Source organism: Sardina pilchardus, chromosome 11, assembly GCF_963854185.1.
Source record: "Sardina pilchardus chromosome 11, fSarPil1.1, whole genome shotgun sequence".
Lineage (NCBI taxonomy): Eukaryota > Metazoa > Chordata > Actinopteri > Clupeiformes > Clupeidae > Sardina > Sardina pilchardus.
Window position 1 is genome coordinate 2,741,117 of NC_085004.1, and position 102,500 is coordinate 2,843,616.

At 43.8% G+C, this 102,500-nt stretch overlaps 5 protein-coding genes across 8 annotated transcripts in view; 4 read left to right on the top strand and 1 right to left on the bottom strand.

Moving 5' to 3' along the window:
• The first annotated feature begins 14,613 nt into the window (after nt 1-14,613).
• dnaja2a (DnaJ heat shock protein family (Hsp40) member A2a) lies at nt 14,614-24,376 on the top strand. The gene is made up of 9 exons (XM_062548648.1): nt 14,614-14,768; nt 16,583-16,642; nt 17,171-17,394; nt 17,775-17,855; nt 20,221-20,354; nt 20,490-20,686; nt 21,667-21,811; nt 22,287-22,414; nt 23,453-24,376. Exons 1-9 carry the CDS (start codon nt 14,691-14,693, stop codon nt 23,639-23,641), a joined length of 1,236 nt encoding a protein of 411 aa, XP_062404632.1. The 5' UTR covers nt 14,614-14,690; the 3' UTR covers nt 23,642-24,376.
• A 4,436-nt stretch (nt 24,377-28,812) lies between these two features.
• Nucleotides 28,813-33,706, bottom strand: oaz2b (ornithine decarboxylase antizyme 2b). Its single transcript, XM_062549906.1, has 6 exons — nt 33,702-33,706; nt 32,633-32,712; nt 31,173-31,327; nt 30,347-30,519; nt 29,907-29,992; nt 28,813-29,752 (listed from the first exon to the last, which is right to left on the bottom strand). Exons 1-6 carry the CDS (start codon nt 33,704-33,706, stop codon nt 29,622-29,624), a joined length of 630 nt encoding a protein of 209 aa, XP_062405890.1. The 3' UTR covers nt 28,813-29,621.
• A 10,898-nt stretch (nt 33,707-44,604) lies between these two features.
• On the top strand, nt 44,605-51,882 carry rbpms2b (RNA binding protein, mRNA processing factor 2b). Of its 4 annotated transcripts, none has more exons than XM_062549111.1 (8): nt 44,613-45,014; nt 46,842-46,919; nt 47,268-47,306; nt 47,688-47,780; nt 48,256-48,406; nt 49,154-49,302; nt 50,654-50,726; nt 50,878-51,882. In XM_062549111.1, the coding sequence occupies exons 1-7, from the start codon at nt 44,964-44,966 to the stop codon at nt 50,717-50,719; spliced, it is 627 nt and encodes a 208-aa protein (XP_062405095.1). In that variant the 5' UTR covers nt 44,613-44,963; the 3' UTR covers nt 50,720-50,726; nt 50,878-51,882. The 4 variants fall into 4 exon arrangements, with proteins under 4 accessions (XP_062405094.1, XP_062405096.1, XP_062405095.1 ...); XM_062549113.1 differs by having other exon boundaries at nt 44,616-45,014; nt 47,718-47,780; XM_062549110.1 differs by lacking the exons at nt 50,654-50,726; nt 50,878-51,882 and adding an exon at nt 49,760-50,636 and having other exon boundaries at nt 44,605-45,014.
• A 6,101-nt stretch (nt 51,883-57,983) lies between these two features.
• cpeb1b (cytoplasmic polyadenylation element binding protein 1b) lies at nt 57,984-68,662 on the top strand. Its single transcript, XM_062549785.1, has 12 exons — nt 57,984-58,083; nt 58,391-58,559; nt 60,019-60,210; nt 61,031-61,254; nt 61,761-62,013; nt 62,240-62,353; nt 63,373-63,477; nt 64,344-64,480; nt 66,418-66,616; nt 66,729-66,823; nt 66,922-67,002; nt 67,166-68,662. Exons 1-12 carry the CDS (start codon nt 58,036-58,038, stop codon nt 67,274-67,276), a joined length of 1,728 nt encoding a protein of 575 aa, XP_062405769.1. The 5' UTR covers nt 57,984-58,035; the 3' UTR covers nt 67,277-68,662.
• Nucleotides 68,663-89,709: 21,047 nt separating this feature from the next.
• mtss1lb (MTSS I-BAR domain containing 2b) overlaps nt 89,710-102,500 on the top strand; it is a 67,263-nt gene continuing 54,472 nt past the window's right edge. Inside the window, exons 1-3 of the mRNA XM_062549777.1 lie at nt 89,710-90,282; nt 99,261-99,322; nt 99,680-99,753. Coding sequence (XP_062405761.1) covers nt 90,208-90,282; nt 99,261-99,322; nt 99,680-99,753 — 211 coding nt within the window. The 5' untranslated portion in view covers nt 89,710-90,207. The remainder of the gene's footprint in view (nt 90,283-99,260; nt 99,323-99,679; nt 99,754-102,500) is intronic.

Below are 102,500 nucleotides of genomic sequence, written 5' to 3' on the forward strand. Positions count from 1 at the left end.
TGCAGGACATTGTCTTGTGAAAAAGCACCTTTGCCCCCGCGTTCTCTCCAGGGCCACAACACCCTCAGGGCACTGCGCTGCCCATGGATGTCTAGCCGGATCATGGTGTCAGATGGCTTCGAGCCTTTTTAAAATGTATTTTTCAAAAGGGGAAAAATCAATAGGATGAACCAGTGAACACACGGCTGTGAAACGTGAGCCTCTAATATTTACTCACCCTTAATCTCCTCCGGTACTGAAAAAGTGCTTGATTGGCAAGAAAATTGCATTATTTTGTAGAGCATCTTTTTTTCTGGGGTTAGATAAGGTGTCAATTATGTGTCTTATACTGTATATGAATCAGAAGACCTATTTTCATTGGACATTATTTGGACTGTTTCCCTGAGTGGGGCAGTAGTTTGAACCACTGTTGTGGGATTTCTACATCTTGACAAAATTAAATCTATTGCGAGTACTGTATGTAAACCCTTGTATACCCTGCAAAAACTTACAAAGACAAAAAAAAAAACCCCAAAAAAAACCCAAAGCATTTTTTAGCTTACACAGTAGCACATCGTGTGATGGTGATATTGTGTTGACCCTTTACACTGTGGGGTCTTGGTGGAGAATTATAGTGTTTGGCTGTCAAGCTGCAGCGCACATTTGTGCCCCTGAGGAGCGGCAAATTCACATCTCTCCCAAATACGTTGCCAGGGGATTTGCTCAGTGTGGTTATGGGCTTGTCATAGCCCTTAAGGCACAAGAGGAGCGAAATTACAAGCAACATCAGAGCTTAGCTACTGAACAAGAGTGGCAGACATTGATGATCAGCCAGGCCTTTGGCTACTGCCCCTCTGATGGCGACACACACACACGCGGCGAGAACCCAGCCGCCGCTGAGTGCGGAGCTGACATAGTTGGCCCTCTGAGGAGGGTCCGGAGTGAGCAATGTGGAAACCACAGCAGGCGAGAGAACATCTACATGGCAGCTGTACGCCGCATTCCAGTGACTCTCCTGGTCATAATTATCATCCCTGCCAGTGGATGGCATTTACGAGCCAACCACAGAGTCACAACATGGAACTTTTCCCTCCATGAGGGCGGTTGGTGGGGTTTTTTGGGTGACACAACCACAGAGTTCACCATGCGTCCTGTTTTTTTTCAAACCTTGAGTTATGGGTGATTGACTCCTAAGCTTTATCTTCATTGTAAAGCTTGAAGTGGGATGGATACACACCCCTCCCCTTTCTTGTCCACACAGAATCCTGCTTGAGGAGAACCTGTTTAGTATCTGGGTCTCCCTATCTGTAGTCCGATCACACACTGACACCACATAACTTCAAAGGCCGTCCTTTTGATGCTAGCCATCAATATGCATTTCGTCCAGCACTACTAGGTTTTAAACATTCCTCTCTCCCATTTTTTTCCATCAGAGTAATTGCCTTCAAAGTCAATTAGTGCAAGTTATTTGCGACTATTCTGGTAGCAGAGGACTAAATGCTTACAACTGAGGTGTGAGTCCAAGCCAGTGCTAATTTACTACTGCGATAAATTGATTTTTTCCCCCTGCTAGTCTTTCATGAGTTCATTTACAAATGGTACACTAATTTAAGAAATGTTTTGAAGATCGTTTGGGCATGCTTTTTCTTATATGTGGCAGATTGGTGTGTATGTTTACTTAATTTGTCCAGTTTTCTGCGGCAGGTTTATGGGGGCTGCTTAATCTGCTGTTTGCCTAATGCTGCCAGGGTCATTCCTCCGTGCAGCTTGATACACCCCTTGGAAAATACATTTTTTACTCTTAGAGCCAGATCAAAGGCTAGGAGCTCAGATCAAAGACCAGTATCATGCAGCTTTGGTCACATCTGTGTTGTTTACATGAATGCTAAAGGCACTTATATCAAATATTTCCAACTTGAAATATATATGTTTTGTATCAAAGTATTTTGATGTCACTTTTGAAGTGCACCCGTGCATCAGGGAATCATTTTTTAAATTTCACATTAACAGCTTTTTTTAAGCTGTAACAAGATTGGAGGGGTAAGCTGGAGATGTGTTTGCATCTGTATCTGCCCTGTTTTCCCATTCCCAAGCCGCGGCTGGGCTGTCAACAGCCTGCATCCCTGTAGATATCCCAGGATCGGAATCCTTAAAGTCATGCCTGGGTATGGATCGCTTCCAGCTTCTGGATCAGAGTGTTTCCAGGGCTCCTTGGTGCTCTTGAGTCCAGCAGCGACCTAATCTGGACCGGTGTGGTAGCATTTGTTTGGGGTCGGTGTGTTGCTGGTGGGTGACCTCTGGTACTTCGAAAATATCGCCTGTCAGTAATCTACATGGACGGAGGGGGGGGTTCAGTGAACTGTGAACTTGCCTGCTGTTGAGCTCGGGGCCAGAATCGTAACGGGATTACAGACCCCTACGTCTCCTGTGCTCACTGGTGAATCTGTGCCATGGTGAGTCATTAAGGAATATTGTGGCTGTGCAGCTCATGACTAAAACAGCAGTGGCTCCCTTTGCAAGGGTCTCTGCTGCCCTCGCAGGCTGTGTGCCGGAGGTGGGTGGGTGGGTGGGGGTGGTTGAGGGGGACTCTTGGGCTCAAGGCTCTCTCCCACCCCGATGTTGACCCTTGACAGCCGAGCATTTGTGAAGATAAGTGTGGCGGGGGAATGTGCGGTTCAGCGGTTCGGGGCAATCAGGGCAGGCAGTGTGTGCGTGTGAGTGTGTGTGTGCATGTGTGTGTTGGGTTCATCTCACCACTGGGACACAGAGGACACAAGACCTAGGTCTGCCCTATTGCCATCCTCCTCCTCTCCTCCTCTCCTCCTCTCCTCCTCCTGGCAGATTCCAGGCCAGTGGATAAGAACAATAAACTGGCGGAAGAGTTCAGAAGCTCATTTCACTCTCATCTCAATGTGTATCAAAATGTGTGTCCATTCCAACCTGATACATAGTCATACATTCTTAGTTCAGACTTCTCTATACAGAGCACCTCTTAATTTTCTTTTAAGTATTGTTAATGCATTTTACATCTCTGAGATTACATGTTTCTGTACTAGAAGATTCAATTCACCACAAGGAATTCTGTACCACTCACCATGTCAATTAAAATGAAAAGCCAGTTCATAACACACTGCATTCCCCAGCAAATTTTATTTATATATTGCGAAAGAGCTTGGGTGTTCAGTTAATTGTAGCAGGCAGGTAAGTGCTTTAAGGTCCTCCACTTTGTTGATGGACAGTTTGCTCTCACAGGGCTCAGTGGCTGCAAAACATTTGAAGTGTAAACTGCTGAATATCTGGTTAGTTTCAGATGTCATGCTGGTGCTCCGTGGCTCGTTGCGATGGCAGATGCGCATTGACGCTCAGGGGCCTGCAGCAAGCACGCCCAAGCAAATGCCTGTTCAGAAAACCGGAAGAGGTGACACATCACATCAGGTGATTCTGCCTGGCCGGCCGCTTCTCGGGCCTTTTGTCACAGATGTATTATAGCGTTATGTCAAATGTTAACACTCATCGGGAGTGACAGGCACCTGAAAGTGCTTGTGGCATACGGTGAAAACATTTAGCACTGTAGTGGGGCCAGATATCTCTCACATTGTTGCTCTATCATTTTCTGAGTGCTGTTTTCCCCTTCCAAAATCGGCTGGCAGGTCAGAGATTAGTATGTGGCCAACCTTCAGTTACTACAGCCCCGAGATGTGAACAGGTCTTTGGTGACATTTTTCATAGTGCAATAAGGGAGGCAATCAAAATGATAATATTTCCAGACAAAATGGCACAGCATGCATTTTAAAGGCTCTTGATGAGGCTCTCTGGTGCTTTTTTATATGCAGGCTGATTTTGTTGTAAGTTTACGGTACACAAAGATTCTGACATTTTTTTTTTTTGATACGCAGGTGGTGCAAAACACTAGATGCACTCTACATGTTATCCACTTGCTTGTTTGTTATTTTAACACTCTGTGATGGACATGTGAACCCATAAAATATATACTAGGAGCCATACTGAGGAGCAGCTATTTAAAACTGCTGCTGATTGTCCTGCATTTCTCTGACTATATCAAAAGTTATTTCATCAACAGTTGGCATTCTTTTCCCTCATTTTTGAATAGGTCATTATATTCCATTGTACCCAAGTTTATCTGACAACCTGACTTTATCCAGGGACATTGGGGAGTCCTTATGGGCCTTGCTCTTGGTGACTTTGCGTTAAAATATTAAGCATTAATGTACATCTGTTTTTTCTTCTTTTTTGCATTAAACCATATTTTGTGTAGTGCTTAGGAATACTAAAGCATAATTTATATTTCAGGAGTTTGACACCTTGACATCTTTGGCACCTCTGTTTTGAATTTCAGCATGCGGTTTGACATGTTTATATTAATAACATTGTGATCTCTGAAGGCCATGGCCCCAGGCTACTTGAGCAAGACTACTAAAGAACAGGATTTCAAAAGGAATACAAGAGCAGCCTGGGGACTCGTCAAATCAGCCCTGATACTTTTGCCTGATAAAAATCCATTACACCCAAACGTATCAGTGTGGAGAGCGGAGCGGGAGGGGAGGCGGTGGTGGTTAGCACTGTTTGTATGTCTCCCGCACGTCTGATCTTTTTGGGGGTTGATCGCTGATTAAGTATGCAATCAGAGTTCCGTGTGATACTGACAGTAGGGGTCTGTTTCTACCCCGAGCGCACAGTGGCTCAGACGTGTCACCCGCGTTTATTCCAATGACAAATCACTGGGTGTTTTTGTACTCGGTCACTTGGGGAGGCGTCCGCCACGGTGTGGAGGGGGGGAGGGAGGGAAGGGTGGTGTGTGTGTGTGTGTGTGTGTGTGTGTGTGGGGGGGGGGGGGGGGTCTCATGAGGAGGTCAGCGGTCCATTCCCAGGCTGGAGTCGTCCTGGACTGGTGGTGTTGTTCTGTAAGGTTTCATCATTCCTCCTGAGTCAGGTCCCGTCTGGTGGCTATACTACACAACACAGAGCATCTGCTCTTTCACTTCCCTCCAACAGGCCTGACCACTCGCCCTCTCACCAAGACCGGGGGGTTCAGGGGGGACTGGAGAGGCACGGTTCAGTGACAAGATGGACCTCTCAGCCACCACATGGAAATGTGTTATGTCTCTGTGTGATACTTTATTGCTTTTAAATGGACACAGCTGCTTTTGATAACTTCACAAGAAACATAGGGGATAGGACTGGTCACCGTGTATAAGACACTGATTGAGATGTTTTATGTCAGATGCATACAGTATAATATCAAAACAAGTGGTATAACTGGCAATTAAAAATTGATAAATCCAATGAATATTGAGTTAGTGTCAGACATTCATAGACAGAGGAGAATCTGATTATCACTTTTAGGAAAGGGAACCTTGTAGTCATTGATTTTGTTTAATTATATAATGTCTTTGGGCATGATCAATCTAAGCTGTCAGCAAACAGAAGTTCTCAGCATCTCAAATTGCTCTGCGTGTTTTGTTCAAGTAAGTGCTAGCAGTGCCAGAAATGTCAAGTAAAGGTCCCTGGAAATCAATAAGACAGCTCATTGTTGGCGTGTCAACTTCATGCGCAATCACACTATCAGAGGTTATTTTGAGTATTTTTTTTTTGTCCAAATGATGGCAAATGGACCTGTGGTTGGTCAAAGTATCCATCCCTGAAGAATGAAATGGATGACTCTTTTTCCATCCTCTTAAGCCAAAGTGGCTTTCACTGACTTCGCTCCAGACTTTGTTCCAGAAAGCCGTTGTATTATTTACACTTTACGAAGAAACTGACTGCTCTACCATTCTTTTATATTTGATAGCATACTCACAAAGGTCCTTCTCTGTTTTTTTCCCTGTGGTTAAAAAGAATCACCTTGCCCTTTCGCTCTCCCTCAGCCAACTAGAACCAAACCAGTGATGGCTTTCAGAGGTGTATGTGACCATTCAGAGCAGACCCTGCTCTTACACACCTCCTCCTCAACCAACTGCACATTGTAACACAGCTCAACTCACATTCTCTCTGTGTGTATGTTTGTAGGCATGTGTCTAAATTGCTATGATACTGTATATACCATTTCAGTATATGATGAAACCCCTCTCTCTCTGATCATCTTCAATCCTGATATCTAGCCATTACTGATGTGCATTCACAATTTTTTTTTAAAAAAAGATTTTAATTTCTAGAGTACATTAAAGATTACAATAGTAATATCCTTCAACTTTTTCAGGACAACAAGTGAAATTGTTTCAAGTATCAATGTATGTTCTGCTATACATTTTCCAATGTGCAGAAATGCGTAGAATGCTGGCTTGACCTTGCAGGTGACTCTCATGGTCACACTTTATATTTTAAGAAAATAGATTGGTTTAATTGAATTTTCAGCATCCTCCGCTCGGAATCACCAGAGTATAGATAATTTCCTTATCCACATCAATTAAAGACCCTCTGCTGGGCTTACCGAAGGTCTGTGGCCCCGCTGGCGCTTGGCGGGATATGCCAGAGTCTATTACACAAGCTTTGTTAAATGGGCCCTTGCTTTCTTGCTGCCAGAACTTGGAACTATCTGAAGAAAAAAAAAAAAAAATACAAAGACTAGTCTTGTATTTTATTTGTATTATTTTTTTTTAACAAAAACAATTTGACACAACATATGGAATGTAAATGGATTTCCCTGTACAGAGAATGCACAAAACAACTGTTTTGTCTGCTTGAGTGCTACAGGGAAGGATTGTGTGATTAGGGGTATCTATATAATGCATGACTGCATTCCTACAGAGCGACCACAGAGCAGGACTAGCCGCTCAGCGGGGCATCTGCTTTCATCCTATGGCTCTGTCAGTGGCCAGGTCCACTCACGGGTCATCTTTATTGGCTCACTTATTTTTGTTTAAGGATAAAAATCAATGTCCATGTTCTGTTCATTTATTCATTTTCTTGTCTGACTGTGGTCTTGCTGTTTTACTCTGCATGGTACATGTTTTTACAATCCTTAAAAATCATCAACAGAGTTATCTTTATCTGTGATTTTTTAGTTTTCAACTGTCATTTGGTCTATTGGAAACATACATTCCTAACTATTCAGTTTGAAAAAAAAAATACTTGTCTTTATTCACTTAAACACTCTTTATATATTATTTAGTAGTTATTTAGAGAATTTGTATATTTTTTTCTTTTTGTGGGGAGAATGGGATCCGGAGACTGGGATTTGATGTCCAATCCATAAACTGTTAACTATCCATCTGAAAAGCTGCTTCTGACAATCTCATAAAAGCTGTCAACAGAGATGCAACTTCAAATCGATGTTGTCAAAATATAGATAGTAATGGATAATGATATTGTCACATTTGTTTTTTATCTGCAACATTACTGCCTTCAATGTTTACAGCTCTAGTTTTAGTAAAACAACTTCTATCTTTTCTCTGTGACAGATTTACTGACATCTATCGCCTCTACAGGGGCTGCACAGGCCGCTCAGGTTATTTTCTCTCTTTGTTGGTGCTTGTATTCATCCACATTTAAGTGCCTCAACGAAGGCCCCATTCATCTGTGTGTTCGACACTCTCCCATGGCCTCTCCCCATTTCAGCATCAGAGAAAAACATGTCACGGTCACCTTTGACCTCGGCTGGCTCACATCCACTCTCCACCAGGAAGCCGAACACATGCCTGAACAATTAGCTTTCCAGCACTGAGATCAATTTGGCTGAAAGGGAAGAAAAAGGCCAAGTCACCCAAGTTCATAAAAGAGAAAACAAGCTGAGAAGACCAGGAGAAAAACAGGCTTTTTGAGTGACTACTGTAATGTCACTGAAATGAGAGTCACTTGTGTGTGTGTAAAACACCTCGGGGTCTGCTCTTTTAGTTTTTTTCCCTAAAATGTAAACTTGTTAAACTTAAGTGCTGCTCGAATCTGACAAACTTCCACTACAGTCTCATAATTCTCCAGCCTGTTTATTGATTTGTGTCATGCATGTGTAAGTGGTCAGCATGACTCCACTGCTTGAGTGACTCTCTTTTTCTGTGTGGTTCGGCTGGCATGTCTGAAATCCCTGTGGAGACACAATTAGCCGGTTGGTGGACTGACACACTCCTTTTAGTCTGGCCTGAAAACACCTTGCCAATTTTCCTCCAAGTACCCCAAAGTACCTGGTATCAAACAACAGCTGTGCAGTCTGCAGTTTGTGAAATTGTTGGCATCTCATCTCAGAGAGTGTGTCCCCTTCCAGAGATATTGACCATTTAAAACTATTCTATTCCTCTATCCTCTGTATTCATAATCATGATGCATTTTCCTGTGTGAGGTACTGAGAAAGACATTAAAAGCTGAGTTTGGTATGACAATTCTACATAGTGTATAAATCACTCTCCCAGAGAACTGTGAGAGGGTGTGATTGTTTAATGTATTTCACATGGAAATGAACAACAATGTGAAGTGTTTTCATAAGCACATTGTGAAATTTATGCACCGTTTTTCTTCCCTGCTCTTGTGTAGGCACCTATGAGAGCTTAAAAAAGACAATAGTTTGGTACCTGTCAGCATGCAGGCTCGAGCAATGATCCACTCACACACAGCCGTCACATGGTGAGAGCTCCGTACACCATACACAGCAATTCCCTATGCCTCTGTTCTGCTCGCTGGCCGCTTTGATCTTAGGACAGTGGTAGCAAGTTCCCAAGGTCAGAGAGAGTGAGTCCACCAGAGGAAAAATCACTGGGGACACGTTTCCTGCCTCTTATCTCCCCACGTTTCAGCGAGCAGAGCCTGCCAATTAGTGCCAATCAGGAGAATGCTGCGATGAGTCGCTGCTGGCCAGGTGGAAGGGCCTGGGACCACCTGGACCCAGGCTACATCTGCCTACCTTCCCCCCCTCTCCTCTTTACATCTGTCAGGTTCCAGCCCCCGTTTGAGCGGGCCTGTGGATCCCGGTGGCGTGTGCGCTCCAGAGCTTCTCGGCGCTGATGGTTTATTCATGATGAGCGACGCGGGCGGGATCGTGCCTCGGCCTCGTGGCTCACTGCAGGGCTCGAGAGCGAGACTTGACCGCGAGCTCGAACGCTGGAAGATCCAAGATCTTTCACAGAAAATTGTGCCTGATCTGCACGTTTAATAATGCATCGGTGGTTTTTTTGTTATGTTAAAAAGTTGGCTTTTAGCTGTGGCAGTGGGACACTAATGCCACCTGACAGTCTCTCCCTGCAGTCTCTCGTGTGACTTCAAGACGAGCACAAGGTGCCAGTGATTGACAAGGACAAAAAGAGGTGTAATCCCATTCATGTTTTTGAATTGTCAACCAGAGCAATGGGATTTGAAAACTAAGGGTGAGACCATGACTTTGAATGCCAGAGGTAAGGACTAAAACATGACAAGTGCTATTAGAATATCCAGGAAAGTCACTTAAAGTGTCAAGGTAAGAGATGCGCTTAGTAAGTAAAACAGTAAATTATTTATTACTTTGGGGGCTTTGTCCTGTTTCAAGGCCACATGTACTGGTCTTGTGCTTGTTTTCACAGAAGTTACTTTGTCATAAAATGTTGGTAACCAGAAAAATAATGCCAAACCTAACTCCCAATCTTTGACACATTAATACACTCCACCAATACAACATAGAGGAAAAAATGCTTAAGGCCTAAAAAAAAAACCCTTCACGCCTCTGTTTTATTTACAATGGCACAGAGATGATAGTATTCAAATGTTTGAGGACTTCTGAAGCGGCGACCTGAAGAGGTATGGACATCTGATGGATAATAGATTATGAGGAATACCAAGTGGGATATGGCAGGTAGGCGAGTCACAGAGAGCGGGTAACTTCTGAAACAGAGCACCAGGTGCCTCAGCGGTATCGTAGCTATCGCTCTACTTATCCAAACACAAAGTCTGGTACTCTGATGGGATCTGTGGCTGTTACACCAAAAGCATGACTTCTGAAGTCAGATTATGTTATCTTAACATGAGCCAGCATCGAGGTCGCATAGATCTCCATGCACACAGGGGCGGCAGGGCTTCTAGAACCTTCTGCTTACATGAAGGCCTCCACTGCTCGAGCCCTTGGCAACTCCCCCACACCTCCAGATGGGACCAATTTGCAGAAGGCGAGGTTATACCAGAGGCTTGGACCAAGGCCTTGGGTGAAATTATTTAAGGCTCCCTTGAATGCAGCAGCAGTGGAAATGTCCGACATCAATTAACCGAGGGGTGTGCAGCATGGGAGCGTGGCACTGCCCTCACTCCCACAATTCTGTGCGGGTGGCAGGAGGTGCCCAGGTGCACAATCCCCCTGCTCAGTCTCAGTGGTTGCCACACTAAACAAAAACACATTTCTCTCTCACCTGACCTCCTGGGTTCGAGTAGCATTGGATTATTGATGTCTGAGCAAGCTGTGTATCTTTATCTGACTCTTTTGGCCTACTCTTTTACAGAGTATAAAAATGTTGCAGTAAAATGCTAAAGTAACTAGTACAACCCTTTTATGGGCTAGTATCTTTAATAAAAATGAATGCATGGCAAAGTTCAATGAATGTGGTAAGAGAATGGAATACACACAGTGTCTGTAATATCCTTGCAATCCATTCTTGTTTTTCCTGTTCATACAGGTATTTTAGTAATTAGCCTATCGTTATTGTAAAATGAGTGATTCTTATCCATGAACTCTTTATAATAATAATAATAATAATAATAATGATAATATTATTATTGTTATTAATAATAAAACATAAGTATTATTAATATTATTATCATCATCATTATTATTATTATTATTATTATTCATAATAATAATAATAGGCTAATAACAATAACAATAACCCAAGGTAGTCATCAACGTCCACAAAGGCATATCACTAACATAATCATGTACAGACGCTGCAGGGCACTCCATGGAGACCCATGGTATATGTCCACATTCCACTCACCCCCACCCTCTTCAAAAAAAGTGAACTAGTATAAGGAAATAAGCACCTGTCATGTGCCAAGTGAAGTGTTAAGTGCACAAATTGTGGAGGCGCGGGTGATGTTTCCGTAGGGGTGACAGCTCGGGGTCCGGGTGCCATGTCAAGCCCTGGCAGTTCGTGTGGAGCCGTCCCCCGGCCCTGCTTTGGCTGAGGGGCACAGTGGCAACAATTATTTACTGGCTGTCTGCCTCATTTCCCCCAATGCATCCTGGCTCTGCAACCATGGGCCACGGGGGTCGATTTCCCTCCGTGTCATCACCGAGGGGATACAGTGGCAAAACAATCTCTACGAAACATTTAGATCGTTTATTCAGTGTCATCCCTTGACAAAATTGCCCGTGTTTGGGCCAGTCCTAAGCGCGTCGCCTTAGGTTCGCTTATGGACACAGGCCATTGAAGGTACTGAGCTCGGGCGTCACAGAGCTTTTACGTGGTCTAACACTAACATCATTTGAGGGTAAAAGCCCTGTTGTGTGTGAAAGTGAAAATGAATCTCAAATTGACCAGACTGGAGGGTGAATGACTGGGAACCATTTTGTGCTAGTTCCAGGCTGCAGCAGTTTTGCATCATAGAATGTGACAGCGGGTCCAAGTCAGTAGCAGCAAGCACTGTGTTGAACGCAACGTGAAGAAGACTGTGCACAGAATATGAGAAAAGGTCAGAATTCATTAATAATAGTGGTAATTTGTCCAACAATGTCATAGTGTAACATTAAGCCACGCTAAATATATTGACAAATTGAAAAAATGTTAACTCATATATTCTCCCCAGAATAGGCCGTTTCAAATTTCATTCCAACTGAGGCTTGTTGGCTCGGTCAGAATTCGTCCACATATAACGTGTTAAATTGGCAGCCTGCACCACCTAGTGGAGATGCATATGCATGGCACACTGAGAACGAGTTGATATTCAGTTCTCTTCTGGATAAATTAACCAATCAAAAAACAGTTTTACAATATAGGCCTATGACTCAGTGTGAATATTACCAAACAGATTATGTAGGCCTATATCTAAAAAAAAAGCCTATGTCAGTTATGGGGAATATTGTTCAATTTAATGTTAATTATAGGCCTAATAGTTGTGTTTCTTAAGGGATGACATGATCACGTTGTCATATTGCAGTAGTCACGTCCATCATGTACTAGACAACATAAACAAATTAGCTGAATAGCACATATTATTAATCCATAGTTTTCTGCATGTTTAGAAACTGTCTATACAGAAAACTGAGGAGATATTCATTCATTCATGATGTGCATGGTCTCAAAACAATGATTGGACAACTTTATATCTGTTGTTTATTATATCTGTTATTGCAGTGTAACATGATGATGTGAAATGACAATTACCTACAAACTGTCAGATGTAGTGGCCATGACAAGATATTCTAACATCGATCTACCACATAGACCTACACATATCTAACAAGTGTGCCTATGGTTTATGCAAGAGAAATGAACAAACTCCTGTGCGATATCACTTAAATATGGGAGCAGCGGTAGTGAGCAAGCTTAACCCCAAGTTGCAGGACAGTGGCCCTTGTAATTGACATGTGTGTGTTGCTTTTGGATAAAGGTATACATTAATAAAGTCAGTTAATACACTTAGGTAATACTTAAAAACAAACAAAAAAAATCATCATGCTTGAATATTCCTTTTCAACCAAGCTGCTGGACACTAATGTTAGCCAGTAGTTTGGTATATCCAGGCATTCACAGTGAGCTCAAATGCATTTCCCTTCAACTATCGCACCCCCACGGCATGCTTCAACACTTGACACCATGAGCCAAACCAATCTTTCTTAGCCTCATCTGACCAGACAATGCTCCCAATATTCATCAGAATTGGGAAAAGTTCAACATTGCAGTTTTGCACTAGGAAGGAAGTTGTTTTCCCCTCATGAATTCTTTTTGCGGTCAAAATGATTGAGTTTCAAACTGACTTGTGTGAGGACTGAAGCACTTCTCGCTCTTTCAGATCTGTTCCAAAGTGGTCCAGCATCATCGAGGAGAGGAGAACATTCTGGCTCTGACTCATGGTACTGTGGCTTGTTTTAGACCACATTTTTTGTGTGAAGTATCCAACAGATTAAAAACAAACAAACAAAAAAAAAAAATAGAAATCTTTGGCTATTCTTCTTTACCATGTGGATTTCTGAAATTGAAATGTATTTTATTATTCTTTTTTTTTTATCCATCTATCTATCTATCTATCTATCTATCTATCAAATAATCTTTATTTTGAGGCCTGTAGCCTATTTTAAATGTAGTATAGTTTGTATAGTACGGTGCTGCTCATAAAATGAAATATTATATTGATTGATTGTGAAATATGCTGAAAAGGCATACAATATTTAATCATTTTTCATTTTAATGATATTGAGCTATAGGATCAACTTAAGATATTGCTCAACCAAATTGAGTGATTTTATCGCCATCTGCAGGCCCATTGGTCAACTGAACCCAGACTGGAAAAGGTTTAATTTAAAATTTCACACCCTGCTGCTTTCAGTTTAAAACAGTGAGTTCACAAATATACAGGTCCTGAATTAAATATAATGAAAGTTAACATAAATAATTTGGCAACAAAATGAACAGTGGAGCAGTAGGCCTACAATAAAAGAAACAAAGCACAACACACACAGCATCAGCACCACTGCACAATAGGATACAATAGCCAGATAGTAGTCCAGTAGTAATTGCTCTCAGTAAAATAATCTAGTTCAAATGTATAAGAGTTCAATTCAACCAGAGGTGTCATTGGATTTTCACTATTTCATTTGTGAGTGATGATGAATTGGGATTGAATCCAATTAGCCTACTTTTCTGGACTTCTTTCAGAGATATCAGCTTTAGAGAGACAATATCCAAAAACAAGTTGAGAGACAGACTTGGGCTAAACACACATAAAGGATTCTCTTTAGGAAGTTGAAATCATATTTTTCCTGACTGAAAAACGACTATAGCAAAGATCCTTAAAGCTCCACTTTAACCCTCTCATTATTCATGTCTGTCAGTCAGTCAGTGCATAGGCACAACTAGGCACAATTATGGTTATAAAAAGAACCAAAAGGGTTGTAGGCCTAATCTCATTCCAAATGCAACGCACTGGGCCAATAGACATGTCAAATTCCTAAATCCAGAGGCAATTGCAGGGATGCAGGGATGCAACGGTACTTTCATTTGGTGCTGCTGCATTTGACAGGTATAGATAGATAGATAGATAGATAGATAGGCCTAGATAGATGTGCCTAGATAGATGGGCCCCATTTTAGAAATAAGCCTTTCTGTTTATAAAATATGTCTCATGGATAATAAGCTACAAGGGGCAAGTTTTTGAGCAATGGTGCTGAACAACCACATAACCGGTTCCATTTGTTTTGGTCGAAAATGCTAGGAATGATAATTTGCCTTTATTGATGATCAAAGCCCCCCCAACAAAAAAAAATAGCCATCTATGGGGAACGTCAGAACAACAATATTCTGGAACATTATCAGCAAAGAATCTTTGATTATCAGTAATATTGTTCAAAAAGTTGCCTTGTGAGCGTATTCAAATATTAGTCTAGCCTACGATAGCCCTAGGCTTACTGCTCGTGGGGACTAATTAAAAAATATTTTCATTGTGTTCATACCCCTTGGTTGCGCAAATCAGCGTGGAAACTTTTAGCAAAGTAGCGGAAGGTTAAAGTTGATACATGCGTATGACGTTTCACACCGGTTCCTCTTTCTCTCTCCGCTTCCTTCACAGAAGGTCCTTCGTCAAACCTCACCATGGCGAACGTAGCTGATACTAAATTATACGACATTCTTGGAGTATCGCCTACGGCAACAGAAAATGAATTGAAAAAGGCAAGAACATCTTTTTTATATTGTGATCTACAAATATTCAAAGGATGACGAAGAGGTATTGTTGAGAGAAGAGAAATTAGCCAGCTAACGTTAGCGATAAATGGCTAACGCTAACAAGTTAGCCAACCTGACGGCCTAGTTGTAGAAGTTCACATTTGCTGCCATTATGTAGCGATTGTTGATTGGCTAATTAGCTTTAGCAAAGTTCGCAGTAATTTTAAAGTTGGCTGTAACGTTTAGCTATATTGCTAATCTGAATGTATAGAAACAGGAAACGTTTCTGTTAGTGTTGGGCCTCGCGGATCAGAAATTATTAACGTGCTAGCCGTCCGGCTAACGTTAAAAGTAATCGCGTCATGTGGATTAAACGTTATTAACGTTCCAAGTTATGGTTAAGTAAAGGTAGTTGGTAGTTTTATGTGTCATTTTTTGACTAGACGAGTTACATATAATGTCCTAATGAAATGGTTTGCGGTCATGTCATAGTAATATTAACAGCCATGTCACCTATCCTTGGGTTAACTCAAGGATAGCTAACGTGAACTGTACGGTTAGCAAACGAATGTTGAGACTGATACATCATGGTGTATCTGCTAACGTCATGAGTGCTGTTATTCGCATTTGTTTTTTACCGTTAATGTTCTCCTTAACGTTGTCGTTAGCAGGGGGAATGCCGCATTTCAAGCATTAGTTAGCTAGGTTACGAGACCTGAACGTGCCTGGAACCATAAACATAATTGCGATGAGAGAAGGCTATCGGATAATGTTAGTCGTTAGCTATGTGCGTGCTGCTAATTTGTGCTGGAGAGGACCGCGTTAGCGCGGGTAGCTTGGAAAAAATGTGAATGCCCTACCCAAGCGAGTGGAAACAAGCTAGCGGCTGTAAATGCTAACATTAACTTGTTTACATTTTGCTAAGATACCGTGTTAGCTTCAGTAGTTAGCCATTGGGCATGCTTTTTCGAAAGCAACGACAATTGAGTTATACAACTAGCATTACATCAGCATTGCGTTAGCAAATTACAGCTTCATTCTAAACGTGTAGTCTGATATAATGTTCATGTTAACGTTAACGCTAGCTAGAATTCAGGTTAACGTTTGTTGGTTACAAAGCTATGCTATGTTAACTGGATGTCCTAATTACGCTAACGTTAACCCTGTCAATCTAATAACACCGGCGAGCCACTGGATTATCGTTATATCTGTGGTTAACAGAGTTGCCCTGTTCTCATTGTATTCCAGTTCAATGTATACGTTAACGTTATTTAATTTAGCCTTATTCGATGATTACCTTTAGGCATTTATGGTTGTTGAATGTCTAACCTGTTTCTTTTGTTAACATTTCCGAGAATAGGAAGCAGGAATTTTGCTAGCATAACCCTTGTACTTGTAATTTAACATATGTGTGATTCATGATGTTTAGCATGGACAGTGTGATAACGTCAATGTTTATCGGACCCAAAGTATCATCTCAGCGTCAGATAATATTAACTATGCAAGAGTGCTAATGTTGGTTGGCGAAGCAAGTTTGTGGAACAACTCGGTTCTTCCTGGTAAACGCAACAAGGCCTGTAGCCTGCTAGCTTGCTATTTTTCCTTTTTAATCTTTGTTTCCTCACTCACTGTAAATTAGCATGTTAACTGCCTGACTAACTTGTCCATTTACTTTCATAAACCAGTCTCACTTTTTTAATTGCAGAAATACAGCTGGTCATTAACGTTACATACAACGTTTTAGGCGAAATGTTAAGGCTAGTTAGCTGGCCTACCTTAATATGTTAAACATTACCTAATCATCATGCATCCTTTTTCAGGCATACCGGAAATTGGCGAAAGAATATCATCCTGACAAGAACCCCAACGCTGGAGACAAGGTAGGACATGTCAATTTAACCAGTTGAACATATACAGTATTGTTGTGTATTGAACAATAGCTGTAAACTGTTATTTATTCAATGTATATATTAAGTTGTAAATGCAGTGTACAACATTGTGAAGACTGTACTAAATATCAAGTTTAAAGCAGCAATTGTTTCTGATAAGTTAAGTATAGGAACATACAGAATACCTTTCAACTACTATCCAGTTGTTCATTGTGCTCTTGGTATTGTTAAAAGCTTGTCAATATGGTGTGGAAAGTTGGACTTACTGTGAGCTTTTCATACATTATTGTGGGGTATTCATCCTGGAACACAACACTGCATAGTGCACATCCTGAATGGCTAGCAGGAACAACAGATGTGTTTATCTGTCTTAAACAATACATCAGAATCTATTTGCAGCCAACATTAGTTGTTGTGTATAGCAGTATTTTTCTCCAACCAAGAAATTATGAATTTTGTTAAGCTATTTGTATTTGCCTGGCTCTGAATTCAAATCCACTTTCTGTTTTGTAATTTCAGTTCAAGGAGATCAGCTTTGCCTATGAAGTGTTGACTAACCCCGAGAAGAAGGAGCTGTATGACCGTTATGGGGAGCAAGGCCTACGGGAAGGGGGTGGGGGAGGCGGCGGCATGGACGATATCTTCTCCCACATTTTTGGAGGAGGCCTTTTTGGGTTCATGGGTGGCCAGGGTCGTCGTAACGGAGGCCGGAGGAGAGGAGAGGATATGGTGCACCCTCTTAAGTGAGTAGATAACAACTGTCCCTTTGGTGCTCCCCAACCCCTCTTTTGTATAGTATCTATATATTTATTTATTTATTTTTTAACATTTATTTCTGGACGCTTGAGCACAATGAATTTCATTACTTATAAATTATTTTTTATGAGTACATGACCATGAACTTGAACTTGAACTATGTTATATTGACATTTTACTTTGTGGCCATCTCAACATGAAATATAGTTCATGTCATGAGACCTGTATTCAAAATTTGGAAATATCTTTAGAAGTGAAGTTCAGATATTTATACTAGAGTTCCTCTTAGGAGATGACAAAATAAATTTTTGGCTTGACGCAGTTTTGGTTTAATGAAGCGTCTCATAAAATGAATCTCTCATTACAGGGTGTCCCTTGAAGACCTCTACAATGGGAAAACAACCAAACTACAGTTGAGCAAGAATGTCTTGTGTGCAACTTGCCATGGGTAAGTATACTTGCAATAGCCTCTTATGTGTAAACCTTTTTTCTCTCGCTTCCAGTGATTCCCTTGAATGTTAGGAAATGGGCTTATGGAAAAATGCTAGCCAGAGTTGAAATGCCTGAACAGGTTTCTATAAAACCAAGTCTTAGTATCTAGATATTCAGGATTGTAGGGAAAATATTCACAAGTGATTTTCCAATCTCTTCAGAATTTGCGTCTTCGCCTTTGACCTGGACGACGCGTTGTTAGTACTCACATTGCACACATACAGTCCTCATGCTAGGGAGTTATTTTACAGTCAGTGATTCAATATCTAACATATGTACCATTAGCAGGTCCATGGGTAATTGGCCACCACTTTGTTGGCCACCACCGTGTTTGACTGTGGCATTATGGAGTGTTGCATTGTTACATGTTTGTATACTTACCTGAATCTGTATTGTGAATGAACGCAGGGTCAGTGTTTGGTTGGGCTTGTATCTTAAGTCCTTTTCAAACCAATCCTAACAAGGAATGCAATAGAGATTTAAAATTCAGTAGCCCATTTGTAATCCTCTGGCAAAGGCTTTAGTTGGCGATATAGGCTGTGTGTAGTTGTTCCTGTTCCATGTTAATGGCTAAATGTCAAATGACTGAACTTGAAAGGAAAATGAATTTAAAGGCACTTTCAAAATCATTTTGACACGATTGATCATAATATGACTAATTGCATTTCTGCCATTTTCTGAGCGGTCCTGTGGGTGATTACTGACCTACCTAACATTCTAGTTTTGGGTAGGGAACTGCCATGTTTGAAATTGACCGCAGCCATCTTTATGTTACTGGAGTTTCATGGCCGCTCGTTTCCCTGATGTTACAGAAGGACACATAAGGCACAACAGTATGTTGTTGATTTGATATTCTCTTAGAGGAAACGAAGTTGTCTGGGAACGCGCTTTACCTACTCTTTTTATAGGCGCAAATTTGTCTCATTGGTTGGGATAACATTTTGAGGATGGTGGTAGAAGTTTGCCCTGCTTCTCGGTTCTAGGCTATAATGTGGTGTTTATATGTGATAATGCAAGTCAATACTCAGTAAGGATTCACTTTAGGATACAGAAATAAAACTAGTGCTGGAGGTGGAAACCATGGAACGCTAGCCTGGGTATTCCCATTCTGCTTTGCGCACAATTTCATTCACGCTGCTAAGGCAGCCTGGAAACCACAGCCCTAATTTTCTTCTCAGATAGGGGACCAGTCGCAGAACTGGGGGGGACGGCAAGACGATGACTATATCTAAGCTACACAACGAAGCTTGTATTTCGGTTAAGAATCAAACCAGCTTTTGTTCAAATCTACACGCCTATCACTACTAAAAAATGTAAGGCTCACTTATCAAATGTTATTTTGAAGTATTAAAACGCTTTGCAAATGTCATCTGGTGTATGCGAATTTATGACTGGCTAGCCTATGAGCTATGCACAGACGAATTTGATATAGATATCCGTGGTGCCCAATAAACTGATGAGATGTGCTGGTGTTAGCCAGGCTACTGGAATACCATGTTAAAAAAAAAAAAAAAAAAATGTTGGCGGCCAATAGACTTGCCAATTGACCAGAAGCTAATCCTCCAAATTCTGACCCCCTGGTTTTAACTGACTGCTTGAGATCAAAATTGCTGGTCTTCAAATCATTTGGAATTTGTCGGAGTCTGCATGATGGTGCTGTGCAAATATTGGAAAAGCTTATAGTGGTCACTGGTCAGTATCATTCGTGTTTGCCCATTTACTTTAGTCTTCAGTCGTAATGCACATCTGCTCTGTGCTCCCAGGAGCCGTCTCATTGGCTAGACATCTAACTTCATCTACTGTGATTTAATATGCAGAATTTTTTTTAGATATACCAGCGCAGGCAGAAACTCATGAGTTTATCAGCTCAGTGTCATTTTTGAGATGCAAAGAGGCTAAATTGACCCATCAATGCAAATGAGAGGCTTGACCAACTTGTTTATTACGATATCATGATGTTCACACTCTACTCAATAATGCTTAGACTACCAGCACCTCTATAGAACACTTGTCCTTTTTTCTTTCCTGTCCGCCCTGTTTCTCTGGAAGTTAATGGCGGTTAGTCCCAGAAGCAGTATTTATTTTAATGACAATAGTTCTGATGCAAGATGACAGCCTAGTATATGTTAATAAGCCAGTCTGTGTCACTTCTGTGGTGACGAGTGCAGTTAAGTAAACCGGTTTTGTCAGATTTTTTTTCTAAGTGCATGAACTCTAGCACTGGATTTCCTCCATCTCTCCACCCATCACCTCTGTGTTCATTGCTCTCTTGCACTGACTGTTTTGTTGACGTGTGGCTGACCTCCTGTGTCTGCCTGCAGCCAGGGCGGCAAGACCGGCGCGGTCCAGAAGTGTACTGCCTGCAGGGGGCGAGGCATGCGCATCATGATCAGACAGCTGGCTCCTGGGATGGTCCAACAGATGCAGTCCGTCTGCACTGACTGTAACGGCGAAGGTAAGCCACTGTGTGTCTCTATGAGAAATGGCCTTGTACCCCTCATTGTTTTGTGTACAGAGTGATTACGAGCTTATGAGTTGAATATGAAGGCAGTGATGGTACTAAGTGGTTCGATGGCCTGTTTGTTTGAAGGTGAGGTGATCAGTGAGAAGGACCGCTGTAAAAAATGTGAAGGCAAGAAGGTGGTGAAGGAGGTGAAGATCCTGGAGGTCCATGTGGACAAAGGCATGAAGCACGGGCAGAAGATCACCTTCGGAGGAGAGGCAGACCAGGCACCTGGAGTGGAGCCGGGAGACATCGTTCTCGTCCTGCAGGAGAAAGAACACGAGGTAATCATTCAATGTTTTTGAGAATCCTCAGTGGTAAATCAATTAATCTGATTGATTGTTGTGTGTTTTTTTTTTTTTTTTTTTTAAATCCCCAGGATTAGGGGAGGGTTTTTTTGTTATGCATCGTTATACCTGTAGCTATTGGTTTATATTGTTACCTTGTCTTATCATATTAACACAGTTGAGTTTTCGATCACCTGTTTGCCATCTCCATAATGAATCCTGCGATAAGGCCTTAAACGTTTAAGCAAAGATCCTTAAATATTTACAAGATAGAGCAACGTAATGCATCTCTATGGAAGCAAAATTCGAACAGTTCCGGTCTGCTTAAAGAGGCGTGTTACAAAGACGTCATAGTGGGATATCGATCTCTGTCAGATTGGCAAGCAGTTCAGTTCGAATGTTAGCAGGTCTGCTTAAAGGGGGATTTAGCCCCCCTCCCCCTTGTAAAGACAGAACGCGGAAATGATCGAACGTTTGCGCCTCTCGCTCCGCTTTAACCCTCTCTGGTTTAAGGGCCAGTGCAGCAGCTTGCCATGACTGTGTGTCATGAGCACCCTGCAGGGCACTCCAGCCCTGTGCTGTGCGCTGATTCCCTCTCCGTGTGGCCACCATCTGGCCACTCTCAACCAGACCACTGAGTCCACAGCGCTGCCCGCTCCACTGTGTCAGCTCCAGGACCAGACTCCCCCTTGAGATGAGTTGACGGCCCCTCAGAATAGCCAGGCTAACAGACACATGCCGATGACACCAAGCCTTACTGCCTGCTGTCAGCGTGACTCCTAGTGGTGGATGGGGCACTGACTGAACAGTAGATAGTGTAGACTTCAATGATGTTTCTTAAACACTAATCCTCCCACGTATTACTTACTTACTACCTCAATTGCTTAATTACTTTTATTTTTCTATTGAACGTTTTGTCTGTACATGCATGTAAGGAAATTGTTCGCATTTATTTACCTAATGTATTCTCATTTCAGACCTACAAGAGAGACGGCAGCGACATACACATGGTTCACAAGATTGGTTTAGTTGAAGCACTTTGCGGATTCCAGTTTACACTGAAACATCTAGATGCCAGACAGATTGTGGTGAAGTACCCTGCTGGAAAAGTTATTGAGCCAGGTGAGAGGAGCTCAGCAATCATGCCTTTTACAACCGTTCTCCAAAGTGGTCTAAAAGTGTTCTAGCATTGTGTGTCTTTATTAGCCCTTTTCACGTGATGTCAGACGACGCGTTGCTGGGTATCCTCCGGCATGTCCAGCCGCCAAATACTACAGAAGAAGAAGAAGTATTCATGGGTTTCATCAGGTCCCTTTCCACAGGTGTATACAATCAAGCACCTTGATTATCAATGCAGACTGCATGGTGCTTGATTAATACACCTGTGTAAAGGGACCTGATGAAACCCATGAATACTTCTTCTTCTTCTGTAGTATTTGGCGGCTGGACATGCCGGAGGATACCCAGCAACGCTTCGCCTGACATCACGTGAAAAGGGCTAATTGTGGACTATTTAGTTTCTGATGATGGTGGACTGTTCTAACATGCTGTGGTGGTGAATGGGTGTGGTGATGGTGGCGTGTTGGGTTCTGCGCAGGCTCCATCAGGGTGGTGAGGGGAGAGGGCATGCCACAGTACCGCAACCCCTTTGAGAAGGGAGATCTCTACATCAAGTTCGATGTGCAGTTCCCCGAGAACAACTGGATCAGCCCAGAGAAGCTGACGGTGAGTGACGGCTGACTGAGGCGTGAGCCCTCTAGTGCTGGATGGACACTTATTGGCAGTGGGTGTCACTAAAACTGTGGAAATGTGTCTGATTATTTGGATTAGTTGTAAACCACAATGAACCAGCTTCAGTTTTGAGGGAAAACAATTGGATTAAAGCAATTAGATTGAAATGTTGTTAGGAAAATCTTCATTAAAATCACAGTAATGAGTAAGTCCACCGTGTTTATTTCAGTCATATATTCTTGGTTAGAAAAGACTATTGTTTTCGGTCAACTGCCAAGGCGTTTTAGGTGCTCACTGGAACACACTGCTTTTTGGCTGGTGCAGCTGACATTTTAGCTATGCTTGTATGGGTCTTAATGAAGTTGTCCCACCTCCAAGCCCTCAGGATTGGTTCAGTACCCTAATGAGGTCATCAAAGACTAGTTTGAATTTGCATTCTAAGGCTGTGATTGGTTGACTGTAGATCTAAAGCAGAAATTACATATGACAATTGACATTGACTGCTTATTTTGCTAATGATCTGTCTTGTTAAACATAGCTAACATTATATAGACTTGTTCACATTACTCTTAACACTGAAGGGCCTTAAACCGAGCATCCCACGAATAGCTAAATTCCATAGCTACAGATCTACTGTTTACTGCATATGACTTGTCCGAGAGAAATGCAGCTGGTCCATGCCTCCTCAGTTTCCCTCGTCGGATAAGGTATAGCTGAACAGGTTATTGGCTGATCTCCAGCTGGGTGGTGCACGTACACACTGACCTGCACAGTTGGTTGGCCTAGTTAATTATGAATGATATGATTGTGTAGCTCTGCATGCTTTGCAGATTGGGATTCCAGTGAGAGAATTCTCCAAAGTTCACTTAGCGGTCCAGTATTGAAACATGAAACTCATGAAGTTCTATGGAGTCCCTGTCAATATAATATTATAACCCTACTCTTTGTAATGGACAGGTTTAAAATGGTCATGTTTAAACATTTCTATTGGCTAAATGGTTTATGTTTTCCTTTGTGCATTGAATGATACAGGAGCTGGAGGATCTGCTCCCTACCAGAGCTGACCCGCCGGTCATCTCGGCCGATGCCGAGGAGGTCGACCTACAGGACTACGACAACAGCCAGAGCTCGTCTGGCGGCCACCGCCGCGAAGCCTATAACGACAGCTCCGACGAGGAGGGCGGCCATCACGGCCCCGGTGTCCAGTGTGCCCACCAGTAGGACTGCCCATCCCGGCACAACTCGGGGCCCAGCTTGGCACCAGGAGCGGGGAAGATGGGGAAGCAATGTACCAGTTGCACAACAAATTGAAAGGGCGTGGTTCTGATCTGATCAGGGGTTTGCCTTAAACACGAAATGACGCATCCTTCTGCCCCCCCCTTACCTTCCCCACTCAAACACCCACCTGTAGTAAACGCACAGCCCAAATATCCCCTGTCCCTATGCCCCCCCATCTCACATCGTTCCCACATGTACTCAGCACATCTAGAGGCAACCCCCCCCCCAAACACACACAAAGGATACAAAGGTCATTTCTCTCTGGCGTGGCGTGTTACTCTCATCCTTTGTTGTCATAGTATTTACGCAAGTTCATTTAAACTAACCACAAATGCAGTTTCGTGCTGGGACATTTTTTGACCTCTCCAGAGATTCTGTGGCTAACGAGAGAAACCCAGAAGAAAAAAAAAGAGTAAAGACGTCCTTCAAAAACATCATGGGACTCACACCATCACATTTTTAGGTTTGTTTGTATGTATCTGTGCTTGATTTTTACCACTTTATTTTCTTTGTAGATTTTTACTTTTCTTTTTTTTTTTTCTTTCTATTTTATTTTAAAAGATTGGAACCGAAGACAATGTGTATAAAATTGAAGTGATTGTCATTAAGCTTTGTATCAGCTGCTGTCATGCAGAGCAATGTGATTTATAAACTAGAAATAAAATTCAGTCGCCTGTATCCGTCTTCAACCCAGGTGCATGTGAAGCGCTTCAGTCCAGTCCAGTCCAGTCCAGTCCCTTCAGTGATTTAACATCCGTTCAAGCCGGCGACACGAGACAAATATGTAGGCGGAGAGACAAAACGGCAAACAGCTGTAGTTATATGACTTCTGTGAAAAAAGTTTATCAAGTTGAATAAAATGTTCTTCAAATCTCTTAAGTAATGCCACCTTTTTTAATATGTGACCACTGTAGGTGGACAAGATGAGCTCTGGAAAAAAAAACAAAAAAACAAGATTTCAGAGCTTTTGCAATTATGATTACATTTATGTGTCTGACTGGTAGGTTGATGTTCATTACGGTGTTGCAGACGTCACCCTGAATGTCTTTTTGATGCCCTTTATAACAGATCCCATATTTTTTCTAAAGACTCATATCTTAGCTTTATTTTATCTTGGCCCAATATTATCCTACTTGAAATGTCAGTCCTCCCATAGTGTCAATTGCACAGACTGTATCCAGCAAGATGGATTCTCTGAGGTCAGTCAACATCTAGTTCACAATCTCTTCCACTAGATGGCACTGTATCTTAATGTCTACACAAGATCCCAGATAGGAATCATCATTCAATACTAAGACCGTGCAAATAGGAACTTTAAATTGATCATGGAAAGGAATGGTTATGTGGTTGTTGTTGTGTATATCATCTTTCATAAATGTCTCATCTTTAACATTATGGATTAGTAAGAGCTCATTTAATATCATATGTCTAATATCATACTATTAGTTGGCAACCACAATGACCTCATACTGGTATGTAAGAGACTGTTTGAGCCCTTCACAACAGGAGATCTTCAGGTAGATACCTAATTGTGTTTTTTCCTCTGGTTCCCCAGAGGAATTGCATCAGGTTTATATAGAACAACAGACTAATTAGTCAAATGTATTTATAGCGCATTTCCATACACAGAGGTCATTCAATGTGTGTTAAATAAACAAAAGCGGACAGTAGAAGGGCAGTAGACAGAATAGTTTTAAAAGTAAAGAATAAAAAAGAAAACATAAAACACACAAGGTACATAAGGGCAATAGTTTACAAAAAGTAATAATTAAAAGACAGAAAACAAAACAATATACTGGAACACTGCCAACAACTTAAAGGTACACTATTACAAGTTTGTTTACCGTAAAACAGGCTTCCTAAAGGTGAAATTTTGCATAGTGTACCTCTAACCTGTGTGCTTTATAGTGTCCTAGTCAGCCAACAACTTAACTCCGTGATGATGACCCTAGTCCTAGATTAATTAGATTAATCCTAGATTAATTCAATATAAAGTAATGACGAATATATATATATATATAATGAATATATTATACACAAGATAAAATAAATACATTTCATAGTAACTCCTCAGATAGATGTTTAAAGTGTAGCACACAAAGCGACTCCCTCACCCATGCCTTTTGGTATTGTAGGACAATTTGAGAAATCTGGGATAAAATTGGGATGTGGATATCAAGAGTCTGCAATCGTGAGTTTGTGCTTACACCAAAGATATGTCTCTTTCAAGATATTGAAAATATGAGATACCCAATGGGGTGGCAAATCATTTTCTCCTCACTGGTTTATAAAAAAAAATATTTTGCAAAATTGGAAAAATAAAGAAGCACCATCCTTCGAAAACTGGAAAAGATTAATGAAATAAATATGACTTAAATATCGAGAGAACAATGTCAGAAGACAGCAATAAAGAACTATTTGATAATGTATGGACTAATTTCATGAAGCTTTATAGAGAGTGGAGCCGTGGGATCGACCAGCTATCAAGGAAAGGCATTAACATATGTGATGACCAATGAGTGTGTGTGTGTGTGTGTGTTGGGGGGAGGGTGTAGGAATGGATGGGTGAGTTGCATGTTTGGAAACGTGTGGAAATACATGTGGAAGCATGTGTGGAAATATGTGGAAGCATGTGTGGAAGTTTGTGTGGAAGCATGGAAGTATGTGGAAGTGTGTATGGAAGCATGAGTGGAAGCATGTATGGAAGCATGAGTGGAAGCATGTGTGGAAATATATGTGAAAGTATGTGTGGAAATACATGTGGGCAGTGTGGGTGCACATGTGAGAGGAATGTGTGTGTGAATAGGGTGTGCGTGCATGAAGGGTGTACTGTATGTATGTGTGACAACAGTAATAGTATGAATGAAGGGGGAAAAAACAACCTCCATCATCAATGTTGTATGTACAATGTTCAAAGTTGATGGCTTTGTCTAAATGTACAAAGTATATGATGTAAAGCTACATAAAGTCATGATATGTCCATATGCTTTGTGAGTTTGTGTGTAAAAATAATAATAATAATAATAATTTTAAAAAAGATGATCCTAGTCAAACACCCAGTGAACAGCAACACTATATGGAGATTCTTGAAGTAGCCCCGAACTGTAATGTAATGAGGATCTTACCACAAGCTACAGAATTTCTGACTATGCCAAATAGTTCAGGCAGGGACTCAATACATGTTAGGTGTCAGACAATCACAAAGCAGCACAACATCACACCCAGGATGACGTGATGCACATAGCCTGTAGGTCAGAATCAATTAGAGTTTTAGCTGAAAGATGTTAAAAATGTGTAACTCGATGATAATCCTAGTCAAACACCAAGTAGCAGTCTTAGTGGAGATTCTGGAAGTAGTCTATTTGTGCACCCGCACGTTTCCTTTCAGGACCAAAATGGCCGACCGATAGGGCCCAGTAGTCCCAATGGAGTAGTTAAACTAGTCTAGAGCTTCCAAGAGGCCCGGTAGACCTGTAACACCCAAGCAGAGTAGTTAAACTAGTCTAGAGCTTCCAAGAGGCCCGGTAGACCTGTAACACCCAAGCAGAGTAGTTAAACTAGTCTAGAGCTTCCAAGAGGCCCGGTAGAGCCGTAACACACAAGATCATTACACCCTCTATGCCGTTCTGTCTATTCTTTGTAGAATGACAAGGCAACTACTTCACAGATCCCCCTTTGCCCAGTTAAGGACAGCAAGAGTAGGCCACTACAAGTAACAATTAGCGTATTCACCCAAAGAGTGCCCTGTGAACTGGCCAATGAGTATTTGATCAATTAGCAGAAAGCATCTGAGAAAAGTTTGGTTTTAAGTCTAGATTTAAAACTGGCTACGATTGGGGCAATTTAGATGCAATCCAAAAATTGGTTTCAGATCTGAACTACATAGCAACTAAAAGCTGTGTCACCATGTTTAGTTCTAACAGCAGGTTTTACTAACAAATATTTCTTCTGAGACCTGAGAGGCCTGGAAAGTGTGTACTGCTGAAGCATGTTGGCTAGGTAATTTGGTCCAGGCCCATTAAGTGATTTATAAACAGAGAAGCGCTTTAAAGTCAATTCTGTGACTTACTGCAGTCACTGTAGGGACTTAAGTATTGGAGTAATGTGGTCAGTTCTTTTATTTTTTGTGAGAACCATTGCCACTGCATTTTGTATCATCTGAAGCTATTTAGAAAGGCCTGTGAAAAGCCCATAGCAGTAATCAACCCTACTGGAGATGAATGCATAAATATGTTTTTACTAGTTCAGGTCTTGACAGTAGACCTACAGTAAGTTTGGCGATGTTTTTTGAAATGGTAAAAAGCTGATTTAGTTATTGCTTTCATGTGGCTGTTGGAATTTAGATCACTTTTTTTTTTACAGTTTTTTCTTTGTTCAGCTGAAGAGACAAGGAGTTTTTTGATCTTGTCAATAGGCCTACACTGACAAAGGGATACAAGGGAACCATAATCATTTGGTGACAGAGGTGAGTAAAGTTGGGTGTCATCGACACAGCTCTGCTAGGAGATCAAATAGTTCTTGATGATGGGAGCATATAGAGGTTGAACAGTGGTCCTGATATCGACCCTTGGGGATGTTGACGTACAAATAAACTCCTTTCTTGTCGATAAAGATGACTTCACCTTAAAGTCCAACCCTTCCTCTATGTCGAAGGCTGCACTGTGGTCCAATAACACTGGGACTGATGTTTTGCCTGCGTCTGTATTGAGGCGTATGCTATAGTATATGCTCTATGGCTATGCCCGAACGAGTCCCCTATTACAAGTTTGTTTACCATCAAATTGGCTTCATAGAGGTCATATTAACACTCTTGCACAGTGTAGCTTACCTTTAATGAGAGCTGTTTCAGTGCTGTGACTAGCCCGGAAATCTGACTGAAACTAATCAAAATACCCATTTGATGTTAAGAAGGTGGTTAGTTGATCAAAGACAATTTTTTCAATAATCATGACAATAAAAGGTAAATTGGATATGGGCCTGTAGTTGTTTAGCATAGTGGCATCCAATTTATTCCCCTTGAGAAGGGGCTTTACAACAGATGTTTTCAGGGATTTAGGATTAATTAGACAGCTCCTGTGGAGAGACTGGTAGCGATGAGTGTGTTGTTGAAACCATTTTTCAATAACGGAGTCCTTCTTGCTAAAACAAGTAAAGGATTACAGTTTATTTTTTTAACATCTGGAATCAAACACGACTGTAACTGTTCAGAGATTATCATTCTTACATGTACAAGAAAACTGTACATTTATCAACAACATACAATAGATCACTCATTAACTTCACATCTAAGTGAACTGAGGCAAAGGAAAGTGCATGCAGGTCTGAAAGCAAAGAGACTAACAGTTATCTTGGTCAGGTAGGACTTTACTATGTTAACTATAGTTCTGAAGAGCTTGCATTTACCAAAGAGGCAGTGAAAGTAAAAAAAGTAGAATGCTTTGGATGAAAATAAAACTATCTCTGTAATAAAGTGCTACTTTTTTTTTTTTTTTCCCTGTGAATGTTCACTTTAGATCTCCTTTGTCAGCAGTTGGTATATTTCTCACACGACCACTGTTCCATCTGTTGTATCCCGTTGGCATGGAACCAGTTTACACATGATGGAGTGGTGACATATTGTACAAACAATGTACTGAAGAGACAAAGATAGACAGATAAATATTCATAGATGCTTTTGACTGCAAACGAAAAGAACATCAGCTTTAGCACCAAGTGACCCTGTTACCAGAAGTGCTGTGGCAAGGAATACTAGGAAGTACAGAAGAAGTACAGGTCAACATAACGCGCCTAATTGGATGATGACTTAACTCGTACTAAAGACTTCCCTCGAGTGGAGCTCAATTCTAACTGAGTTAAAGACTGCTTGCTGGAGGACACGAGAAGATTGCCCAAACTGGAGAGCTGCATGCGTAACCAGTTGGCATCACTCTTCCCCACAGTGGCTGGACTCTACGTTGTAGACCATGAAGAGGAGGTCAGGCTGATTTGGAACCAGCGGATGACCAGGCTTCACCATCTCAAAGCCCATGTAGTAGAATGTTTTGGTTAGACACACTGGAACACATGGAGAACAACAATATTGATCAAAACTCATTCATCATTGCTAACAGGCTGCATGCATAAATACTTTGAATGTTTGCACATAGACTTATATGTTGAAGCCTTATGACTAACACAATGCAGCAATGACAACGTGAAAATCACTTACTTAAGTCCTCCCTGTTTTTATTGAACCACACAAACACTTGACTAACATTCAGCTTGTCTTCGGCAAACTCCAGGAGACTGGTGAGACTGCAAAACAGAGGAGGATAAGAGTGAGGTGAGACTAACACTGAATTCAATACATTCTGCAGTGAAACAGCCAGGGATCGTACAGCAAGTCCCTGCACAGCCTATCCGCTTGGAACAGATGTGTCCCGAATTACAGATGCATGGCTAAGCCTGTTGTTTGATAAGGACATCAGGTCTTGTTGTTATGACGACAATGACTCAGAGACTGGTTTATGGAGAGCGATTCATGCGCAGCCTGGTTATGTAACTAAGGAGAGGAGAGGCAGAGAAAGAGACGTGTGGCTCAGGGGAGAGGAGGAGAAGAGGAGAGGTGCTGGGGGGGGGGGGGGGGGGAAGCAGGTGGTGGACACATACCCTTCTTTACTGCCCTCCGGGAGGGGCCCCTCCGAGACACCCAGGAAGAGACTGCATGAGGAGAGGAGCGTCTCCCAGCACCAGCAGGCCTGCTCGTTCACCTGGTACTGGAACAGCAGGACGCAGGACGCGCTGCTAGCAGAGGTCAGCTGAGTCACGGTCAGCTTGGCATCCTGGAGCAGCCGCACCGTGGGAGAGAAGAGAGGAATATGAAGATCTGGTTTTCTAGTTCTTTGCCCTGCCCTGTTCTTTTCCACTAATCAGAATTGTATCCTACAGCATTTTTATATCAGCCAGAATATCTGTGATAATAAGGTGTTTTGACCTAGCAAGAGGATGCAAACTGAGCCCCTATGTGGTATATACTCGTTGGAGTATCAATAGTTCACTCTTATCCCTCGTTCATTCCAAGAATTTCAAAAGCATGGTGGGAAGAAAATGGGTCGGTGGTGTGAGTCTAGTGCAAACTAATGCTAATGCTGAGTAATTGCCTTTTCCACCAGAATAGGTCAGTGGAGAGAGATTTACTGGATTCAACACACTGACCCAAATAATTGTGATTTTTCTCAGTGCTGCTCGTGATAAATAAGAATCTAGAGCATGAAGTACTCATTAAGGTCAGTCCTCAACAAGTCATCCCTTGGCCCTGGGCAAGTCCCATTAACTCCAGCTTTGCTTTCGCTAGCGCAAGACGGCTGAAAACTGATACGCTGCATATTTCCATCTGCAATCTTTGGCCAGTTGTTATCCTTTGCAAGCCTCCTAAAGGCTTCGAAGTTGCTAGTACGGAGTGCTTGTTTGTGCAGCGCAGAAGACGGAGGCCCACCTTATAAAGGACAACGTTGATAGAGTGATCCCTGCCATTCCCTCGCCCACCCGGGATCTTCACCTGTGGGTGAGGGGCATCAGGAGCACCACCGAGGCCCTGGAGTCTGGCGCCTGGTCCAGCACAGCACTGGAGCCGAACTCCGCAGCACAGGACTGGATTAGGGTGAGAGAGAACACACAAGAGAGCACTTCAGCCAACACACGTCACGGATGCTTGTCTTTTCTACTGTTACAACTGCGAAGGCAAGTAAGGATACACATCAGCATCCAAGTACAGGAATGCAGGTCACTTTTAAAGTACTTAAGAGGCTTTCCGGTCAGTTCTGGCACAGAAACACAAATCAAGTGTTAATCCACGACCCAGAAATAGCTTTGTATCGCTCTACCCTTTCCTCTCTAGTCCTGCCACTGTCACACCACAGTGCTCCTCTTTGACGTCAGCAACTTTCCAGACAAACACAGCTGCACACACAGCATTATTACAAGTCCTGGGAAACTGGCAGAATTTGGTTCACTTCCGAGAAGTTCTCAGGAATTATTCCCAGGGAATAAATAATGGCAATATCCCAAATATGAATTCCCAAAGGCACACAAGTAGGAGCCGATCACCGAAACTCCCACGATGAATGGCCTCCAATTCAAATAACTGCGCTGAAATTACTACTTAAGGTTTATTTAAGTATATGTCACACTGCATAGTGCATACATGTGGTGAACTTCACAGGAGGTGTTTCCACTCTGGTGCTTAAATAGCCTGCACTTTCTGCAGCTTTCAAGAATCATATCACACATAGCCTACATGCTTCCACACATAAAATAATGATGTCCAGCTTAAAACAATTATAGAAACACCCACTGGGGACAACCCCATTAAGACAGCTCTCTAAGTAGTAGGCTAAGAGAAGAGTCATTATCAGGCCGTGCCAGAGTCTCTGAGTGTCTTGCATAATGCCCCCTTGGGAGCATCAGCACAGGCAGTGGTTGTGTAACTGGATGAAACTGAGGAGAGATATGTGCTGATGCAGACGTTTGCCCCAGGATGGGCTTACATAAAAGGAACACATCCCACCCTTGGCAGTACTGAATAATTAAAAGAGGAGTCGAGAAAACGTGGTATATATCTGCTCACTGTCCACTACGTATTAAGCTATAAGTGTCTGGAGATTTTTATGATTTTTTCTGAGCAAGCGTCTGCTGTTTGTATACCGATGAGTCATCCATGTCTCATCTGTAAACAATATGACGCTTTCTCATTACATGCAGTGCAAGGACGACATAGCTTTTCACCAAAAATAACAATATAGTATATTATGTATAAATTGCAGTGATCCTTCCTGTAGTCGTTTCTAATCGAATTTTATTCATTTAGCACGATAGATACTTAAACGTCTAGGTGCTAGGCTACAGCATAACATTGTAAAATCTTGGGTTTTAAAATGCTATTGCAGAAAAACGTACCTTTCTTCTGTGTCCAGCATGCCTGCAAATCGACTGTTGAAAAGATGACTGTTGAAGTTGAAGGGAGTGGGTAAAGTGCACTTAAGGGAACGTTCAGCCACGCTCAGTCACTCATTGCATCCTCTCCGACATCCTCACCGACTCTCATGTGCATCTCTTTCAACGAAACGGCTCAGTTCATCGCTGGCTCCTCCTCCACGCAGTCCCTCCCTCCTTCTCTGGCACCTTCAACAAAGTCCGTCAAAGCTAAATGGAAAACTTTCAGAATGCCTTTTGCTGTATTTAATTAAGGTTTGTTGGAGCTGAGTTGAACACAGTTAGCAAAATTGACATTTCATGCAAGCCTGACTCTTATATATTTATGTAGGCCTAGCCTATGATATTAAATCATTAATGTATTGTGCCACTCTGCGACTTATCACGACAATAACCTCTTGTCAGGTCATCTTAATTGGTTATAAAATAGATATTGGTTAGGCTACTTCAGTTTCTACTCTAGGCTGTGTTCTTCGCCCCCTGAAATAGTCTGATCAACCCTCCTTCTGACATCTGCACTGTATATCAACACCGATGATGTTTAACTGAAAATGTAAAAAAAAAAGGCCCACTGACCAACCGCACAATATCTCATTTTGAAAAAAAATTGCCATCTGATTTGGAATTGATCTGGAAATTGATTGATTGCTGATTTGCATACACCAACCTAATTAGGGGCATTTGTAAATATATTTGTTAACTTCACTGGTTAAGGAAGTAACCAGTGAACACACACACACACACACACACACACACACACACACACACACACACACACACACACACACACACACACACACCACCACAAATCACCACAACCACACCACCACCACCACCATCACCAAAATAATTCCTAGGTCTCTATGAACAGAAAAGACAACCCTCCTCAGTGTGGTGAGATCAGGTACTGTAACAGTTTGTGGTCTAGTTGCAGTACCTCTGCAAGTACAGCAGATGGAGTTACAGATCTGCATGAAAATGGTGTGGCGCAGTCAATGCCAGTGACATCACTGCCTCTTACCCATTGACCTACGTCATTTTCAGTCAAAGGGAAACATCTCTGCAAAACAATTTTGAGAGCTTTAACTTGATATGAGAAAAACACTAAATTGTACACCAAACATAGGCTATATATTTGTATTGCCCTCTGCTACTACATACAGTATTGTTGATTGACAATTGCCATTGTTTATTGGCTCAAACACACATACATTGCCCACAAAAGTATTAAATGCAATGAATTATGACAAATGATCAATGGAAATAAGAAATCAGTCTCTCAAGCTGACTCTGTCATGCAGGGAACACAGCTCGTCAAGACAATGAGCAGGACAGCAGTGCTCCATCTGAGTGATGATGCTGAAACCTGTGTCAGGCCTTCATTCAGTGACCGTGAGTTAGGGGGGCATCGTCTGCATCTGCTGTCACAGGTGTTGCCAGCTGTTACGCCACACATGAAGCTCAGGCCACCAGGGCGATCGTCTCGTCTTGATGACATCTAAATCAGACGACCCTCCGGCAAATCTAAACATGTCCATAACCTGGGGTCAGCACTGCTGACAGCACCCATTGGCTCCCACAATAATAACAAGGTTGTTTTTCACTGCGTCTGAACTGTAGTTGAATTCTCTCCCCTTTAATGGGGTCAGCTGGTCTTCTTACCGTTGCCCAATTCGGTTCAAATCTAAATGAACAGCAAACACAGCCTGTTCAGTTGTCACTGTTGTCAATGGAAAATAAGTGGAATTCTTCCGTAAGTACGGTGCGCTTGCCCTGAGCCCAAACAACAGCTATCGGCCCTGTGAGTTTTCATTGTTTAAAAGCCCCCTTAGTGGAGGCGACCAGGGGGGAGTTTCTTGGCAGCCGGGGCAGTGGACTAGCCCCCCTCCCGTGCCAGATGAATGAGTGGAGCGGAGCCATTGGTGATTTGCAGGGATGTATCTGAGGGGAGCAGTGTATAATCTGCTGCAGTGTAAACACGGCCCTGGAAGGTATCGGAATGCCTCAGCTGTGGGGGCTGCAGCGAGGGTCAGTGGGAGGCCAAGGCAGGTGGTGTACATCAGCGCACGGGCTGACATCTCCCCACTCACTTATCCAAACAGGAGACGGGCTGCCACGGCAGCGCAGGCAGAGGAGCCGGAGGAGGAGGAGGAGGAGGAGGAGGAGGAGGAAGACGAGCAGGCCCAGAGTCAGGAGGAATCCCACTCGTGCCTCTCCCATTCTGCACGCTTTCTTTTTTTATTCTTTTTTTTTTTTTTATCTCCGGGAGAGGGAGAAAATAAAAAGCACAGCACATGGACATGGCTGGGTTTTTGGTGGCCATTATCCGTGAACTTTTGGCAGGTTTTAGTCCTCAACTGCTTTCAGTTATGGGACTGTAATTGGAAGTTACCAAGGGAGGTGGGTGTTCTGAGAACAGGTAGCAGTGCATGACAGATAGTGATTCCAATTAATTGCAGTGGTCTACAAAACACAGCTGTTTGAAATGATTTACATCTCTAATTGCCTATTACTCTTCTGTCGAAGGAAATTTGACTGGACGGTCAATTATTGACTACAAAAACCTCCTGCACCAGCATACTGGAGTTCCTCTCATGCAGTAACACAGAGGGTCCTACTGATAATGACATGCTTCTCAAATCAAAGCACACCTATCCCTGCTTGTAGCGCCCCACTCCTCCAGTGCGTTTGCCTTGACCTGTCTGACTGCAGCTGTCCTGTCTGGCTCTTGGCCCACTGATATCAATGAAGCTTTTGTTCACCGTGGTCAATCTTTATCCTGCAAAAAAGGGAGAATTTTGGGCATAACATCAGCACTTATTATGTCAACAGAATGGAACAAGTGGAGAGCATTGGAGTGGTGATTTTACTCAAGAGACAATATTAGGCTTGCTAAAGCCCAGATTTACTTGCTCAAAAACTAAGATTAAGGAAGAATTTCAGAAAGACATAAATACACCATTCAGTGTGAGAGGCCGTTTTTGAGTGTTATTCTTGGTTACCAAAACTCTCCGCAGATTAGTTGCTGGGCTATTTTGTGTGAAGGAACATTTTACAATATCGCCATCGCTACTCCCCGAATATTTTTAGAACTATGCATTCCGTCCAGCTCCTAGTTTAGAAGTCTTATCAAAATCAAATGAAACCTTTCCCAAAGTTGACATTCCAGGAACGGCCATTCCACTCATGTGCTGGTGAGGCTCAGGAAGAGGACCTCACAGCAAAAGTGAAGCATCAACAGAAATTAACAAATTGAGATTTGAGAGACCTCATTTCTGGCTGACATCCATCTTGGCCTCCTTTTGGTCCCCCGCCCCCTCTATATATATATAAAAAAAGAAGGATCCCAGGGACTTGGGTTTTGCAAATATTCTTCCAGATGAGGGGAGCGATGCACAGCGTGAGGCATCTGAATAATGCAAAGTTCGGCGCACTCCTAAGAGCACAAGAGAGCCGGGCACAGTTGTAGAGAGAAAGGGGAAACGACAGGCCCACGCGAGGGGAGGGCCACCATCAAATATTCATCCCGTTAAGTAGCCTCTCAGCCGCGCCGGAGCTGACTGGAGATGATAGACAGCTGTGTGCTGCTCCCGCCCCACTGCTTTCCCCGGGGTATTGCACTTTGCCTTGACTCCGGAATGTTCTGCTCCCACTCCCAATGACTTGCACTGTGCCTTAGCCACACGTCCACCTGTCCGGCTCTGTGAAAGTGAGCTTTCTGGATGGGAACTGGGAGGCCGTGTGACTGGATGGAAAGAGTTCCACTATGTTTTCCTCTGAACTCCATGTGTGTGAGTGTGCGTAGGTGTGTGTTTGTGTTAGTGCCTGTATGCATCCATGTGTGTGTGTGTGTGTGTGTGTGTGTGTGTGTGTGTGTGTGTGTGTTTATGTGTGTGTGTTTGGGTTTCATCATCCTGTTTTTAATTGTTGGGACTTTCTGCTGTCATGTTTATTTTTGTCTTGTGCAAAAGAGCTGCGACAGCCTTACTCTATTAGTCTGAACGCCCCACGCAGCTGGTAAGAGCAGTGAAGGAGCTCTGGCCCTGCCCCCACCTCCCTCACTTCCTCCCCTCTGACTCCCCCCCTCCCCCCGACCCCCCCCCCCCCCATCCCGGCCTGTCTCATTCTGATAACAATGTAACTCTGCTAAAGGGAACGATAAGATTTGATGCATACCACAAATATGAACCATACAGTGTACACTACATAACTGGGGCTGGACTCCTTTGTGTTACTGTTCACGTTTATTTTCCTCTGAACTTATGAACCTCCTCACTCTTGTGAAACTTTAAGTGGCACTACAGTTTTTGAAATAAGAATTCCATCTGAGCCTCTTCCTCCTGATCTGTGCTCATATTGAATTTCAAAATGTTCTGCATAAATGACTGCTTATGAAGAGACAATGTTATTTACGTTTAGAGATTATTACATTACTTTGCTCTGCTAAACATACATCAAAAATGTTTATCTAAACTGCTATTAGTCATATAAATCAAAATGGATAAACTATATAACCATGCTGCGTAAGAGTTGGTTATAGTTTGCCTATGGGTTGGAGTTTGCAGTCTGCTTTCCTTTGTTTGGGCTCCAGAAATCTCAAGCACCTCAGAGCTGGCCTCTCAACATATGTTCAATATTTAATAACATTACTTCTGCCTGCTGATTTTACAGTGCTTGGTTGTGTTGAATGGTCTAGAGTGCCACATTCAGAAACCATTTGCTTTTTATATCATTAAAAAGAAAAGAGGACACACTTTTGGAATATACATCATTGACGTCACTGAGGTTCTTTGCACTAGTGAAAAATAGACTCCTCCTGACTTTGTGATTTCCCCCTCTAGACCACATGAAGAGACATCTCAGGTACATATTCCAATCTGTTGAAATTCCTGGCCAGGTGCTGATAAAAATGGCTATAATACACACACACACACACACACACACACACACACACACACACATGACAATATCTGTTGGGATTGAGGATGGGAGATTTGTCCACTTACTGTCATTACTATTCACTGCATTAGGTTAGTTGCTTCCAAGTAAAATAGTCTCTTTTATCTGAGTAGCTGAAAAGACAAAATAAATCAGGCATTTAATATCCCTGCCTTCAAACCTCTTGATTTATACTGAGATGAGGTCATGAAAAGGAATGTCCTTAATAACTGAAGATTTGCAAGGGCACCCAACAGTATATAGCAGATGTGACGGGACGTCTTTGAAGTTTTGCTGCCCATAAAACTCTGAAAGGTTAGAGGGAGCTAAAATATTATTTAGCTATTGGAGTGCTCTTAGGAGAGGTCAGGATCATAAGCAGGGAGATGAGGCAGAGGAATTCTCCACTGAATTGTATTTACACCTGAGAGTTTTGTACACAGAGGATAGTTTAACTGTTCAGATGAATCAAGCAAAAATAGTTATTTGAAAATGGATATTGTATAACATAATGCATTTTTGTGATACTGTCTATGATTATACATGTATACACAAAGATACATTTGATCTTATTTTATTTTCTTGTCTCTTGTCTTATTCCCAGAGTTAAATGTAATGCACAAAACCTCCTTATATGGTCTGACCACCAATGGGTAGCCCTGAGACTTGTGCCAAGTGATTATTGTAGCCCTCAACTGACTAGAGATTTGCTGTTTTAAGGAAGCCAAACAAAAGCCCACCACTTTTTACCATACAAAGTAATTAGAAGAGATTAAAGGGATTTGCCTTTTAATCACAAAACAGAAATACAACACAAGTGCTGACATTTTATATCCATTGACTATTCTATAAACCATTTTTTTGCTATAAGTCCTGCGGAGAGAGTTTTCCAATGTTTGCATAAGAATTCTCTTTCACTGTTTAAACAAGTTTGTATTTTCATTTAATATACTTAACTAAGATGTATTTCACAACGCTGTTTACTCCTCCTCGGCTTGAGACAAAAATTAAAACGCAGGAAAAACGTCCTAGAAGCAATTTGGATGCATATTTTGGAGAGTAATTGCCTCTCGTCTTCCTTCCTCCTTCATTTTCTCCCACGTGTGTGTGTGTGTGTGTGTGCGTCCCTTCCTGAGAAACTGGCAGCTCAGTTTATCTGATCCAAGCCCCTCTTCCTGGGAATTTGTTGCCCTTTTGATTTAATAGCATAACCTTTCATGTTGGCTGTCCAGACTCAAACAGGAAGTTGGCCACTTCGGCGTGTTGAGAAGAAGGGGAGAAAGAGGGTTCTCTCTCTCTCTCTCTGTCTTCTATCAAGTGTGATTTGTAGTTTGTGGTGACATTCCAGAACATCCTTAGGTGTGTGTGTGTGTGTGTGTGTGTGTGTCAGACTGGACATGTAAGTATGCGTGTAAATGTGTGCTATGGTTGTTCATTTTCTTTCTGACCTTTCTGTTTTCATATAACATTGAAGTCAATCCTGTTTTCGTTATTAGTGAGGGTTCTGTGTCATCTGTGAGTTCCTTCCATCCCAGCAAATCCAGCAAGACGTGGTGCTGGCCTGCATCTGAAACGTCTAGTCCAGTGATTAGGGAGAGTACTGGACCTTCTAAAAACAGTAACAGTGCTGATCAAGTGAGTCCTTAAAATAACACTCTCCTCTATAAGTGAAATTAAATGGACAGAGGCGCATATCAACAGTTTTTCTTTGCCCCTCAAGCTACAGTACATCTCAGTACATAATGTTTTTTAAAAGAAAGCCAGCTAAAATGCCACAGTGTTGCTGTGACCTGTCATGTTTGAAGAAGAACATGGCCATGCTTATGTTATGATCTGCCAGTCTCCCCATAAAGAGTGTGCTGTGTATCTTAAGGGGTCACTGTTTAGGTCTGTTTTAGACTTGTGGAATGTGGTTCTAAGTGGGATAAAATACTCAAATGCTCAACTTTTGTGGTCTTGGCAACAGCACTCAGCTCTGACAGAACACGGTATCTTCCTCTGTGCAATGGACTTGAAGATCATACAAAGGACTTTGATGAGTGCAATAATTGTCCATACGCTGGGAAGTCACATTGTTTCAAAACTTCAGATGATAGAACTAGGCCACCGAGCAGAAAAGGGTGGTGTTGTTGCAATCCGTGCTCATCATATTTCAGCTTATGTTTGTTATGTTTGCTTCGCACAAACAATAAACACAGTATATCTCTGGCAATGGTCATTGTTTTCCCTGGATTTCTGTCCCTGGGTCTGAAGCAATGAACTCTGGTGACTGAGCGTTTGGGAGTGTTTGTGTTTCCTTGGTCATTGAATGGGGGGCAGCGGCTGGGAAGCAGCGGAGCCTCGGTGACAGGGGGCTGCCAAGAGCCCCAGCTGAGCGGCATGCAGATGTGGGAGCCCAGAGCTTGGGTTACTTACCGCCGCGTGTTTGTTTGTGTGCGTGAGGTGGGCGGGTGGGCTGCCCGAGCGTGTTTGCTTGCCTGCCTGCGTGCAGGCTCATGTGTGACTGTATTTTAGTGGGAAACAGGAACTGAAGCAAGGATAACACCAAACGGAGACAGTTCGTCTTACAGTACACAGAGTGTGCACTGCGAGGGGCCACACACCATATGGCTCACATACAATCTGAGCGTTCTCTCATTGTGCACGTATAGCCCTTTAATTTCATTGGTGCATGAATTATCTCGGCACTTAAAATCAACTAGCAGCTTATGCCACAGACTGACACAAGCACTCACTATGGCGGAATGTCATCTCTCTCTCTCTCTCTCTCCCTTGAACAATGACACGCTACTGTCCCCACAACACCACCATTTAAATCCTACCTTTGCACAAAGTATCATTCCCTAATATGCACCAATTACACGGCATTCCATCACTGAAACAGTCCTTCATGACGCAGACAAGGAAGTGTTTACACACACACACACACACACACATACAGGAAGCTGCACTTGTTTGTAAGGGGGCTGCGCTCTTGAAAGTTTTCTTGGACTTTTCTGAGCGGAGTTTCGCTGCGGCACAGAGGGCAATGGGAACAGCAGCTAAGTGCTTTGGCGGCAGGAGAGGCTAATGCGATGGGACAGCAGCAGTGAGGCGTGAGGAGGAGGAGTGCACTACGAGGGGGCTTCTGGGACAATGGGGCCGCTCTGCTCAAATAAAACATGAAGCTCATCAGGGGCCTCGCGCTGGCTTGCTCAGGCTTTGTGTCACAGTTCCTGCGCCGGGCGTGAGGATTAGAGGCAGTAAAACCAAACTGATTAAATGATTACACAGTTACTGATGGATAGAAAAGAGGAATTACGATTATGACTACTTGTCTTTTCACTGGCTGTCAGCAGCAATTGAGGGTCAATAATTTGATTGCGGTTGAGATGTATCCTTAGAAGATCTGTGTTTCTATGTTTAAATTCCATCTATCTCCTGCATCCCTTTTTGGATGATACTTTTTCTTTTTGCTAATGTCAGACATCTTTTGTGGTTTGTTTCATCCCTCCATTAAATGTGGAAGGAAAGGGGTGTAAATAAATCATTGGATTGCAGTATCTCACTGCTATCTTTGGCCATGATGTCTCTGGTGTAACTTGCATGCCACTTCTTGGATTTATATTAAATGTGCAATAGCCCTTCTTATTTGATGATTTATTTTCAGAGACTGATGTCTGATGGCATATTTCAGAGTCCATAATTTTGTGAATTATTGGTTAATTTTTGGCTTTATCTATACACATTAAAGGCAGTAGTAAATCTAACCACATTCTTCACAATAACAAAAACATTAAATTGCCATTCACTGTTCCATTTATCCCAGAGTAAGGTATGAGGAGGAATCACATAAGATCTATGACGTAGATAGTATACTGTTTCTAATGATGAACAAACTCACACTGACCTAAAGTCTTAATGATGACGAAAAACGTTGGAAAGGTAACAAACTCAACATCAGAATAGGTCCTCCATCTTTATTTGTCCTTACCTAGAAGCGACTGAACATGCAAAGAAAGTATTTTTTCATCTTCGGCAGAAGTAATGAAGCTGAAGAATCGACAGTGTGGAAGGAGGGGGGGTGTTGCGGTGGAGGATCCTTGGAGGGCTGCTAAAAGCCAATCTTCATCTCACCTTGCAGCTCCTGTCTCTCTCAGGATGGGCAGTATCATACATCTGAATCAGTTTTGGACACGTATTACATCCTCATGTTCCAATCACAATTCATCTTTAAATTGTTATGGCCAATCGGTGGATATATCTGCCAATGTAAAAATCATCTAACAATAAATTAGTGCTGTTTATTATTTTTTGTACTGCAGGCCCACCTGTACTACAGTTGATTATTGCCAATATTGTATGGAAATCTTAACCTACTACAACACACTCTCAGCTTTATATAAGCGCTTTAGTTTAGGAGAACAATACATACAACCTAAAACAAAAACATTATTTAAAGATGCTGTGTCTGTTCAATATAATTTTTATCCCAATCTATGACACATATTCATGGCATGCCACTAACAGACCCATTGTTCACTGACACAGATTTAACTGCAAGCAAACATCATACATTGCTGTTGTTGGACTTGCTGTTGAAGGACATATTAGTACACAAGAGACACAGAGAGAAATGCTATAAATACATGTAGCTACTTTCCATCTTCAGCCTCTGTAGTTTATCTTCTTAGATTACACAATGAATTCTCCAACTCATTCCTCAGAGGAAACGCTACCCTGACAAAACAAACTTGATGTAATGCATCTTGCAACCATAAAGCCTGGAATTCACTGCAGTTTGGCCTCTGCTCAATCTCTCTGCTCTTCAGTTACTCCGTGACTTCTGTACACCTGCCTGCCTCAGCTACTGCAAGCACTCTTTAATTCTGTTCAAGCAGCAAGGCCTAATCTGCTGGCCTCGCTTGAAGTTCAGATAAACACTACAGTGACAGTCTCATCCATATATGGTTGGTGTCTTTTCACGGGCCCCTCTGGCCTGGACCTCTTGTAATGCCTGAGTGTATGGACATGCTTTCAGCTATTTAGTTTGGTAGCCTCCCATTTTCCATGATGTGGCTGCAGTCTAATTAACTACGCAGAGGAATGCCTTTCTCATGATTTACTGGATGAGAGGGCCTTTGTTTTGGGCCGGACTATAAATGGTCCACATTTGCAGGAAGCAGTCATAACATTTGTGCCCAAATCTATAAGCTTGAGAATTGCCCCAGATTTGTTAATAAGTGATGACACACTTTCAGATAGGAAACATCTAATATAAATAATAATCCATTTAAATATGTACAAATACATTGTTCTATGCACATGTTTGTTAAAGCATTTACATAATTCATTATGTTTCACCAAATCACAATGTACACAGAACATTTTATTCAAAACATGTTCAACTGAGTGTCATCAGTTATGTGCTGTGTTACCTTTTACCACATACATTGTTCATGCGTGCATACATTTGGTACGGCTTCTGACGTTCTGCCATCTGTCTTTTGCTAATTGTCATCATTTATTACTGTGCATAGACGTCCCTTTCACAATTTGACAATGGATCCATTTTGATTTTTCACAGTTTTTTCTTCAGTGCTATTGATTGAGATCAATTAAATGTTCTGACAAATACCTCCATTAACCGTATTATTAGCACATTTTTCTAATGTACTGTGTAAAGAATCAGAGCAGTTAGCATCAGGTCAGCTGTGGTTCACTGGAGTGTTTGGCTTTCTGAGTGAAAGACACATGATAAGAATGCCATAATCTGGACACTTATCACTCTGTGAGGGCCTGTCACTGGTTCTTGTCCTGGGGCAAGATGGCTGGGGGAGGTGTGAACTGAGGCATGTTATTTATAAACCTCTGAGAATTAGATAACGCAATAGGCATGACTGCTAACACTTAATGTAACTTCAATAACAATGTTTTCACAACACATCATGAATCCATCCATTAAAATCAGATATGTAATTTTCTTTTGTTCCTGAAATATGTGATACTGCTCAATGCATTTATCTAGCTACTGTAGGATGACCAGTGACACCATTTTCTTAAGAATAAACTGGATGCCGCAATGTTTTTTTTTTTTTTAAATCCCTTTGACATTACAAAATAACATGGCTAATTTTAGATGGATTGTACAACACATGTATTTAGTCAGTTGATTCAGGAGCTAAGCATTTCCAGCCCTTTCCACTGCTGTGCTCAGAGGGTGCGTTATTGTACTCAAACACAAAGTCAGGAAACTCGCCGACCATGTTGACTGCAAGCGCCCGCGCACACACGCGCACACACACACACACACACACACACACACACACACACACACACACACACACACACACACTCACTCATATGCTATTTATTTTAAGAGTAGCCTACCTTGAATTAGTAGGAGTATTTCTCCTCTAGGTTGTTGCAGTGAGAATGGAAGACACACTGTGAATTGAAGACATTTATTTAAATGATCACTCATTTTAAGTATTTATCAGTTTTATAGGCAAAACAACAATTCAGTGGCACACAACCCTCAGCAAAACCATTATGATATGCATTTAGTTGTATTAAAAACTGTTGACATTAAATTGCTATTCTAAATTGTAGCTTACGTTAGTTTTTTATTGGCTATATCTGTGTCTTAAACTAATTGGCAGGATATTGTAAACAAATACATAGCCTACTAGTGCACTGCAAAAGTCTAATTTTTTTCTCTCAAATTACCCCTCTGTATAATCTCTAAATAAGATATGGGTCATTACATCTAATATCACATATAATCTAATATCGATTGGATCTGGAAAAAAACGTATTTTAATTGTCTATCAAAACTATGGGCATACATTGAAAAAAGACGTGAGCAACTTAAACAACTGAAATGTGTAGAAGTGGGAAAGGAGACTCTCGCTCCTCCCCAAAAAGCCATGATGCGACAATAGAGAGGTTGGGTTTTGCACCAGCTGAGCCCTATCTGCTGCCTGATTGCCACACAGTTCTTTGGGCCTTCAAATTAGTTGATGACCTAATTGGTGGATAGGGTAACTCTGATACAGACCTCCCCTCTGAACAAGTTACACACTTGGCTTCAGAGTTAACTAAAGCAGGATAGATGTAAGCGGGAGGGACACACAGCCACCTCTTCTCACTTCTCTCACCTTCACAGTGCACCTTTCCACCTTTCTTTCCACTCTGCCACCGTAGTTTAGCTTTTCTATTTTTCCAAGTATTTTTGGGATATACTCGTCTTTATCGCAACTTCACTTGGGCACCTCTTTTCGAACACCAGAAGAAACTGCTAGCTTACGACGCGCAGGAATCTGCTTAAGCAAGGAACAGAACTTTCCCCCGTGTAGTTGAAAAGATTTCAAACAACATGAGTCTCAAATCTGATACCGAGACAAACAACGTATCTATGGAGGAGGAGGTAAGGGGACGTTTCTATTTAATTGTCTTAATTTAAAAAGTGTAAACAGAAAGTTAGTTGTTTTGTACTCCGAGCTGGCTGTAGGCTATGCTACAAATGTTTGTAACGTTAACGCCACTGTCCGTTTATAGTCAGTTGATTTGTCTTGTGTGAGCATTTTACGTTGTTTGAACAACTCTGAGCTCTTTATTGTCATCTTTTGAGGCATAGCTTATTGCCAATCAGCGGTGGTGGTCGGCTTTCATTCAGCTGCAGTCTCATCAAAGACAGTGCGCACCTCTAGTGCTTGTTGAAAATGCTTACAATTACTGAGTTGAAGATAAGTTGGTAGGCTACTTCATTTCAGATTTCCTAACTTTTTTTTTTTTATTAGACTTTCAGTAGTTTAAGTTCGCAGGCTTTTGTGGTGTCTGGTTACATTATCAGTTATGTCTACCTATAGATAGCTTGTTATGTCCAAACATGTATTAATACAACACAAGAAAAAGCGACAAGGTGATCATGGAACGCCTAAAGCGATATGGTGTACTTGGATCAAAGCGTGTTTTCCCCCATTGAATGCGAATCAAAAGGTTATCTGGGTGGATTTGAGCCGCTTTTGTACTTGGCAAGTTATTATTTTAAGGCCAAGTTCATAAGAAGATTTGAGCATTTTCAATAGCAATAGGAAGTCATGTTGGGTCTTTTCACCGGTAAAACAATGCCTCCCCCTGACCCCCATAACCAATTTTTGGAATGGGGAAAAACTATTGCCAAAAGGTGTCGAGGATCAGATTATAGTGCATAGGCTACGGGCACACGGACGAATCATATGAAAAACTGTTTCAATTGAAGTTTAATTTTAGATTTGTTTTTATTTGGAAAAAAAAAAATCTTTCTGAAGGTCTGACTATCTGGTGGAATTGTTTTATCATTTCGCCATAGTAAAGGCAATGCTTTCACACCAGACAAAATCTGAATGAGTCAAATAGCCAAATGCAGCAAGCCTTTACAGATCCAGTCAGTTATGGTATGCCCTAAATACATACATCTTTATTACAATACAGCCTACTTTTGAACATATTTATGGTACACTAATAGAGCCCCTCTGAATCTGTCGATATCCAGTACTTGTGCTGCTTGAGCACACCTGACCTTGAATGATTGCATCAACCTGTCTTGATCCTCAGACAAAGGAACGAGATGTACAGGCCTTTACGAAAGTGAACCTCCTGAGGCTGTATTGAAATGTTGCCACATTTCATGTCGCGTTTGAAGTGGTGTAAGAAAAAACTGAACAATATGTTGTGTGGAATTTATTTTTAAAGGCTGTTCATGGACAGCGATGGCGTTGTGTTTGTCTATTGTGGTGCTGCTGAAAAGTGATGTAGTGTGGGCTGAAGCTGTTGCCACTTGATGTTCCGGTGTACCCTTGCGCACAGTTGGTCTCATAGCAATGGGTTAAGGGAAGGAAATGTGGTCATGCTGTGCATGACTGTCCTGCACTGCTCTGCTGGCAGCCCACTGCTGATAAGACCCTCCCTCGGAGCCACAGGAGCTCTTAAGGGCTAATCATCCACAGGCAAATGGACATTCAGGATTACGTCTTCAGTCCCTGACACCATTTCAATTTCCCAGGCATTCAGAATTTCCTGTAAAAATGTGGTGTTTGAGTGATCGCTGGCCCATAATGCCTCCATGTTGTGAGAATGGTGTGTTTGGGATGGAACTGGTTTGAGCGTGCATGTATGTTCGACCTGCTGGTAATGCCCCCTCATGAGATTTGTTCTACGTTATCAGAATCCAACTATAAATGAATTCTTTGGTTGAATTTCTTTCATTCCCTAGGTGCGCACACTGTTTGTGAGTGGCCTCCCAACAGATATCAAGCCCCGTGAACTTTATCTGCTGTTCAGACCATTTAAGGTTAGACTGCGCAATTGCTTTGTATTTTCTATTTGAACATAACTTCTGGGTTCTTAAACTTCTGTTTTTAATAGTTTAACTGTAGCCCTGTTTTACTACACAATGCCATTGATTTGACTGTATTTGCTATATCCTTTATCCCACCAATAAACCTTTTAATCACTTTTTGGTTGTTTGACTAGGCTTGTAAAAACATTTAGTTACTGTGGGGTTTTTTTTCTACTGCTGGCTGTGACTGTGGGCAGCACCATATTAGTAGTTTGCTTCATATGGGGAGGAGCAGCGGAATTCCTATCTCCCCAAGCATGTGACTTCATGGCTGTTAATTGGATTTATTTTCCTTTTCAGGGTTATGAAGGTTCACTGATTAAATTAACATCAAAGCAGGTGAGATGTTGCTGGTTATTGCTTGGAATTACAGAATTTTAACCCTTTCCTTCAAATTGGCACATCACTACGTATATGTCCACTTATCCCTGTGATTGACTTGATACTTGCAAGTAATTTGATTGCTATAAGGACATTTCTAAAGGTAACATAACTTTATGGAGGCTGGACTTTAGATTGTCATTTATAAAATTCAACATGTGTTTTTGCTACTTCTGAACGTTGGGCAAATGGTTAGTTGACCTAATCAAGTTTGTTTTGAATGGAGTAATTCACTGTTCATGCTTGTGGAGCATACATATGAAGAATTGTCTGTATGTATTCAACCTGCATGTATTGATGAGTTTCATCTTACCATTGATTAATGATGTACCAAGACAGATTGTGAACGTCTTCTCTACCCTTTTCCAGCCTGTTGGGTTTGTTACCTTTGACAGTCGGTCTGGCGCTGAAGCGGCAAAAAATGCATTAAACGTAAGCACTCAGTCAACTGTAACTGAAGCTCTGAATTATTGAACTGTCTGCTTTTAGATGATTCACAGAGGGATGGTCCCTTCAAATTTGCTTCATCTTAGTAATACACTTGGAATAAGAACACTGTATTTTCTTTCATGGTCCTGCTTCACTTTTATTAGCTTGGTGGGGCTTCCTTCTCATTTTCACAGATGAAATCCTTGGCCAGTTTTATAAACTGGACGAGAGTCCAAGTAATGTTGGAGGCCTATTTTATTCTGTAGATGCGCACCTGTTCTTTTGCAGATATACATTGTAGGTTCCATTTCAACACTAGAACTAGGTACACTGTACACATTTTCCAAGTAGCTCTCTTCTGCAGACACATCACTTTTAATATCCAAGCAGTACCATTCACCTGCATGTGAACACAAGCTCAGGGCACACTGCACATTGGGGTCCGTCCGCCCTCATTGTACCCCCCTTTTGTTCTCAGGGGATACGTTTTGACCCAGAAAGTCCACAGACCCTACGGTTAGAGTTTGCTAAGGCCAACACGAAGATGGCTAAGAGTAAACTGATGGCCACACCGAACCCCACAAATATCCACCCCGCTCTAGGAGCTCACTTCATAGCACGGGACCCATGTAAGTTTTCTCCAGCCACGCATAGAGCTAGCACTTGCACCGCACTGACAACAGTAACCCGCCCTCAAGACAGCGAGAGGGGCGTAAAAAAACCTGCAGCTCCACATCACCAAACTAATTTCACTCACATGCATGCCAGTAGAGCAGAGGGCCCTTTTGCTTTGTAAAACTACAAGTGTCACTCTTTCACAAATGAGCAACTGTCAAGGGCAAGCTACAGTTTTGTCATTCAAGCTTCTCATGGTTGGAAGGCTGATCAGTACACCACTACTAGTACTCCGTGTGCTGGCTGGGACTTGAGGCCCAGTGTATATTTTTTCCTTTATTTCTTTTTACAGTAAAAGTGCACACTACCAGTGTGTTAGGATCTGGATTAGTTCATTTAGCTGTATCCTCTGCAGCCTTTAGAGTAAAAAATAAAAAGGTAAAATTGATGACTCCATGCCTTCTGTAATAACTTCAGTTTGCCCTATCACATGGCTGTAGCATATACCATAGGGGACATTTTCAACACCCATTTACCAAACTGCCATGCCAATTTGTTGAACCAGGGAGTGTAATATTCCATTCGTGCTTGTGTTTGATATAACATACCGTGTTTTGAATTACTGATCATGATTTTTACTACTTTGCAAGTTACCGTTGTAGGTCAACCCTAACAATGCACCGATATGCCTTGTGTGTAATAAGTGCTCTGAGTGAGTTGTCTATGTTGCCATGGGTGGTGGTCCTGGTGTGCCTTTGCAGATGACCTGACGGGGGCAGCGTTGATCCCTGCTTCACCTGAGGCCTGGTCCCCTTACCCACTGTACACCACTGAGCTGACCCCTGGTCTTCCCCACACAGCCTTCACCTACCCTGCCGCCGCTGCTGCCGCTGCCGCCCTCCATGCCCAGGTCAGTGGGAGTTTTTTTTTTTATTTTATTCTATTTTAGTTGTATTTTTTTCTAAAGCAAAATTAATTGACTCATACCAGGTGAGTAGTCTCTCAGAGGAACATTTTAAACATGTATTGCATTTGAGGGCAGCTGGAAATCTGAAGCCCTTTATTGATTCAGTATGTTAAGTTTTCATCTTTACCTCTATCTCTACATTAAGATTAAGGTAAAGAAAACTGGAAACAGACCACAAATTAAGTCCATTATTAGGGAACTCTGGTGACAAGTTTATTTTAGAATGTGTCTTCCAAATATACCAAAAATGAGCTGGAAAATATCAAGTAAGAAAAATTTTATAATTGTATTTCACCTCTTTGAGTTCCTGACATAGCAAGAATCACTAAGTATGACTTGCATACTGAAAGAACCTGTCAAGTCATTCAGGTCTAGTCTTGAAGTGCCAACTTATTTTCAGAATTCCCAGGTTCTCTGTCAGAATACTGCATCCTCTCAGCAAAACCCGTACACCAGGACCTTTAATTGGAGTGTGATGAGAGATTTGAAGTGAACGCTGTGAATGACTTCACTGTGCACCTTCATGAGGAACAGATCAGTGTACCCATATGAAAGTCTATTCTCTGAGGAATTCGATGAACCATGAGCCATAGTGATGGACACTAGGTTTTTCTTTCAGTATTTTATTTTTTTTTATTTATTTATTGTTATAGCCAGGTTGTCTTTATTCTTAAATTGTAATATGGACTTTGAAAGTATTTGTCTAAAATGCTGGTTTGGATTACTTAATGTGGCATGTGCATTGGGCTCTGCTGTAAGACAGTGCTGTGATTTGGTGTCATGGTACTAGTGAACACTTTGTGGAATATGGTTGATTTTGGTCTGAACTCCAATATAAAGGTTGTTAGAAGAATTGTGAGAACCAGTACATTTATGTTTTGAGCTATGAATTCTTTAAGATCTCCATGGGTGGAATTTCCACCTGCAAATTTGATGTTCCACTGGATAGCCCTTTTTAGATTTCTTTCATAAAATACTTGCCCATGATTCTGTCAGTCAGAAAAAACTCATCCACTGCCTAGAAATTCTTGGAAAAAAGCTGTGCAGTCTGAGGGGAGGATTTTCAATAAGTTGGTCTGAAGAATCCATCCTACTAGTCAGTTTTGCAACTGACCTGCATTAGCAGCAAATAAAAATGTCTATATTTAATTGGCTTTCCTTGTGCTAAAAGAAAAGCTTTTGGAAAATGGAACATGAACGTGGCATCCACAAGACATTGATCAAAGATGTCTCATGTCATGTCCAATCTTCCACATTCAGTAAGTCTGTAATTTTGTCCCTTCCTCTCCTTCAGATGCGCTGGTATCCCTCTCCATCAGAGGCCTCCCAGCCAGGGTGGAAGTCACGTCAATTCTGTTAGATTATTTGTAAGTGACTAATGATTTTTTTTTAATTTTTATCATTGGTATATTGATCCAAGTGGTCACGTTTGGAATTTTGCACACACTGAGCCTGGCAAATGATGGCATTTTGTTAAATGTGTGGTTTGTGCATGTTCTTGTCTCCCCCTCTATGCAGACACTTCACACCAGGGTCGGTGTCCCACTGGAGTGAGACGTGCAGAGCTCTTTGTTATTTAATCAGGTTTATTTAATGGATAATTTACATAGCGGACGATGTTTCATTTGGAAACGGCCAGACGGTGTTTGAAGTAAAATCTTTTTCAATCACATTCTGATGCTGTGTGATGACTGTGACGGTACAGACATAGCACTTGCAAAAATCCAAGCTATTTTCTTTCCTTTAGGGGAGGGTGTTCTGCAGAGGAAATATAAATTTATGAAGTGACGAAGCTGCTCTTTTCATAGGGAAGGACTAGGCTTTTTGGGGAACTGAGGCAGCCATAGTGCATGTTCAATTTTGGCATGATGTAGAATGTATGGTTCTGTGTTTGTTTTACAGTACAGTCAGTTGCCTCAAGGCCATGGCCTTTTCCATTTTTTCTTTGTTTTTCATTTGCCTTCTATCTTCTGTGTCTTAGTCTAGCTCCTGTATAAAAAAATAAGAAAAAAAAAGAAGCTATACTTGTAATATATGCAAAGTGGTGTTAAACTTATTGGTATTTTATTTTCCTGGAGAATATGTTTTGCATGCATTGATATTTTCTTTTCGAGTTCAACATCACCCTTGCAAAAGTGGAGCCAATATGTAGAGCATCAAGTTGGTGAATCACCATTATTGCAACCCCTGTGTGACAATCTTGTCTTGCCAAATTATTGATGTCTAAGAGTATATTTGAACAAAAAAAGTACAAGTATTTTTGTACTTTTGTGCAATGTATATTTATGCATTTTTGTGTGATTAAATCTGTACAAGGTAATATCTAGTTGTCTTTTCCATTTTGAGTTTGTGTGGGTGTAATAATCATTTATCCTGTTTGACATAGGTTACTGGTGCAATAGTCTTTCCTAACTTGCTTTGTGTTGCATGGCATTTTTTTGGAACTGCAACTTTGTATCCAGGGTTGGCTGTTAAAATATCTTTATGAATGTGAAACTGGATTAAAAGAAACCCTAACCTCAAGGTTGAAGGGATGGCAGTCCATGTTTTAATTTGCTGGTGGGAAATGTATGGTTTCTGTTAGCAGAATTTAAATTGTGCTAGAATTCCCATTTTGTAAATTATGTGAAGAAATTAATGCAATAAATAAGATGTTGGGTAGTTTTATTCTAGTCAGCTTTGGATAGATTACAGGCAACTTGTTGCCACGTGACTCACTGAGTGCAACACTTCAGATTAGAATTCTACCATAGTGGATGATCATGATGCTATGTCATTCTACAAATACCTGGGTTGCAATAATCGAGCTGAGTCCTGACATTCCATCACCAATCAAACTAGAGTAGTTTTCTTACTGCTTGCAATGCAATTGATTTATATTAAATGTGAACTAGAATTTGAATATGCACAATAGACTAAACATCCCAATTCAATAACAAATCATAAGCAATGGCAAGAGGAGTTGACTTTAGTTTAGAATCTTCATCCTAATTGTGTTTCAACTTAAACAAATGTAGGATACATATTTTGTGCTATAAGGAGGAAATGCATGGCTTGACCAAGCTAGATCCTGTTCTATAATTTAACTGCATGCAAACTCGTCCATCGTGTAAACATACACTGAATTTCTTTTTTTTTTTTTTTTAGATGGATAATATTGGGGAAAAGTCCAGATTATTTTGTTCTGAATTGTAGTGTCTGAGTTGATGTTAATGTTATGTAAGCAATTAAAATATTGTAATTTCAGTGCTTGAATTGTTAGAACAAAAGTAAAAAGTTTGCGTTTTCAGTACGAATTAACTTATGGTAACTCCCAGAAAGGGGAGAGCTGTTTTATTGTTCCATTGATAATCATGTATTGCTGTGATACTGTATATCCATGATGAGCCTTCTATTTACAACAAAAATTGACAGAACTTCTGAAAGGGATATGGAATCCATGTTCATTGAGAATGTCGTGATAAGAATTTGGCAGTAGTCATTTTTTCCTTGTTACCCAAGAACTAATAAATTATAAACAATACAATTGTGTTTGTCAGTTGTTTCACTCACAGACCTTGTTAAAGATGCAAGTTACAAAAACAATACCTTAAATGCATTTAAAGCAAAGTATGTTTCTGGTGGCTGTAGATAGTTGAGACTTGGAACAGAGCCTAGGGATATTAATTGTGTAGCACAGTGCCCATTATGTTTTATGTCACTGATTTCTGGCTTATGGTGTGGTTGTTACCGAGGGCCTTCTTGAGACTTGAGCACCATCTAGAGGAATATTTGTGAAATATACAATGCTGCTCTCTAAATGTACAGTGGGTCTTGGATTTACAGCATTTATGTAAATATGTACCAATGCTTGTTGGTTTTGGGGGAGGAATTGATAAATTGAGTAAGAATGATTATTTTAGTTTGTAATAGAAACCTACTGTGTTCTAATTGACCTTTCCTAAGAATGTCTATTGAAAGTGTCAGTTCAGAGATTCAAGAGATGGCGATATTTGTTACAAGTAAGAAAGTATAATGTAGTGCCTGCCTCACTCTAATAATTCCTTTCAACAGATCTATCTGTTTTCTTTCTGTGATACAAAATGTATACAATACCAGGCTAATGGTATCTGGTTCAGCAAGTAATGGTACAGTACTGATTTAAAATGCTTGTGGTCATTTGGAATGAGTTCTAACAGACACAGATATAGCTTAAAGAACAACTCTAGTCCAAGAACAACATAGGATCTGTTGTTGGATGATAATGAGCGTAAACCTTCATTGGAGACCAAAACAATGTTAATCACGGCGGTTTTGAGGAAGATAGGAATATGCATTTATGCCTAAACAGCATATAGCATAGCCTATGGGGGCATCTTTGCTACATCAAAGTTAATCAGTCTTTGAAGTCAGTAACCATGCTACTATGGAGAGGGTCTCTGCAGATAAGCTGATGCATTTTCACCTTTGTAAATGCAAAGAAAGGCCTGCTTGTGCAGTCAGCATATTACAGTACTACCTTATTATTATTCCAGTCGCCTCCATCTTGCGAGAAGAAATTTGTACAAATTGATTACCTAACTCTCCTCCTGTTGTGTCCCGTGACAGTAGTGTGTGCTGCATTCGGTAATCAACATGTACAGACTTCTAGCTCTTAAAAATTAATTTTGCCTGTCAGAACTCACCCCATGTCTTCATTCCGGATATGTTTATACTGGCAGATCAGCTTCCTGGTTACATTAAGACATTGATGGATACAGCTCTTTCCTGTAGTCACTGTCTTCAAGACCTACCTCATCTCACTGTAATGTAGACCAACTTGTAAAAATGTTGTGTGCCACTCCCTGCAGAAAACGGGAAAAAAGGGTTTAAAATGTACATTACCAGCTACATTAACAACTATGAGGGTAAGTGGGTAATAACATGTTAAATATTAACCAAGCAACTGATGTTACTGAACTGGTTAGAAATCTTTCGCTATTTTGTTACTAGCAGCACTCTATTAAAACAGACAGCTTAAACAGGAAGTTGATCTGCCAGTATAATGCCAAACGAATGATGGGGTAGATGTGATAGAGGTCATTGTTTATCAGTCAAACTGTGATTTTGAGTAAAGACTGTCAGAGCACAGAGTAGACAGAGTACTGTCACATGGACATAAAACACTTAGTCAGTTTCATAAACCAGAAGACTTCAACATTGATCTGGCCCACTTCAGATACCGCTCAAGTTCAACTTTGACTCACTATAACTGCTCATAAGAAGCTGTTGTCTGACCAAGTCTTTAGAAGATGGCTGACAGTTCAGTATTTGTTCCTGCAGAGTAGCTGCAGAGTTGTTGTTCCCGGCTGCAGTTAACTGCAAAACATACAGGCAAGGATAGATCTACTTGAATCACATGCATTGCAAAATACAAAGTACAAATGACAAATACATCATAGAATCTACAGTAGACTAAAGTTGACTGAAAGTTGACTAAAAACAGGTATAAAACATTATTTCTTATTTATTTTGTAACATTACTCATTATTGGCACCCCTAGAACTTGAATATAAATAGGAGAATGATTTTGTTGTATTTAAGTTAAAGCAACACTTTTTTGTACCTTAAAATAATGTTTCCATTATTTTCCAAATCATTTCAGAGGTTCATCAACTCACTTCTGCATTCGCTTCGCTCCCCTCTATTAGCTATAACCTCACTATGTAGGTTTATCAGATTGGATAGTGGATTTCTAGTGCGATGGAATGAGACATAAACTACAAAAAAGACTTGCATTGATGTTGTAATACATCATACGTTCATAAAATCATGCAACATACTCTACCTTGTCTGTGGACGTTGTTATTGGCAAAACCAGTGCTGGATAAACAAATACCGTGCATGTGACCGAGGAAAAGTGTGCTTGGTTAAAAATGCCCATGTTTACAGTTAAAACAATAATTTAAAGGTTCTGACTTACTTGCTTGGTTATCTTGCCCCCAAGCACAGTATGGAGGATGGTATGATGGGAGCGTACCTACGTTCCCCAGGTCCTATGTTCCCCGGGTCCTATGTTCCCCAGGTTCCCCGGGTCCTATGTTCCCCACTTTGTATGGGACCAGGGGAACATAGGATCCTTTTTTTCTTACATTTTAAAAAGGGTCCTATGTTCCCCGCTTTTCCCAAAAAGGGTCCAGTATGTATTGCAACCGGGGAACATAGGGCCCTTTTGGGAAAAAACGGGGAACATACTGTAGGACCCGGGGAACATAGGGATGACCCCGGTATGATAGGCAAACAATTCCAAGACACACTGTTGGAGAGTAACAGAAAAAGGTATCATCTTGGGGTCACCAAGCCCCCCCCCCCCCAAAAAAAAAAATCTTCAAAAGTGACCTCAGTGTGAATAGATTATAGAGGGCATGCCAGGTAAAAGCCTTTCCTGTAATTTAATTACAAATGTAAATGACAGGAGTTACTGAATGAAATGAAAATTGCACTCTTTGGCAAGAAACATTTTAGCTGGTTTTGGTGTACATAGAAGAATGTCTTTACTGAAAAGTATCCCATATCTAATAAGAATTATGGTGGAGGGGCTCTGACATTGTGGGGCTTTTTTTGTATTCCCAAAGGTCATGGGGATGCCATCTTAAGATGCTTTGTATCATGAAACCCAAGCAAAACCTGATATTTTCAATGAAAATCTCTGCCAAAACACTAAAGGTGGGTCATGACTGGATCATTCGCCAGTTCAAGGAAGAAAAACAAATGACCGGATCAAAACAAAATTGGTTTACCTAACACAAAATCAAGCGTCTGCCATTGCCATTTCAGTCCCCTAATATAAACTATATAGAAAAACAGTGGGGTGAGTCAAAGGGGAGAATGCCCAAGTGTGAACCTAGAAATCTGGACGATCTGTGGAGATTTTGTAAAGAGGAATGGTCTCAAATCCCTTGCTTAGTATTCTCCAACTTTATCGGATGCTATAGGAGAATATTATGGGCTGTTTAATTGGCAAAGGGTGGCTTAACAAGGTATTAGCAGGGAGGGATGCCAATAATTTTGACCAATGTGTTTTTTTTTTAAGTTTATATTGTTTTGGGCTTTTATGCCTTTAATTGTCAGACAGGACAGTGTAGAGAGACAGGAAGCGAGTGGGAGAGAGAGTAGGGGTGGGATCCGGAAAGGACCGCGGGGCGGGAATCAAACCCGGGTCGCCGGCGTGCAGTGCAGTGATTTTCCTTTTTCTCAGAATAAAATTGCCTCGCTTCAAGGTTGGAGTTTCCTCCCATCATTTTTATTGTGGGATTGCAATAAATCTTTTTTTAACTGTTTTCAGTCATCTTTACCAGGGTGCCAATAATTCTGGAGGATAAGGTATATTTTACTACACAGACACAGACATATGAAATATTAAAAATGGACAGCAAATACAAAAAATCTTATCTGAAACTATGCATCATATCAAGGAGAGCTGGGATTCACCTGTGTGTGCCTCTGTTAATGGTATAGTTTGCAATGTGAGCAAACATCGAAAGTCAACAGCCAATGGCAACATGTTGATTGGCTAAACTAAAGCATTGTATCAGGCCATTGTTTTGAGAGCTCACGCAGAAGTATAGCTAGGTAGCCTACTGTAGATGAGAGTGAAGAACAATTGAATTTCACAAATAATATATTGGATCAGACAGACACTTAGGTTGCATTACAGTTCACTTTCCTTCTCTAACTTCCTTCCCTGGAATGAAATGGGAGATGTTTCAGTTTCCTTAATGGAAGGTGTCAATTCAATGGAAAAGGAAAGTTGACAGATAGCTACATAAAAGTCATTGCTTAAAAGACCATGAACCATTGCAGTGTAGCTCGGTAAGCTGCATGCTCCGTTTTGGATAGGCCTATACAGATAATTAGGCTACTGAATTGAGAAATTCTCCGTCAATAGTGTAAGTATTCACTGCTTAGTGGCTTTGCAGTAACCTCCTATATTCTCTATTTAGTATTCTCAACACAAAAAAACATACCTCCTGCTGCAACATCTCACACAACTCATAAAAGACCATCAGTGAAACAGTTTAGTTTACCAATATTGGGTTGTACGGCTGACCTAGCCTCTCCTCGCTATCCATGGTGCTGAATGTCGTTGCAGATTGAAACAACGTACGCTAACGTAGGTTGATTGAAATAACGTCACTTTGTTTACGGAGTAATGGAAATGCAGCCTGCTTGTAGTAATTCTGGTAAGAAAACCGCAAGAGCAATTGAAAAGCTGGCACGCGTAGTTCACGCTCTGTTAACAACAAGACGAACACCGACACGTGCTCGAGGTGATTCACACCACATGGGTGAGCATGCAGTAGTCACGTCACTCGCCTGCCTTCTCATTCGCTCCTGTATTCAGACAGAAACTATTCCAATAGGCTAGCCAAGTCTCTCAACCGGACTCGAGACAATTCTATGACAAAGCAGAAAAAACTAAACGAAAATAAACTGAACATAACAGTACAGAATCTTTCAAACTCAAAAGTTTAGTCTACAACGTGGCGGTTAGCCTACTTGCATGTTTATAATGCAAGCACGCTGACCTGTATTTGAACCCCTACCAATTGTCAACAGCGTTGACGACATAGGGGAGCGCACCTTTTTCTAATCATGAGTGCTAATTTTAAATGGCTGAACAGGGCATAAGTAGACCTCAGTTAGCTGGAAGCGGTTATGCTTGAAAAAATTCTGTTTGACAACTCTACCATGGCATTTTCTCTGGTAAGTGGTGCACACACTATAACGAAGAGATAAAAGTTTCACATCGCTATGTTTCAAGAGAAACTAAATAACGTTACTGCCCATACATTTCAGAGGGGTTTAAAAGCTGAGGTGAAATGCCAATTTAGTTTGACAAGCCCAGTAGCGCTTTAGTCTATTTCACTTTCCTAACATGACTTCAGTTACTCAGAAAGAAAAGGCTACTGTTCACCTGAATGTAATGTTCAGCTATTTCGGATGCTTCAGAAGGTTACCAATAATACACTAATCTCATGTTTCTGGTGAAATTATGTTCTTTCACTTACAGAGAGACGAACCTAGTATCCATAACAGATGGGAGTCTGAGGCCCCTGCCTTAGCTTCATGCAGTAATGCCAATATTTTCCGCAGAATGAATAGCATGTTGGGCAACTCTTTGGACCTCACGGGCGTGTGCAACACTCCCGGTGGCAAGGGAAGACGAGACCCTTTGTTTGGTATGCTATGCTAAATTGTTTGTGTCGGAACAGACCTGTTAACATGGTTGTATAGAAGTGTCACCAGCTGTGAAAATTGACTATGTACATGCTGTTGTCACGGATTTAATTTGACCTCCTTTTGTAAGCCGCCTTTGTTGTACACCAAGAATAGCTGATTCATGCTGCACCACTGCAGGCCTCTAGCAATGCAGCACATGAGGGCTGTCCAGAAACTTGCCAGAAGCTTGGCAAGGTTGAATCAGCCTGCATTTCCTTAGCTTATTGTCTATTTCTTGGTAATTTTTACTCTATTTTACACACTGGTTTATATTTTCAGGTTGTCACGCATGTTAAATGTCCTTAAAACATATTGGTTATGAAGGATCATATTCTCTTACATTATTTACATTTCCTTCGTTATTTAATACCCAGTAGCATGTGACTTGTCAGAGTAATACTAAGAGTAGTAGATTGTAGTGGTCACCAGTGTTCCCTCATGTGACTTGAGTCAGTGGTACATGGTAAACAATGCTGCATTAGTGAGGCTGTAGTTAATAGGGCAGTGTCATGCAGCCAGATGCAAAGCCACTGTGATGGGCTCTCACTCTCTCTCTGCCCGCCCCTCCTCTGCTCAAGCTGAAGTTGCTGAATCGTGGCTGTGGCGGTTGGACGCGCTCCAGCTCGGGAGTGCAGTGAGGGGGCTGGAAGTGTGATTCGCACAGCCCGGCTTCTGATCAGTCAGCTGCTGCTGTCTGAGCTGGCGTTATTGGAGAGCAGGCGGAGGCTGGCCTGGTGTAGGGCTGTGTCTGCCTTTTGGTCAGCCCCCCTACTTGCTGTTATGGCTATCGTTAATCCGTCTCTCTCTCCCTTTCTAGCTCCTTTCTTCCTGCACTTATTTCCCTTTTGTCACCCTTTTTCTGACTCTCTCACTCTCTCTCTCTCTCTCTCTCTCTCTGTCCTGTCTGTCTGTCTGTCTCTCGCTCGCTCGTCCAGAGCACAGGAAAGTGCTGGAGCTGTGCCTGCCGAGACAGACGTTCCGCTTGTTTTGTCAGCCGGAGAATTTGACAGGAATTTTCATTGGTGTCGCACACAGTTGCCAGCGGAGGCGAGCGGAGAGGCGGGGAGGGGAGGGGAGGGGCAGTGGGGTGATGTCATTAGCAGGAGGGTGTGAGTGCATCAGCACCTGGGTCACATGCTGGGTGGGTCTGAGACGCAGAGAGAGAGATGCGTGGCAGAGGCAGCCGCCGCACTCGCCGCTGGCTCAGGTTTGGCTCGGCTGACTCTCCGGCAGCGCTCAAGTGGGGAGGAGAGTACGCTGTGACGGTTATTTTTATCAGGAGGATTTAGTGAGGCAGCCAGCTTGCTCCCTCCCTCTCCCCATCTCTCTCTCATGGCCCACAGCTGATGCGGGGCTCCTTAACTCTTGTATCCACATTCTCCTCTTCCTCCTCCTCTTCCTCCTCCCTTTCCTCTGCAGACCGGCAGGACTCGGACTTCTCTGCTGCGGCGAGCAGGATGCTTTTCCCCAACGCCACACAGGAACCCCCGCGGGGGCTGCCCGACATCAATGACCTGGGCCTGGGCCTGCAGTCTCTCAGCCTGTCTGGGTGGGACCGCCCATGGAGCAACCAGGAGAGCGAGCCGGTGCCTCAAGCAAACTCCTCCTCCAGTGAGTACAGTCCTCGGTCTCAATATTGCAACTTGTGTACAATTGTTTGGGTTTTTTTTCAGATTGTATTGGGTGAGGCAGCTATGTGGGTGTGTCTTCTCATGTGGTAGAATGTTCTACATGTTTCTAGAGTGTTCTGACCCATTGTTTTTGTTCTGTGACTGTGAAGTTGGTAGACGTATTCTGGCTGTGTACTGATATTGCCATGTCAGGAGACCAGTATGATGTAACACAAAGCATTGTCCTTGTAAGACTTCTGTTGATATTGTTGCATACAATGTATCCCTTGTTTTGTTGGTTACTCAAAGCTCATGATGGTTCATGATTTAAAAGGATGTTGGGGACATTTTGTTTAGCACTAGACTGCCTTACCTTTCAAAAGGGATATGGAATGATTCTAAATGCAGTCTCTTTTCTCACTAATGCACATTAGATTAGCTCTCACATTTCAGACTTCACTTTAGTCATTCTGAGGAAAATCCATTAATCATTTCAATTCTAATGTCAGTCAGGTCAATCTGGCTGCATTGCCAATACTTTCCATGACTGGAGGGTGTAATATTTTGACTGACCGTGACGGTAACCAATGACAAGCAGCTTGTTTGGTGTTTGAAACCTGTGCTGCATAGTTCACAGCTGATATCACCAGTAGCATGTGCAATCCCTTTGATGAAGGCCTCATGCCTCTTATTTTGGTTACGTGTTAAGTAAACGGCACACGAATTCCATCCGCCATTTAGTTTTTATACAACTGAAGCCAGTTTAATTGAGGAGACCACACCTTGGTGTCCTCATTTTGTCAATACGTGATCCTCTTTAGTGTTGGGGATGCTCGGAAGTCCCCTTGGCCAGCTCCGCAACAAACCCATGGGCTTCCCCACTGAGGCCATGACTGGTGCAGACTTCCTGGATAAGTTTCCCGGGATGGCCCGCATGAACCCTCGGCTGGACTCCCGCTCCTACCTGGACTCTCGTTCCAGCAGCCCGGTGGACTCCGAGACCAGTGGGTTCAGCTCCAGCTCGGACCACCTCTCCGACTTGCTGGTGGGTCTATTGTTGTTTATTCACTCGGTTAAAGGGACACTTCACCGATTAGCATTAAGCTTTGTCGCTTTAGAAAATCAGTCATGTTTTTGAATGGTTGTGCATCACTCCCTCAGTTTGCCTTGAGATGGGAGAAATACAGATTTTAAGGAAACCCATGAATAGGACTTCCTGCTTTCAATGATGTAAAATGATGATTTTTACATCATTGAAAGCAGGAAGTATGACATTGAAATCCGTATTTCTCCTTTCAAGGCAAACTGAGGGAATGATTCATGACCATTCAAAAACATTACTGGTTTTCTAAAGATACAAAGTTTAATGCTAATCGGTGAAGTGTCCCTTTACACCTTTCAATTGTCATTGGGATCACAACGATTCAATCAGTGGTTTCCCCACTTTTCTTGGATTTCTGGTAGTGTGTGTTTTTTGAGATGAATGTTGTGTGTTTTATGAGTTTATGAGATGACGACGAGTTGGCAGTCATCTGTGTTCTCATTTGGCAGTCATCCCTGAGGATATCCCCTCCACTGAACTTTGTGATGTCCAATATGCAAAAAGATCATCTGAAGCTGGCGCTGGGTCAGCGTCTGGACCACGACAACTCTCCACTCACCCCACCACCCAGCGCCACCCCAGCTAATGCCCTCGCCAAGCGCTGGCCTGGGGCATCAGTGTGGCCCAGCATGGACCTCATGGATGCTGCGGATGAGACCTTTAGTATTGAAAGGGAGGCCAGGCTCCACAGACAAGCTGCTGGTATGTTTATGGTCCTACATGTTTATTTCAATCAAAATGACAGTCATTTGTTGACTGTTCTTGAATTTCCCCTTGGGGATCAATATCTATCTCTATCTATCTGTAATTTTTTTTATTATTAAAGCCCGAATCTTGTTTTAAGTAATGATTAGCATTTTTTGTGTGTATATAGGGCTCTGCGTGCTTCAAAATTGTTCATTATTTGTGCTCACTTGTTTCCACACAGCTGTGAATGAGGCCACTTTTACTTGGAGTGGACAACTGCCACCCAGAAACTACAAGAACCCCATGTATTCCTGCAAAGTCTTTCTGGGAGGTGTTCCTTGGGACATCACCGAGGGTTTGTTCGCGTTGCAATCCAAAGTCCATCCATGCAATGGCATGGTGGGGTAGTGTTTAGTATCGCTGTCCAGTGATTGGTTGGCTTGGGTTTGATTTTTGAATGATGGGAGTCCCTGCCACTTTGGATAGTGTCTTTATCCTGCTCTATTTTGAAAGGGTGTGAAGACATCTAAACGAATGCAAATATACTTTTTGGCCTAAATACAGATTGTCAGTTCAGTGACTTGCAGTGCCTTGTTGCTATTTAAAATGGTGCATAGTGTTGGACTGAGCATGGAGGGCAGGCACATCTGTATAAGCATAGCGGTCTCAGTGTCCAGGCTTTGTCTAATTGGGCAGTGGGATAGTTGGTAGATGTTGAAGCAGGTTTTGCAAGGTTTTCTGTATTCGTTTTGGGTGGCAGCAATACATTGCTTACCCTTCAGGGCTTCAGGGCTAACATTCAGTTATTAGGCGTTCACCCAGCTCCCTTTCTCCTTTGCCTAGATGTCTGTCCTTTGTACCCATCAGATACATGTTTGCCTATTTTTATTCATGCTTGGCAAATTTCGTTCATGCTTAAATATCTGGATTTCCATGGATTTCACAGCGTTTGTGTTCGAGCCGCCTTTAGGGTTAGTTTATTTAAATTGGAAATTATTCTCTTCTAACCGCATTTTTCAAAATGAGAACTGATATCTTCCTGAATGGTACTCTTTAGTTGAAGCCTCAGGGAGATGCAGAAAATGTCTTATTTTAGTGTATTGAATGAATTTTTTTTTTGTACCGATTGTAGGCTAAGCTAGCTTCGAAGGCACAGCTACCCCTTCGCATATTTAGTGTTTAAAATGGCAGAATTGATGCAGCTGCTGTGAGGTTGGTAGTGTTAACATTTGGTATTGTTGGTCTTCACTGTCCCCAGTAGTAGCCTTCTATGCCTCATGTTTTGTTTTGTACTGTGTTTTGTAACAGGCAACTTCTCACCGTTTGAAAGCAGTTTGGGTGGTTTTAATGACATGTTTTGCCTTCTCATTCCAGCTGGACTGAACAACACATTCAGCAGCTTTGGCCCTCTGACTGTGGAGTGGCCTGGTAAGGATGGCAAGCATCCGCGCTGCCCTCCTAAAGGTAATATGCCAAAAGGTAATGCAGCGGTAGGGTATTTTGATTCCTCTCCAAAGCACCTTGGTGGAGGTGGTGGGGATCTTGAAGGGGCTAGGTGGTGTGGCACAACTCTGGTAGGTTCTAAAACACAAACCCACTGCCAGAATGGCTTTGATCTCATTTCAAAATGTATCTTTTATCGAAACCTCCACACCTACAGTAAATTAACACTTTACAGAATGCTGGTTGGCTTGCTTTTTGTTGTCCCAAGTTGTTCACTGACTGATTATGCTACAAATAAATAAAAAATGGAAGCTGAGGACTGCAGTAGGAGGATTGTTTTGTGAATTTTAATGAGCCAACTAACTGAATCAGCAGATCTGCCTTACAAACATCAAACAAACGGTGCATTGCTATAGCTAGGTTTCCAACAGTTGTGTCTTTGTGATGTGTCTAGCAAAACTTTTGTAAACTAGTTAGCTTCAAAAGTGTGTCCAACTCTAATGATTTCATGTTTTTACACGAAAGTCTTAAAAAATAATGTACCGGTAGAATGATTCCTACGATGAAGAACAGCAGTCACAGACTAATATGATGAATGATGCTAATGAAGTACAAACCTGCACATTCTGTCTCCGTGGTTATTAAGGGCCCTAGTATTGAGACTATTGGGTTCTAGTGAGCTACATTGCCTACTTATGTCACTGGCCATCTTGATTTTGAATAGTTTTGTCTGTTGCAGTGTAAAGGTAGACTTTCCAATTATATTGCAACTCTCCCAAAAGATTGCTTAAGTTCTTAGCTTTAATTGCTTTTAAGCTAGATCTCCTGACTTTAGTGTAGAGTTTAGAAAGTTGATTTGCTGCAGAGATATGTTGTAGATGCTAACAGTTGTGTCTGTGTAGGGTATGTGTACCTGGTGTTCGAGTCCGAGAGGTCCGTGCGTAGCCTGCTGCAAGCGTGCACCCAGGATCTCCTCCACCCTGATGACCTTAGTGAATATTACTTCAAGATGTCCAGCCGAAGGATGCGCAGCAAGGATGTTAGTATGAGGCCAGATTTTACAAGAAGCCCTGTCATGTTATGTGTACTTATATAGAACGATTTATTTCTTTGCGTTGCTTAGTCATTAATGAAAATAGAAATAGATATAAAAATAGAAATGGAGTATCCACGCACATCCTACGTCAATTTAGCCCGGGTGCAGGATCTTATAGAGTGATCATACAAAAAGAGAAAAAGTATCCGCACACCAGTTTTTAGCTCCCAGTGAGAATTTATTTTTGCTTGGTCATTAATGAGCATATCATTTAAGTGTTATTGTATACATTTAGCAGGTTGCCGTGATTGTTTTGGCAGACTGGCATCAGATGCAAACTCTATTCTGGTCTACTTTAAAGGAACACACTAACATTTTGGGGAAATTGGCTTATTTGCTGACTCCCATAGATGGATAAGATGACTTGCACCCTTTCCATCTCTGTGCGTGCACAGTCTGATGCAGCCACTAGCCACGTTTACATGGACAGTTTTTTTTTTTTTTTGTCATTCCGATTGAACATTTTGAGCAGTCTGTTTACATGGGATGCATTCTATTCCGATCAGGTGTTTTCAAGAGGAATAGCTGTTATTGGCTACTTTTCATTGGGAAGATATAGCAGTCAATCCGAATGACCGTGTACATGTGTGTTAATTCGGAATAGGAACGGACTACACCACCTCTTCCATTCCCATTAAGATTCTGATCGGATCAGGAATTTTCATTCCGATTGAGGTGTTATGACAATTTTTATTCTGATTGAGCTGTTACTCCATTTCTAATGGGAATAGAAGTGTCCATGTAAACAGAGCTACTGTTAGCTTAGCTAGCATCGTTCATTGAGGTGGTCAGAACTAACTAGCCTATAGCTCCTAAAAGTGCCATGAACTCCAGCATTTTCCCATTTACACGTTGTGACTTACTTACACATGGTACACAGTTGCAACATGTACAAATACCAATGTTCAAGGACACTGATTTTCTCTAAGCATAGACATACTTGTAATTAGGGGTGTAACGGTACACATCATGGTTCTGTATGTACCTCTGTTGTTTTAAGTCATGGTTTGGTTAATTTTTGGTACAGTAAGCCTGTAGATGCTGTTAACCATTCACCAAAAATATTTTTGTTCAATGGGAATAGCATTTTGAAAGGATGTCCAATGTTTGACGTTAAGTGTCAATGGTTAACTGGCTACTTATTTTTGTGGGGGAACTTGAATTTGAAACATGGTCTGCAAGCAAAAGGCCTACTGTTAAAGACTGCATTTGGTACATTAGGTCTGTACCAATATGCACTCAAATGTCCTGTACCTAAACGGTTTCAATACGTGTACCTTTACATCCCTACTTGGAATTATATTCTCATTTAGCTGCAGCACTGCTACTTGGGATTTGCAGAAGTAAAACCGATGTTTTTAGGTGCTACATGCAAATCACTCCACCCAAGTAGCAGTGCTTTTTTTGAGGTAGATGGTAACTGTTTTCCCCCTGTAAGAGGTCTCCAAGCTCAACATGTTACTCTGTTTACAAATGATAAATGAGTACATTAATTGGACCTTTCAGAATAGAATCCCACAGTTGATGTAGCCATGTGACTAATGATAATGGACAGTAAAGATTAGTTCCTGGATTCCCAGGTTTGCATATTGTGGATGTTTCTAGAATGGTTGCTTCTGAACTGGCTGCATTTAAGAGGAAAGTTCTTATTTTGAGCAAGTGGTGCCACTTGCCTTCCCCAGTTTTCCGCTTACTACTTGGACTGGGAAATGTAGTGACCATTGGGAACATTTCACTAAATACTGAAGCATTGGATTTACCACATATTTGACCAGTGTTTAACTGGTAGATCACCATGTCCTTTACACTCCCATCAAACCATTGTCATAGGCTATTTGTATTTTGAGTCCATCTTAATACTGAGTTCTCTTGCTGATCAGGTGCAGGTAATTCCGTGGGTGATCTCTGACAGCAACTATGTGCGGTGCCCTTCCCAACGCCTGGACCCCAGCAAGACTGTTTTTGTGGGTGCTCTACATGGCATGCTTAATGCTGAAGCTCTAGCCAGTATCATGAATGACCTGTTTGGAGGAGTCATGTATGCTGGGATCGACACTGACAAGCACAAATACCCAATTGGTAATCAAGTTGTTTCTTTCAGGCTCAATAGAATGGAGCATTTGGTCTGTTGAGGGTAGTTGGAAGTAATAGTTATGATTTTTGATTTGTTTTGAATTCCTTTTCCCTGTAGGATCTGGTCGTGTCACCTTCAATAACCAGCGTAGCTACTTGAAGGCAGTTAGTGCTGCGTTTGTGGAGATTAAAACCCCAAAGTTCACCAAGAAGGTAAATTCTGCTTAGCGGGGTTCTTTTTAGTAGATCCTCAGATGTTTGTATTTTATTATTTCCAAACATTTGCCCATCTTTTACTTTAAACCATTCAGGTTCAAATTGACCCATATTTGGAGGACTCCATGTGCCAACTCTGCAATCGTCAAACTGGGCCTTTCTTCTGCAGAGACCAGGTATGTCTGAAATATCCTTATGTATAGATCAATTGAATGCAAGACATGGCGCAGGACTGTGAGAACCACCTCTGATTTAAAACCTTTGACTTCATCTTGGTAACCTCTTAAGAATATATGACACACTTGTGGATTTGTTTCCAAATGTTGTCCTCTCCCTCAGAACTGCTTCAAGTACTTCTGTCGCTCCTGTTGGCACTGGCAACACTCGATGGACATCCTGAGCAACCACCGCCCACTGATGCGCAACCAAAAGAGCCGTGACTCCAGCTAAGCGTGGCAGCAGAGTGCTACTGGCTCGAGTCCACCGCGCCGCGCCCCTGGAGCAGAGCACGAGTGCTGGCGCCTCCCCACGGGAACCGCACTCCCACTGGATTGGGTTTATGGGGATCCAACACTGTAGAAGGTTCACTATTGCACTTGCTACTTTTTTTGTGGAATTATTATTTTTTTTGCTTGTTCACAATGGCACTATGCACAGTGTTTGGAATTTTTAAAAAAGTTTCTACTTGTGAAAGTTAGAGCTTGTCTCCTTCAACAGTGAAGTGATTGGTTGAGGAGGCCCTCAGGTCCTATTCATGGGAGTTGGAGACTATTCAGGCCATGGTTCAGAATATTTTTTTTGAATGCATTTTCTTTTTCTTTTTTTTTTTACTTGTCATTTAGTTGCATTTTTTCTTTTGGTGAATTGATCATTCAAATCTCATTGCCTTTCACTCTGGCAGATGCCATACAGTGCCTTTAGATTTTTTTTCCCTCAGCTAGTTGGCTGTTTGTTTTCCCCTGTGCAGCCGACTAGCGTTTTTTACTTTGAAACGCAAATACGTAATTGATGCCCAACTGTCATTTTCCGGACATTTTTACGCAGTTTTTTACTAATTTTTACACAGGTTTTAAGTCATGACATGGAAATTTTGAACAGAAACCTACCTGGCAGCATTTTAATTTTCCCCCTTTGGTTTTCTTCCACCCCATACAATGCAAAATGAGCATCTTTTTGTTTTTTTGTCCTTTTTTTTCAGCTTATCTGCTCGTTAGGATTAATTCAGTGGTTTCGCAATGTACTGCTATTAAATCTCACCTTAACAGTTTTGCGATGTTTTACAAAGCCTAGCATCGCTTCAACTGAGTTTTAGTCATTTTCGAATCAATTTCAATTTACAAGTCTGATACTGAGATGGCCATTGACCTTTTGAATGCACATAGTTTTATTGTTGCACTTTTTAATTTGCACTTTGGAGAAAGGGGTGACTGGTTTTTAAACACGTTTGTTATGTACATCAGCAGGTATAGTCATGGGCCATGACCCCAGGCATGAACAGCTGCTTGTTGAATGTAGAACGTAGTACTTCGCCGGAATGTATGAGGAGCCAGAGCAGACCAAAATGCAGCATTTCCCTAAACGCCCCCTCCCATGGTCCTCTTTGGGATGTGTATTTGTGATCCAACTGTGCCAAAGATGGTGTCATTTTTCCGATAATGTCACCCCCTTCCCCCATCCCATCCCCCTCCATTACCCCATGCTGAGCTTGTGGGCCAGCCCGGCTGCTTTTTAGATTTGACAGTCTACCTCATTGTGGTCTGCAATGTTTGCTGCCTTTACTTACAAATGTGAAGTATACTGTTCTGATTGGGCACAATAAAGGTGTTGAAGCATTAATCTTTTCACTTGTGATTACTAACACAGATCATTGTTATTTCAGTAACAACACATGTGAATTGTTTTACTCTCTAGGATCCAACTGAATGCAAAACTGCCAGTTTCCAATTCATTTAGTGTAAAAAGGCTGGCTAAATGTACAGTGACATTTTTAATTGTTAAATTGTAGTATATTTGTTCTATGATCATGCTTTATTGCTTTATTATAGTAAGAGAGAGACACACACACACAGCTTTCCCATGGGTCATGAAATTCTGTAGTCTATTCCAGACATGGAAAGTCAGAATTTTGTTTTTGGGGTATAGTCATGGAATATCAGGCATTTGTTGTAGCAGTTTAAAATATACTTGACAAAATACATCGATACAAATACTATGCAGAGCTGGTTTATTACTGGTCATTAGCTTTACGGCTAGCTTGAGTGCTAAGCCGTTTATTTAATGCCCATTTATTCATCTCCCCTTCTAAGAAAGTACAATTCTTGAATGCTATGTGGCTGCTCTGATATCATTGGTCAGTATTGTTCCGTTCATTAAATAGTACTGTAAGTCATGGAATTTCAGATTTGACTTGCTGGGAACTGCACACACGCTACCTGAAGCGAGCTCTTCATTGTTAACAAGGGACATGACATCCTTTAACCACAAGGTGGTGCTGTAATCAAGTCGGTGTTTTTACAATTCCCTTAAACGGGTTGGCCTACAAAATCTTGTCTGCTTCTTTGTATTATTGCCGTTCTGGCCTCACCAATTATACAGCCATTTTCATGAAGTACAAGTGAAACTAGAGAAGCACTCGGAGCGCAATCCTCCGCCAAGTGAAATCGTAACCACTTCCTGGATCCAGACAGTGATGCGTATCACTCCCAAAATGTAATCGTTTCTTCCTTGGGTCATTTCAGACCTTCCCTGAAAATTTAATCGAAATCCATCCATAACCTTTTGAGTTATCTTTTGAGTTATCTTGCAAACAGACAAATCCCCATGAAAACATAACCTCCTTGGAAAGCTATTCATCAGATTCTCATTGAATGCTGAGTAAATGAAGTAATAGTGAGCATGTGCCTTTTCAGGTTTTTGTTTTGTCACACCATTTAACACCTCAATCATTAGTCACTATGGAACATATCCTGTCATCTAATGGTCCAAGAGTCACTGCAATATGCCATGGGTGCAAATACTGAGAATATTCACAATGGGATGACTCAAAGAATGACCCAATGAATTCAAACCCCAGTGTTTACATAGATGCATTGGAACTTCCTGGTAATTAACATCCATAGGTGCTTCTCAACATGCCTCCTCGATCCTCGATGCTCGATCGTCGAGGGGCGTTCCCACTGATCTATAACTAACACTGGATAGACTATCCCTTTGTTTTCGCCCCATTATTCTTTATGTAGATCAGTGAGGATGGAGGCCCGAGGAGCGAGGGAGGACGTATAAAAGCCCAAATGAGAGGCACCCCATGTCTTTGTGAACTTCAAACTATCGAATTATTCAAACTATAGGTGGCAGAGAAGATGGTTCCAGATGTCTCTGAAACTTGACAAAAATGTTTCACTTTTGACAAATTATTGTAGACTCACATGCTTTCCTGATTCTAGTTGGGGCATTATTTGAAGTTCATTTCATATTTGCACACTTAAAGGAATAATCCTTATATCCACTTGCCTTATCTGGTTAATCATCCATTTGTTTGTCCCATCTTATTCCATCTTTTCTATAAGGCACCTGTAATTCATGCCTATCATAAGAAGGGATTCTTTAGCCCCCCACCCCACCACCCCACCACCCCACCACACACACACACACACACACACACACACACACACACACACACACACATACACATACACATACACACATACACATAACTGTTTCATATGAGATGTTCGGTCTGCTGGAATCAAGTGTAATAATTGTGTGTGTGTCATACATTAACTGTGTCTGTAAATGGCAAATACGAAGCACAAATGATGTCTGGATAACTGGTAATTGTGAGTGTGTCAAAGCATTTCCTTCATCTCTGTAGACTCTGACAGATATGTTTGTAAAAAAAAAAACAATACCTTCCCATTTTCTGCAGACCATATTCATGATGCACCTTCCATTAGATCTCCAGCAGGGGGAGCTAGTAGCCTGTAGCTGTTTGTACGGAAATGCAAATGATTATGTATATGCTTGTGCACTGTATGTGGAAGTTACTTATTCTCCCAAGATGTGCAAGGGTGAGAAATGAGTGTGTCCTCTCGTGTCGGGCGCAAAGTATAATGCATACATGTAAGGACATGCTGATCAGACCAGGTGGTTTAGTATATTAGTATGTAGACTCTTTGGTCTCTGCATTTATCTCAATTTGTGAATTAGTTACACACACACACAGCACACAGTGAACACACAGTGAGGTGAAGCGATGAGCTGCCTGCTACAGCGGCGCTTAGGGAGCAGTGAGGGGTTAGGTGCCTTGCTCAAGGGCACTTCAGCCGTGGATGTGGGCATGGGAGAGCAGTGCTCAACCACTACCCCCGCCCACATTTTTTCCACTGGTTGGGATCAAACCGGCAACCCTTCGGTTACAAGCCCGAAGCCCTAACCAGTAGGCCACGGCTGCCATTTCATTGCAAATTCATGTTTGTCTGGTGCTCTTGGATAGCAGGCTGGTGCAGTAGAATGTGGAATGGTTAAGTCTTGCGTGTTCAGTGGGTATGAGTAAGCTATTGGTCTGCTTTATACAGATTGTCTACCGTCAGCATCATAAGGGCTGCCCGCTCACAGTAGGTGACAGCCATAACATTCTAATTCTAGTTTCTCCATGCAAATGAACGATGCGTCATAGCCTACAGAAGTTGGTCTGAAGTGGGTTAGGAAAATGATGCAGTCAGTCCAGTGCGCTGATGAGAGAGATCTCAGATGCAGTCAGTCCAGTGCACTGATGAGAGAGATCTCAGATGCAGTCAGTCCAGTGCGCTGATGAGAGAAATCTCAGGCCCTCTGCCCGGGTTCCCATAACTGATTTATAGCTCTTTAAATCTGTTTGTCAGACAGGGGTCACACCAAAAGAGGCCCTTTTGCTCAGCCGCTGGAGCACTTCACACTGGCCCTTTTGAACCGGGGGAAAACGTTTCAGTTACAATGGGCTGACTCTGGTCTTCCCATAACTACGTAGTGCTGCTTAGTGCTGGGCCTGATTATTCCCAGGGTCTGCCTTGGCATCTTTTTAGGGTGATCTGAGGAGGAGCGAGTCATTGTGGCAGCAGCACAATGAATTGACAGTTTTAGTATCCTCGCGGAAGATGCTTTGTCTGTCTTTTGCGCCATGCACAGAAATAGAACACAATCTCCCTCGTTTCTTCTGAAGTCTAGTCTGCTAAGTAATCAGTATATGCTCTGGTCTTTTGTTCTGTATCATTAATGGTAATGGTATGTCTAATGCCTCATTCAATAGAAGGTTGTCAATATGTTATGGAATGAAGAGATAGAGATAGAGAGAGAGAGAGAGAGAGAGAGAGAGAGGGATAGAGAGAGAGAGAGGGATAGAGAGAGAGAGAGAGAGAGAGAGAGAGAGAGAGAGGGAGAGAGAGAAGGATGGGGGGAGGCAAAGATGTGGCCACGCATTCTGATGATAGCCTCAGCATGCCAAGCAGTTGTCATGGAGACACAACACTGCCTCCTTGGCCTAGCTGCACCCTGGTAATACCCTGTCTGTCTGTGAGTATGTGTGTTCATGGATGTATGTAGGCCTGCATATGACAAACGGAAATATTAGCTGTGTTCAGCGTTCATGGTGTTTCATTTTCAGGCTTTTTAGGTTATTGTAGACTATATAAGCACAGTGTGTGTGTGTGTGTGTGTGTGTGTGTGTGTGGGGGGGGGGGGGGTCTCCTGAAGTGCTTACAGAAGGCAGTGCATCCATCTCCTCCCTTGCTTCACAGGCAGACAGAGAATGACAGAGCAAGTGTGAGGGGTAGGAAGGAAGTGAATGAAAGGGTGATGCCGGAGGGGGGGCTCAGAGCCGAGAGCGAGAGGAAATCCTGGCTTCAACACAGAGCTGGTTGGCCCCAAGCTCTCTTCCTGCCTCAGCTGTGCTGTTTTTTCTGTGGTTTGTCACATTCTCCTGGGGAGAGAGACAGAAAGAGAGAGAGAGAGAGAGAGAGAGAGAGAGAGAGAGAGAGAGAGAGAGAGAGAGAAAGAGAGAGACCTGCAAGTTCAAGGCCAGCTGGTCACATCCTCCTGCCACCACCGAGAAACGTGACCATTGCGAATGCATCGGGTGCAAAGACCTGTAAGAAGAAGGAATTTGACTGAAGTGAGTGAGCTGGACACTGGATCTCTCAGGGAAAATGAAACCCAATCTGACTGAACTTCCTTCATTCAAACATAGTAGCGGAAAGCACAATTCTTTCCCAGTGAATCACCCTTTACCCAAAACATCAGACTTGAAAACTTCACATTAAACTCAGTGCAGTCCAAACACACAGAGCAATGTGAAAACATACTAGTCTATTCAGACATAATACAAACATAGTGTATCTAAACTAAAGTTGGACACTTGAAAGAGCCTCAGGAAGTAGCGCTGTAGATGTTAACAGATCTCACTATAAAAAGAGTAGACTGCCTCATGAAAGACTGAGATACTTTAGCATCCTTCAAATATTATGTGAAAAACTAAACAAGAAAAAAGGCTTGTATTAATTACTTTTGTTTGTCACTTCAATGATGACATCATTGTGTCAGTATTTGTGTTGCTGAATTCCCCTACCCAAAGTTAATCATGGTGAGCTCTCCTTTCCATGACAAAGTCGTTTCTGTTGTCTGAGAGTATTGCAATTGGAGCCGTGGCTTTCCCCCGATAATAAGTGTAAGGTCTTGAGACTTCAAAGGCGAGGAGAAGAGAGGAAACTCTCTGCACATGGCAGAGGACATCGACAGCCTGCGGGTACAAGAAGTTGTAAACAGATCGCCCCTCTGCTAAACATTTTATGTTTAAGAACGGTAATTTCACAGAAATGAAAACAGAGACATACAGATGGATGGAGCAAAGGACCCTTAAAGAATGAGAAAGCCACAAGTTTGTTTTCTGGCTCTTTGAAAGAATGTCGTGAAATATGGACACTTAATCAAGGACATATTTTGTCCCTTCCTTGGCCATGTTGGAGAGTCTGTAGGCTCTTTTGTACTGTTTTTAGAAATTTGATGCAATTTCATGTGGTATGAAAGGAATACTTCTGTATTGTCTTTGTGTTTTCATTTACTGCCATCATTAAGACTTGAGTAGTCTGTAGTGGGCTGAGGAGTATTTCAGCAATTTCACTGCAGAACAAAACTGGGAAATAACATACAGCATACAGACAAGCTAAAACTGAAACCAAAACCACAGGAACACTTGCAAGCTCATCACTTTCTTCAGATAGTCAACTTTTGAGCCACTTTATAATATTGTTCTGTTCCAAGTTCCACGTAGCCTGGATTTTGACTGAATTACTTTACTCTCCCAATTAGGATGAATGGGCCACATACTGTAGTAGCACTACATCTGTCCTGAGTGTCTGAGTGTGACTGCCTGATGGTGAGGTGATGGATTTGTTCAGATAATGCAATAACAGACAGGCTTCAGGCACAGTCTGACACCCAGCCAGCACTTTGTGCCAAGTCAATATGACCTGAAATATCTTGAACCCATTTAATAGGTACTGTATAAGTAAAATATACAGTTAAAAAATGTACCAAATAGATAACAACGTCTTCAGTAATTTTTGTCAAGTCATCATGTCATGCATTTCATAACAAGCACAATTTGCAGCTGCGTGTTTCAATAACTCTGTCTCCAAAGAAAGTTGGGGTAATGCAGCACTTTGTAACCAAAACCCATCACTATTGCTCTGAAGATTGCTGAAAATAATCAGCAGTCAGCAAGAACTATTTTCAATCATATCCAGATTAAGGTCATGGAAAATAGGCAATTACAAGGGTGCAGTTCTGTGTTACTTAAATCTCTCATAGTACCCGGTCACAGAATCTATCATGTTTTTAGGCTATTCTTGTAAAGTACATACTGTACAACCCCTTGTAATTCCCTGCATAGAATTTGTGAGAAGCACATTTTGTCATGCTCTCCATATGCCATATTTCAGTAGAATGCACCTTATACCTCCACAATGATTTCATAATTCAGTGAGCACCTGCTTCAGATGTTCCTGGAGACACATTTGCCCTTTTCGCCCCTAACAGCTATTCAAACTCTATGGCTCCCTCTTTATTTTGCTGCAGAATCTATGGCAGAGTTCTTTGAATATTAATGACACCATATTTGGGCTCAAGCAGTGCTGTAAAACTTTCCCAACATGCTGACAACCTCTCCAAATCATAATAAGGCTCTTCCTGGCAGAGACTTGCGATGTCTTTCACCGAGAGACATCCTCCCCAGGGTTGCAGAGCAGGGTGGCGAAGCTCCACTCCAACCCCTCTCTAATCTTTAACCCGTCGCTGCCAAGGCATGTCAGCCATTCATCTGTGAAATGCTGATCCTCCTCACCTTCTCCGTCTGATTTCCTCACGCCGCCGTCTCTCCTCTGCAGATGGGTTGATCCAGATCAGGGTGACGCCGCTGGAAGTCGTCTGTTGCCTTGCTGAACTCTCTGTGGCCTCTAACGTGAGAGGCCTCCCATTAATGAGTGCCTGTGCTTGAAACAAGCCTTCAGCACTATACTCTCTCCGTTTCACACACACACACACACACACACACACACACACACGCACACAAACACGCGCACACGCACACAGACACATTCACTGAGATAGAGAGAACTAGAACAGATAAACTCACTTATCTTTGGCATTGTTGGCATCTTCCACTCCCTGGTAAGTGAGGCATATGTTGATCAAGGTTTTACTGCAAGGTTTCAGTTGGAGATAAGATATTTAAACTCTTAATGAATGCTTTAATTAGAACCAAGACTGTAGCCATGGAGTCAACGTTGTAAGGGGTGTGTGTGTGTGTGGGGGGGGGGGGGGGGGGGGTAATTATGATTACAGCCTTCATTAAAATAGTTAAAACAGCCTTGATTAAAATAGAACCTACGTTTCAGTCATGTATTTTTCAACTCTCCAATGGGCAGCTGAGAAGAGATTCTGAGGATGAGGGATTGTGCAGACTACAGATAAGTCAATAAAAATACAGTTAGCATTTAACCAGTGTAAAAGCATAGTAAAGGGTTGTATGCACAGAATAAAATCTAGACAGATATAATAATATTAGATTAATACTCTGAAAAATGTGAGCGGTTCAGCCTGTGCAAAATTGAAGAGTTCAGCAGGGTCAGGGGAAGAAGCTCCTCCAGAGGTGCCTGCTGGATGGGAGGAGAGTAACGTCCATGGTGAGGGTTGGATGCATTGTGACCTGCCCAGGCAATGTTTAAGGTTATAATGATCTCAATGCTGGGCAATTGGGTGCTAAGGATAAGTCACCCTCTGCTGGAGTGCTTTGCGGTCTGTATCCTGCTTTACAGTCTCTAGTATCCTGGGACATACACATGCTTTCACAAGGCTGTATCCTGCTTTACAGTCTCTAGTATTCTGGGACATACACATGCTTTCACAAGGCTGCACTAACGGGCAGACAGGACTTCAGATGTGCAGAGATGAGGGCGAGTGGAACTGGGCAGAAGTCATCCAGAGCCAGCATGACGGGGTGGCCTTGAAGTCTGTAGGGACAATTAGACCTGCGGCAGGGACTGAGATGTCTGTGACGACTCAGGCCAGTTGCCCTGCACTGATTCACAGGTATTCCACCAGGCCAGCTGCATTTCATACATTCAGCCTGTCCACACACATCAGAGGTGGAGAGGGAAAGAGGCAGTTCAGCAGGTGGATGACCTCCTTAGGTCTTTGGTATTATTTGCCCTCAACGGTGCCTTCCAGGCAGCGCTGCCTTCCAGGCACTCCTCCCCTCAGTTTAGGGGTAGGATGAGGGTTGAGGGGGTTAGGGTTAGGAATAGGGTAAAGGCTGTGCTGCCTGGAAGGTGCCGTTGGGGGTAAAAAACACCATTGAGCGACTGACCTCCTTATCTCCCTGGTCCAAGACCGTGCAGATGCGGTTGAGCTCACCAGAGAGGGAGGCAGAGCTGGTTGGGAGCACAACGCTGTACAGTAGATGAGTTGAGCTGTGATGTGTGGACAGTAGGCCTTGCCACAGGGAGGTGCTCCTCAGTCCTCTGTGCGGTGTGAGTGTTTAGCCTGGGAGATTCTTCCTCACTCTGAGTCTGACCCTGGCTGAACTGTAAGCCTCCTGTTCTCCAACCCCGAAGGCTGCATCTCTGTGCATCCAGTATGTCTGATAGAGTTGGGTATGTCGGTTACACCTTGTCCTAACCGAACGCGATGCGAGCGAACATTAGCGATAAAATCCATTTAATTCCATTGTTTTCAATTGGAGTGTCCAGACTGAAGCGACGCGACTAGCGCAACGTTTTTAGGAGAACTTTAGTCGGACGCCCCGTTTCTATTTTCTTTTTGTCGCTCGCATTGCTCTACTATTCTGAATGAGAAATATGGAATCCCGTGACACAACACAATGGCATATTTAACGGATTCAGTGTAGACAGACAATATTGACGGTTGCTCGCTTGGATCCGGTTAGGACACGGTGTTAGAGGGCTACACTTAAATGTTTGGCTTTTGATGGTGTTATATGTTCAGGGGTTGTCTGTTTACCAGACATTCTAAAACTGTTCAGTACATCTCTGTGTTTACCTCATTATAACCTCGTAAGACCTTTGGCAGTTGCGTGCCAAGTGTGTGACAAGTGAAGATGGAGAAGAATGCAGAGGTTAAATTCCAGACTCAAAAGAAAATGTGTGAGAAATGAATTTCCATGGTCCAAGCTACATTTGATATGGGCTGACTGTGCGTCTGTTCTCTCTTGTGACGTGACCAATCAGTGGGTATTTATTTAGACTTTGCAGTCTTCATTCAATCCTCCAGGTTCACAACAGATCTGCTCAGAGGATTTCAGGACAAGGGGCTCCGTCATCGTCTCTCACGAGGAACAATATGCTATAGGTGAAGAGCTCACTATTCACACAGACTAATTGGGATAGAGCCAGGTTAAGGACAGTGAGACAGAGAGAGAGAGAGAGAGAGAGAGAGAGAGAGAGAGAGAGAAAGAAAGAGAGAGAGAGAGATTGCTCAATGCATCTCATTTTGTAGTTCACTGAACAAGAGGAAGGTCACGGACCATCAACCCTTCCCAAGGCGGGCTCATTACCACGCCACTCCATTGTGCTCAGATGGAGAAGGGAAAAGCAGTGTTCACTCTCTCTCTCTGTGCTCTTTTCGCAGCCTTCTTTATCACCACTTTCAAGCACCTCAGAAAGTGTGCAAGTCTCCTCACCAACTCCCATATTCGCTCTTTGTTCTTCATGTTTTCCCCTCCTGTGCTCCTTTGTTTAGATTATTGCCATGTTGTGTGTCTTTCTTCTCTGCCTTTTCTCCAGCTATATAAGCCCACCCTCTTTTCATGTGTGTATTATATTCTTTCTATGCTCTTTCATCAGATCCAAGATGCTCTTTTGATTTCAAGCTGCAGAGATTTATGTAGGCCATGCTGCAGTAGTCTGCCCAAAAAGGTGTTGGTTTTCCCCTGACGCAAGAGCAACAGACCTCCCTAATTGGCTTTGGAGGCAGTATCTTCTCATGCTCATGCCTGAAACGGAAATGAATTGGATTCTTCTTGGCTGGATCTGGCTGAATACTCCTCAATGGGAGCTGAAGGGTAAATACTGTAATTGAATAATGGGGTTTATGGTCAACCATTCCCATCTGTTTGTCCTCCTAAAGCTGTCACTCAGACTTCATGTCAAATCATGGATCATGGTAACAACCAAAATATTACGGACCTTCACCACTGAAGCTCTCAACCCCATTATATACGCATTCACATCTTCACCTTGTCCACTTTTCCACTGTTGTAGCCATTTCCTACCAGGGAGACCTTTCTATCACTAACCTGCTGTAGAGTGTGGACACTACAACTCGAATGCCCTCTGTGATAACGGAATCTGATTTGAATCTGAACCGCATCTCCAAAAAGCAGGATGAGAAAAACATACGATTATATTCTCATACCACTGTGTGATGTCAGTGACATATTAATAACTATGCTTGTATTATGTATGATCCTTCAGAAAAAAAGCTATGGATTATTTAACAGGGCAAGTTGTTGTCTGAAAACAGGCAAATGTGTCAGCTGTGCATGTGGTGGTGAACTGGGGGTGGGACGTGTGTGTGTGTGTGTGTAGTGTGTGTGTGTGTGTGTGTGTGTGTGTGTGTGTGTAGTGTGTGTGTGTGTGTGTGTGTGTGTGTGTGTGTGTGTGTGTGTGTGTGTGTGTAGTGTGTGTGTGTGTGTGTGTGTGTGTGTGTGTGTAGTATGTGTGTGTGTAGTGTGTGTGTGTAGTGTGTGTGTGTTTGGTGTTTGTAGAGGGCAGGAGCACTGACACCTCTTATCCCCTTAATCTGCCCCAGTGGGACCTTGGCTGTAGGAATTGGCAGGGGAGGGGGCCTGAGAAGGGGAGTGCTGTCTCTCTCAAGTCCACCTCCAGGACTGAGGGGGGATGGGAGGTGCCAGAGATGCCAGCCAGTCTTATCAAAGGGAGCAGAGATGCTCTACGGTGACATGGGAGGAAAGGGAAGAAAGGGAATGGCATGAAGAAGGAGAAGAAGAAGGGAAAAAGAGACGTTGAAGTGTTCAATAATTCAGGATGAAATGAAAGTGAAAGATTAATGAGCTCTGCTCCGGCGCTCAGCTCCTCCCCCTTGTAACCTGTCCAACTCAGAAGGTGTGGTGTGGTGGAGGGGAGGCTCCCGCGCGCGTCCCCCCCCCTGCCCCCCCCCCTGCCCTGAGCCCCCTGATGCCTGAGCTGCTCCCCCTCTCCCGCTGAGACCATATTATGGGCATTTCATTTATGGCTGTTTAACAATGCATGGATAACATACATTGAGAGGTTTGTCGTACATAGGATAAAAGAGGGAAGTTGCATGGGCCATGTGAATGCGCAGAAAATTATGCACAGTGATGAGAAAGACATTCGTTCCTAAGTGTATCATAAAGGATTTGATCGTAAACGCTGGTGAATCACAGATGGCAGGAAGACATTTGTGATTTCTGGAAGCGTGTGTGAATGCCGGTCTGTCTGCAGTGGTTTTATTTCTGCCCGCATGTTCTAATAAAATCTGGGCAGATGGCTGCAGTGTGCCCAGGATCAAGCCGTCTCCACCATAGTGCTTCCCTGAAACCCGCGGCCTGCACATAAAAACACGCAGACTGCTGGAGCTCAACTCCAGTTCTCGTTTGGGGTGGGGGTAAGGGTGGGGGTGGGGGCAATAACATTTGGGGGAAATCATGTGACTGTGACTGCCAATCACAAGTGACCTGGAAGTGATAAAGGCATCCGCTTGCAGATGGATGGAAAGATCATCTACTGCCCCAGAATTGTTTAGTGGGCCTTACCCTTAAAAATTAGTGTGATTTATGGCTGCTCAAACAAGGCAGAAAATAGTCTCATTCACAGTTCAGTCAGCCAAAATGTGCAAAATTCATTAATATTAATAAATTACCGTTTTATAGAAACCCTAAACCAAATGTATGTGTAATAATGTGCCATGTGCAAACTGTCCTGCTCTCTGCTCCTCCAGCATGGATTGCCATATGTACAGTAGTGTACAGAGAAAGGCAACTATTCTGTTTACAACTTTGAATCCTGTGTGTTCTGGTTGCATCAAACTCAGTGGGTGGCGGCGTGACAGACTGAAGAGAAACACAGGCTAACCTCAACAACAATTAACACAAGGAACACATCAAGTGTTTAACTAGAACTCTCCTCAGTTCATTTAAACTCTGAGTGGTTTGGTTATTATACTACTTCCATCCATTCCAGCAAACTCACTATCCTTTAACTGCCTGTCCCCTGCATATGCTGTAAAAACACACGGTCCCTGTGGACAGCCCAGGCTCCTAAAACTGCAACAAAAACAGCCTGGTCCAGCCTGGACCATGAAACATAACAAACTGCTCCAGCCAATGAACGACGAGATACACATTCATGAGAGTTCCAGTTGCATGGCAGGGAGGGGGAAGGAGGGGGAAGGAGGGGGGAGGTAGCTTTCTGTTTGCTTTGAAACGTCAACAGAAATGACATCACCCAACTGTGCTTAGAGAACCTTCAAATCACCATGCCATAACTCCCCTGAGGGTGGTGCTATTTTCGACAATTTACCTACTGTAAGTACAAAATATTGTAACTGTAAATTCACGAAATATATATTTTGTACTGTATCTAGAGCAGAGATACATATGTATTTCAATGCACACACATACAGTATACTGTATTGTGTCTAATATATGATGATTTATAAAAATGATTGCTGTTGGGTGACTTACAGCAGTTCATCAGTAATATGGCACATGATAATTTGTTCATTTTCATGCTTTTTAAATCCAAACACCATCCTGTGCTGCACATTATCCAATAGCATGTGCATAAAAGCAAATGTTTAGGCTCATTCAGAGACATACTGTACAGTACAGACATTATAGGCCTCTCAAAGCAGAGTGTCCTCATCATCACAGTGCGCTCACTACCCACAATCCCCCTGGTGCCTTACCGACGCAGCCAGAGCCTGAGTCCAGCGCCACCTCTCTGTGTGTTACGGTCTAACACTGGTCAGCCTCCCCTCCAGACACACTCACTGCTGGCTAGTCATTTTGACCCCGGGCAGCGATTGTGGTCATAGATGTGTGTACCATGCACAAGCACGGGGAATTTCTTTTCTCGGTGAGAGATTCTAATTGGTGAGTTTTCTGTGGGTCAAAGTGCATCATTACGTAAATCTGTAGACACCACTGGGCTGCAGACAGTTGTTGCATTCCTGCATAGTGTTGTATGTTTTTGGTTTTGCATTTGCATTAGTGAATCTTTACTGAATGGAGAGAGAGAGAGTGAGAGAGAGATTCTTTTAGCATAAAAGTGTGTGAGAAATTTCAGTGTTAGCACGTCTATGTGTGTGCGCATATGTTTATGTGTGTTTGTGTGTGGTCGTGTGCGCGCGCGTGTGTGTGTATGTGTGCGTGTGTGCGTGTGTGCGTGTGTGCGTGTGTGCGTGAATGTGTGCATGAGTGTATTTGTACGTGTTGTGTAATGTGTTCTCATGCGTAAGTGTGTGTGTGTGTGTGTGTGTGTTTGGTCTCAGTGATGGCTCAGTAACTGGGGCAGAACTGATTGCTGCTGATGGCTGTAGGCGAGCAAAGACCTACATTCTGCAGAGTGGGGACGCAGCACTGGGGCAGCAAGCGGAAGGAGGGGACAGAGAGGGAGGATCGCCGGACGCTCGCCCTCACACACACACACACACACACACACATACACACACACACACACACACACACACACACACACACATGTATCCCACCCACCCACCACACGCATACACACAGACAGATGGGGGGAGAACAGAGACAGAGACAGAGGGAGAGAGAGCGAGAGAGAGAGAAAGAGAGACAGAGAGAGAGAGAGAGGCACACACATGTCAAGTGAAAGAGTGAGAGAGAAATGTAAGAGAAAGGAGAAAGAATAGGAGGGAGAGGAACGAGATAGAGACTGGCCAGACACCTTTACATGATGATAAAAAAAGAAGTGAAGGAAAAAAGAAGGGAAAGAAAGAGAGAAAGACCAACAGGAAAGGCAAGTGATGCAAGGCACAGTCACGACGCAGGGGGGTGAACTCATAGGCCCATCTGTGCGTGCTGCAGATAGCAGACAGTGCTACGGAGGCAGCTTGGCAGAGTGTCTCCGCTCCCTTACGCACAAGCCCTGAAAGCGGCGTGATGACTCAGTCGCACACACACACACACACACACACACACACACACACACACACACACACAGTGGGAAGGAGATGAGAGGGTGTGGGAGGAGAGCGGAGGAGCGCGGTGCTGGAGGATTATGGCGGTCAGGGAGAACTCAGTCATCGCTGGGGAGGGAGCGTCTTGTTGAGAGAGCGAGGGAGAGAGGGAGGCGAGGTTGGAAGAGAGAGAGAGCGAGGGAGAGAGGTGAGGTTGGAAGAGAGAGAGAGCGAGGGAGAGAGGTGAGGTTGGAAGAGAGAGAGAGGGAGGGAGAGAGGGGAGGTTGGAAGTGAGAGCGAGGGAGAGAGGCGAGGTTGGAAGAGAGAGAGAGCGAGGGAGGGAGAGAGGCGAGGTTGGAAGTGGAGGTGTGGAGGACGGACGGTGCAGACGAAGGGTCTTCCTCCCTCTCCTGCCTCCCTCCCTGGGGAGTGGCGTCACGAAGGTGACATTTCCTCTCGTTTTGTCGCAGGTGTTGTGTCTGTCACCCCCCCGCGTGGAGCAAAGCTGTTCCTCCCCGCACCCAGCTCCTCATGAGAGCCAGCCAACCTCTGCTGCCACTCAGAGATGAGACATCACAACGTCAAGTCTTCAGCACAGTATTCGTCATTTATAACATTCTTTTAACATTAAGTTATATATTTGCTTTCATCTCTCAGGGTGTAGCAGAGTGAGCTATTGCCTTGTTTAGTTATTAGCTCAATCTAATGTCTGGACCCCTTGTATAGCGTAATATGGGAGGTAGTTGTTTTGAGATATAAACTGTACACACCCAAAAAAACAGAAACCGGTAAAAATAATAGTAAAGCATTGTCCCATGTGCCGTTATCACACAAGTGTTGTTGTGTTCTGAGCAGGTCAGAGGAAATGCTCCATCACTGGGGGCGTCACGCTGCTGACCTCTGACCTCTGGCCGGACGAGAGGATGCTGCGCTCCGTGACACTCGTCCCGACTCCCTCGTCTGCTCCTCGTCATGAGGGAGCGCTGAGCACTGGAATGTGTGCCTGGGGTCAAAGGTGAGCGAGATTGAGAGAGCGAAAGGTGACCTGACCTTGGCTCTCTTCGGTTTCAGGAGTGGGGTCAAGGCTGGATTGAACCGCTTGAAGTGAATGGCATCTGCTTTTGCCATTACTCAGGTGGGCCTTACGGTTTTTGTCCCTAGTGGTTGAGAAACTCAGTCAGGGGTTCGTCACTGTTGTTAATATTGCTACGGTAAACTACTGAAAATAAGCATAATTTATGACTTTATGTTGACGAATAAGGTTGGGTAATAAATAGAAAAGGATTATCCCTCTTTTCCGGATGTTTTTTTGTCTGTGTTTTCCCCAGGCCTAGGGTTATCACTACAGCTCTACTGCAGGCCCTAACCCAACTGCATGGGTTCAGCATGCTCAGACTACATCTTCCATGTTCCATACTGAAAACAATCTAAACTGAATTTGGGACAGCAACAATACACACCATCATCTTTAGAAATGTAGTTCATGAAGGTGCTCATGGTTTGAATATCTGCCATTTAAAAAGGGCTGAAGGAGGTGTTTAGGAGTGCCTCATTTCCCAGTGTCCTCCTGCTGATGTCCTCAGATGTCCAGCAGGCAGAGGTGAGGTCAGAGGTCGAGCGCCATTAGCTCCGGCAGCCGTGAGTCTGTGCCACCAATAATAGCGCTGATGTCATCGCTCCCTTCCCCAGCCTTCTATCCGTACTCCTCTCCGGGGCCTGGTCATCCGCAGTGGACGGAGTGCTGGGAGCTGCCCTGGACTGACCATGTAGACAAGACAAAAACGCACAGCATGCACAAGACTCTCTGAGCTGAGGCCTTGGAGTAGCACATCCCATAATGACTAAGCTCTGTCAAATGATGCTGAAAAGCAGCTGCTTGAAAATGGGGAAAGTGAGCTGATTTTGAGGGTGAATATTAGTGCATCCATCGGAGGATCCTCTGAATTTGTAACAGCTTGAGCTTCCAGTTGATCCTCTCTCGGGGACCATCGCCCAGGGATGCTAAAGAAACCAGTGATGGACTTCAAACACGGGAAGTGGGCGGTTCTGTATTGTGTCTGACGAAGAGAGGGAGAGGAAGAGGAAGGTGTGTGTGTGTGTGGGGGGGGGGGGGGTGAAGAGAAAGGGAGGAATAGGGAGAGGAGGACTAGAGAGTGGGTTGTGTGTGACTCATCATGACCCAGTTAGGAGAGGAAGATGGGTAAGCAGGCTAATGCTGAAATATGCTAATGCTCCCTGTTTTCCTTTCATGCAAATATGCGACAGTGGTGCGACCAGAGCTGCATTTTATAGGAGGCATAGTCACCAACACTTGGCCTCTATGTAGCATAACAACACAAGGCTACTGACGCAGGCCCTCATGTGACGCACATCCCATACTGTTCCAGTGGGAGAGATTGGTATGATGACGAAAACTCACAGTAGTCATACTCCACTGATAATCTTTAATACACATCACAATAGTGGCAGTGATATGAATACACCTCCTGTAATACTCTTCCGCTGGCTGATTGGTCAGTCGTGGCCTCTGGTATGTCGTCCCCTCTAAACCCCGCCGCCGAGGCCCCAGCCGTGGCGCGACTGGCTGGGGCACCTGCACCGCACGCCGGCGACCCGGGTTCGATTCCCGCCCCGTGGTCCTTTCCGGATCCCACCCCTACTCTCTCTCCTGCTTGTTTCCTGTCATACTCTCTACTGTCCTGTCCAATTAAAGGCATAAAAAGCCCAAAAAAATAATCTTTAAACCCCGCCGCCGGACGCATGTTTTACGGCGCGAGGGCCCCGTGCTGCGCCGCGCGTCCTCTGACGGGACCTGGAGCCATGTGGCACAGCTCGAGAGCTCCTGAAGCTCCGCAGAGCGGCGTAATCAGAGCAGCTTCCCTCATGGAGAAGGAATTCAAATGTAAACAGAGAGACACGTGAGCAGAGAAGAGAGAGAGAGAGAGAGAGAGAGAGAGAGAGAGAGAGCGCGAGAGAGAGAGAGAGAGAGGGGAGAAGACCAAAAAATGAAATCTGTCAAAGCGCCCAGTGGTCCAACTCAAATCTATTTAGTGGCTTGTGGCTGACGTGGAGTGGAGGCCTGGTACACAGAATAACAAAGGCATCAGAGGAGGAGGACGGAGAGACGAAGCGCTGGGACGGTCTAATGATCCCTAATCATAACACACCCCCGTCCAGCGGAGCAGGGGCCAGAGCGCTCCGAGACTTCGCCTGTGTGTGTCATGTGTCCTAGACAGAGGAAACGACCTCTAGAATGAGACTGTGGTTTTCATTGGCAAGCCGGCATGGAATCATTTCCCAGAAATATTTGACATATTATTATTTTTTATCCACTTCATTTAAATCGTGGATTTAATGCTGCAGTAGGGGCAGGAGTGTTGCACAAGACTTTCCCTTCAGGAATCAGTTTGATTTGATGTGTTTGAGGGGAGAGAAAGTAACGGGAGACTGGCCAGAGAGACGGAGGAGGAGAGAGGGAGAGAGGAACTTACGGTACACTGCTGGTTGGGAAGGGCCGTTTGCTGCTGATGGTTGCAAGCGATGCTTTCCTGGAGAGCATGGATTTATTGATTAATTTTAGATAAAGATGTAATCTGTCTACAGACAGTAGCTATGGCTTCCTGCTCATTCGCCCAAGGTCAGTGGCTAAAGTGTCACTGTCTGGGGCATCGTAATGACTGCAGTGTACACACACACACACACACACACACACACACACACACAAATTCACATCATATCAGGTATACACAAAAGGCTATGCAAAAATGCATGACATTATGTTTGAAGAGATGCACATGCACAAGAATCTCTCTCTCCCTCTCGCTCTCTCGCTCTCTCTCTTTCTCTCTCTCTCTCTCTCACACACAAACACACACATAGAGACACCCACACACACAAAGGGGATTGCACATACAGTAAGACAGACATTACGTTTTTTTCTTTCTTGTCTGACAGGCAATAAATCTGAAATGGCCTCCAACCCCACAGAAGGATCAGATGGACATTCTGTAGGAAAGGCGCCAGGCTGCCTACTCCTAACATCCTTACTGTACGTTAATCAAGCACTTTTGCACTTACACTAAGCCAAACTACTGTAGCGACCCCCCTCGTCTGGTGATATAGCAGCTCGGAAACCAGAATGGACTGGGTTGGTGTCTACGGAGCTGCTAGAACATTCCAAGGAGCTCAGTCATTAGGAGTTGAGTCCCGTTTCATTAATCAGGGTGCGCAGTGTTTACTCCGTACATGCCATACATGTTTTAACCTCTGAAGCACGCGCTCCCATCCCTCTCTGAAGGCATGGGCCATTTAGCTGATATGGCGAAATTTCCATGCATCACCACACTCAACAGAGAGAGTTGTCGGGGAGGCCCGATGAGACGAGGCTTCAGTACTGATAACATATCAGGCTGGATAGCTGAACAAGGTTTCTTTTATTTTTCCTGAAAATGTCTGTGCTTTTAGGAAGGTTATACATATGACCTCTGCAGAACAACTGTGTAAACATGAATCTATGGAATCTATGGTTTCTAAAACAGAAATACACACACTCTCACACACAAACAGTATCGCTATTTGGCCTGTGAAGTCTCAATCTATGAGTCAGTGATTCAGATTTTTGTTGTTTTGTTTGGTGTCAAACTAATGATAAATGAGGACTCTTTGACGAGAGATGTAAAGTGAGCTTTTGCGTTTTTCCACTGAGGTCATCGCTCCCTCATCACCAGGCCAGCACACTACACTATTTCTCCATAATGTCTCCAGGGTCAAGAGGCCCGTTGGGTTGGCAACTTCACAGGAACTTGCTTGTGTAAAGCCCCAAAGCACTTTCTGTCTCCTCATCACAAGAGAGAAGATGAGCTCTGGTGTTTTTCTGTGGATTCTGCGGAGTTCCCACCATGGGCACGGCCTCTTCTCCTCTCCACCCTTCCTCCTTTCATTTCCCACTTTCTGCACTTCTGCCTGACACGTCTCTTTCACATTTCACTCTTACATTGGCATTTCTCACTTTGTTTTCCCCCACTCCTCTTCTCCATGTTTTTATTTTTAATCTCTGTTCCTCTCCTCTGCTCTCTGTTCCTGTTAACTTTCACTGCTGCACCTCTTTTCATGCCTCCCCAGTCTGATGGCTGGACATCTTTGCAGTGCTCTCTCTTATCTAAATGGCCTGTTGCAGAGTGTAGACCACACGCTAACACTGTAGCCACTGCAGCTCCTTATGATCACAGAAGGCGTGTAGAGCTCATACAATGGCCACACACTTGGCTCTGTGATAGGACTTTCCGTGATATCTGACCTGATATACTTTCCAGGCATGGTGTGTTAAACGTCGGTCTAAATTGTGCAGTGTTACACTGGTAATTTCAAACACTAAATGCCACTTTTAGTTGTAGCCTATAGTACATGATTTTTCCTTTTTCATTCATAACAACACCAAAATGGCTGGCCTGTGTCACCCGCGTACAGAGTGAACCAACCATATTTGAGTGGCAGGCCCAATAGCATGAGACAGGAGAGGCCCAGGAGCCCAGCGTGGAGGAACACAGGGGGAGGACACGGCGCTCGCCATTGTTCTGCTGCCCAGCGGGTATGACTGGCAGTCTGATGCTGATGCCAGCACTTCCGCTGCTCTGCTGAGTAGTGTGTGCGCTGGCAGGGGGCTCTCCTGGGCACGGCCTGCAGAAGGGTGGAGAGAGACCGAGAGGCACGCAAGCACCGCCAGCCCTGGCCAAATAGGAAGGGCTTGTCTGCCCTTTACTGGCCCCAGAGAGAGGGCAGTGCCCTGGGTCTCTGACCCCACGCTGAGGCTGCGAGGGTGGGCTATGACATGAACCCGGCCCCTCTGTCATCCATCTGGAGCCTTTGCATCCTCAGAGTTCAGTTCTAATTCAACACCTAATTTGGCTATAAGTCACGATGGGGGAGTCTCATTTGAATTCCATTACCTTGCATTAATGGAGCGTTCCATTAATGGCCTATTCTTAGATGTAGATTGCACAACTCCCATTACAGTCGGTTTGCCACCGTGCTGATTAAATTCCACCAGCCAACCACTTCACTCACCCAAAACCAATCACAAAATAACCAGGCATTATGGGAATTCTTTCATCAGTCTGTTACCCTTCATGACAAATGCATTAGCCCTCTCCTCCTCTGGAATTCGAAAAAAACAGAAAATATATCATTGCTAATTATTGCACACATAGCCAGTACAAGCATTTGTTCTTCGTTTGAGTATATTATAATGTCTGTGGAGTTTGGAAATTAGGAATTGTAGATTTGTACATTTTAATACATTTTCTTGTACTAATCACATATGCACATATGCCCTATCTGTGCACATAGATAGGAGCCATTTATCAATTTGTTATAATGCCATCCAAAGAGAAGGGACTTGATTTGAATGTAAAAAGAGTTCAACATAACACCAACTATATTTATAACATATAGCTATGATTTTGACAGGTTTCCCTCGGTAATATGAGTGCAAGCACTTGACCAGGTCGCTCATTATTCAGCTATTGATGAGAAAATAATCCAGTTACGCAACAGCTGTCTGCACTGGCCCATCTAAGGCATTTCCTCTTCATTAAACCACACATTTAATTATGAGGCTTTTGTCCAGTCAACAATTATCCACTCACCCAGGTTAGACCAATAATACAGTCAGCCTCACACTGCTGTACATCTTGTAGAATGAAGAGGCAGTGATCCCTTCCCTCTGAAATCCATTTCAGTATAAGTGTCAGATTGGGATGAGTTAGACTAATTGTGCTGAAAAAGTGCATTAAAAATGAAAGTGATTTTCATAATTCAACACTGGTCTGTAAAGGATGGATTAAAAACAAAACATGTATGAATTATTGTCAATCAATGTTTTATTAATAGTTAAAATAAAAATAATAACAAATATAATCTGCTTGCCTGAGATATATGTGTATGTGTATATGTGTGTATGTGTGTGTGTGTGTGTGTGTGTGTGTGTGTGTAAGAGAGGGAGAGAGAGAGAGAGAGAGAGAGAGAGAGAGAGAGAGAGAGAGAGAGACGGCGTATCCCTCCCCTCCCTCCTGCTTCCATGTGACAAGAAAGCTGTCCGGCCCCCTTCGATTCCCATGTATCGAATTACTGCCTGTTCACTCCGCACCCTTAAGCCCAGTGCATCTGCTCGAGTCACGGGCAGCTTCACACTCGCCGGCTACTCTCTGTCAGACGGCTCCGCATTTCGATACATCGCTCTAGCATTATTCTAGCCTCTTCATAGCCCAACTCTATTTCGCGACGCTGTCTAAACATGAGCATGCCCATTGCGGTGCCATCTGCGTTTTTTGCCTCCTGTCACGGGGAGTAGACCCGGAGCTGGGGAGAGGGAGAAAAACCTCTCTCTTCTCTCACCATCACTTGCCCAATCTCACACGGGCAGTGGTTGCGAACCGACAGTGAAGGACAGAGTTAATTAAAGCGTATTTATTTAACCTTTCTCTTTGAAACAAACTCGCGCATCCTGCCTCGTACTCCGGGAATTGGTTGGGTCCAGAGGAAAGGAAGGGAAACGTTAAGTTTTTTTGTTGTTGCTGTCGTGGAAATTATTCGGAAGGGCTCCGTTTTCTCCTCGAAATTGCTCTAGCTAATACATTCACGAACCCTGGATTATGGATGTGGAGTCGGTGGAGAAGGAGTGCGGGGCACTTGGTGGGCTTTTCCAAGCGATTGTCAATGACATGAAGGTATGTAACGATCAGTTGGCGACAGCAACTGTATCAATCGTAAAACACCACCAGAAATGATTTACTGCAAACTTGCATCCTAACCCTAAGATTGCATGGGCTATCATCATTCATGCATGATTAGCCCCACTGGCACTGTCCATGTGTTCGGTCGTCATATCTATGAATCGGTTGTTCACATCAAAGAAAACACAGACTATGTTTAAAGCAATGAAGCTAGATAATGATGTGTCATTAACCATTTGTATTACCATTGGCGAGCCGCATGGACAGCATGTTGTTGCAGGTGAAACACAAGGCACTCTAACATGCTATATTGACACATTACCTTTCATATGTCCTTGCAATGATCTGGGTTTTTTTTTTACCGACATTGTTTGTAGTCGTGAGATAAGAATGTTTTTGTAGGTACACAATGGGGAGCAGACGTGTCGCTCAATTGGTGCTGATCTAGCAGATGAAGACTCGCTCCCGCTATTTCGATAGCCTATTTGGTCTGTCTGGCAACGGTATTTGCAGTTATGTTTCGGCGTGTGAGTACGATAGTGGCTTTTGCAGGCCTTCGGAGGGAAAAAAATCGATTTTCTGTCATGCGTAATTTGAAAGAGCCAGCGAGTGGACGCATGAGAACCGGAACAGCCGTGTTTGCGCTCAATGGTGTATGTCTGTCTGTCTGTCTGTCATGTGAGTGGGTTTATGGACTGGTGGAGCCACAACAGTTTGGGGAGGTGGTCAGGAAGAGGTGCCAACAGATCTGGGTGAAAATGGAAAGCGATGGTGCTAGACCGCATTTATTACTCATCGCATCTAGTTCTGAGCAGCCTACACAATGTGCCATTTTTGGAAAGAGCGAATGTGTCAAATGTGCATCTCTGCAGCTGTTCGGTATCAAAGTGATATCAACACGGCTTTCTGCTAAATGAAAATTGACACTGGTATATCACACACATCCATATCATCCAAAGGCACTCATCTTTATGCATCTCTCATTTGTTGTGAGCTGGCAAATCCTTTCTCTATCCTTCCTTACAGGCACACAAAACATCCAGATATCATAAATGATTTAATACCAGTTTCCTCTGATCTTCTTACTATGCAATGACTAATTCCAGTTAGTGCTCTTGAAGGTTTCTCAATGTGGGTCAAATAACAGCCACCCAAGCCATTTGTTTGGCTTGGTCATTGTCATTCTAACATCAGTGGCTTTGCTTTTTGGGTAGCTCCTGCCAGATCCATTTACAGTCACATGTATCATAAGAAATATAGATAGAAAACAACCCCCCATCTCAAATGTGTCCTCACGAAGTGGTAGGACATTGCAGACTCTCCAGTTGTGCTACGTGGACTGTTGGACACAGTCTTCCATATACGCTGTAACTGAGGACAGAGGGGTATTGTGACTGGAGGGCATTCTGTGTGCATAGGAGCTGATTGGGGGGTGGGGGGGTGGTCCTGTAATTGGTGATGTATTGTTATGCCAGTCCTTCTGTCTCAGAGGTTTTTATGATGATACCTCTTCTTGACATGCATGTGCTCTGAGTATATGTCTATATATGTCTTCAAGGCACATGTACAATACGTATGTGTGTCTATCACTGCAGAGGATGGGGGGTGGTTGCCTTCAAGCCCCTTAAGCTGTGGCATGTTCAGATCTTCACAGAAAGTCAAACCTTGTCAGGGCCTTCTACTTCCATTTGTCTCCCCCCACGTCACATTACCATAATGGTGGATGCCTGGAATGGTGTGCGCTCTCCTCCTCTCTCCACCTCCGTCTCGGAGCGTGTCTTTGTTCCTGAGGGCTGGCACCCTGTGGGCAGACACGGTCACTTCTCATTCTCATCTCAGAATCACCCAGCCCGGGCCTGGAAGTTGCCTTTGTTAGGCGTCTTGCTGAAAAGCCCCCACCAGGTTACAATAAGTGCAATCTCTCAGCCAGTCTCAGCCTCGCCTTGTGCTGTGCTGTGCTGTGAATGAAGCGAGCCGCACCACTGTTTACCTTATCTTATTTGGAAAGGGGACAAACGCAGACCGTGACTGAGCATCCAGCCCGAGAAGAATGCTTTGCACATGTATGTGGAGGCTTAGTGAAATGAGCCAGTGTGCTGTGTGCTGCGTCCCCCCCCCCACCCCCATCCCCCCCCTCACATTTTTCCTCCCAATTACAAAAAAATACACTACCGCAGTGTGGATACAGAGAGTGTGTATTTGTATTAGGGAGAGAGGAAAGCATTGTATGCATGCTTGTCATTCTATGCTATATAGAGCAGAGTCAGTTTAGTGCCTTTTAGAGAGAGAGATAGAGAGAGAGAGAGAGAGAGAGAGAGAGAGAGAGAGACTCTCTTGATCTTGTTGATCTGTTCGTCCATATCCCCAGCGGTAATGTCTTGGGAGCACTACACTCTCACACGAGTATTATGAGTGTAGAGTGAGGTCATACAGGATTGCCATCGGTTGTGAAGGCGTGGGGTCAAGCTGAGGGTCACCTGTCCTTTCCTACCCTTGGCTCTCGCTACGCCTGGGGTCAGGCACTGCAGTAGGAACCCTGAGGAGTGTGTGTGTGTGTGTGTGTGTGTGTGAGGGGGGGTGGCGGGGGGTAGGAAAAGCTGGCATTAGGAGTGAAGACAAGGCAAATCCATGCTGCTGTGCTCTGTTTGACAGCTGGGCCTGTCATATATCACTGCTGTTTACATTCTCATGTTCTGCTATGTGCTGTGTGAAGGTATGCATACCGACACATCTCTACTCTCCTGCCATGTGTCTCTGTTTCTCTCTCTGTATCTCCTTCTCAGACATGCCCTCACACCCAACAACATCTCCTTATTTATTTGATGTTTTGATGCTGCTCTTGCGTTCGGTTGACCTCTCAGTCCTTGGCCTTGAGTGCCTGTCATTCACACAGACATTCTCCTCACAGGAGACATACTTCACAGACAAGCTGTACTTTTGCCGTAGCACTGACTAAACCCACTGGGGTTCACACCATCTAACTATTCTCTCTGCTTGAAAGAGAGTACTTACATTGTAATACACTATGAACAAAGCAGAACTGGCAAAGTATTTAACTGCGCCAGAACACAGACGGGTGCTGAGTTGATTAAAATCCCCCCAAACGCACCCCATCACCCCTGGCAGCTTCTGAGCCTGCAGAGGGGGTGCTGAGAGACAGTAGTGGACAGAGGCCTCAGCCAGTGGCCCCTGGACAGCGTGTGGCCCCCAACAACTTGTGGACGCTCCCTAACGGGGTCACGGTGTGAGGCACGCCAGGAGTGTGTGTGAGTGACAGCACGTGTCACCTCGTTTTTTCGGACGACCCATTTGGGCACTGGAGCAGGGGCAGGAGAAGCAGGCTGCCTCGTGACTGCACGTCTCCGTCGGTGCTCGTCCCCTCTCTCTCTCTCTCTCTCTCTCTCTCTCTCTCTCTCTCTCTCTCTCTCTCTCTCCGCTTGTGCTTGGTGGCTCGGAGGAACCGCCATGACAACGCGCGGCCCTCGCGGCATCCAAATGAGCATGTGTTTGGCGGCCCCTTTCTTAGGCTCGTTAGAGATGAATCGACTCGTTTTGGACGGAGAGCTTTTCTTGGGCCCGTGCCAGCCCCTCCTCTGGGCTCGCTTTGTTAAGTGTGTCAAACTCTTCCCGTTCACTGCCTTTGCTGACTACAGAAAACAACTCAGGGGTAATAATTGTGTGGGGAGAGGGAAAATGTGTCAAATCAATATTTTACTTTTGCGCTTTGAACGCTTTTTAAAAGTGGCGTTGGTTCTTTGCTAGTAGGCTGTTTGCAGGTGTGCAGTCTCTAACTGAACTGAAAACATTGAAGGGAAACGTCCAACATGGGGTTAGATAGTGAGTGCTTTTTGGATTAAATGCAAACAAAAAGGCCATATTTCTTTCACTCTGCCCAGGCCATATGCACGTCTATCCGCACAATATCCTAGAGTGATGTGCGTGCAGGCACTATTTCATCATGCTTATCAACGGAAGAGCTGTGAAATCTCACCCAGTAGTCTGATCTCAGAGCAGCTGCGTACATGTATCCCAGTGACTCTGACTGATGGCTGCCACAATATGCATCAAGGCCAGCGTCCAATCAGCCTGAGTGCCACCATCAATACTGACTGCAGATCAGGCTCTGGCGTTCACTGGAATGCACCAGCGCGTAGAGGAGTAGCACAACCAGCAGAGGCAGGAGGTAGAGATGCAGAGCAATAACATAGTCTGATGATAGAAGAGCTGAAGAAAAAAAGAGATACAGACAGACCTTTACTGCAGTGGGGGGAAGTTGAGCGAGAGACGAAGACAAGAAGGGAGTGATTGATAGATAGGGGGAGAGATTGAGTGAGTAAATGAGTGAGAAAGAGAAGGAGAGAGAGAGAGAGAGAGAGAGAGAGTGATGAAGGCCAAGTGAAGGAGCAGTCATGGCTCTCATGTTAAGTGATTTCCATAATTCATGATTGCATTGCTCCAGACTCCTCCACTAAATGGCGAGGAAGATGATTTGCGTCCCTCCATCACTCACTCATTCACCCAAATGAGTGGCGGCCAGGCCAGGCAGGGTGTGGGAGCCCTGATCACGTTCAACCGGACGGCTATTTTCAGCCGCCCTCCGCACGGGCTCCCACCCAATCATTAACTGTCTGGAGGAACACAGCAGAGCAGCCCCGGCCAATCACAGAGCCTCTGGCATCCACCCGCTCCTTCACCCCCCCCCCCACACCCCCTCCTCCCCCTTGACAAGCAAGACATACACGGCCTCCATCTTTTTCATTCATCCCTTTATGCATGGAGAGGTGGAGGAGGGGTGGCTGTCAACAGCATCCTCGAGAACGAGCGAGCGATGCGCTTTTTCTCGGCCTCTTATCTGTTGCTGTAGTGTCTGTAAGCTGCAGTGTCAAGTGCAGGAGGCTGCCTTAGCGTAGCGCCTTTATCAGAGAGCGCGTCAAGGTCCCCTCACCCCTCCGGTTTCAGGGGCGCATCCTGCGTGACTCCGGCTCTTTCCCCCAGACGAAAAGGTGACAGTGACACGGGAGCAGGCTGAGCGTATTCAGCAAAATGAATTCATTTGTTTGAGATGTTTCGGCGGAGGTGTCAGTGTTGCTACCTGAGCGCGCCGTGGGCACGCGTGGCAGAGGAGGGGCACAAACATGGCGATCATGGCCCTTCATTAGCGTGGCAGAGGAGGGGCGCAAACATGGCGATCATGGCCCTTCATTAGCGTGGCAGAGTTGGCCACACGCCCTCCCCTCCCAGCTCATAAATGATGCAGCGTGGCAATCTCCCCCCTTTCATCTGACAGGCAACTTGCCGCCCGTCTCCTAATGTAATTTGAGAGTGCTGATTTGCCAAACATGGTGTTTAAGCTACCTGATGGACAAGCAGGAGAAGAGAGAGGCGCTTGGAGAACAGATAGTGTTGTCTTCCAGAGAGTAGTCGGCGCGCGCGGGAGCGTGAGCGTGACACTGCACGCTGCCCGGGCCGGGGAACGGGGAACGGGGACTTTCTCTCTCTCTTTTTTTTTCCAAAAGTGTCCCCTGGCTCCGCTGCTGGTTTCCACAGAGGTTGAATTACAAGCTTGGCCATGTACTACTGGAGCACACGTTCTATTTCTGCTCTCTAAGTACAGTGTTGCCAGCTGGAGGAGATTGGCTGGGGTGGACGGGGCTTTTAGAGAGAGCGGCGTGTGTGTGTGTGTGTGTGTGTGTGTGTGTGTGTGGGTGTGTGTGTGTATACGTGTGGGTGTGTGGTTGGAGGTCTAATCAGTTTATAGTTCAACATTACTGATTTTAAGCTTTTTGGTACATTGTGTAATGGTCTGGATTTCCATGTGTATATGGTGTTTTTGTAGCCTTGTGGGAACACTGAGATCTCTTCATAAAGAAAATGTCATGTCTATCTTCAGTCGTCCAGTGGCTGCAATAGATATGGCTACATCCTGTCCTTTGGGAGTTTATGAGTGGTGTGGGGGTCTTGCCCAAGGATTTTGGATTCCTCTCCATGCACAAGTCCATGCAGAAGTCAGATGTGACAAGTGAACCCTGGGAGGTTTGGATGGCTATGAGCCATTTATGCCCTGACTGAAGCCGTCTCCTTTTCTAAATAAATGAAATGTGCTACATGGGTGTGTGACGATACTGCACCAGAAGACGATGACGATAATCATGTCCTGGGCCGTTTTACATGTACCCTCTCTGATAGTCATCTGCAACCACCATTTCCACCTTTGACCCCAATGGCTATGAAACCAGGGTGCGAATATCTCCAATTAAACTACATCCAATCCTCTATAGAAAGTTCTTAAAAAAGGGAGCCCAGCTCAATTATGGGTATGAATCAAAATGACATGAACCCACCAATTGTTTGGACTTGATAGCTCTCTGTTTGAGCGATGGAATAACCTCATTGAGCAGATAGAAAATGGCTAATGCGCTCTCGCTTTCTCTTTTGTCCCGCTGAATCCCCCCTGAAATAAGACGGAAAGAAATGGGAGATGAAGCCGTACTGTAAAGCCTTTCATTAGCACAAGTGAATATGATTCATTCGAAGACAGAGATGGTTTTGTATTGAGTTGCAGTAGACTACGTTTAATTGGTTGGCTAGTTACAGTGGTGTTGCGATGTGGATTTTGCCAGTTAAGCGCTTATGGTTCTTTGTTTAAGACCTCTTGCTGTGATACTCGGGGAGTCTGAAAGTTGGAACACAGTTGGAGGTGGCCAACTTTTTCCGCTGTACTATGTGTTCTTAATACCAGAAATGGGGTTATCTTCATCTGGATGCTTGAAACTTGCAGACTGGAGCAGATTCCGTGAGAAACCAGTTAGACTGGCCTATCCTTTGTCCCCGTTTGGCAGTAGCCTAACTGTAAAAAGATAGCGCTAGTGTGAGGCTGTGGCAACGTTTGGGAGAAAAGTTCAGGTCTGGATTGCATGCATGCTGATGATGACTCAGACTGTATTGGACTGTGCCCTTACACAAGGCAGAGTCAGTCCACCCCCACATCAGCAGCTGGCCCTTTGGTGCAGGCTTCCTTATTTTCCTCTCCTGATTAGAAGGCACCTGTAATGCCTCTCTCTCTCTCTCTCTTTCTCTCTCTCTTTCTCTCTCTCCCTCCCTCTCGCTCCCTCTCTTCCTTCCTCTCTCTCGCTTGGTTAGGCTAAAAAGAAAATAGCCTGCTTCCCTTACTGGGGAGCCGTGCAGCCGTTCCCCTCTCCACAGCGCAGGGCTGCAGAGAGCCACTTATCTAATTGTGTGTGGGTCGGCTGAGTGTGTGTGAGCGTGGACCCAGAGAGGAGGAGGGCGAGGTGAGAAATGACTCCGGTGAAATGGCACCAGCTGACCATCAGCGGGCATCCTGGCGAGGGTGGACGGGCAGGCCATCGCTGTTTTGGATTTGGGCAGTGAACACATACTACTGTGGCATGTGTGTGTGTGTGTGTGTATTTGGGGGGTGTATTCGGGGGGTGTATTGAGGGTGGGAGGATAAGGGGCTTCACCGCTCCTTATCTCGACTGCACAAGCCCCCTCCGTGTGACGGAGTTGAGGCGCGCGCGGCGCGGCCAGATTAGGCCACTTCAAACGGAGCGGGGGGTTCCACGGGGGAATATCACGCTCTGATTTCAGACGGATTTAGCAGACATCAAACGGCAGCGCCGCCACGCCGGATCAGAGAGAGACGAGGAGACGAGCGAGCGCAGCCCACGGCCCCTCCCCTAAACCCGCCCCCTCCACCAGTCGCCACGGCAATCCGACTGTGACATCACGCCGGCGTCCCTCCCTCTTTTCCGCCCCCCTCTTTTTCCACTTCCTGTTTCGCTTTTCCCCAACCCTCTCTCTTTGTTCCCCATCTTTTACGTCTCTCTTCTTACGGTCTCTTGTACCTCCTCCCCTCTGTCCTTCCTCAGCCATCTCTGTATGCAGAAGAGGAGAGGAGAGGAGAGGAGAGGAGAGGAGAGGAGAGGAGAGGAGAGGAGAGGAGAGGAGAGGAGAGGAGAGGAGAGGAGAGGAGAGGGGGAGGGTTTTGCATGAGCAGGCAGGGTTTTTATAGGAGGGGGTTGGTGCTGGTTTGGGCGGAGGTGGGTGTTTGGGTTGGTGGGGGGTGCTGAGCTGTGCGCGGTCGGCCCCACTGACTTTCTCCAGCTCCAGCTGTGCTGTGGAGTGAATCTAATCTCAGGCCCGCTCACAGACTCGCCGTTTCATCTGCCACGCTCACATCGCAGCATGGCAACAGCAGACCCAACGTGTCGTGATGAAACAGAGGTGACCACGGACCTGCCAGAGTGCTGGCGAGAATGCTACACGCTAGCAAGACCCCACGCGCTGTGTGTGTCTCTCTCTCTCTCTCACACACACACGAGTGTAGTTGAGAATAGCTACGGAGGAGCAAGGGAGGACACTGTCAGGATGGGAGATTAATTGGTTAAAACGATGTGGGAAATGTGGTTAGTCATCGGCTGTGTTGGTGTTTTTTTTCTCCTCTGTTTCCCTTTTTACTAGTGTGGTGCCGGACTGTTTTTGCCACAGGCCACTGAATGGAGGCTCATTCATCCATTATGAACTTGATATCACACAAATTCATGTGCCTGCAATGTTTCCGTGGCAACAGAGCTGAGCTTTGTTCGCTACTCATGTCCTTATCATAGGACAACACCCCCTTCCTGCCGCAGGGTAGCCTCTCTGTCACACAGTCACACACACACACACACACACACACACACACACACACACACACACACACACAGATGAATTAATAAATTAATTTGTTTATTTATTTATTAACTACTCTATTTCATCAGTACATGAATCGCCTACTCTCCACATGAATCAGCATTCCATCTGTGATTAGATCCTCAGTCCAAATACCTCTTTTAATGAACTGTTCTGAGACCATTGCTTCAGTTCACAATGTTGTTTTTGCTCTAAGTCATTTTCCCAGACCTATCCATCCACACGATGAATGTTAACTGGTGCCCTTCTCTCTGTTGCAGTGCTCATACCCTGTGTGGGAGGACTTCAGTGCCAAGGCCACCAAGCTGCACTCCCAGCTCCGGTGAGCGGCTCTCCACCACACGCCTCTGTCTGTCTGTCTGTCTGTCTGTCTGTGTCTGTGTGTGTGTGTGTGTGTGTGTGTCTGCCCGACTGTCCGTCTGCTTTCTAATACAACACACTCGCATTCCTGGAGCAAACCCTGGCACACAGCCACCCAGAGACGTGCTGCCCATACTGTAGTGGAAACTTACAGTAGCACACTGCACACAGGGAAACCACTCTCAGTGCATGAGGTGCACCTATCTGGAGGACTCATCTAAATCCTCCCTTCCTCCTCAGTCCCAGACCAAATGGCATGGGCTTTGGCTGGTTCTGAAGTGTAAATGTCATGACCATCTTTGTCTTGCTTCCTTTTCAGGACCACAGTACTGGCTGCGGTGGCCTTCCTGGATGCCTTTCAGAAGGTGGCCGACATGGCAACCAACACCAGAGGTAGGACGCTGGATGAGTGTGTGTGTGTGTGTGTGTGTGCGACTGGCTGCCAAGTGCGGGCTTTACATGTGTACGTCTTTGCATTTGAGCGTGTGTTTGTGTGATAACAGGGGACAAAGACTCTCGGGGATTAGTGGGCAAGGATCTCCCTCTATATATGGGTTAATCTGTGGAGGAGAGGAGGCTGTGGGGGAAGAGCAGTAGGGATCCCTCCACCGGGCATCTGCACAGGAGGACATCTTCAGCTGAACGCAGTACATGTGATGGTTCAGCCCTGGTGTGTTCTGGCAGCGTGCTGGCTCTGCAGTAGAAGCAGGACAGGAAGGAAGTGTGTGTTTGTTTGGGTGTGCTCCTCATGGGTCCGCTCACAGTGAGCTCCGATCATATCATTTATGACCCAATTATGCACGAGGAAACAGCAGCACGTCTTAAATTTCCCACTCGCTTGTAGGGATTTGATCTCATTTCCGTGATAAGATGCTATCAGCTCTTTTAAATGAGCTCATTTCTTTGAAAATAGCAGCCATTAATGCCATCCCTAAAGGTATATTTTGTGCATGCTTCTGAGGATGCATCTGAGGACATTTTTAGGGCGTGACTACTCCTCCTCCATAGTCCTTAAAAAAACAAAGCAGAGAGCTGAAGAGCCAAAACGTAGCCCTTCCTTAAAGAAGTTGTAGAAGCGAGTGGTCCGTGAGGACCGAGAGTGGGAACAAAGACGTGGTTCACAGCTCTGGAGAAGGGTTGGTGGGCGGCTGGGTTATTTTTGGCCAACCGCTCAAGTCATTGTTGGTGGGAGTGCGTTTGGGGATCCTTTTGAGGAGACAGAGACATGATTGTTGAGGCAAATGATGTAGTACGGCAAGAGCAGAGGGACAGTAAAGGCAGCTGCAAGTGTTATTACCGTATCATGGTAATCATTTCTCTGTGGCGGGGGCTTTCACTGATCTCATTTTAGTGGTCACCTGAGGTGCACTGGTTTCCTGTGCCAGGGTGTGTGTGTGTGTGTGTGTGTGTGTGTGTGTGTGTGTGAAGGTTACAGTCTAGCATTTTAATGAGCTGACTGTGCTTGCAGCATTCCTGTATGGCCTGTAACACAGCAAGGGTCACATCCTACCTCCCCTGAGGCCCACAGGGGGCCGTGCTGCACTGGGGGTGTTGGGGAGCATGGAGAAGATGGAGTGTGGGGAATTTTCAAGGGCGAAACAGCAAACTAGAGAATTTCACACATATGCAGACACACACACACACACACACACACACGCACACACACGCACACGCACACGCATACGCACACGCACACGCACACACACACACACACACACACGCGCACACACACACACACACACACACACACACACAGCACAGCACAGAACAGACAGAGATTGGATGCTTGCAACAAAAGATTTACAGTGCAGATCGATGTGAGACGCTGGGCCCATCAGCCTCAGGAAAATGGATGGGACTTTGGTCTCTTCCGCTCTCTCTCCCCGTTCTGCGCTCCCTGTAGTGAAATGGGTAACTCTGCCACGGCCGTCTGAAATAGTAGCTTTAGATGAGAATACATTTCCAGCCGCTGACAACTGTCAACCTCGACTTGTCATGCCGGTGGTTTACAGCGGTGCCTTGAGTTAGCCGGAGTTAGCGAGCCAGCGCCTTCTGCCCTGCGCCGGAGATAACAGCATCAGCATCAGCGTCAGCAGAAGCAAGAGATGTGCGGAGAGAGCTGAGCGCTGGTGTGGAGTAACCCAGGGCCCTGAGGAGAGAAGGCCAGCTGAGGGTATGGAGGGGGGGTTGTGGGGGGGGGGGGGGGGGGGGGTGCAGAGCGCCGTGTGATTGCGGCGTGCATGACTGGGCAGGCGTGGTGATGGTGGTGGTGGATGGGACTGGGGCAGATGCTGGGTGTGATAGCTGCAGATTTGCCAGTCTGCAGTGGGGAGCTGCGCCACTCAGCCACAGTCAGAATGTAGGTCAGGAACCTGTGTGTCTGCATGGGTGTGCAATGCACACACACACTTAACACTAATGCGCACACACACACACACACACACACACACACACACACACACACACACACCCACACATCCAAATTTTAGTGCACATCTGGATGTTACTGCCGTTTTTTACTGTGGCTTTCCGGTGCCTTTTCTGCCCTGTATTGATTCCCAGTGAAGTAAAGAAGCACAGCTTGAGTTGGAGGAGAGGTCTCCACACACACACACACACACACACACACACACACACACACACACACACACACACACACACATCCTACAGCTTGAGTTGGAGAAGAGGTCTCCATGGCGCTCAGAGGCATCATTTGCATCTGAAATCGTCCGTTTTCAATGAGCGCCTTTAAATAATTATGCCATTTCTCATCTCCTAATGCCCCGTCTCGTGGCCCGGGGGGGCAGATTCTTTATCTGCCCCCCTAGCAGGGGTCACAAGTGGCCCGTGTGGAAGCGCTCTGAGGAGGCGGAGAGAGAGTGACCGCATGCGGGGCCTTCCGCTGGGCAGCGGTCAGAGGCCGCCGAGTGAAGTCTGATGTGATGATGCTCAGTGGTGTTCTCGCTCCGCGCCGACTCGTCCTCTAGCCTCCAGCCGCTGCGGTGGACGAGTGTGGACGAGTGTGGACTGTGCGTGTCTGCGGTGTGTTGTGTCCAGGCGACTCGTCCTCTTGCCTCCAGCCGCTGCGGTGGACGAGTGTGGACCTTGCGTGTCTGCGGTGTGTTGTGTCCAGGCGTGCC

What these genes read in the sequence shown, in the direction of transcription:
- rbpms2b (XM_062549110.1), top strand. Translation starts at nt 44,964, where the DNA reads ATGAGTCTCAAATCTGATACCGAGACAAACAACGTATCTATGGAGGAG. An exon ending in TTAAATTAACATCAAAGCAG is followed by an intron (nt 47,307 to 47,687) that starts GTGAGATGTTGC and finishes GTACCAAGACAG; the next exon opens with ATTGTGAACGTCTTCTCTAC. An exon ending in CGGCAAAAAATGCATTAAAC is followed by an intron (nt 47,781 to 48,255) that starts GTAAGCACTCAG and finishes TTTTGTTCTCAG; the next exon opens with GGGATACGTTTTGACCCAGA.
- dnaja2a (XM_062548648.1), top strand. Translation starts at nt 14,691, where the DNA reads ATGGCGAACGTAGCTGATACTAAATTATACGACATTCTTGGAGTATCG. An exon ending in CAGAAAATGAATTGAAAAAG is followed by an intron (nt 14,769 to 16,582) that starts GCAAGAACATCT and finishes ATCCTTTTTCAG; the next exon opens with GCATACCGGAAATTGGCGAA. An exon ending in TTGTGTGCAACTTGCCATGG is followed by an intron (nt 17,856 to 20,220) that starts GTAAGTATACTT and finishes GTCTGCCTGCAG; the next exon opens with CCAGGGCGGCAAGACCGGCG.
- cpeb1b (XM_062549785.1), top strand. Translation starts at nt 58,036, where the DNA reads ATGCTTGAAAAAATTCTGTTTGACAACTCTACCATGGCATTTTCTCTG. An exon ending in GAAGGATGCGCAGCAAGGAT is followed by an intron (nt 64,481 to 66,417) that starts GTTAGTATGAGG and finishes CTTGCTGATCAG; the next exon opens with GTGCAGGTAATTCCGTGGGT. An exon ending in CAAGCACAAATACCCAATTG is followed by an intron (nt 66,617 to 66,728) that starts GTAATCAAGTTG and finishes TTTTCCCTGTAG; the next exon opens with GATCTGGTCGTGTCACCTTC.
- oaz2b (XM_062549906.1), bottom strand. An exon ending in ATGCTGGACACAGAAGAAAG is followed by an intron (nt 31,328 to 32,632) that starts GTACGTTTTTCT and finishes ACCCTAATCCAG; the next exon opens with TCCTGTGCTGCGGAGTTCGG. An exon ending in CCGGAGGGCAGTAAAGAAGG is followed by an intron (nt 29,993 to 30,346) that starts GTATGTGTCCAC and finishes TCTGTTTTGCAG; the next exon opens with TCTCACCAGTCTCCTGGAGT.